The following is a 140,735-nucleotide window of genomic DNA, read 5'->3' on the forward strand; positions in this document are numbered from 1 at the left end:
CTAATTGATCTCTTCCTACACCGACTGCGCCTCTGTTAAAAGCCATTACCAGAGAGGACTACGTCAGTGGCTCTAAAGTGAGACCCCACCCTCATCAAATCTAACCAATGGAGATGCTGTTGATTCAAGAAAGAAAAAAAAAACTCTCTGTGACATTACAATTTAAAATCGGATCACCAATGCATTTAAACACGTGGAACATGTGGGCATATATTAACAATCTCCAGATTCTGAATCCAGAAGCTGTGAATATTACCAAACTCTCAGTCAGCCGTCACGAGGAGGAGGAGGACGGGGGTTGGTTGGGAGGAATAATGAGAGGTTTTGCCACAACGTTAATTCTCTGTGGTGCACTAACGCCAAACATCCCCCGCGGAACTGAGCATTTAAAAAAAGCAATTACATGTTTGGCGAGTGTGTCATCACACAGCAGACTGTAAATCACTCCGGTTCCTTTGATTTCCCAAGATTGTCACAAGAGAGTGTGCTGAATCTGATGGACAGACAGTAAAGCAAGGCATCCATAAAATAAGGTGTCATCCTTTATTTATAGGGAAAAAAACATTGGTGACGAAAACATTCACCATTAAATGTGAAAAAAATTGTAAAAACTCCATCTCTTCCACAAACTCTTCCCTCCCCTGCTCCTGGCTTTGATCAGGCAGCTGACAAATTGGTTAATTAAATATGCAAAACCAAAACGCCATGCATGCCCATGTGAACACCAGATTAAAGACATGCTTAATGCATCTCTGAGCCAGATGGAAGGTTTTCCAACTAGCAGGAAAACACTTGATCGGACAGCTTCCACTGGCAAGGTGCCTCTGGTTTGGTGGAAAACATCTCTTGGTGGTTCTGCCAGCCGGGTTTCTGTGGATATCTGAGCAGCAGGCTGGTTCGTTTCAGCCTGCAGTTCAGTTTAGAATGAGATTTTTTGTTTTGTTTGTTTAGTAAATGAGTGTGAATTTGTCACATTTATAGAAAGAACAGCTTTCAAGAAACCAAAACTGAAGATAACGGAGGCCCTAATGCTAATACAATACATCTAATAGAAAAAAATACATTGCAAAGTAGACTGAGCAGGCATAAAGAGAGGTGTGAGCTGAGGACAATGTCTGTTTCTATATCTAGGCTACTTAATTCTCAGTGGATCTGTCTCTCTTGCTTTAGGAGTGCATTTTGGAGCCACAAGCACATGAATGAATGAGCAACACGGGGAAATCAATTGTTAACTTTTAAAGATCCATTTCAGACATATTTTTTAAACAAAATAAAAAATACTCTACTTCGAATAATACTTTGTGTTTTATATTCCACAGCAAAGTTCTATTATCTTAAAATGCCATCTGAATTGAAAAATGTGTGTGTGTGTGTGTGTGTGTGTGTGTGTGTGTGTCTAGCTGGGATGCTAAAATAATGCTCATATGATCACAGTTTAAGCTCAAAATAGTTTATGCTTCTATGTCTGTCTCATATTGTCACTTTAATATTTTAATATGTTTTTCTATTGACTTTTAACCGACAGGACGTTTCTGTCCCCACAAGTCCGTTAAACGCTGGGGTGTTTTTACTTCCGCAGGCCTGCTGGTGGCGCCAACTCGCAGCGGCGCTGGAGAACAAGGAAACGCTGCTACAAGTACTACCCGCGGATGTGAGTGAAAGGCACAAGGAGCGGACGGTGACGTCACGGCGCGGACACCCTCGCTCGCCGTTCAACGGCTCCCGCAGACCCGACGCGCGCGCGTGCCCACGCAGAGCCGCGACGACGGGGTCCGCGCCTTGTTCGTTTTTCCGGGCAACATCTGAACAAAGGCCTGCCCCTTTTTCATGAGGATTTCTCTGCCGCCATCGTTACATTACGTGTAATCACGATTACTAATTCGGATTACGATACTTTAATTACATTTCGAGACGTCGAAAGCGGCAGAGACAATGTCCGAAGTGGATGTTGACCACCATGAAGGCAGCGGCGAGACCAAGTCGGCCATGCACACTTGGCGTTATCGCCACCATTTCACGTACAAGGCAGATCAAGGGAAAAATATCATCGTCCAGTGTAATCTGTGTCTGCCGAGGGTCAACCTGCTGTCCACGTCGAAAACCTCCACATCAAATCTAAAGAAGCATTTAGACGTAAGTCGCGCGCGGTGGTTTCCGGGAACGAGTCCCCGCAGCCGTCAGTTGAGTGTTTGAGCGAGTCAATGAATGAATACCTCGTGATGATTAACGTTACATTTTAGCTGCATGTTGATCACCAACTCGTGGCGCTGGAGACTCTTTTATTTTCAAATTGCTGGAGGGCTGGAGGATTTTTTTTTATTTTTTTTTAACAAGTGGCATTTTGAGTTTTATCATAACATAATGAAGTTTGTAAACTAATGGAAAAGTCAGAACATGCAGATGGCACCGAACCAACACACTAACATGTACCCTTGTGGGGCGTTTTTTTTGTCTTGCAGAGGACACACTTGGGCTGTGAAGCCAGGCCTGACGTCAAGAGGGGGAGGAAGAAAGAAGAGCACAACGGAGAGGAGAGCAGACACTGCCAACTCAAGAAGCTCAAAGCGGAGATCATCTCCAAGTGCATGACCCAGGCGAAGATCGACGAGCTCATCTTCACCTTCATCGTGGAGGACTGCCAGTCGTTTTACGTGCTCGAGCAGCCCGGCTTCAGGAAGCTGATTTCAGGCTTGACTGAAGGGCTAAAGTCCATGGACAGGGTGACCTTGTTTACAAAGGTGGACCAGGGCTTCTCCAGGATGCGGGAGGAGCTGATGGCCAAGCTCAGCAGCATCCAGTACGTGTGCACCACGGCCGACATCTGGACGGCCAACAACCGCAGCTTCTTCGGGATGACCTGCCACTGGATCGACAAGCAAACGTTGGAGAGGAAATCCGCCGCCCTGGGGTTCGCCCGGCTCCAAGGCCGGATCACGCACGACACCATCGCCGGGCGGATACACGACATCCACGTGGCGTACAACATAGAGAGCAAGGTCCAGACCACGGTCACGGACAACGGCAGCCCCTTCATCAGCGTGTTCAAGGAGTTCGCCGTGGACAGCCCCGAGAGCGACGACGACATCGGCTTCTACGAGAACGTGAGCGCCGTCCTGGAGGGCGAGCCGGAGCAGGACATGCTGCTGTTCCTGCCCACCGTGCAGCGCTGTGCGTCGCACACCCTGGAGCTCATCGTCACGGAGGACTTCTGGCAGTCCATGTCGCAGGGGCCCATGTGCCAGCTCCACTACAGCACCATGTCCAAAGTGAACGCCCTGTGGAGCAAATGCCACCACCTGCAGGTGGGCATGGACGCAGCGGAGGAGATCGGGAAGATGGCCCTCGTGGTGCCCTCCGTCATCCGCTGGAACGTGGAGTACTGTGCCATGCAGAAGATCGTCTCGCTGACGGAGCGGGAGCTGACGGAGCTGTGCGCCCGCCTGGAGGTCCTGCGCCTGCAGCCGGAGGAGATGGCCTTCCTCAAGGAGTACGTGACCGTCTTCCACCCGCTCGCTTTTGCCCTTGAACTTTTCCAGGCGGAGCAGAAGTGCTACTTGGGCCTGGTCATCCCGACCGTGCTCAGTCTGAAGAACAAGCTGAAAGAGCAGAAGGATTCGGCGACTTACTTCGCCGACGTCATCAGCGCCATCGTGGTGGCCATCGACGTGCGGTTCCAGGAGCTGTTCGCCAGCACGGAGGCGAAGATCGCGACGGCGACCACTCCCCAGTTCCGCCTGTGGTGGATGGCGGCCTCCGACAGGGAGGAGATGTGCTCCCTGCTGGCGACGGAGGCGTCCCAGATGGATCCCAGCAACATCGCCGAGGCCAACACCAGCCGGAACTCGTCGACCATCGAGTCGGAGGACGACTTCTTCAGCTACGGGTCGGTGAAGCCCGCCGTTCAGTTGCAGCAGCGGGGGGTGACGGAGGAGATCCGCAAGTACATTGAAGGGACGGGGAAGAGCCTAGAGTGCCTTCAGGACTTCCCCCGGGTGAAGCAGCTTTTCCTCAAATACAACACTACGCTGCCGTCCACGGCGCCCGTCCAGCGCCTCTTCAGCCAGAAGGGCAACCTGGTGACGTCACAGAGGAACTTCCTGACCGACGACTACTTCGAACGCATTCAGCTTTTGAGATACAACAGTCACGTGTGTACTTTGCTCACTGCCAGTGAATAACTCTCAGGCTTTTAATTGACGCCGAATCAAACCACACGTGCTAAAAAAAAAAAATCATAACAGAAAACTCCTGAGCGATATCTCATTAAAGACAATTTAGCCCACGTGTTTTCTAATATTCTTTCTTCCCTTTATCGGTTTTGATAAAGCAAAGCGTACGTCTCCCACTCCTGAACGGCCTAATGAAAATCTCTTAATTGACAATCATGGACTGACATTCGATGACTGAATATACTAACAAAAGGCATCTTTCTCTCTGTGCTATTGTTGTGATTTTGAAGTAGCCACAGGGTTAAACTGAAGTGATGATGTCTTTCAGTTAAGTTTGTTTTTTTTCTACAGGTGCTCAGTGAGAATGCCTCTCCTGTCTGTGTGTTTTATATCATATATAAAGAGACAAGGAAGTAGCTTTTTTTTTGTTGTCTGTGTCTTGCCTTTCTTGTTAAATGAAAACCAGTGGATTAGAGACTGGCTGGGATCGACTGCCTTATCTGCATGTACGCCTAAGTGCATCAACTGATACTGCTTCAAAGAAGCCTGAGTGTGTGTGTGTGTGTGAGAGGACACACAAACTTCCAGCATGCAGAGTCCCAAGTGTATTCCTTGCCATGCGGCCAGTTGTCAATTCAGAGCTTTCGTCTCGACAGCTGCCTGAAGAGCATACAAACGCTCTCATACACAGTTTGGACTCAAGCTGTCAAAAACACGACGCTTCTGAGGATACCAAACCCCCCGAGAGAGTAAGTATCTTCCCGGGATTTGCCTTTTCTTCTTTTCAACATCATTGCATGAGTGTATATATGTGTATATATTCTGTGTGTATTTCTTTGACTTTGCCTGTAGAAACTAGAGAGATTTCAATAGAGATATGAAACTCCTTGGTTGCGGACTGCCGTGGAACTGCCCCCACTGCTCCAAAGTCTATTCTGCTTGGGAGACGGGGGATTGGGATTCTGTTCAACACATGAGCTGATAAGGGGAAAAAACAGCTTGAACAACTGGTTGCAGAAAGAGGACGTTGTTTACGTGTGTAGAGATACGATACAGGCATGCAACCAGTTCAACACTAGAGTTTCACATGAAAAGTAGAAAGGTTCAAATAGAGTAAACTGGTTGTCTTTGGATGACATCACATTTGAAAGTTAAACTAGGGATACAAACATATAGAACATAACAACCTATTATTTATATTAGAGAACGTATTGTGCATGTTTTTGCATTGGAGGAGCTCATTGATCCTAACTCGTATGCTTACCAGGTGGTGTTGCTGGTATCCGGTTCACCATGTTTCTCCATGGTGAAAGCTAACCGCCTTCATATGTATGACACAACCTGCATGGTGCCGTTTGTCTGTAGCAATTCTTTCTGAATTTCTGTGCCGATGAAGTGAGTTCAAGTGACAGTGGTGCAGGAATCTTTTTTAATTCATTAAACGTGTCTCTTTGTCCCCGTGCAGAAACCCACAGCCAATAAGGAACTTGTTAATTGGCTGACACGTAGATGATAGTGTGATTTGCAATTGTCTTTTAAAATATTACTTTATCAAATAGTATTCATTACTCAAAAGAATAAGACATTTTTGCAGGCGTTTCCACTTATATTGCCATTGAATACCCAGTTGTTTCTGGTAAGGTCTTCTTACATAGTTGGGTTTGTTGCAAATGTGTAGCTTATAATCTTATTATCGATTTCTTTCTGCCCTGATATCCTGGTTACACCATCAAAAACTGACTCGGTACGCTGACCGTTAATTGCGAGACCTGCTGGAGAATAGTTGCACAGCGACACGTGTGTGTGTGTGTGTGCAATAGATATTCTGTTGCAAGGCGTGGTTGTGTAGTTACTTAGTGGTTGAGTGGCCCTACTGTTAACCTTATAATAGCCTTGGTGATGTGTGTGCAAAGGGCGTATAGTCTAGGTGACTGCTCTAGCTTGCATCCATGCAATCTTGTAAATTGCAGAGTGAATCTGTCTGACTTCAGCAGAACACTGGAGCACTAGGCGGGTAGGGGATCCCCCCCCCCCCCCCCCTGATAGTCACTGATAGAGTAGAGATCTATTTGATTTAGTCTCCCTACCTTCCAATTCCTGTACAGAGATGAGGATGAAGTGCAGCTCTGTGACTCTGGACAGGATCAGCAGGTGAGTGAGGCTAAAGAATGACATCACAAAACTACAAATGACAGCTCTGCCACCTGTTGGACACAGAGGGGCACTTCATGAAATTACCACTGCTCACTTGCTTTTAAAGCGGTCACACAGTCGAATAAAACAAACCGCCAAAAGGCCCCGTTTCAAAGATTGATCCAAAGTGGAAGTTTTAATGATTTCAATAAAACAAAATGGTGCAAAGTATTACTTTTGTAAACAAGTAGTAATACCCCGTCAGCACACACATTTAGACCAGGATCATGTTAGGCACAAAGTGGGTGGAAGGTGTACAGAGAGTGTTACTTCTGTCAGTACCTTTGATTTAATCCATCACCAAGCACTTGTCTCTACAGCCCCCTCATGCTTCCTCCCTTGCAAAAAAATAGACTTAGCATCTCTGTTCTACAAAAGCAGCATGGTGGAGAGATACCCTTAAGAACCGTAAACCACACTACTTCTACCGCGTCTTTGTCAGTTTAGTGATATATAACAGGAAGAGGGGAAGCATTAGAGGATGTTCCAGACATAGCTGGGATATTTAATATTCTAATGCCCTTCTCTCACTTTGCTCAGGTAAGACACCCTTCTGGTGTCTGATGCCGGGACGGCCCCAGTCACTTCAGAAATTGCTTGGCAGGGCAGAAGTGGCCCAGGTTGTCACAGGACTTGATCCAGCGCTGGACATTAGTGGGAGTGGAGGAGGCGGAGCCACTCTTCAGCACGCAGCAATAGCAGGCGATATCGGCCAAGGAGAACTCCGGCCCGGCCAGCCAGGGCTCGCGGCCCAGAGAGGAGTTAAGGGCCCGTAGGACAGCAGCCCGCTCCTTGGCGCTACCCTCAGCCAGCTGGAAGAAAGCCGTGTCCACCCAGCTGTCCACCAGCGTGGCGAGAGCGGGATCACTCGGGTAGGGAGACAGCAGCTTGAAGAGGAAGCGCGCCACGTTGGCCTCACCCTCGATGGGACACATGTTCTGGACGCTGAACTTCATCTGCGGCTTTGGGACTGTGAATTGTGCAAAGCATAGATATGTTTCCTGGTAAACAAGGGCGCCAGTATTTACTCCATCCACATCATGTCAAAATGCCAGTTATTGAACATTAACGCAAAGCTTTTAATGGTTAGAAATAGAATTGATTTTTAGAAAAGATTTTTAAATCACATTAAATATTTGCAAAGCTTTGTTCTTGATAATAAATGTACTGAAATTAAAAAAGAAAAAGCTGCCATATAAATAAATGTTTAAAACAAAAGCAGCACCAGAATCTAACAGATTCAGATATTGCACGGAAATACTATATTTTACTACAAGCTTTGTACATTACCATCTTTCCATATTAGTGTGAAGCCCAGCTGGAACATCTGGCGAGCGTAACTGTCTGCATGGCGAGGGCCAAGGCAGGACATGAGCTGTGGCGGCACGCTGGTAACGGAGGAGTGGACGTGGACGGTGGAGAGCACCCGATAGCGCTGACACAGCACACTGTGGAGCACCAGCAGGGTCAGGGGTGGCTGCGCCGGGTTGGCGTTTATGACGATGTCACGGAGAGCACCGAGGTCCTTGTGACATAAACAAGAAAACGGAGGTAACTAGGTGCATCATCCAAAAATAAATAAGGTATTAGAAGACTTTTCTATTTGAAATACGCCAACAGAGCCTGCATAATCAGGGCGTAAGCAGTCCACACCAACATTTGTGCTTAAGAACAAATTCCAATATGAGCAGGTTGTGCAGGTTGTGCAGGTTGGCGTGGTATTTATAACTTCTAATGACAGCTATGATGTGTGAGATCAGGTAAACATCTGCCACAGAGAGAATGCAGCCAGTATGTCAAGAACAAGACCTATCCTGCAAGTACAAGGTTCATGTAGGATAAATTCTGGCGTCACTAATAAACACCCTATTCACTTGAATAAAGTCCAGTTTCTCACCTTTCCCAATAACGAGTCCAGGTCTGTGACGCCTTTGAAGGTTGTAGTGCTGGGGCTGAGGGAGGAGAGGCTGCTGCTGACTGTCAGGTCCAGATCTGCATCTGGGGTGGTCACCGTCTTGGCCAGGCCCTCCACAGCTGCCTTCAGTTCATACAGCTTTCTCAGGATCTCATCCTGTCTGGCCTCCAGAGCTTTGACCGCCGGGTCCACCTCGCCATTCTGGGGACACAGAGAGCATCACTCAATTTGGCTAAAACCACAAAACGGACTCGATAGAGTGAGCTTTCACTTTATTAAATTAACTTGAGCACAACACTGCAGCAGCTGGATGTTATCTGGTGTCTCTACGTTTAACTGTTCTTGCAAAGATAACGGAGGCAGTTTTGAGAACATATTTACCATATCTGCAGTCTTAAGATAATCCATACACACACACACACACACACACACACACACACACACACACACACACACACACACACACACACACACACACACACACAGAAGTAAAGGTCCTGCATTAAAAAATACTATTTAATAGTAGTAATAGTATGCAACATCAGCAAAATGTACATAAGTACTATTATTTAGAGAATTAAAATTGTAGTATTTTACTGTAGTTGTTGTTGGGGCACATATAAATAAATTTGTCACTATTCCTAGCTGACAGACTAATGCAGTGGAATAACAAATACACAATAAACTGGACCATTGAGGCATTTAGTGCACTAGTAAAATAAACAACACTGTATTTAAATAACGTAAGAGTAGGCCTTGAGCAAATGCAGTAACGTTAAATTACATTCCACCACTACAGCACTTCATCTCAACCGTCACATAGATGGAGTGTGACCCCTGTGACCTCTCATCCCTCTCAGCGTCTAGGAGCAGTGGGCTCAGCTGTAAAGCGACGTAGGAACCGTCTCCTACGTACAACACTCACCACCATGTTAACCTTGTTGAAGCTTGCCTCTGACAAGCTACTCAACCATCCCAACACATTTAAACGGTTGGGCAGTGGAGAGACAGTGTTGCATCAGCCGAAACTGAGGTTGCTGCTATGCTGCTACCCCCCCTCCCCGCACGCGCTAACTTGGCTAGCTAGCTCGGCTAACGCCAGCTAACGCTAACAGACCGCGCGAGATGCGTTTGTATCGATGCGAAAACGAACTGCAGAGAGCATAAATGAAAACTAACCGGTTGAAAAAAATAATAATTCAACCGTGTCGAAATTAAATGAGTTACCAGTTACCTGAAGCGCGTGTTCAGAGGTGCAGCTGCTCCCTTGCTGCGTGTGGATATTTGGTAACTTGTACATGCAGGTTGGTAAATCAGCCTTTACGGGACTCCCACACACGGGCTTTACCTGGTACATGGGCATGGCGGAGGACAGCTAGACACAAACGGTTTAAAAATAAAAACTAAATCCCGGACACAGGCGTCTTCTGTGGCGGGGGAGGTTGTGATGTTGACAGGCAGCAGCAGCAGCAGCAGCAGCGGCGGCTCCCGTCTACCGACGCACCGGTCGTGCAGGAAAGAGGCCGCAGTGACGTCACATCCGGTGACAAGTAAAAGCCGGTGGTTTCACAAATTCTTTTGGGATTAAGGTAGCAAATTGAGCTTTTTTATTTTATCGATGTATATTTTTTATTTATTCATTTGTTTATCATCATTATTTATCATTATTTTGTCGTGTCATTCCACGGGCACTAGAGGGCGCCACAGTATAGTTTCTCACATCCCATCACAGTGAGTGCAGGAGGTCAACAGTTGGCAGAGGAGTTGGTCATACATACAGTATGGATTTAACAACTCAATCATAACTAAACGTTGTGAAATAATCATGTTTGCATTCAGTAGGCTAGTAAAGATCAGTCATTTAATTTGTGTCCCTCCTGACATCTCTGTGATTTTTTATGGCCAAATATATGTTTTTCAAATCGGACTGCTTCAGTCGCAAGGCCATCAACCTATAACACTGATTAAAATGAATTAGCTCAGTTTAGCCTGTGTTATTCAGTCAAACTTGATCTTTTGATTCAATCAAACCTGGCAACCCAATCCTTTACACGGAAGCAATTGAAGAGGCCGTGACTTATACCGAGCTCTCCGTTGTCATGTTCCCCTTTTACTCTCCCTCTTCTCTGTCAACTCTCCATCAGAGGGATCGGTACTGTTTCACACTTGAACCACATCCTGTCCTTCCCTGAGGTTTAATGAAAATTGAGTTTACAGTTCTAACAGCTTGTTAACCCTGAATAATTCACCGTTTGTGTAAGTCTGGCAGTAAGCAGGAGTGGGGAGGGAGTCCTGCTGAGGTAATCTGATGGCCAGAGTAAGACCTGAGGTAGAAACTGAGACTACAGAGGGAGCTGACAGTTCACAGTAGTTCTTTAAATGATGTAGGAACACGGCTATAGGGAGGGGGTGTAGGGTGGAGAGTGACATGCGGCCTTGTGGGTACTGTCAGATGCAGTCTTACTGGCTCACTGACTGGATAAACAGTGTGTGAACTGATGCAATGAGAACTTTACTTACAATGGAGTAGTTTGACACTTTTTGGGAAATACACTTATTCGCTCTCTGGCAGATGTCAAGACTGATTCCGCCATCATAATGGTTCATTAAATATGAAGGGACAGACAGAAGCTGGTTAGCTTAGCTTAGCACAAAGGCTGGAACATCTAGGCCAGGACCATCAGTTGCTAGCAGAGTTCACCAATCAACACGGTATATTTGCAGATATACCATGTTAATTGATGACTATTTTGTTTAACCTGTAAAAACAATTATTTGTAGTTTTTCAGGGAGTTATGTGACAAACTATTTCCTAGCTGGGAGTCGTAACTTGGTTGCTTGGCAATTGCTTAAAGGCAAGAAATACTCCCAGATAGTCAAACTTTGCTTCAAATGCAGCTTATATGATCATAAAATGGGCTTTTGTGGAATTTATGGATGTTGTAAGACACAAACATCCTTCCGTTTTCCTCTCCAGCCAAACAGTTTGCCTCCGTTACAGTTGAATTAACTTTGTGACTCCCGTCATCTTATCTGATCGTGCCTTCTCATTATGAAAAGTCCACAAAGTACCTGTTTACCGCCTCACGACAATCATTACTCCGTCTGAGGGCCGAGTCAGCACACGTGACAGCTGTTCAGGGGTTTAGCCCGGGTGTGGCTTTTACCTGCAAACGGAATAAAATCCCCAATTAGCAGAAATGTAAACAAAACGCTCAAGGCAGGGTGGAAATAGATTTCTAGAAATCTCCTTTCCACGATCGCCCCGGCGTGTGTCAGGAGTGGCCATTGATATGTGAGGCCTATCATTCATTAATGAAGGGAAGCTGCACGCAGACATCATACGCAGAGGCTCAGGACTAATGCTTGTTGGGGAACAGAGGCAGTGCTGTCATCCCCTGCATTATGGATAGAGTTCCTGCACAGAGCTCACAAAGCCCATTCAGTCCTCCTAACACGGCAGTTAAATCTTTCACGATGTTCCTCCCTGTTCAGACTATCGGGTAGCAACAGCTCTGAGACCACCAGGCTCCGAAAGAATGAGGGAGTTAGTCAAAATACGATGTTTCTCGCAGCAGACGCCGGCGGCACCGCGGTTCGACTTCCCTTCACCTCGTTTACTGGAGCACTCGGCTTTGCTATCAGTTAAAGACGGGGTCCACATTAAAGTTTCACTCAGACTTAATCAGTAAGGTGAGCCTGACACTCCTTTCTTGATATGAGTTTTTGGTGACAATGAAGCGAGGGCATCAATTATTGAAGTGCCAAGCAGACAAGCAGGCGAGGCCTATGTGTCCATCCTCAAGTGCCCATCCAGACCAATTGCGTGTTGTTGGGCCTACAAATATCAGCTGTCACGCTAACTGTTTCAGTATGAAAGCGGTTAAACGGAAGTAAAAGTTCAGTTCCCTGACTTGCTTTGCTCCTCCGAGAAGTCAATCCTTTGTTTGTTACCTAATGCTGCATCCTTACATTTCAGGGTGACTACTACTGTTACTACTACTACTACTACTACTACTACTGCTACTACTACTACTATCACCTGTAGCCCTGTTGACATTCCTATTGTATTTTTTTTTTGTAAACTCCCTTTTTATTCCCTTAATAGACCATTTAAAATAGGTAATAGCGTAAAGAATATTCCCCATTCCCAAAATACATTTACCTCTAATGGCATGATAAATACATGGTTAATACAAATACGAGACTTACTATATTTAGCTGGACCGTTTATTTCCATCAACAGAATAAATGTTAGAGAACTGCTTTAAACATGTATGGGAAATTCAAGTATCTTTACAAAAAAGAGCACACGAAATGACAGACCAACATATATCACATAGTAATAATAATAATAATAATAATAATAATTATAATAATTATAATAATAGCACTATAGAAAAGAAAATCTAAAAACACAAATATAACGTTAAAAAAAGTCCAGCAGCTGATAAATCTAAATAGCTGTTTTAGCTCTTGACAGATGATAGAGCTATCTTTTAAAACCTCTACAGTGAATGAATATGGAGACCCCCTCATGGCAGTGAGTCCCACATGAACAGAATGTTGCCTTTTACTCAGATCGTCAGCCCACCAGGACTGCTGGCTGTCAGATCTACTACAGAGAAACGGAGCCAAACTCCCTCCCTCTCTTCCCCTCCCTCCGCCCTTGAGTCCAGGTAATCTGCATGTCACAGTATCTTGTACTGCTGTCCCACTGCAGCACATCCAGTAGTCAGCGTCGACCTGTTGGCTCACGTTTCCTTCCTGTTAACCACTCACTTCTCCTGACCCTCAGGGGTCACTGCTTCATTGTGTGACCAGTGGCTTGTGTTACCGACTGGCTTCCCCAACCCTGTCCCACTTTCAGTGCCGTGTCACATTAGAGCTTGTTAATCCGAGTGTGTTTGATCAACATTCTCTAATATGCATTAATACATGAAAAGCAAACTGCAGCCAGGAGGTGTGTTTGAGTTATAATAAAAGGCAGCGTTTGGTTTCGCTCATGACTTTTTTTAGCTTTTTTCTTAGTTTTTTTTATTAATTATACCCATGAAGTTGGAATCATTTGCAAATGTCTTGTCTTTTCTAGCACCAAACACATGTTATGCATGAATTAATTTCACCTGGGTAATTGGGACACACAATGTAATCATTGCACCTCATCAAAAGTGATTACTGATGCATTTAAATAGGAATAAACGGAGGATTGTGTCTGAAAACAGAATATTCCAACTCAATGGGCAACAATGTATAAAATCAACTGATATTGCTTGAAGTGGTTATTGATTTCAACATGTTAAAATACAAATAAATCGATACGGCTTCATAATTTATATCAGCGACAGTAATAGTAATATGTCCAGACACACAGAGGCAGTAAGGAGCACTCTGAGAACCTCATTATTACAGCACACCAATCAAGCAGCAGTATGACATCCTGATCCTACACCGGTGACGGCGACCTCGTGCTAATATCAGGGTATGCCCCGGCGTTCTGAGTCGCAGGTGTCTGCTCTAATAGTCAGGTTCTCCCTGTAATATACGGGTGATTGAAATGACACCAAGTTGGAACCGCTGCAAGGACGCGTGGTCTGTATTTTTTGGTGCCTCCAGTGGGCGGGGAAATAGTCAAGTGGTTGTTAATTTTAATCCCGTGAATCCTGTGATTGCAGAGCATGAAAAAGCTGTGTGTTATTTAAAGTCTCCTGGAAGGAGGATGCAGAGCTGTGAGATGGTAAATCTTCTGTCTGAGAGTTTGCCTGAGTGCAATCATTCGACGTTCCTCTTCTATCAAGGCGACCTGGCAAAGGAGTACATGTACGACCAGCATCCTCATTGTGCAGAGTCTGCATCTTCTCCAGTGCATCACACACACATACACACAAAGAGACGTCTGTGTCTGATCTCATATTTGATTTCTGCTAATGTATCGGTGTGTGTGAGCGTGTGTGTGTGTTTCGTCGCTCCAGTCTGAGACGCACCGAGGTTCAGCTGGGTTTATTTACAAAGCTGAGGTCAGGTGTCACTCGATCCAGGCGCGGTGACGCTCAGGTGGTCATCAAGGTCACCCTCTCTGCTTTTTCCCTGCGCGAGCTGTATGAATCTATAATCTCTCTCTCTCGCTCTCTCTCTCTCTCACACACACACACACACACACACACACACACCTGTACTGTCAACCAAAAACCCCTGGACGCTGTCTGACATTAGGTTTTATTTACCATCTTTGTGAAGAAAATGGCTTTGTGTTTGCTTTTGTGTTTGTTTTGTTCATAAGCACCGCTGGAACAGTGTGTACATATATGGATTTCCACCTTCTAAGGGTTAATTAGTCCGTCCTGTGCATATGAAACATTTCAACACATTCATCCTCTATATTTCCCCTGTGTCATCTCAGGCGTCATCTCAACATTTGAGTAGAAGACGTACAGAAACATTAAGACATTTAATAGAAATAATGAAGAATAGTCACAGAATTTGGATTTTATTCTTTTATTTTCTCAGTGTTTTGGGGAATGTTACATTAATTTGGTACAGCTTTATGATCTGCCTAAAACATATGAAAAAGGAAGGGGAAAAAAACAGAAATCATTGTGTGAATGTGGATGGTCTGTGGACCGGAGCGAGTCTTGCAAAAAAAAGAAAAAAAAAGTCAAAGTTTTTATCTAACAAGATGGAAAATGATTGAATAAAACTAGGAGAGCCCTTGAAGCAGGGGGGGGGGGGGTCAGATTGAGTTGGAGAAATGGAGTCCATTTGTTTAGGACAAGACCATAGCCTGGAACTCTGTGGAGAAAAGGACAATATGAGTCAGGTGGTGGGTCTACATTTAACTGCCACTGTGCTCTGAAAACATCACCATCCACATGATTTGTCTAATTAAAATATAAAAATTACACATCATGTCCAGGTGTCACCTTTGAATACTTGTACGATTAAAAATGTGTTCCACGTCCTGAAGCAGGTAACAATTAAATCTACCTGACTATAATACTGGAATATATATGGCAGCCTGAACAACCAGACGACTCGAGAACTCAAGCAAAAAAATAAATGCATAATGGGCACATCAGATAGGTGTGGGTCCACTCACCGTCTGCTCCAATCCGGCCGTCGCTATCGTCATCAGCAGCTCGCAGGAACTCCTTCGTCTCCTTGTCCGTCAGAGCACGAGCCCCGGAGGAGAACCTCTGGAGGAAAAACCTGCCGTACACAGAGACAAAACGTCAAGTTAGAGGGAAACCTGGACACGTAGCTTCTGCAATAAAAGCACTTCTCCGGTCCAACTTGTCCAGAGAAAATACAACTTCTAGTCTCTTGTTGTGCAACAATATCATGAAAATGAGATCCCGTTTGAGGATCCTTTAGATCCTGGGCACAAAAAAAAAAACCAACAACTGCTCACTCACTTGAGCTCATCCTCTTCAACGAAACCGCTGCCATCATTGTCCAGGATCCCGAAGACCTTCTTCACATCCTGGGCGCTCTTCTTGGTGAGGCCACACATCTGGAAAAACTTCTTGGGGCAGAAGGAGTCTGGTGCTGGAGGGGGAATACGGAGAGCAGGAATTACAATTATAAGTGTTCAAACTAGAATTAATACCAGTTTATTAGAGACAATGTGAGACTTAGCCTTCTTGCCCAGGAGGTAAAACTTATTTAAAAGCACAATTTTATTAATAATGGCAGTTTCTGCTCTCTTTCTTTAGCAGTTGCTGCTCATAAAATCAGTTATAATAGCTTTAAGCCTGTACCTTAAGTTACAGAGACAGCCCTATTGACTGTGCAGGCTCCAGCAGAAACACTGTATAGAAATAAAAGAGATCTCTCTGCGTTACAGAGAGAAATAATGATATTGGTGGAAGACGATACCTTGGCAGTCCTTGATAGCACTGTCGATGGCCTCAGCGGAAAGGATAGATGAGAGCGACATTTTATTCCTGTAGGAGGAACAAGCATGGTGAATTATTAACACATTTAGCCAGGTATAGTAGCAAACCCTCTCACCTGACACTGATGGAGAGGAGAGTGTGTCCAGGTGACAACACACTGAGAACTGCCAATAATAATCCCTTTTTTCAAATTATCTAACACTGTCTCATCCAGCAGATTCTGCATCTCACCTGCCATTATAGACACTCTAGTGCTCTGAATGCCAGAAAATCCGTCCCTGCATAATCTTGTCAAACAAACACACCAGCCAGAAGCGCATACCTCTCTGAATCCACGCTGCACCTTACCGTGTTTGGGGAGTTCTCGTCCGGTCGGTGATCCAGCACAGAGGTAAGCGATGTGGTGACTGCTGTCCGTCAAGGAAGGATTTATATAGGTCTGACTGCAGCGACAAAAGGGATTGCTTGAGTTACCTGTCTGTGGATCAAATTCTAACTGCCCGCCCCTGATCCAATTTCCCAGCTAACTAATTAACCTTTACTATTTATAACGCCCAGGGGCAGAGAGACCGGACCGTGGACATCTGTATGGCACCCTTGGAAATAGCAAATTAAGTTAAAACGCGCCTTCTTCCCCCCCCCCCCCCCCCCCATCCACCACTCCCTCCTGTCCTCCCCGTGCCCCTCCTCCTCTCACCTTTTAGAATTATACAGGAGAGTAAATGCAGGGAGGCTGTAATGTAACTGCAATCTCTCTCTCTCTCCTTTTCTCCCTCTCTTGCTGTTTCTGCCCCCCCCCCCTCCTCTCCTCCTCTCCTCATCACCCCACCCATACCCTTTCATGCAGATATCCTTTTACAGGCAGCAATCCCAAAACGAGCACATCTGAGCCACATCCAACTGCAACTGTGCCCCTGTCGTTGCATGAGAGGCGAGTTATGGGAAATAAATAGGTGTTGTATTATTTATTGTGTGTGTCAATGCAGGACACACGTATGTGAGATTCCTGGGTCACCTGAGAGGTCAGCTTCAAGGGGTTCGGATTATTATATACTACGCTTTATAACCTTCTTGCCGTCTCGCACTGACGAGCGGACAGTCTTGCTGATTCGCTTCGTCGACAGTGCTGATTAAGGGACCCGAGGTCACCCCTCTGCTTTCGGTGTCCCATCCCGCCTTGATGGTGATGATGATGCATAATGATCCACGCGCAGCATTGAAATACAGGCACATAGCAGTCAGAGGTCACTCATACTGCAGTTTGATCATTTGTCCTGTTTGGTCACTTTCCATGCAAAAAAACAACAACAAAAAAAAAACAGGGGTTGTCTGTTCCGAGGGCGCTTGTGGCCCCGGGCGGTGGGATGCAGGGGTCATTAAGCACATTCCTGGGAGAGCGTTGACCGCAGCAGCGAGCAGGAAAGCAAGGTTATTTGGTTTTGTTGGTGTGAAGGTGTGCAGCAGATTGCAAAGAGAGGAAAACTGTGTTGGATCACGAGGAAAGATTGTCAAGATGATTTCTGATCAACTTTTCAGAGGCGCAAATAATCAGGTTCCACCGAGATTTGAACTCGGATCGCTGGATTCAGAGTCCAGAGTGCTAACCATTACACCATGGAACCTCTGAGAGTCTGTCACCTCATCATATTCTCATTATCTTTAATGTTATTTCCTTATAAGTGGTGTTTTATTTCTTTTCGGACATGAGTTTTTACACACCGTGTACGTACACGGTATCTCTTTGTTTAATTCATTGGCGTCTTTCATTAATGAGTTAAAGCTTGTGTCTCCGTCATTTTGTCATTCCCCGCCCTTCCTGAACCGACTTGTTAACGGGGCCCCTCGACAAGCGACGTCCGACAGCGAGGCTCCTCGTGAAGATGGACTCGCGAGAAACTCAATCATCTGCTCCAGAATGTGTGTGTGAAAAAGAGAGGAGCACTCTACACCCACCTGCATGATGTCACGCGCCACGGTGATCCCTCGCAGACGATACTGTTACGGGCCGATCATTTATTCATTTACATTTGCTCATGTTCTGTAGGAGACTCACTGCTGGACTTATGGATCGGCCGAGAGGACGGTCCCCTCTGTTCAGTTTTTTGTTTTGGATGTCAATCTTAGTCTAATAATCAATGTTTTTTTTTTCTTAAAATACAATGGAATGATATGTAAAGTTCATAAGATTCACTGCATTGTTTTGTAGAATAATAGTTGATTAATCACATTCAATAAAACATTTTTAAGCAATAGTTTCAAGAAGATTTGTATGCATGAGGAGTTTCCCAAAGGCTTAAAGTGAGGAACTAAATTGTTCAAACAGTTGTTTTGTCGTTTTTATTCACCAGATAATTTACTTTATTGTGTGAGTCTGTTTCAACCTCTGCTGTTCATGGACGTGACTCCATCTAGTGGCTGCAGGATGGAGCTGCATACAGTAGTAGTAGGCCTACACATCTCAGAAACACAAACTGTGTGTGTGTGTGTGTGTGTGTGTGTGTGTGTGTGTGTGTGTGTGTGTGTGTAAGAGAGAGATAATTAAAGGCAGAGTAGGTCATTTGGAAAAACCACAGAGATTTTGACTTTGAACGCATCGCCGAACTGAAAAAGTCCCGCCCCCTTCGTTCAGACCTCCATTCGAAGCCGCTCCCCCAGAATACAGTGTGCCACAATCAGGAAGTAAGCATTGACAGACAGGCAGGTCGTCCAATTATTTTCTCCGGCCTGACTTTTTTGATTGGACGGGGTTTTTACAGTCCTGCCACGGGCACAGATGACATTTTTTTGATTATTTTATGTCAGAGAATGTAATTTATTTATTGCTATCGGTATGTTATGAGGATTTCAAGTAATCTAACAGAAAGTGTTTCTGAATAGAATCACATACTCAACCTTTAAGTGGGCTATTTCATCACCAGTTTGTATTATAACTATTATCCTTTATATGGCACCAAAGATGTATATTTGCTTTTTCTTGCCAAAAGAACCCAAATTGTATTTGAGTTTATTGAAGAGAGAGAGAGAGAGAGAGAGAGAGAGAGAGAGAGAGAAAGAGAGAGAGAGAGATGGGGGGGTTGCTTTGTTGTGTGTGTAAGTTGTTGCTAATTAATTGAAAAGACACAAAAATCCCAGAATGAAAGCCAAATAAGACCGCAGGAAAAGAATATTTATTCTTTTTTTTTCAACCGTTTGTACCTGGAAAGTGCATAATAGATTTTACAGTAAGCAAAATTCATATTTAAGACATGAACACAACCGAGCGACATTCACAATCATTTTTTTTTTTTTTGGACAGTGTGTTGCATAGGAGGAAACGTCTCTTAAGCAAATGTATAAAAATTCAGATGAAAACGGGGGGAGGTCAACGTGGGCTTTGTTGTTCCATCAGGTGTTGTTGGTCAGTTGCCACTTTATTGCTTGACCATTTGAGCGAACTCTGCGGGGGAGACAAGGAAACACACGGTTAATGAAAGGGTCTATTTCCCGCCAAAAGCCTCCAGAGAATGCTGGCAATGGAAAGAGGCCGTACCGTCGGCACCAATCTTGCCGTCACCGTCGGAGTCTCCGGCCTTCAGGAAATTCTTGGTCTCGGCGTCTGTCAGGGCGCGTGAACCTGCCTTGAAGGTCTGCAGGAAAAGCCTGCGGAAACACAGCCGGTGGTTAGTTCAGGGTCCCCCAGCTCCCATCAGCCGGGACACCGTCCACATGGCATGCAATTTAAAGCATAGGGGGGGGGGGGGAAATAGTCCCTTCATGACATCATCCGTTCAATTACTGATGTAATGCAGCAGAAGCAAGAATGTGTTTTTGCCTAGACTGGTTTGATGTGTGTCTTACTTCAGCTCCTCCTCCTCAATGAAGCCACTGTTGTCCTGGTCAACGACTGCGAAGGCCGCCTTCACCTCATCCTTGGACTTGCTGGACAGGCCGCAAGCATGGAAGAACTTCTTGTGGTCGAATGTGCCCGCGTCTGAAAATGAATGCACATTGTCACACACCGACGGCCCAAAACACAAAGCGAGGGGGATTGTGATTTTGTATGGAAGTGTAACTTTAAAAAAATCACCTTTGCACCCAGCCAGGGCTGTAGTGATATCGGAGTCCTTCAGTCCTACTTTTGCGAAGGCCATTTTGATCTGAAATCAAATACAAGTGATTGTTACAGCTGCTTTAAAAGCACGGACCGATTCTCATTATTAGCAATAAGTGCATCACGTATTATTATGTTCACTTAATCCATATTTATTTTATCTTTCAAAATAAGTCATGAGACGACATAACGTTATCATTAACAGCACCACTCTTTGCTTGGTTGCAAACACGTAAAATAAACAATTTCAAAACCCTGTTGATCATCCCAATATGGAATAGAAATAGATTTCAACATTTCAAACGAGTCCAGGAGTGGTTTGATGCTGCGATTTCCAAAATCCATCTCAAGAGGCTGAGATGGACACACGTTCCCTACTACAGCTCTATCGATGCTGGGAGGTCTGACCAGTAATCCATGTCTTCATGCAGCTCCCGCAACAACAAAAAAGAAAGAAAGAAACGAAAAAAGCCCCCACAAAATCATTTCTTTGGATGCTGCATCGTTTGAAGTCCACATTAAACGTTTTTTTGTGTGTTTTCTGAAAGATGCCGTAGATCCCCCCGAGTCTCCTTTCCTCCAGCTGTCATTCAAACTCACCTCGGTGGTTTCTTTGCTTTGTAGGCTACGGATGATAACAGACAAGGACTCGAGTCGACTGCAGTGATCTTCCCGGTGCTCCCGGTGACCTTTTTATAGTTTCACTCCATCGAAATCCGAGGCACAAGTTAACTGACACCGCCGAGGAGGGGGTGGCGAAAATTCATCCCCAAGCCAGAGAGAGAGAGAAGGGGGTCTATTTTAAGTTTCACAAATGAAGACGCTTAAAAGGTGCGTTTGAAGAAGTCTTTAATGTCCCCCCCCCCCCCTCTCCCCTCCTCCCTTCCTCCCTCTCTCACCCAACTCCAACGCTAAGAATAGGTCTGCGCTCTGCTGAGGAGGGCGAATTGGAAGTGCTGCTGGCAACACACAAGTCTATACAAGACGAGCATGCATGCATTAACGAGGTGGTTGTTTCCCCTCTCTGCCTGACACATTGATGGAATATTGTATTCCTGCTTTCTTACTTTTTGAAGGAGATTTGTGCCACAATCCGCACATGTCACATCAGTAGGTTTCTTAATTTGTCTTTTGTCAGATGAATCTAGTGAAATGAAGCAAGTGGCAGTCATAGTTATGGTGCTAAATGTACATTTCACGTCCCATTTTGACTATAAAATATGTTCAGATGAGTCAAAGTGGGCTGAAATATTTTTTGGAAGTAGCCTATCATTTGTTTTATTCTAAGGCCTTACAATGTTTAAAAGCAGTCTCGTCCTCCAAAGTAAAACAAAAAGAAAAGAAAAAAGAGAAGGATATTCTGAGTGGTTCATCTTGTCTCATCTTATAATACTTATAATACTGATAATAGCTTTGACCTGCAGGTGGCAGCACTGCCCTGTGAGGTCTGAGTTGGAGCAGACTGTCACCATCTGTCTGTTTTGACCGCTGGTTGATGGTAACAAGCTGGGGGTGTCATCTGATAGGGTTGAGAGTTTACAAATGCTGAATTGCAGTTTGTTTTTACATATGACAGATAACCAGTTTAAATGTATTTCTGTGCTTAGAAATGTATTTAGAATATTACCCGATTAAAGGTGACACATTCTAAACACGAGGAAATCCCTCAGACCGCTAAAGATTTGCGCGTCTGCACCAGATTCAGAAGAGCTGCTGATGCAACAGCAGCTGTTAATAGCCCTCCTGTTGCCACAGCACATCTACATCTAATTGACTTGTCAGCAGTTGGTGGAGAATCGGACCTCGGAACAAACCGACTATGTGTGACAGCGCTCCGTTGCAAACCTCCCTGGATCCAGGATGTATATGAGCAAGGCGGGGCCACTCCCAGTGTGTTTGGCCCCCCTTCCCATTAACCCATTATCAAAAGCGCTGTGCTGAAACGCAGCAGCTGAGCAACAACAGAGACGACTGACCTGAAGCAGATGACTTTACACCAAAAAGAGTATTTATTCCTGGTTTTTCACTCTTCCTCAAAAGTGCAGATGGTGTTGTACAGTATGCACAAGGCATTTTCTCAGAACATTTAACACATATCAGTGACATTCATGGTGAAACATGTGTTCCATGTTGAGAAATCATCCGCAGGCAACTCATAAATAAGGTATAAAAAAATATTCTTCCAGCTGGTGGTTACGGAATCGCACGAGGAGTTTTCGCAGTTTTTCCATGAAAAAGAAGTGGATCTTGGTCAATGGAAATTTATGCCTTCACCATCTGGGCGAACTCTGTGAAAGAAGAACGAAACCAGCATGAGTATAGAGAACAAGATGCTTTAGGTTCCTTATAGAGGTGATTTATGAGCTGGACCTCATCGATGATCATTTCATTGTAATGCAGATTGATTTCGGGTCTCCAGGTTTTCTGCTTCATTCGAATATGGAGGAAAAAAGACAGATCTCTTACCATCGACTCCGATCTTGCCATCACCATCACTGTCACCAGCGGCGAGGAAAGCCTTGGTCTCCTTGTCGGTGAGTGCTCTGGCACTAGCAGAGAAGTTCTGCAGGAACAGCCTGACGATGGGGACAAAACAGTGGGAGTTAAAATCACTATCATCTATAAGACTATACGGTGCAGTAAAGTGGGAAATGTTTATTTTCCAAAATACAGAACAGGTGTGATTTGAGGGTCTTACTTCAGCTCTTCCTCCTCAATGAAGCCACTGTTGTCCTGGTCAATGATGGCGAAGGCCTTCTTCACCTCATCGGCGGACTTGCCGGACATGCCGCATGCCTTGAAGAACTTCTTGTGGTCGAAGGAGTCGGCAGCTGGAAGCACACATGTAAACACCATCAGCACCCAGACAGAGCGAATAATAATAATGAGGATAAAGTGTGTGTGTGTGTGTGTGTGTGTGTGTGTGTTGAAGCTCACCTGAGCAGCCGTCCAGAGCTGCTTTGACATCAGCGTCACTGAGGCACCCGAAAGGCATTTTTTTATTCTGAGGGAGGAAAGAAGACAAGGTTCAGGATTCGTGAAAACACATCCCAAACAGCAGGCGTTGCAAATGTCATTCTTTATATTACTGGTATGTTGTATTTGGCAGGTTCTCCTACTCTGATGCATTAATACAGTGACTCTGGAGAGGAATTCAGAGGCTTTGAAATCACAACTCATCAAACCTAAAAATCCTAAAATACCTCAAAAAATCATGCATCAGGCTATTCCTCATTTTGCTACACAAGAGATTAAAAGTTTAGTCACACTATTGGAGAGGATAACATGTTTTCTGTTTAAAGGGCTAAGAGCCAGTTCAGGCACTATGACGCGTAATAGATGATGCTCCCACTGTGGCCAAATCAAGCAACGCGAATCAATGCCACGACGCAACCAGCGAAACGTTTCTCATCCGTTTGATTCATCCGCGCAGTTATCATCCACAGACGCTGGTCCTCTGAAACCAAACGGCCACACTCGGGTCTCCTTTGCGCACTGACTGAGGGGTCCTGTGGTCCGTGTAGCGTTCTCTATGCTGGTTCCATGTCTCCCTACAGATAATATAGTCCATGTGGGATCTCCTCGTCGGAGTCCCCTCTCCTCCCAAGTAACGTGCCAGAAGCCTCTGCTTGCGGGGCCCCCACATCCCACTCACCTTTGAGTTGCGTTGAGGCGAGTGAAAACCAAGAAGGACTCGAGAGCGAATGCCTCCAGCGGCTCCCCATCTCTCTTATATATCCTTGAGCAACACCATTTACAGAGATTTGAGTCTCGGTATCGGGTGCCAAGATGCATGGGTTTCGAAAAAATGTGTCAAGTAGTCTCGACCTATTTTTAGACGAACAACGTCGAAGGATGCGTCCATGTGCGCCGGAGGCCTATAGGGACGAGTGGAAACCCGAGCGCCGACTTCCCGGGAAAACGCGATTAAAAACATCCACGGTGTCGATTCCGGTGTTGTTGAGTTTCATCCGAGGATATAAACGAAATGAAACGTGTTAAAGTTGGACACGTGGGCCGCGGCTCCTATCTCCTAATATGGTTTGTGAGGAAAAGGGAAAGAAAGCCAAATGACGCCTGTCCACTTTCTAAATGAGCAAATAGCCCATTCAAATATAGTATTATATTATATATTATGATTATATAGTATATATATAGTGTGCCTATGAATCTGTCAAATATTCACAACTGTATGACATATTTGATTTTTAATAGCATTATTTGATACACGTGCAAGCATGTTATTTCCTTAATTGCTCGCTTATTTGCCAGAGAGTTGACGTTCTCCTCAGTTATGAGCTCATAGGCCAAGTTAGTCAGGCTTTTGATTCTTGCATCTGAAGCCGGGTAAGACAACTCTTACCCGAGGTGATCTCGAAATGATAGAGAGACTAATGATCTGTCACATACAGGCTCCCGTACATTTCCATATGCTTCATCTGAACCATCTAAGTCGAGTTTCACGCGAACCCAGCGGGCCAAACAGGGACAGGGCTCCGGGCTCCGGGGCCCGGGTCCCCTTCTCCCTAGTAGGCGATGCACCGATCGTTCACACTGGGCTTTGTGCGCTGTGTGTTTGCGCGAACAACTTAGCAATAACTTTACAGCTCATTTTCGCGCCGCTGTGCCGCCGTCGGCTCAGCTCCTTTTCCCCCCTCGCGCATTGACAACTTTATTAATACGGATACAGAAACGCGACGCGTCAGCGACGCGCGGGTGATGGATGTGCTTTTTGTGGCCTTTACGACCTTTTTATGAACCGCAAAACCCAAACTGTTAACCTGCGGGTCCTCTAGACCTCAATCACTCATCTCAGCCTGTATTAAGTATTATAGATAGCCTGCTTCTACCTGAACGACTTCGAAATCCGTCCAGCAGAAGGCAGTAATGATTCTATAAGGAGAAGAACTATTATTATTGTTATTATTTGGAAGAGCCTTATGGGTCCCAAGATTTGAAGAGGAGTCCCATCAATTTAAAATTCTATTTTCTTTTCTCCAAAGTGGTCAAATTGCAACTTTGCAGGAGTGAACCAGAGTTTCTCAGCTGGCATTTTGACTTGTTATAGCAGCTGCTGCATGTCTTTGTGCAAGACCATGTGGTGAAAAGTCTCTTCTGATTGATCAGGCACTCATCATGTCAGTCATCTTTTACTTTTATGGTAGATTTAGCAGGTATACTCAGAAATACGTCCAAGTGCCTCAGATGCCACGACAGCAGTTCATGTGAAGTATATATGAGACACAGGTGAAAAAAAGAGCAGCACACACAGTGATATCTCATCTCAAATACCTTTTTATTAACCCATTCCAGGTACCTGATTCATTAAACACACAGCCGTCTGTCCAACAAACATCTTTATTGTATCACATCGACAGGGAGAGCAGCAGGCGGGTAGAGAAGATCTGAGGTTTCTGGTCTTTGCATCAATCAATCCGGGGAAAAAAAGGATTTCCATATGAAACCCGTTAAAATAGGGAAAGACAGCCATGGTAAAAAAAAAACTTCATCTCTTTATTTCAGGATATCACAGAACTCTGTGGGGGAGAAAAAGGAAATTCAGTCATGGATTCATGTGAAGCATAAACTGCTCTTTGTCATACAATATAACAAGTGGACTGCTATTTCTAGACTGCCGTTTCAGCACTATGAAATGGAGAGCTCCCTGCACGGATGGCTTATTTTCTCATCCGCTGACGGCTTTTTCCGATGTTTTAACAAGCACCCACCTTCCATCCCAATCTTGCCATCGCCGTCCCTATCAACCGCAGCCATCAGAGCCCGGGTCTCAGCCTCAGTCAGCTCTCTCGCCCCCGGAGAGAAATTCTGAAGGAACAGCCTGATGGGGGGCACAAAAAAATATCAGTGATAACTTCAGACTTCCATCTTCATAGACAGTATCTTCTCTGATGTCATTTTCTTTCCCTCCAGGCCTTTGTGAGCAGTTTCAATCCCCATCACTCACTCTTTCAGCATCCCACCCGCCCCAGATCCCCCCCCCCCCCCCCTCCCGCCCTTTGTGTATTACTGAATTTATTCACGGTGGGAATGCTGCTCCATTCATACAGTGACCTCTGCCTTTGGGCCATCACAAGGGAGACGACAACATAGATGTAGGACGCATGCACACACGCACTTACTTGAGCTCCTCCTCCTCAATGTATCCACTCTTGTCTTGGTCTAGGACTTTAAACACTTTATTTCGGTCTGCCTCAGATGAGCCGCGCAGCCCCACTTGTGCAAAGAACGACTTGAAGTCGAACGTGCCTGGAGCTGCACAGAGAGAGAGAGAGAGAGAGAGAGAGAGAGATGAAGTGAGCAAGAGAGATGGACAGATGTGGGAGTGAGAGGTCAATCACAGAATGACAAGGAAGCCAGTATGGTGAGGAACTGAATAGAGATGTCACATTAACTCATTCGCTCAGATGACTTTCATTCTTCAACCGATGACATTTACCAATACACACCCCGTAGCGCATCACTGTCATATACCATTATAGGCTATGTCATTATGCTATTGAAACACTGCATACTGCCCACGGGGGTTGAATGCAAACCTGAATGTTAAAAAAGCCCTTTATTCATCGAGCTGTTCACGGCGGAAATCCTCATGTTGGATGTCGAACCGCCAAGTGCAGCACAAGCATTTGCTGAATACGACTTGCAGCCACAGAATGAGAAATTATAAGATGAACACTCTGATTTAAAAATGAATAATGTTATAATAAAGGAACCTCAGGTGATTTGTCACATATCTTTTACTATTTTATCACTTCTTAAAAACATGCAAAACAAAAATGTTCTTTTGTCTGAGTCATTACAAACAGGGATCCTCCTGAATTAAGGGCATATCAGCGCTGACATTTGGTATTCATCCGAGGGGTTGAGCTGTGTCTGCCTTGTCATGCAAACATAATGTCTCAAGCTAAATGATTAAGTACTTTGACGGCTGTATATTTTGCGTGACTGGGTGGTGACTGCCCTCCTGCCGTATGGCTTACCTGCAGGCTCCCTCTCCACACACAACACATGCAGGTATCCCTAGTGCAACTGGATATTTGTCTGTTTCTCTCTGTGATTTATACTCACTTACTCACTCCACTTAGATGCATGTAAAGTGTGTGTCTCCCTGTGTGTGAGCGTGCGTCCCCCGTCTGACTCACCTTGGCAAGCCTGTACCGCCGCCTTGATGTCCTCATCGCTCAGCATCCCTGCAAATGCCATGGTCCTCTGTAGGTGCCTGAGGGGTGTGAGCACACATGCACGTATATGCTAAGTGACAGTAAATGAAATTGGTGCAGGTTTTTTCTGCTGTCAGATAAAAAAAAAAACATGTGGAAAGATTAAGCATGAACATTCCTCTACGGGTAGTTTTCACATAAATCAGCACTGGCTAAAAAAAAGGCAGAAAAGGGTGGTGAGTTGTACCTTTTATCGGTAGGACTGTGCCATTTTGACTACAAGTTACAACGTTTTCTCAGAGAAACAAATATATTCGATCATATCTGAGAATTGGTTGATGATCCAAGCTTTGGTTCACAAAATGAAAGTTGCTGCAACTTGAATGAACAGAAGAAGAGGTTTGACCATCCTTTTTTAAATTTATCAATGAGGAAGAATTTAGATGCTTCAGGGCTCAAACACACACAGAACTGATAGCCATCATCACGCAACCATCACTGTCCACATGAATTTGCAAAAAGCGTGATACTCACCGTGCTTCGGATGAGGTTTTGCACTCTGAGCCTGTGATGCGCGGATCTCTGCTCCTCTTGCTTTGCTCGCCACCAACACTCTCTTGCAGCTTCGTGATCCGGAGTGCAAGAAGCAACCTGACGTATCTATCCTCAAAGCCAAGGAGATTTCCCCCACGCCACAGAATGCCTCCTCCTCCTTCATCAGTTAATCAGAGCAGATAATCTTCTCACTCACATTCTTGTGCAAACTTGCAGGCATAAGAAAAAAATACAATTGAAAACAATGACCCTACAATATGATAATCATTCAAATGAATGTGGATTTTTTTCCTCATATGATGTTTGTCTTACTTCTGCTTTTACTGCTGCTGCAACAACAACTAATGCTGTTATTGTTTTTATTAATGCAATATATGTTATAATAAAAAAACAATATATATTATAATAAAAAAACAAGCAGTTTTACTCAGGAAATGCAAAATCTTTCATTCTATGGGATAATTGTGATAATTGTAAATCAGCTATGTGAATGCAGCTGTCACACACATCATGTCATATGTCTTAACTATATAAATTATACAATAATCCAAGCTCATAAAATATATGTCACTAAAAGTAATTAAAACAGCATTAAAGCTCATAAGTATGTAGAGGTTTGAATTTGTTTGTTTTGCTTCAAGTATTTAATAATATTCCCAGTCAATCTTACGCCCAGCAAAAGTCATATAAAACCACAAGAAAAGAAAATGGAGAAAAAAAAATCCTTATGGTTGCTCACGATGCTCAAGCATGCATCTGTTTCCCAGCCAAATTACCCTGACCGCCTATTAAATGCTTATTGGCAGTTTATGGCTGGCCGTGAATCCCAAAATAAACATTTATTATAGACGGGTCGTTTTTCGGAACAGTTATTGTGTGCCTCACATGGTTTGCAAGTGACTGGATAAATGTTCGCTCCAGTTTCGATAGGAAACCTGCATAACACTGGATTTACGTGACTGATAATAAAGCTCGAAGCTGATTGGCTGCGTGTGTCTAACGCGGCGGTATCCTCTGTTGTGGTTGGCTGGTTCCCTTGCCAATCATTTGAGGATTTACGCCCCATTCCGTGATGTGACGTTGTACAGGAACATGGCGCTATGGAGGGTAGCCGTTTCATGATAGTCAGGGCTCTTCGCTAATTCCCTTTAGCCGTGTTTATTTGAATAGCATCAGGGTACATACAACAAATATGATACGCCGACAAAGGTGATCGCTCCTCTTGTCTCCATGGACAACGGGACACTACATTTCGTATCGGCGTTTGCTGTCGTCAGCTGAAACTGTTAGCATTGACATACCAGCCGAAGCTAGTTAGCTGGTCTAACAGTAAGTAGCCAACGTTAAACAGACAGAAAATATGCTTGTTAATGTCGCCCACGCTGACGTTAAACTCATTATCAATGATTAAAAAAACGCTGTTTAGTATCAACACGGTCATTTATTGTTTTGGACGAGGAATCCAATTAGCTAACGTTTGTGTTAGCTAAGCTAGGAGGATGAAGAGCCGCCATGGATATGTTTTGTTGCTGGCCAGTGGGATTTTCCTGTCGGCGTCCTGGCTGTGTGAAGGAGCCCCTCTTCAACATCCTCACAAATCAGGTGAGACAGCTGACTGTAAGCTGACACGGCCACGTGATTGAACACCTGTCTGTCCGGCTACTTAGCTCGCAGATGTTTCGGTTCAGTTCTGACAGCTAGCTGTTGCTAATCGGCAGCTAAAAGCTAACAACACAAACAGCCCGGCTGCATTTCCTGCTAACCAGTGAAAACTCTCAGCAGAAAATAGATATTTGTAGCGTTACTAACCAACTATTGTTGTTTGTTAACACGAGTACGTTTCTCTTCTCTTTATATGGACAGGTACATCTTTTAATAATGCTTATAATGGAAAATAACAGCATGACATGAATCTGCGAATAGCAAACTGGTGAACACAAACACTTAAAAAAACAACCCAGACCTCAGAAAATACTTATTAACCTAGTCTAGTTCCATTCTGATTGATATTTAACACAAATGAATTAACCTGCAGGTAGCAGTGACGTGTGTGAGTTAATGTAGGTACAGAGATGTTAATCTGTCAGTGGGGTTGGTCCTGTCATTGACATTTAACCAAGTTTATGGGGCAATAGACTGGATGTTGGCCTACCGGCATGGAAACGCTGTCTCTTGTTTCTAAGTGAACCTGTAATAACCTCTTTTACGTGGATTGTGGTTTCCTCATCACGGGTTGTGTCACAGGTGTGATCATTTTGATTATTTTAGGATGGATCCAAGAGTATTTGCGCAAGAAACCAGTTTGTAATGCTGTCGTATGTCGTTGTGATAAAACAAAGTCATGTTGATTCAGAGACTCTGGTTCAGGACAGAATTACAGAACTAAGAGTACATTGATTGGTTGAATGCAATTCAGTTCCAGCTGCTTTGTGAGATTACAGTTTTGTAATTCATAGTTGACCAATTATAGTTGTTTTAAAACGCAAACACTTAGTTACAGCTTCTCAAAGATTAGTATTAATTGGGTTTCCCTCATTCCACTTTTATTGTAAATGGAATGCGTATAACATATTTTCCAGACAAAATTAGGAATTTAGATTAATCAAGAAATGCCACACTAATGAACTTGTTGCGGATGCCATGCATCCACTGAGACACAGGGCAGCTTTCAGTTTATTCACTCTGTTTGCAGCTCGTCAGCAAGAGGTTCAGATAGTCCACCTGCAGACGGGAATATGCAGTAATGAGGGTCGCTAATGTGTAACCATAACGCATTCCAACCTTATCAGCTGGAGTCAATGATTAGCAGCAGTGTTGTTTGATTATTATACTACAGCTTACAGGAGAGCAATCTTGCAATATGAGCATGCGTTTTATGCTTTTATTTCACAGCAACCGATCCTTTTCCCTATTTCCCAATCTTCATCTTCCACAGCGATGCCCTTATACTTGATTGTTTAAGATTTCGATTGAGGTTATGGAGTGTGGGTGATATCGCACGCATGAGAACAATAACTGGAAAGCCACTTGCAAAGCTGGGCCTCATACTGTATACACAACAAACAGGAATAAAGGTAGATGGGTAAGCATTAACAGGAGTGTCTACGTTTGAACTGTAGTGACAGCCAGGTGATGGTGGCTGTTAGTCAGGGTGGACACATTGGCCTTAACCTTCCACTACATTGCTCATTGATTCAGTGATTACCACCCCAGGGTGCATGCTGACTTTACAACACTTGCACTATTGACCAGTCTAAAAAGGGATTTTTTTAATCTTAACTGTGGAAATATTACTAATTTATAACTGAAATATGCACAACACATCTTATCAAATAAGCATACTTACAAGGGCAGCAATACGTATTTTGATGAGGATTAGTTCTTCCTATAATGGCAGCCAGACAAATCTTAGCAGAACCCCAACCTGTCAGCTAGACAATGCCATCCCTCATTCTGTACATAACAGAAAGCACAGACATCCACTGTTGTGCACAATGATGGGTGAAATTTGCAAAAATGGGTCAGCTCCTCCTTTGCGTGAATGCCTACTGAAATATGCAGTGGAACCCGAAATAAGAGCTGGCAGCTCCCTGCTGTATTGGTCCCAAAAACCAGCTGAGTCATTTGGTGGGGCCTGCCAAGTCATAATATGGACCCATGACTCAGATAAGGCCTAACTGAGGAGAACTGATCCCATGTAGCGCTGCCGTGACCCAGCTCCTGCTCCTCTCTGGGAGTCCGGCACCGCCTGGAACCCTGTTGCTTGACTGAAACGGACGGGGGTGGTCGTATCAAAAGAACTGCCTCCAATTGTTGTGAAGTTGAGCTTTATTATGGCCAGTTGGAATTCTCTCTGAGCGCCTGTCAGTGCCTTGATCTGATGGACGTGTCGTTTTAGAAGTCATACAATCGGAAATACACATTTTTTCAATCCATCTTCTGCGCGGCGAAGTGAAAAACCACGTTCAGGGGTTTCCCCTCTCTCACTACGAGGCTGTGGTGGATCCAGCCAGCCTGTGTGGCGGTGGGGAGAGTGGGCTGCTGCGTGACATGGCAACAGAACATTTAATATATAATATAACATTTGCATATATGCAGCAGATATATTTGTTGTTGTCAATGGTTATAGACGTTTAATGTTTACCTAAACTGTAGAGTGCCTGTAGCTCTGTAACTCACCAGTTCAGCCAACAAACGTCGAAATAAGGACTTGGACCTAAATTTGGTTTCTTACAACTGTAGCACAAAGGAATTACGTATAACCTTCAGTAGTACATTTAACAATTAAAAAGGTCCACCCTTCCTCCTAATGTTGATAAATTGCAAGATGGGAAATCTTTAACAGCTGTAAGTACACATCTCCATTCAGGGATACGCCTGTGTCCTGACGATGGACCCATTTAATCTTTAATTCCTCTTCTCGTCAATATTTCACCGCAGACACCGTTTCTCTGTTGAGATCTTTGGCATAGAGGAGATATTTCAGGAAGTGAAACTATGGAAACATCCATTATTTAGAAATGGGTAAAATATCTCTCTGTCATTTCAACCTTTTACACTTTCACTCACAAAATATCTCCTTTTACTTATTGCTTATTTACCCGTCGTGTCTTTGACTGAGCAAGATCTTTTAATGTTGTGGTCTTATTTTGATCATAAGTAAAGAAACCAGTTTGAGCGGCCGTGTCTATTTTTGTCGGTGAGGGCTCGTCGTACTGTGACAGACATAAAATGAGTCTTAATCATAGCTGACACTTTGGATCATATGTAATGCTCCCCTGGGAGCTAAAGTGATTGCTGCTCATCTCATCGGCCCCTTGATGCCCAAAGATCCACCAGACCTGAGTTGTAGTAAGATCACCACTCAGACTGCTTTTCAGCCTCTCTACAAATTCTTACCTCAGGTTCATTTCAAGGGAATTATTTATTCAAGTGGGGGAAGTCTGCCGGAGTAATTAATTTAGTGGCTTAGTCCGTGTCAGTGTGGATAAACCTTAAAATCATTGTTTATGTAAAAACAACATGCATCCACATTTTTTTTTAGATCTCTGTCTGCACACTGAAATGTCAAAGTGGTCGAAAAATGGCTAAATCTTTCACCTCTTTCTGTTGGCAAACAAAATCCTGCTTCTTTCCCACTCGCCATGTTGCAATAAGGAAGAACACAGTTTAGATGTTCTCATTGACATTCAGTAGACTTCCTATTTTGACATCTCCATTCATATAAAATAGATAAATCAAAAAGGTAGCCTGAGATAATATCCCCTGTGCTGCTGCACTAAGAGCATTGATCAGTTCACGATGTTACGCTCGTGAAAACAACTCCTCTTAAAAGCTAAATATATACAGATTAATGATGACACATGCATCGTGGGATAAGCTATTCAAAGAGATTTGGAGGATGTCAGAAAGTAAGATTTTCTTTTGACATTGCAGGATCAGACAGTGTTAAACTAGAACTCGATTATTTCATGTTGCTCCCATCTCTTTATTTATTGAAAATAAAGAGGTGTTTTCAATTTTAGCAGTTTAGTCTAGACATTTTGGCTTGGTTTCTAATTTATTCCAAAGGTTGGACTCTTTTGCATACTCAAGTCTGTTGTTTTTCACGTCATGTGCTTTTGAAACTTAAAGTAGGTTGTAGTCTGGATGTATTCAGCGCCCGCCTTCATCCGTCAGGAATTTGTAATTCAGCAGAAGGAGACTCCGTAGGTGTTGATTCTCCCTCTGGCAGGCAGGATGTACCTGACAAGCTACAGTGGGGGGTAGAATAAACACAGGAGGGAGAACAGGGCCAAAAATGTCTCATTATTCTTTCAGTGCACACACACACACACACACACACATGCCAGATATGATGTAGTGGGATGAGATTATGCTTGCGTTTATTACAGTGTGATAATGGCATAGTGAAATTATTAAATAAACAAATCATGCACTTGCAATCAGCGAACTTCCCTGATATCACCATTTCTGACTGACACAGGACAAAAATGCAGTATTTACACCTTTCAAGTAAGCAGTAAAATGTGGACCATGAGAATGAATATGAGCTCAAACTCGCTGCCAAGAAAAGGTAGAGCTCTTGTCAGAATTATGTAAAATTAGAATTATTTCAAATCAAAATCTGGTATAAATGTGGTCCAGCCCACTGTTAAATACTGTAATCGTGCATTATCTATGCCTCCAGAAGATGATGTTGGTTGCACTAAATTGGACAATGGCTGTGCTGAAATGGAAAGCCTCAGCTGTGTGAATACTGGTCAGCATCAGCGTGGGGAGAGAGCAGCGGCTGAGCAGTGCAGTGGTCGGGTTACAAGGCTGCCGTCAGCCCTGACAAGTCGGACTGACTGCTGGGCCAGCAGCATCTTCACCGGCGCAGACTTAACACCTGCTGTCACCTCTGCTGCACCATCAGCTGCTCATCAGTGGAAACCCCACACAACTGTCCCTCTGAAGGGCTGATGAGGTGTAGAGGTGGGCGGCTCCGGTCTGCAGAGCCATCATTAGCACTTCATGTTTGCAGAAATTGTAAACCTTAAAAGAAAAATCCCTGTTAGACTCTTTTATAAGGTTATACAATCGAAATGATTGCGTGTCTTGCACAGTGTTAGACTGAGAAAGGGAGCAATACGATCTAGAAGTTGCCTTTCAAACGTCCAATTTAAATGTACCCTTCCTGTGGGTGGATTAACAAGGAGCTACTAGACCACTGCTGCGTGGTATTACTGTCAAAGAAACACGCTAATGCTCGTGTGCTTGGGGCCAACTTGTATTCTCTTCTAAATTAATTTTTAATGTGAATAACTCAGCGTTGCTTCTGTCTGTTTTTCTCATGTCAGGTGGAAGCACAGGGGACAACACGCTAGCTGTCTCCCTCTACCTGTCCCTGGTGGTGTCACTGACGGCGCTTTTGGCCTTGGTGGTGTTGCTGGTGAACTGTGTGACCTGCTGCAAGGATAGGGAGATCAACTTCAAGGTGAGAGTCCTAGCGGGCAGCTAGCCAGACAGACACAGCTGCACCTGCTCCCTGGCAGGCCACACCTAATGAATGCATGGGGTGGGGATGGATTGTAATGGACAGTGTCTGTGGGTGTAGGTCCTGTTTGTGAAAGAGATGCTCTGCAGTATTGTGTTGTAGAATCACGGCAAGCCTGTTTTTGTAATCCAGTCTTGACGTTTGTTGATGTAGGAGTTTGAGGACCACTTTGAGGATGAGATTGACTTCACTCCACCGGCAGAGGACACACCCTCTATGCAGTCCCCAGCCGAGGTCTACACCCTCGCTGTGTCTCCTGTGGCCCTGCCTGGACCCCCACACCTCCAACCTCCTGTCCTTATCACGGGTCAGACACAAACAAAACGATTTTTAATGTTTTCTTCTATCATACTTTTTTTTTTTCAGTTGTCTACATTTTCTACTCTTTGTCAATTTCAACTAAATATGCAGACTGTTTATAGACTGGTGTATTTTTGAGAGCATATGCCATTTATAGTACATACTTTACTTTACTTTACTTTATTTATAGAGCACTTTTCCTACATAGACATGTAACACAAAGTGCTTTACACACATAAAAAAGAAAATAGAAAGAACAATTACAAAGAAATGACAGTGTAACTGTAAGAAATGACCCTGTAACTGGGTCATTTCACAACATACTGTAACTGGGTCATTTCACAAGAAAACACATGTGATATTAAAACAGTTTAACTACGTGATTTTATCCAAATCAGTTTTGATAAAATCTGGGTAAACCCGTTTTCATCAAAATTGCACTGCAGTTTGCTGTTTGGTGATTTCAATAATTGTGTGGTTAAATGGGCATTTTTAAAAACGACGACAGCAACCAATTAACCTTTTTAAATTAGTGCAGTCTTAATTAAACTTGTTTTGTGGTTGGTTTCACAGACGGCTCCACAGGCCTCCAGGTGACACGTCATAGTCTGAGTTATATTCAAGAGATTGGCAATGGCTGGTTTGGCCAGGTAAGATTATTTGTCTTTAATTTGCATGTTTTGCATAGTCCTAAACAAACAGGACATCTTAATAATATGTCTGGTTTAATATGTTTATCCGATACAATCTTTTAACTCTTTTAACGTTACATGTAGAGGCAGAAACACTATGGCTTTTGTTTGTTAACAGGTCCTTCTGAGTGAAATCTACACAGATCCAGGTGGAACCAGAGTGGTGGTGAAGGAGTTAAAAGCTAATGCAAGTGCCAAGGAGCAGAATGATTTCCTGCAGCAGGGGGATCCATACAGGTAAAGGGATTTATATATATTTTTTTAAACTGAAGATTTTCTTCTTCAGACATTTTGATCAGTTGATCATCATTGATTAATCTGTTAATTATTTTCCCCATTAAGCGATTATTTGTTTGTTCTATAAAATGTCAGAAAATGAATGAGGGGAATTAAGCCATGATTATTATAGTTGGCAATTAATGTAATAGTTGGCAACTAATTGATTATCTAAAATGTGATTGGTTAATGATAGCATTTTATTCATTTACTTCAATGGCATTTAAAAAGATGAGTGTGTAGGACATGCACACAGTACATGTGGACAAAAATAGCTGTATGACATCCTTGTAGTGTTAGCAGCACCCTCTACCTGTCCTCTTACACACTGCATCAAACTTAATCTCCTCAAATCTTACAGATATTATTTTAAGGTATAACTTCACAGCTTTAATTAGCATTATTATTAACACGCTTTGTATTATCTCTTGTCTACACAGAGTGCTGCAGCACCCAAACATCCTCCAGTGTGTGGGACAGTGTGTTGAGGCCATTCCCTTCTTGCTTGTCTTTGAGTACTGTGAAATGGTGAGTGACCACGCGCTCCGCTAAATGTAATTTATAAGCAGGAAATACACAATCAAGCACCTTTTTCAAATGTACAAAAAGTTTTGATTGTGTATGACTCAAAGAAACAATGTGTACATGGGAATGAAATTGATCTACTGTAAATTAGAGGTTGACCAATTTTTGGGCTTTTGCAATCTATTGTCATCGATGGAGCTGGGCTTCATTTTTTTTTGTAGCGTGTTTCAGAGATAACGTAACACCATAAAAGCTTCCAACACATTTAGCCCATAATTCCTTCTGGAGATAGGGTGAACATTTTGTATCCTATCTGAACTGTTTTCAGTTTATTCCCCCCCCCCCACGAAGGTTATAAGGCTTCCTTAATTATGAAATCTGAGAATGATCTCATGTCACTCTGTTGTGCTCACTAATTCATAGGGCTTGGTTCCTTTTTAAATCCTGTCCAGCAGGCCTGCATGGCACACCTGCCCTATTGACTCTGGACTGAAACCCTACTGTCTCCATCCCAAATTAGCTCCTCTGTTCATCTTAACACATTGAAGTGACCCAGACTCCATCGTGGCAAGCAGATTTATCTGTTTCTTTTCACCTATTCTGGGTGGGCTGGACCCTGACTGCTGGGAGCTCCCTCCCCTCCCCTCCCCTCCTCCCTCCTCAGCTCCCCTCCTCCCACTGAAGTCGCATAGCTAGTCTAAGCCTGGGACTTCTCACATTCCCACCTCACCCAGTAAAGCAACAGGCTCCGTTTCGCTACTCTGGTGTCAGCACCACCAGTTGCTGTGTTTGTGCATTTTTATGGGTGGCACCTTGTGCATGTTGGAGACTGTTGAGTTCTGTCTAAAGTAAACTAAGCTGTTTCTGAAGAAGCCTATGGGATGCAGGAAGACATAAAAGTGACCTAAAATACACACCACCTTGATTTATGTCAACAAGGCAAACCTTAACGATGAGTTGCTGTTAAGTTAGAGAACACTGCACATTTTAATGCGATCAAACCTGTAACCAGTACTAATCCACTCAGTCATAGAGAACATTTAAGGCTGTAGTTTGTGGTAGTTTTGAAAAACATTATATTGAAAACTGTTTCTGATTCTGTGTTCTAATGTTCATTAAAGTAGGAGAAAAAATATAATAAACCTTAACGTTTGATGGAGCCCAATCCATCAGAATATCACTTAGAATCAAGTCAACATTCATTCTTAAACGTCCCTGCATGCTATGTCTAGTCTGTTATTGCTGTTGGTTGACTGATTGGAAGGTATGTGTCAACTGGATTTAAGCAGATCTGTATTAATAGATCCCTAAAATTCCAGAATAGCGATGCAACGAGTAATCATTTTAATTATTCTTTAAAGCTGCTATAACAAATATAACATGACGTGTAAACAATGTGAAAGCCTGCAGCCTCGGCTTTTAAAACGTTACTGTTTTAGTTTGACCCTTGCCACACTCTAGCAGCTATAAAACATCCTGCGTGCCTCTGTTAGTGAGTGCATTAAACCCAGGTGTGTCCGGGTGACACAAGTCCATCCACCTGACTTTTACCGCCTGATGCCAGGAATACAGGATGTCCTTTTTCTGTGGTTACCATGAAAGATTTGGCACCACTTGAGAAGTTTGTCTTCAGTTGTTTTAGACATATAATGTTACGTAGCGTATTAGTTGCTTGTGTAAAGAGTTTTAATTTGCGCTCCTCTGATGTGGAGCCACATTATGTGTGCGTGGGGGGGGGAGAGCAAAATCATTTCTACTGTTTAGGTGACACCCACGCTGCTTTCCCATTAGTCGGACCTGGTAACATATCCTGCAGGGTGCTGTTCAGCTCATCGTGCCAGACATTGCATAACTTTGTTGGGCCGGGGTATTGTCCAGCTGCCCAGGCCTGGCCGGTGTCCTGGCATTGTGGTCTTTCCCAGCCAGCTCTAGTAACGGTTCTGACAGGAGATGGAAATGAGTCAAAGTGAATGACTTATCACAAGAGTGTGTGAGTCGTTAAGGAAGATTACGTATGAAGACCAGGTTCTGTTTGTTGAAGGCGATAATGTGTGAGGGTAGCACAACTGAGTGATGTCTATACTGGTTATCCCTCGCTGGATAATGAGTTTTGAGGACTTCATCCAAGTGGGATCTTGTCTTACGCAATAAATGTTTTCCTTTCTTTTAAATATTTACGGTGCGTGTTCTATTTGCACGACTTGCACATAAAAGTTGCACATAAAACTTGAGGAAAAGAGCGTCGCACCCGCTTCTGCGTCAAATTCAGAAGCAAAAGACGGCTCGTCCGTGTCCTCCCGCTTCTTCAGTCCACGTCAGTCATCCTCTCGATGTCGGAACACGAAATGGGACACCGCAGCTGCGCAGTGGACAAGATGAATCCCAAAAAGCCAATATACTGTGACGTTCCCTCCGACAGCCCGGTGATTGATGGTTTTTTTTCCGTCCTGTATCAACCGTGCCGGGTAACCCTGACTCAAAGCATTTTTAGACATCAAAATACATCAAGCAACTGGTGCAGGGGCCACAGAATGTCACATACCATAGTCTTGAGTGACAGCTACTAATGCATGGATCTCCTGCCTGGTGCCTGGCCAAGACGTTAGTCAGACCCGTCTCCGGTTCAGGGTCCCGGACATGAGCCAGCTGACTTCTGGCTCTCCAAAGTTGTTGATCTGCTTCATTTATTGCGGTTGTTAAAGCAACAATCCCCGCAGTGTTATGGAAGTGATCTTTGCGTTATTACTGTCGTGGCATTTATTTAGTTATACATTAGTGTCCATGCTCGGCCGCATGGGCGTACTGAGTATTATAATTCACCTTGTGGGTGAAGTTGCCCTTATGTGGTTGCTGTGCTTTTTAACGTCTGTAGGCTATTATGCTCTATTGATATATCAGCGTTGGTCATATTCTGTGGTAGCTGTGGAAAAAAACATTTTGTATGAACATTACATCCTTTAAGTGCTTTATGCTTGATTTCACATGACTTTCTATTTGTATACAGGCTAACAGTAATCAGTATATAGCCTGCTTAAATAGCTTGAATACTTTTACATAACTCGATCATGTGACGGTCGAGCCAGACATGGATCTGCTCGTTGGGACTTTAGTACATTCTTGGTTATTCACGGGGTCAGACACAAGGCTTAATTGTTTTGGACCTTCGCAGTTAATGTTGTTTCATTAACGGCACTGGATCCTCCCACTGAAACCCGGACCTGATCACCTGCTGCGGAGCCTTCACGAATGAAGACGGGCAGAGGGTGTCGCTTACCATACATTGGATTTAGCTCTTCTGTGAAGACTGCTTCTCAGAGCCGTGTGAATGCAGGGGACGAAGCATCCCATGTTGCTAACTTAAGTCTTATTATAAGACTAAATATCACTCTCCAACCGTGTCTCTATGTTTATTGTGTGGGGGTGTAATTAATTATCTTTAAAGTGCCTTGTCCTGCTTCCCTCACGGGAAATCTTCTTGCTTTCTCTCCTTCACTCATGGGCTCCGAAATTCATCCGGACACGAGCACAGTTTATTTCACTGACCTGAGCTGAACTCCTTTATTTATAAATCTCTGTGACACAGCATAGGGGTCCATTAAACGGCGATACCCTTATTTGGTCCTCTGACACCTCAGCAGCGAGAAGTGCTGAGGAGACGGAAACAGGAGAGTCTACTGCCCCCGTGTGGCAGCCTTAGCACAATGCACGTAGCTTTTCCAGTCCCTCCTACGGCTGTAATACATATGCTCTTCTTATTGAATGTTTAAGTTGGATTTGGGTGAGATTACACAGCTGTGTGTTTGTCTGTGTGTGCTTGCAGGGGGATTTGCGAGGCTATCTGTCTCAGCAGGACTGGATGTTCAGAAATGCCGAGTCGCTGCAGCTGCAGAGGATGGCGTGTGAAATCGCTGCCGGCGTCACCCACCTTCACAAACACAACTTCCTGCACAGGTAGCACTTCAGAATTTGCAGCGCAGTCACTGGTTTTTCCACCCACGAAGCTAAGCATTGTGTTTTTTGTTTGTCTGTCGAAGAATACAGCTGCTTTTCACGGTAATGCGCACTCTCAGTGACAGAAACATCACATATTTTCTTTGCATCTACTCACAGATTATTTATTTCTTCCGCAGAGCCAATATGTTGTGTTTTTCTGCCCTAGTTAAATTAATTAGATTAATAGTTCTCATAATGAATAGGTATTACTAAATTGAGACGTAGTTCTCTTTACACACTGACCTTTCATAAAGACACAGTTATACCATTTCCATGGTATATGATTATAGAAATGGTTAATAAATGTCACTAGACACGAACCTCATAAAATCTGATTGTCAAGAATCAGGTCAAGTGTGAGTTTTCCTTTAGTGCTTACTGTCCAACCAGTTTCAGGAGTACCGGTGTTCTCCAAAAAAGGTGTGTACAGCAGGAGAGGCCGTGTTTCATTTTCATTTTTACCCCGGCGAGCGCTGGATGTCTGGCTACTAGTAGCCAGCAGGGTATTGGGAACGTGTGGCTTAGGGGGTAACATACGATGCTCAGCTCATCAGCTCTATTTTGCATGCTCAGAATAAGCTCAGAGGGTTCCAATTACACAGCTCCCATGCATTGCCACAGTGTCAGCTGTCCGTTGCCGGAGGGATATGATGATTCTGCTCTTTGCATGTAAAAGGATAGCCTCATATTGGACGTTGTTTTTTTAATCCTCGTCGCAACGAAAAACGAAGTTCTACAAGCTCCCTTCCATGTGGACAAATTTAATTTGCAGTCATAAAAATATTTGTGTGTCACTTTTATTCAAACGCTACAACAAAAATGTTAAAAAGCGTACACGGACTGAATGATGAGTGCAGCCGCACGCTGGCGAAACTGAATGGGAGGTGATTGATGGTGCAGCGCTGCAGACACAAAACCCTCGGGGCAAGTGCTGTGTGGGCCGATATCCAAAGCTGAAACCTCAGCTTTGGAATCACGCATGGGAGAGAATGGTGCTGCAAAGGAGCAAAACGTCGTTAAATGGGTTCTCATTGAGAAACGGCGGAAGGGGGTTTCTTTCAAGACGTGGTTCAGTGATTGCTCTACGTATATATGTTTTCACTACTGCCATGTTTGCTCTTATCGAGATCACTGCCGCACCACTTGTAGGGCTAAGACGTTGGGCCGCTTTCCTTACTGTATGTCGGGGCCTCGGCCAACAGCGGGGGACAGGAGAGTTTAAAATAAATCTCCATTTATCTTACAGAGGTTTCGTTGGGTCTGACAGTTGTTGGACCATGCACACGCAAGAGCGCCGGCGTCAGCAGTGTTTTATCGTTAAGTGTGTAAAGGGACTGCACAGGGAATGCCGCAGGGCCGAAGGGAAACCAAAGCCTTCCTCTTAAAGTGCAAATTAACTACCATATGTCTGCTCAATGTGCAAAGAGAAACTCAAGGCTTCCTACGCCCTCTCCTGGCAGCTTCACAGCACGTTTGTGTGTTTCCCTTAAGAAACTACATCCTGCTGCTGTATGCACAAGTCAGGAATAGCCCCTGTGTGAGTCCTGTTGCAAGGTGAAGAGCAGAGGCAAATGACAGAAGAAGAATTTCCTATAGTTGCCAAAGTCATTTGTGATCCTTGCCAGACTCCTTTGCCCCGATTCTTGCGAGGTAATCTTATCCTTTTTAAGGTTAAGACTAGATTCGCTTCACACGGCTGAATATTTCCATTCCAGCGATGATCACAAACCTGCCCGCTAGCTTCATAATGAGTAAATCATTTTATGAAATGATGGATTTGTGAAGTATGTGATCCATCCCGCTGTCTGATGCTGATGTTCTCTATGCTCTTATAGTGATTTGGCTCTGAGAAACTGCTACCTGACTGGAGATCTCACAGTCAAAGTGGGAGACTATGGAATCGGACCCTGCAGATACAAAGTAAGCCGAAGTTTTTCAGTATTTTTTTTAACACCGCGGGTCGATTACACAAGATACTGTACATTAGACTGGTTTATTGACGTAGGACCAGGCAAGGTTTTACTCCTTTATAGACATGATCGCATAGGGTTGGGCAATGGTTTCTATTTTCATACCGTCCAATCGTGGTTATGTAAGATCGCCGATAGGTAGGGGGTTGCATGAGTAGGAGGAGGTGGGGGGAGTTTGGTCACAGCACCCTACTTTAGGGCACAGATTCTAGAGATTATTTTTATAACCCCTTAGTTCTGATATATGTTACTTCACATTGGCTTAATATTAAATAATAAAACAATCCAAACAACGTTTTAAGGGCTGATGCTGATAAATGTGATGTAATTGAAATTGCTGATTACCAGTGAGTCTTTCTGTGTTTTTCTATTGAAAACATAATAGCTGCTCAAAACCTGATTTCAGACACAAACTTCTGTTCGATCTCTTTGCTTATAGCATGTTAACACAGCTCCACACCAGCAGCCCAGTGATGCGCTCCACATAGAGCCCGACTGTATCTTGATCCCCATCTGGAGTCTCTGTGTAATTAGAGAGAAACTCACACTGGCTTACAAGGATGTGTGTTGTTGTGCAGCCAATGATGACCTCACAGAGAATAATATTTGTCTCATCGTAGGCGGTGCATGTTTATTGCCTTTTTGACCAATTGCCTGTTTCACCAAAGAATTACGGCTGTAATGGGACACACTGCACATGTCCCGAGGCACTTCTCTCTGCTGCATTCCTGAAATACTGCTGATCCGTCAGTTTGGCTGTGTGAATTTAATACGCGTAAGATAAGGTCACCCAGTGAATCTATTTCTGTAAAGAAAGGCAGAGGCAAAGTGAGAGTACACCGCCTCGATGAGAGCTAATAAACCGTCAAATGTCACCTGTTGTAGCTTTTTTATGAGCTTCGGGGTTTTGCCGTATGATGTACAGTATTTCCTTGAACACTAAAGTTCAGAAAAGTGGTAAATACTGTGTGACTGATTTTTTTTTACCATGTTACTATAGGAGGATTATATCATCACAGAGGATGATGTGTTTGCTCCCCTTCGTTGGTTGGCTCCTGAGCTGCTGGGCGAGCGCCATGGGGGTGTGGTTACTATGGAGCAGACCAAGCCCAGCAATGTGTGGTAGGTACCAGACTGCAGCTCTCAGCTGATACCAGACATTTGACCATATTTCACATTTTACGCCTCATAATAAATGATCGACTCCAAATACAATTTCAATATTTCTAGTCGTGGCTTCGTTCCTGAGAGAGAATATATATTTGTTAGGCTTATAAGGATGCCTATATAATGCATGTATAATGTGGAATAAGACAAAAGCAAATTGCTCTACAGTGCATCCCTTGCTCATTGCTGAGAAGACAAGCCCTTTCTGCAAATGTAAGAGCTTGTAAATCCCCCAAAGTCTTGTCTACTTTCCAATAGAGGGGTGAAAGACACAGACACAACACCAGCTAAGCACCTCTCCAAATCTCTTTTCAGCCCCTCCCAGACTTCACGACTCATTGCCCAAATGCTTTCCGGTCATAAAGTGCAGAATTACGTAAGGTGGTTTTAGTCACAAGAGCCAGATTTCCCCCCTGACTAAAAAATATGTTGAGATTCACAATCTTCCCCACCACGCTTTTGTTTAAATGTGTCTCTCGCTATCGTTGCTGCCTCATTAATCATTTAATGTATTATATTTTTAGTGCTGTGTTTGTGTGTGTGTGTTTTGGTATTCATAACGGCTCACCTCATGAAGTTTTATGGTTTGGGGCCAAGATGTCTACGGTGGTGTAGTACATTCCAACAGCTATTTTGTCCTTAATTGTCTGCAGGGCCTTGGGGGTCACATTGTGGGAGCTCTTTGAGAATGCTGCTCAGCCGTACCCACATCTCTCTGACCGGGAGGTGCTTAATCATGTGATCAAGGATCAACAAGTCAAACTCTTTAAGCCACAGATGGAGCTTCCTTATTCCGAAAGATGGTGAGATTTTGGAATATGTTTGCAAAGCTTTCTTTGACCGTTTTTTAAAAATGTTGTCTAAAAATGAGATGTCCGTTCTCCCCGTCACTACAGGTACGAGGTGCTGCAGTTCTGTTGGCTGTCTCCAGACAAGCGGGCCACGGCAGAGGAAGTGCACCGTTTACTTATCTATCTGCGCATGCAAGGCCAGAAGGACATCGAAGAAGACTTTGAGCAACGCTGGGATGCTCTCAAGCCCAACCCTTCCACACGGCAGACCACCGTCAGCCACTCCTCCTTCCCAATCTTGGAACAGTTTGCTGACGACGCCCTGCGACAAGAGATCGACGAAGTGCTCACCGTCACCGAAACGAGCAAAGGTCTCAGCTTTGAGTATGTTTGGGAGGCAGCCAAGCACGACCACTACGATGGCAACCACGGGCGTTCAGGCATGGACACGACATTGAACTATCACAGCATGTTCTTTCCTGCTTCCACTGAAGACATCCAGGCCCATTTCCCCGAACCCGTAGCCAGAGCAGCGGGCACAGAAGGTGGTAACACTCAATCAGGAATCCCTGGGATTGTACCAGTGTTTGATGCACAAAAGCCATCTAATGGAAATGAATATTACATACAACTAGAAGAGCAAGGGGAGAGCACTGTTGGGGAAGAGGGGGATAGAGGGCAAGCAATGGACTTCAGTTCAGGCCGGCAGGACTTTGTTGTTCTCCAAGATGTCCGTCTGGACGAGTCGAGCACCGATGCTGATTTTTTCCACCAAAGTATCGACTCCAAGGATTCCTATTTACCAGACAGCCACATCTGGTCTTCCCTTGAAAACGACAGTCCGTACCACACCAACATTTTCACTGACGGGGGGTCCAAGCAAGAGGATTCTCCTGCCTGGAGACAGAGTTTTATGGAGCTTCCGGAGCGCAACGGCAACCCTTTCCATGACGTTGCACCTTTAGAAGCCCCGGAGGTGGATACAGACAAAAGCTACGGGGATTCTTTTTTAGGGGATTGTTCAGAATCCCCTCACACGATGTGCTCTGTGGAAGCGGAGGGGGGGAACACAGACGTGAAGAGGATTCTGAACACCGAAAAGCTAGCTGACAACTTTATGTTTCTCAGAGAGAAGAACCTGATGAAAGACGGATCGGGGTTCTCAAGTCCACAGGAGAATTTTCTTTTACCCGGCACGGCCCACGAACCGGAGGCAAGATTCAAAATGAGTTCTTGGGACAACCTCGAGAATTTAGGCAGCTTAATCGCAGCAGACAATTATCTTAAACCATCAGCAAGTAGCACATCCTCAAGACAGGAACTTTTAGACTCTCCTATTACCAGCTGGGGGGAGTTAAGCCCGTCTCCGGTAGAAAATAAAACACTGGTGCCTTCCGTTACAGTGGTCACAGAAGATAACACAAGCAACAGGCTGCCAGTTAGTAATAGTTCTTCCAGCGAAGACCTCGGTCTGCTGCAATCCTCAGACCGAGGTGTAGACTCTGGTTTTGATTCTACCTCGAAGACGCTCGAGGTCGTCAACAGTCAAGCTGATGGCCACACCCCTGCATTCTCTGAATGTGCCACTACAGACTCATTGTGCACAGATGCCAAAATTCCCAGCCTTGAAGATGACCTTGGAACCTCAAAAGATGATGTTGAGCCCATAGGGAGTAAAACGCCTGAAAATATGCAAACCCAAGCATTTTCACCGGACAACGGACACAGTGAAGACCTCACAAGTAACGATCTGTTGAGTGAACTCATCGAGGATGCAGATATAGAGCTGGAAACCACCCTCTCTGACCACGAAGAATCGTTCCTGGATGCTAACGGGCGCTCTATTGTCAGATCTTCTCTGTTGGTCTCCGGGCCATCTTTGGACCAGATCAGCCAGGACAGCTTACTGGAAGACAGTATGTCCACCACTCTACCAACTGTAGACAACTTAGCCGAGACACCAGACTCTTTAGACTCCCTTGACATCCACAGGATAGGCGAACAAGGAGAAGAGCTGAGCGCTCAAACAGCCCAACACAAGCTCCAGCCTCCGTACAAAATATCCGACAGTGGCTATGAGACGGAGAACCTGGAGTCTCCCGAGTGGAACTCTCAGCCGAATGGTAAAGACGGTTCTCCTGTTAAAAATGGCATGAGTGTTGCCAAAGAAGAGGAGGAGGAGGAGATAGAGGAGCTCACAGCTACGACAAATCTGGTCCCCCCGGAAATCGTCATCTCGGAAGTGGAGGGTGCGCTGGATACTCGCAGCGAGGATCCCAGTGAGGGCCAGCAACTTGATGACGTAGCTCCCGTCCAGGAGCCAATCATGGCCAGTAATTACAGAGACTCTGCCTACTTCTCGGACAACGAATCGGAACCCGAGAAGAAGTCTGAAGATGCGATCGCGGGGAGTTCCGGTGACGTCACGTGGCTGAGGAACTCGACTGAGGGGGCCAACGTGGAGAGACATGTCGATTCTTTAATTCAGCAAGAATCGTCTGTAGCTGCTGAAGCACGGGGTGATGGAGACGCACCGCATGTTGGGGGAGTATTTCCACAGGCAGATTCAGAAGAGAAATGTGAGGAGGAGGCGACCAGCAGTGAAAATGCAGATGTGAATAAACTGGAGTTGATCAAGGACGTCACATCTCGAGATCAACCAGACCCATCAGAAGATCTAGGAACTCCACCACCATCTGTTGCCCCATCGAAGCCGTTGCTAGAGAGCTCAGGTCATGCCAAACTAACCAGGACCTTCGCGACCGATAGTCATAAAATAAAAGAGCCGGACATGGAGGGGCGTTACCTGGGGAGGCGGGACGGACAGGAGGACGACGTAGATGCGGACGAGGAGGACGAGAACAGCGACGACTCCGACGACGACGTCCGCGGATACCAGCTACACAGCTCCAGTTCAGAGAGCGAGGACGACGCCGTGCACCCGGTGCCGCTCATCGTCTCAGACGACAGCAGCGCGAAGAACCTGAAGAGCTTGTTGAAACCCACCACGCTAAACTTCCAGGGGTCCCCGTCCCCGTTTCCTGCAAGTCGCAATGCAGATAACTCCAGAAGAGCTGTGTCGTTCTTCGATGATGTCACCGTCTACCTGTTTGACCAGGTAAAGTATTGTCTGTGTTATTATCATAACTGAAGATGCTGTAGTGTGGCTGTATATAATATCCGGTTAATTCTGATGTAGGAGACCCCCACCAAGGAACTGGGTGACCACTCCTCAGGATCCCACAATCAGGCGCCAGAGTTCAGCAGCCCAGTTCCCTCTGCCAGCTACCTGAACCGGTTCGCCAACTCTGAAAGCTCCACCGACGAAGAAGGTAAATGACAAAAACCCACAGCGTGTACGCAGCTCCTGAAAGTTGTCTTTGCCATGACGTGAACCTTCTTGACCATGCAATCCCTACAGGTGGTGGTTTCGAGTGGGATGACGATTTCTCCCCCACGCCTGCCTTCCTGCCCAAGACGGATAAAGACCCCGTGTCAAAGACGATGTCCTCGTCTGCAGCGTCTCGCTTTTCCTCGCCGCCGCCTGCAGCGGGCCGCGTGCTGGAACCCAGCTGGACCGGCTCCTCAAACTACTCCCGCTTCTCCATCTCGCCGGCCAGTATCGCTAGCTTCTCCCTGACGCATGTCACCGACTCTGACATCGAGCAAGGAGGCAAGTTGAGCGCACAGTCGAACCATTTCTACTGAACTGTCTGCAGATATTACACACAGCAGGCTTAGACAGTAATATGAAATAGTAATGTTTGAGTTATATTCATCAATCCTCCCCTTTTGTTCACCACAGGAAGCAGTGAAGATGGAGAGAAGGACTAGCGTGATATCGAATCATCACACTTTTGAAAAATTAAATGAAACTCGCACTTTTTGGGAACGGAGAACGGCTGACTAACGTGGTTTGTGGGGCGAAACCGCGGACGCTCCTCTCAGGCAGAACTGCTCTTTACGGCCACGAGAACAACGACTTTCAGCAAATAAAGGCAGACAAGGTCCAGTCTGAGCCACATCACCTCTCCAGCTACATCAGTCTGTGTGATTTAAGTTGAATGAAAATTCCACCTGGGAGGGGGGGGAGGGGGAGGGTTCTAAACGTTTGCTTTAAAGACTCATCAAGCACATTCCAGGTGTTTGGCTGCTTCCTTTGTGTTGTGTGTCGAAGTGCACTCATTTTCCAGGACTTTTGCATCACCAAAAAAAAAAAAAAAAACGACTTCATGCTCTGAATTCAACACACACCAGGCTGGCAAACTCATCACTACAGCCAAATAGGAATAAGCTCTTTGATTTCAGCCCTAGAACTGAACATCCAAGCGTTTTTCTCTGAATTTGTTAACTTTGCTACTTCATGTTATGCGATTATTTCAGTGGTTGCCTCTTTTTGTTTTGGAAGAATGCTTTTTTCGTAACCTATCGTTGGGTGTTTTTATGTTTCTATCTCCTAATTGGAGACAAGCTATGTGCGGTGTCCTTCTGTAGCAGCATTTGAATAAGAAGGGTTGAAATTGACCTATAAAACAATCTACAGAGCTGACACACTATGTGTTCCTTTTATGAATGAAAAGGAACATTTAACAGTAAGTAGTTTCATATTTTTGAGACGCCTCAGTAAGAATGTTTGATGGGATATTAACCCGATCAGAGCTGATCCAAGTGAGGAAACACTTAAAGCTGCGTTGTTGTTGTTATTATTATGATTATGCTCCATTTTGTGCTCTGAAATGTGCAGTTGGCTTTGACTACTTTCCACTGGGTCTTCTCACAGTGCCTGTGATGCTGTAAAGGCAGCTGCACTCCTCCATTCACTATCACTACGTTTAAAAAAAATCACACCTCGAGTGAGATTGTATAAAGAAAAGAAAAAGAATTAAAAAAGCGGGAGATTTTTATTTTTAAATGTCAGAATGAAGAATTGTTAATGAGTTTGTTTGTAAACAAATGTGCAATGAATTTCATGGGTGAGCTGAGACTTGAGTTCGTGGGACGACCCGGCCAACGTGGCGCCGCTTCGCCTGCAACGTGCAGGGACTTGAAGCGCCACAAAAAACTACTAGAACAACAAAACAAAAGAAAAAAACACTGCTGCTTTTATCAGTGTCATCAACAGAGTTGTCTGCCTTTTTTTAAAAAAGAAACTGTGTCAAACTTAATTTAACTGTTCGGATGTCATTTTCCTCCTTCATCCCTCATCCAGTTGCATTTTGAAGCATTTCATCATTGCATCTTAACATCTGTGGCTCGGCTGGCGACGCCGCCGTGTGTCGTGATCGGTTTCTGTACAGAAGCGTCATGCAAATGGATCGAAATCCGCTCTCCCTCCAAGGTTTTCATGTACAGCTCTTAAAAAAAACACAGCTCTTTGAAGCTGTGGGTTGTACAGTTAGTGTGTGGTTCTTCAAAAACACCTTCAAGATTTTGTCACAGATGACCTGTAGTAGATAAAGTCCATCTCCCCGTACAGAAGACACTGTATCTTAGATGATGTTAACCTCTGTTTAAAAACCAGCAGCCTGTGCTTCAGTTAAACTTGAACATTTATTTAAGGAAATCTCGTTTTATTTGACTACAGTATACATTTGCTTAATCTTGCACATTTGAGAAATGTAATTTAATGTTGAACCGTACCGATGTATGTAAATGTAATTTTTTTTTCTTTCTTTCTTTGTCTGTAAATGGGAAAAATGATGTAACTGAGTTATAGATATGAGGTTTCATTTTGTAACTTAAAAAGCTGAGTTGATCAGAGGAACATATCACAGTCGTCGGCTAAAAGCAGTTAAATTAAGACACAAAAAGCAGATGTGAATTCATTCTGTCCTTTAAACTTGTAGATTTTAAAAAATATTTTTACTTCATATTTATCATGCTTAGTGTAATTGAATGAAATGTTTATAATTGCGTTGTTTAATATGAAAATAAATGCAAATGAACTTCTAAATGAGGGGCTTTGTATCATATTTGACTCTCTGGCTCTTACACAAACCTTTATTAATCCCGTAGATTGTTTTTATATATTGTAACTAAATTCTCTGAATGCAACGACCTGGCTCGTAGTGAAGGGAACTGGCTCAGGTGTAACCAGCGGTTGTATATTTCCCCCAGATGTGTCCCAAAGGAATCGGCCTGTTTTATGGTTAGGATGCGTACTCCATAACCACTCTCCGATTCTGGCCGGAGACCTTTTGTTGAATGTTATTGCTCCTATTTTCTTAATGAAACTGTCAACCTTGCAGTCCATTTATTAAAATAAAACCTTCCAAGTCGGCCCTCTTCAGTGACCGGTACTTCATCAGGTGTAATGAATGGTTGTGTATTTGCCAGATATGTGTCCCAAAGGTGAGGAATAGGCCTTTTCACTCGCCGAGCGGTTACGACGCATACTACATAACCGCAACTTCCTCGCTTTGTTACGGCCGGAGACCTGTGATGCGTACTAGAACGACGGTTTTCATAATGAAACCATCAACCGTGGAGTCCATGTATTGAAATAAAAACTTCAAGTCAGGTGAGTAACCGTCTGCTCACAAACTGCAATCAGATTGTTTTCCAGACCGGCCGAAATGACGCTGGAACACAAATCAATACGTTGATAGACTTTTATTTCACATTTCAATGCCCTTGAATGATGAATGTCAATGTGTGGCGACATTCAGACCCGCTGCACAAGTTCAACCGTCACGGCCGTAGCAGTTATGGATGCAACACCGACGGGAAGAAGGGTTCCTTATTGCAGGAGGATGGACAGGTAATGTAGACGGAGTTTCCCAAATGTTTCTCTGCTTGTCATTTAGAGCATTTTACTTTCCTGAAGTATGAAGATTTCCGGTCCTTAATTATTTGGAAGGCTTGTTATAGCAATATGGGCGAGAAAAAAAAACACTCCATAGCAAACATAATAGATCAAAAGGTATGAAGAAACAAAATCCAACAAACGCATAATAAATAAATACAATTGAAAGCACATGCAAAAGTAGAACAGGCAAAAAAACAAAACATAACTCTAGAAAACAAGACAGTTTAGGCTACAGTGGGGTTGTGTTGTTAAAGTTGCTTTAGTTCCCAAAGCCTTAGCCCTTTATCAAAGTCCCACCCTCTTAGGTTTTCACAGGATACTGTATAGAAGAATAAAAGCTATTGCTAGATCCCAAAACACCCAGTAGCCACAGCCTAGTAAGAGCAAACACATGCACTCACTTTTACATTTTCCTCCCGTAAGACACCAAGATCCATTATTATGCTCTTGTGCTCCCTTTTCTGTTTTGTTTTTTTCTCCTTCACCGCATACCGGCATGATTTCTGTCTGGGAAACAAGCCAGGAAGTAACATTCATCCATCGATCAGTGGTAGGATTGTGCATTCCCTTTACATGAAGGGATACAGGCCCGGGGGGGAGGGGGGTCTGAGGGGACAACGTGGATCCAGGCACAAACAGGGCTGGGGCAGAAGAGGAAGAGGAGGAGGAGGAGGAGTTGATGCTACACACCCACAGCGGTCCCATTCACTTGTGTCGGAGGCCGTGGGGGCAGCGGGCTCCGTGGGGGTCCAACGGGAGGAGGGTGGGGGGCGCGGGGAGCCTCTGCAGAGTTCCCCCTCACACTGATGTGCTCCCATCCTCCCTGGAAACCAAACACAGCAATGAAAACAGGACTCCCTTGCACGTTACCTAACTTGTGCACTAGAGGGCGCTAACAAGGCCATTACACACTGGAAACTCCGGACTCACCCCGATGCCGTAGTCCCAGGACTGGCCCTTGGGTTGCATGGGGCCCAGCCCCAGCCTGTGGCAGACCGCTCCAGGAGTCTCAGCAGGGAAGCCTGGGACTCCATCTGCTATGATCCACACCTGGAGGGAACAACACCCTGAGCCAAACACGAGCTACGCCTGGTTTTTATCAGACATAGAGTTTAATTGGCACTGACCTGGTCCAGCGGTCCCACAGAAACCTTGGTGACGTTGTTAGAGATGAGCTCCCAGGCGGAGCCCTGAGGGTAGCTGGGGGTGAGGCCCTGCCTGTACCACAGGTTACCTATATGAAGATTTAAAACATTGGTTGATTTGAGTCTTTTATTCTAATAATAAAGTGTTGACTGCTACTCACCGTTTTCATCCACAGCAAAGACAGAGGTCCTCCCCACAGACAGCTGTCTGAGCGTCTGCCTGGGGGGAGACGGGATGTGGTACCAGCATTCTCCTGTAGAGGGAGGAGAAAGCGTTTACTGCCTGGTGCTCAAACATCACAACCCTCATGGGCTCTACAGATCCGTTTGATTCAGACTTTCTCACACAGTTCCCCATCTTCAACAGACCTGCAGGGTTTTGTGGGGAAACGGAGCCTCTGTAGAACACGGCTCCGTCCTTGGCGATGGCCCACACCTGGTTGGCCCCGCCGATGGAGATAGACTTAAAGGGCTGGTCTGTGCCCACGTGGAGCCAGGAGTTGCCCTGTGAAATCAAACACACTGGAGTTAGAGAAAAGGCAGAGAAGAGACGCATGCAAACACCTGAGATGTAAAAGTTACTGTAAATGTTCACCGCGAGGTTTTGGGGGCTGACTCCCAGACGACACAGGACGTCCCCCTTGTCACTGAGGGCCCAGACGGGGACCTGCTCCATCCTGCTCTGAGCCAGGCACGGCATCAGAGAGAGGTCACTCAGACGGATGGGCGGGACCTGCTGCCATTGACCCCTCAACGTGATCTTACACTTCCTGTACGCAGAATAAGTGACTATTTGAATGCTAAAGAAACAGGAAGAAACCAGAGAAATGTGAGCGAGCGTGTCTGATTACCGGGTCCATCTTCGGCGTCTAACGAAGTCTTTCATGGTTTTGTGGCCGTGAAACGTCCTGTAGGAAGGAGATCAGTCAGACAAACGGAACAACAACGTTCACAACATTCAGAGCAATAATAGCAACGCACGTAGGGAAGTCCGCAGCGTACTGCCAGCCTTCTTTGTCCGTCCCTCCAGGGACGTTGTAGTCCACGGCCCACTCCGACACCTGGACCACAGATCCGACGGGGGACAATCAGCCGGTATTTAAACAAGAAATGGATGAGTTTGCAGTAGGACATTTTGACGGCACCTACCCAGGACCACTGAGGGGAGGGCGGGTGTGTATTTGCTTTGGTGCACTCCTTCAGTCCACTCTCATCACTCCACATAGGGCGGTCTGTAGGGAGTCCTCTGGAGACCAAAGAAACCCAAAAGTTAGTGTTTTCAGAGTAGAGTAGACCGTCCTGTCAAAGACTTTATTAAAAACCATAGAAGATGAAATGTTCCTACTTGTCTGTATATCCTGTCATAGGGTTCCATCTTTGATTCTCATAGACGTGAACGTTCCTGACATCCATCTGCTGGTGCATCTGAGCTGCACCTCCTGCAGCGAACACAAACATGGACAAAAGTCTAAGTCTGGCAAATACTTGTGTTTGTGTGTGTGTGTGTGTGTGTGTGTGTGTGTGTTTATGTCTTTACGGCTGCAACAGACGCTTAAGCAAATAGAAAAGAAGCTGGAAGCAAGAAGACGGATTCTCTCTTATGTGTTAGCAAGTAAAGTTTAAATTATTTTAATTAACATTTATTAGAAATTTTTGTACCGATTATAGAACAATCAATTGCCGTATAAATTTAAATTAAATAATGTCTTTCAAGACGATCTGAGCTCTAAGTTTTATCAGCAAATATTTTCTATAATGTAGATATTTTCTGTTGATGGACTTATTAATTAATCATCTTGATGTAGTTATAAATACACGACACACTGAGGAAAAGCCTGATAAAAGGGTAAATTAAAGGATCAATGGTACATTCACTGAACAAAAATATGAATGTAACACTTTTATTTTTTTCTCACGTTCTTCACAAGTTGAAATAAAACACTTTATATGCACACAAAAAGCTTATTCCCCTTAAATGTTCACAGATCTGTGTTAGTGAACACTGCTGCTTTGCCATGAGAATCCTGGTGAACAGGTGTGGCCCATCAACGTGGTGATTAGACAGAGTCAGCGGTACACAGGTGTGCCGTGGGCTGGCCACTATAAAAGGCCACTCCAAACAACATGTGCAGTTTGATCACACGACACCCTGGCCTGCTGGCATGCTGGCATGCTGACAGACATACTTGAAGAGCTCTTGAGACACATTGTAGTGTCACTTATTAGCCACCATCACCTCATGCTGCAGGCTGTTTCACATAGGGCTGCTCACTGGAATGGCTGTGACATGCTAATAGAACAGGACTGGTCCCACCAGATAGTGATTCTTCAGGGTATCTGTGACCCCCAAAAATGCAATTCTGCAGCCCTAATCATATGAAATCCTAATGGATGTCTTTATTTCAAAACAAGAGTAGTAATATTTTTCTGTGTCCAGCCCAAGGCACACCTGTGAAATAACGATGCCGTTTAATCAGCATCTTGATGTGCCACACCTGTGAGACGGGGTGGATTATCCTGGCAAAGGTGCAGGTCGATGGCCGAAACCTCCGGGAAAAACTTGTTTTTTGAGAAAACTAAAAATAAAACTTGCATAATGCTATTTGTTAAGGATACCCAATGCATAATACACTGTTTTTGGACTATATTATGTGTTAACAATCCTGACTAGGCATTGTTAACCTTCCTTGTTCTCCTCATCCAAAGTGAAATCCGTCAGAAAATCCTCCAGATAGGAGTTTTTGCTTTTCGGCCATCAAAGTGCTCACTAACATGGGTTTAAACAGATTTGGGAACAGCATTTGAAGGAAATAACTGCTTTGAGTGCATATAAAAAAAATATTTTATTTCAACTCATGTGAAATGGGAGCAAACAGAAAAGTAATTGTATTTTTGTTGTGAGCCCGAGTGTGTCGATGACATCTATTTATTTGTGCAAAAACCTGTGGGTAAGTTTACCCGGGTTGGGCTGTTGCCCATAGCGCCCGCTGTAGACCCAGGCGGTGCCGTCCCACCCGATGCCCCACACCAGCCCCAGACTGTTAGACTCTACGCAGCGCAGGTGACCCGGGACCTGCCGCCAGAACCTGCAGCACCGTACGGCGGAAGCACCCAGCGTTAGCCACGTCGTCGTTTGCACACAAAGAGATTTGGCATGTTAGCGACACATAAAAACACCCACGTTCACCAAGCAGAGCAGAGTGTTAGCATGTTAGTGACATGTAGCAGAATATAGACATAAAAACAAACCCTACCTGCTGTAGCACTCATTGAGAGAGCTACATCTAACCCTAACACTAGGTTACCGGGTCTACCAGAAAGAGCGAATAAAAACACGGATGAAAGTCTCACATGAGGTCACAGGCCAGTGTGTGTGCAGACGCCTCCAGGGAGAAGGACGGCTCGTGGACCATGACGTCTCCCTTCGAGGTAGTGGACCACAGGGCCTGTCTGGACGGGGGACCCGTGATCCCTCGACACTCACAGCAACAGTCAGACAGCAAGCACAGCTAAACTCACAGAAACAACGGGGGATGTGATCAGCAACGTGTAGCTACATATTCCCTCAAGCCTTTGCTGCATGCTCTGTGTGACGGTTACCCAGTCGCTCATGTCCTTCTCCGTCTGCGCCGCCAGCACCAGAGGCCACCTGTGTTTGGTCCTCTGGGCGGTGTACACGGCGAAGGCATAGTGGCAGTCCCTGAACACCGGAACCACCGCCGTCACTTCGTTTATAAACACGTGGAGGTACTGCGGCAGAGAAAGAAAATGAGATGGCGCCCGGCTGTGAGTGAACCAACGACTCGACGACAGAAAACCCACCTTCTTCTCATCGTACTGCGTGTAGTAGACGAAGAAGATGCTGTCCTTCCTGCCGTCGGACTTGGTGGACTGCTCCAGAGCGACGCCGACGTCCACCCAGCGCGCAGGCTTCCAGTCTCTCCACCAGCGCAACGCACCTTTACGCACCCACACCGACTGGCGAGGGGAAGCGGGAGGACGGACACAGAGGAGATGTGATCGATCGGAGACAGAAGGGTAGAGTCAAAGAGAAGTGTCAAACTTACGTGGCTTCTCTCCAGAGGTTTCTTGCTGATCTCCTGTCGGTGTTCCTGCTGCTGCTGCTCACTCCAGGCGGCCGACTGGACCGGAGTCAGTGACAGGGAGCTGGTGAGAGGACCTGACATGCAAGATTGGAACGATCAGAGACGACACATAAAAATAACACTTTAAACCCCCCTAACCCTGCATACTGGTTGCCCGTATACCTGTGGGACTAAGCCAGCTGATCTGTGAACTCGCGTCCACATCGCAGCCTCCACCAGAGATCCAGGTCCACACCGGCGTGTCCTCTTCTCCGACGCCCTGAGACGTCTCCAGAGTCCCCAGGGCGCCCAGCGAAGACGCCGCCACCTGCGCGTAACGAGCCGCTTCCGCTCCCTCCAGATCCACATTAATCCAGGGGACGTCGTGTCCTCCGGTCTCGGGGGTCGGGAGGACCGGAGCCGGGGACGGCTCTAACACTTCTTCGAGCGGCGCTTCAGCGATGGAGGACTGGGGCGCGGAGGTTTTGTCGCGGTCCGACACCAGGCTGTTAATGAAGCTGTCGCTCGCGGGGATGAAGGGTTTGGGTGCATCCTGCTGGGGGGCTGAGGGAGCGTCCTCTGGAGGTGTTGGTGTGTCGGCTCCCCCTAAAGAGACTACGGCGGGGGATGCGGCCTCCAGGACTGGGACGTCCGTAGTGCCGTTTTGTGGATCAGGAGGACCTAACTCCGAGTCCGAATCCGTGCAGCTCAGGACCGAGCCTCGTGAGGCCTCGGTCAGCTGGCCGCCAAACTCACACTCCTTCCTGCTGAGTAAAATAATATGGAGCGGGGAAATAATAATCAGTTTCACTGCAGGATTCAAGAAGATTCAACTTGATTATTCATTCACACAAACCTGGGGGGGAGGACATGTTTACTGTTGCCCCATTGGGCAGAAACAGGAATCCAGCCGCTCCCGCTTGGTTCAGACGCCGTCACGCCCATCCTGAAATACAGGCCGCGGTCTTCACCCACCGCCCACACCTGACCCAAAGAGAGAGTAGAAACACAACAATGACAGGCCCACACACACACCAAGCAACAACATAAAAAGATAAATGTGGCCGAATCCTGTAAAATAAAACAGTAAAACGTTGAATCACACTTCAAAAGGTGTATCAGTGACGCTAGTAGGTCACAAGCAACTGTTACTTTATAAGGCTGTATGCTGGAACATAAGCTATATCCATAATTATCCATATCCAGCCCTGAAATATGAAATATGGGATATGAAGACGCCGGCTTGGCCAGCTTCTAATTAGAGAGTCTCCCATATGTCAGGCCAGTAGGAATACAGCGCGGGGATATATATAAAGGCCCTGAGGTGCTACTGCTGGGGCATTGGCTGGGGACGGCTGGCTGTACTCGTGTTACAGGGCAACCGCGGGGCAGGCACTGAGGCCAGAGGTAGAAGAGGGGGGACGGGGGTTGGGGGGGGTGTGAGATGTGGGTTTGCAGTGCTAGCAAAGTCCTCAGCAGTGAGGTACAGAGCAGAAAGCCTTTCTGCCCCGACCCCCGGCCCTGATCTGGCTCGTCCTGAAACCAGATCCAGAGTTGAGGGTGGAGTGAATCGGTCAGAGGGGAGGCAGAGAGAGTGCAGTGGAAACGAGCTGCGGTGAGGTTTAAAGGAAGCAAGAGGGCTGGAACGTTAAATTACACACAATTTCATCGTATCGACATTGCCGTTGTCTTTTGAGTTACACTTTAAACTCCATACATCGTGATAAGGCCTGGGCTCTGGTCCAACATGATCAACGTAAGAGTCTTAGAACCTGGTCGTTGAGTCCTACGTCCACCATCATCATCTCCCCTCCGACGCTGATCCAGCCGGACCCACAGGGGTTGTGGGAATTCACGCCACGCCTGAACCACACCTTGAAACACATGCACGTAAACGGCGTTACCACGACAACCAACAGCAGCTAGTCACATCTTACACGTGTGTCATTAGTCCTACATGGATTCACCTTGTAGTCTTTAGTGACCACCCAGACCACGCTGATGCCGACAGCCACATGTAGCGCTTCAACCTCCTTCCCCGGTGATTCCACCTCCACCCACGATGTGCCTGATGGAAGGAAAATGCTGCGTGTTGAACTCACCGAGTGGTCGCATGCAGTGGCGGTTCTACACGGGGGCCTACAGGGGCCAGTGCCCCTGTAAAAATGTCCCAGGCCCCCCCTGTGGCCCCCCCAGAGCTGACTGAATAAGCTGACTGAATGATAAAATGAAAATGAAATAAATTGATCAAGTTATTACGATTTTATGCGCTAGCGCCAAAAGCGGAACTAATGTGACTCAGCGCTCTACACGGAATAATTAGAGCGACGCACCCAAACACTGCCTTGCCGGATGCGAGATGAGAGTGAGAACGGCACTTTCCATTTTTTAATGTGCCCCTCTGATCAAACATTGGCCCCACCTTGGCCCCCCCAGTAAAATTTGTCTAGAACCGCCACTGGTCGCATGTTAAATGTGAACTACAATGAGATGCTGACCAGTCGGGCTGTCCAGGCTGAGGCCAGTCCGGACCAGCAGGTTCCCATCCCACAGCAGAGCCCACAGCAGGTCTCCGGGGCCAGCAGACAGCTGGGCCACCTCCTTGGGCACTTCGACTTCCTCCCAGCTGGAGCCCTCTGGGACCCGGGGGTGGATGCCCTCCCTGAACCACACCTGCAGGGTAAAGATGGAGTCACAACTCTAGACTGGCTAGTGTAATATATACATAATAAAAGATATTATGCATATATAAAATTATGCATTAACAATTTATAGATCATTTAATTGAGCATCAAGCCATATTATCTGTGTTTATCATACTTTAATGTTACTGTATTTACACAGGATGTAATTAACTCAAGAGGTCTGTAAACTATATGAAGTCATGCTGCCCTCTTGTGGACAAAAATTACAGTTGAACCGGACTCACAGCAGCCTGTTGCTACAATAATCTGACTGAGATCTAAATTAAATTTGCAGCAATTTATCTCATATTAGGCTGTATAAACAGTCCAGAGGGAAAATACACACTACTGTGAGCAAAAGGGCCACAATCAGTGCTTTCAGGAACGTTAGCAATCATAAGATAATTGGTTAAATGGAGATGCACGGATACTGACTGGAATAGCTGTGATTGGAGGATGAAATCCTTCACTTTAAGTTGAAAAAATAAAATGGGGGGAAAGCTAGGTGTACTCCACATGTTGGTGCAGGAGACTGACCTCCCCTTGTTGGGACACGCCCCAGAAGTAGGGATATCTTCCAGACTGGTCACTCATCTCCCATCCACCGCAGCTTATGTCACAGAGAGGCAGTGGGGGCTTCATGGGATGGTCCAGAGGGATCTGCACAAAGACAGTGGCTTTGCTTGAATCTTCAGTCGAGCCTGTGCTCAGCTCTTACAGATATAGTGTATCCGGAGAGAGTGTCCAAACCTTCGCCCAGGTGCCAGGTGCTGTGTATCGCCGGTAGCGGATCCACCGCCTGCGACGAACACAAGAGTTCCACTTCTTGTCCGGGGAGAAGTTGGCCGGGAAATCGACTGCATACTCCCAGCCCTGAGGGGAGACGAGACATTGTATATTTCATTCATCAAAATGAGAAGAAAAAAAAAAACCAGCAAGCAAGAAAGAAAGCATGGAGGCTGTTGTTTACTGACCCCAGTCTGGCTGGGTTCTCCTCCACAGCTCTGATCCACATACCAGTCCCCCTCCCACTCCCAGCTGCGGGACGGCAGCTCGAAGCTGTGGAGCGGTTGAGGGTTCATGCCGGTGACGTCGCTCCACGGCCAGCGGTCGGTGGGCAGCAGCGTGTCTGTGAAGCTGTCCACTGGGTTCCACCTCTGAAAACACATGTTAGTGTTAACAACACACAGAGTCTATGTTGTATCTATACACAGCCGGGGGCCCAACCTGGTTCTCATAGGTCTCCTCCCGGTAGCGGATGGGGGTCTCACTGGGCATCATGTTGAGGTAAACGCGGTGGTCGCAGCCGATGCCCCAGCACCGCCCCTTCCCCGCCGTGACACGCTTCAGCTCCAGCAGCGTGTCATCGGCGCGTTCCCAGCGCTGGCCAGCGGTGGAAAGGCTGTACACCCGGCCGTAGACGTCCACGGCCCACAGCAGCGTGATGGGCATGGTGGCCCCTGAATGGAGGCAGCAAGACAGCACTTATCCTTCAGAGCTGTCTGGTATTTTATTTTATGACTCTGTGCACTTCAGTCTTATTGACGTCCTGAAGAGATACGACCAAGAGTACAGGATCCTACATTTACATTTGATCCTACAAAGGGGATCGGAGCCAGAAGAGAACTGTGATGAAATACGTCCCAACATCAGAAATATAGAGGTTATTTTTATAATTGCTTAATGGACCGCATTCATACTGTGCTTTCAAAGCACTTTACAATTTTTGCCCTTGGTTCACACACTCACACACCGATGGGACAGCAGGCTACCAGGCAAAGATACTGGCAAACCACTGTCTCCTCAAGCTGGGGTTTCAAACCACCACCCTTGCAACAACCTTCTCTACCTCCAGAGCCTCAGCCACATAATTAATTTGACTTATATTCAAACCCCAAAATATTGACTTCTGTCTTGAATTCTGACTTCTTTTTTTTTTTTTTTTTTACTTTTTAACTTTTTTTTTTTTTTTTTAACTTTTATATAAAATATATATTTTTTATTATTTTCCCCCTCAAAATTTAATTAAATCACGATTTAATTGACATGCCCGAAATAAATAAATAAATTATGATATGTACTTAAAACATTGTTTTTGTGGCTACTTAAACGTGGCAGTGGGCTTTTAATCTGAAATCTCTAACCGGAAGTCGGGCGTGTATTCTGGCTGCCCCAACTTGACACTTGCTTGATCGACTGATACTAATCCTCCACAGTATTGACAGTCACTGTGGCTCGACTACCCCAATCAAACAGGCCTTCCTCCGGGTTGTTCAACATGACATGTTCAGCTAGACCAGCCGCCTGAACTTTATTCTCTAATTCAAACAAAACGGAACTAGTGGCTGTAAACAGAGTACATACAGCCATGTACACATTTATATATTTATGAGACTGCAGGTACCTTTAATAAACCTAACCCAACACTGGGCTCAAAGAGCAGCCTGACGTTACCTGAATATCGGTATCCGATCCGCGGTTGTCAAGGGAATATCAACACACGCGACATCAGGTGCAACAGCCGAGACCTGCCACCTCCGAGGCCCATGCTAGGACACAAACATGCATAAATACTATTAACACAACAGTGTAATGTCACACAAATGCAGCGTTAAAAAAACACACACAGATATCTGATGTGGGACTCGTATGCCGCAAAGTCGGCTATAAGCTGTTTACACGTCCGGGCTGCAGGCGGCGGTCGGCCGACCCCGCAGACACTTTTCAGACACGTGACACATACTTACACACGCGCTTCCGTCACGAGCGACACTCTGGGAGAAGACTAGTAAAGTCCCTCGTGCACATTCCGGCAGTGTTGGAGGGTTTTGTTATAATTCACATCATGGACCGGAGGAATGTTCCGTCCGAGTCCCGACACCACAACAGGAAATGGAGGAAGCGTCGATCTGATTGGTTGAAACTCCACACGAGGGCGGGATCTCTGCCTCCTATTGGTGGAGCACGGTGAGCTCCTTTTTCTCTTCTTTTTTTTTTCGTTTTTCCAACGGCCGCTGATTGACGCGCATATTTCAATTATTTATTTAGCGCCAAATTAATTATTGAAGCGCAAGGTTGCCTTTACATGTTTGGCTACGGTTTGGGATATTTCATCACAAACCAAACAGCTCGATCGAGATGAGAAACGCCCACTTTCCTTATTATAACAGGATGTTTGGAATTGGATGTAACTTATTACATTTTACTCAATTACTGTAGACCTATTTAAGTAGGTACTTTTTTTTAATTAACTTAATAATAATTAATAATAATTCTATTTTATGCAACTTTTTACTTCGACTCCACTACATCTGGGAGGCATTTTACTCGTTTTACTTTATTACATTTGACTTAATTACTGTAGACCTATTTAAGTAGGTACTTTTTTTAAATAAACTTAAATATTTCTATTTTATGCAACTTTTTACTTCAACTCCACTACATCTGGGAGGCATTTTACTCGTTTTACTTTATTACATTTGACTTAATTACTGTAGACCTATTTAAGTAGGTACTTTTTTTAAATAAACTTAAATATTTCTATTTTATGCAACTTTTTACTTCAACTCCACTACATCTGGGAGGCATTTTACTCGTTTTACTTTATTACATTTGACTTAATTACTGTAGACCTATTTAAGTAGGTACTTTTTTTTAATTAACTTAAATATTTCTATTTTATGCAACTTTTTACTTCGACTCCACTACATCTGGAAGGCATTTTACTCTTTTTACTTCATTACATTTGTCTGACAGCTGCTTTTTCATTTCACATCTCCCAATTTGATACATTTAAATTAAAGGTTTTTTTCCCCATGCTAAACTGAATAATGAAATGATCCTTTGTGTGTTGAGAAACCTATTAAACTTTTTCTTTTCTTTTTTTTAACTATTTGATCAGCTGGAAAATGCACCGTGACAAAGCTGGAAAGGGCTGACTTTAAAAAAAAAAAATAGATAAACAGTAGTTCAAATGAGCACAACAGCAGGAAAATGCAACATGAATGCAGCAATAATATTAACAAAATAATATATTTATTTATTTATACACACACATACTTTAAGTAAATGTAGCTGATGATACTTGTACTAAAGTAGGCCTAAATGCAGGACTTCCGGGCAGCTTAGGGGTCCCCCGGTTCAGCACCTCGGACAGAGGTAGCAATCAACCATCAGCTAATTTACATAATGCTGTCATCGTTGGATTCACTCACTCTTATCCCCCCAAAAACGATGAGGATGTGAAACCAGTATTACGCAACATCGAGGGTAACCCTCACAATGGGGGCAGCTATTATGTAAGTGTGAACCAGTGTGTCCCCCCACACATGGGGGGGACCCGACGAAGTCGTGCAGGCCCACCATTACAACCAAGGCTCTGCAGTGCACCGCATGCACCACCGAGCCCGTTTTAACATTTTATTTCCACTGTCGCTTTAAGAAGCCTTTTGGGTGCGCAGAGGCGCTACATCATCACATGATTCTTCTCTTGTGACAAACCCAGACAGAAAGGAAAAGCCTGCCCGAGTTCCAGCCTAGTTGGACGGCGCTGCGATGACAGATCACCGTCGTGTCGGTGCCAAAGGACCAGCGGCGAGGAGGGAAATGGAGTTCAGTTAACCATCACCAGAGAGCCTCGGACCGTTCCCGCCGTCGAACCGGAACGTTTTTTGTTGTTTTGTTTGGGCTTGTTGCGCCACCGGGAGTGTGGAGAGGGGGGGGAGACGGAAAGTTGGCGCATGGAGAGCAACGAAGTTTCATTTTTGCGCAGCGTGTCTTCTTCTTTGTTTTCGTCGCCACTGCGCGTCAACCAGGGTCGGGCAACCTAAGCGGAGTTCGGTTTGTTTGCGTGCGTCGCTGAAGTCCAGTTAAGGGCAGAACAAGTTGAGGGGAGATGTCGGACACCAAGCCTCTCCTTCGGGACGGACCTCCCGCCTACAACGCCGTCCCGGGGGCTTATGAGTACGGCCCGCAGCAGCACGGCTACGGGGCCATCCCCCCGACGGCCCCGCCGCCCTACCAGTACCCCGACGTCCCAGGCGAGTAGCCCCGTTCACGTTGCACACGTACGTGGTCCTCATTTACCAGCAGAAGCGCTCAGACAGGAAGAGAGGCTTCACTGCTGCCCACTTCCGCCTTCGTTTTAGGGGGGCGCTTAAAGGTCTCTTTGTTGTGACTCGTAGTCCGGCAGAGTCCTTAATGTCTCAAAGGTGGGGGGCTCATTCTGAACCACCGAGTCTCACAAAATACCGTCAAAGACAAATAAGTTTCGTTACCCGTGTGATCCGATGCTACGCATGCGCAGTACGCCAGTAGCGATGCGTGGTGTTTATACGGATTGTTGTTTGCATAAATCAGACAATATGCGTCCTTTTAAGGCTAGTTCAGCAGACCATGAATGCTTTATAGTCGGATGGTTTATGGTGTCAGAACATACAGTGGTGAATGTGTTAATGGGAAGCAACAGAATGTGAAATTATTATTTATTTTTTTGATTTATGGCACAGTGCAGGAAGCTTTGCAGCACATTATAGAGCACAATAGTTACTGTCTATATGAAGGAGGCTCTCATCATTCGACCTATTGTGATAAGAGCTGCAATGACAAGGAAGTTCTGTCCTAAAATAAAGTCTCATGTCATGTAAATGTTTGCAATTTCCTGTTTGCTGAACCACAAGTTCTTGCTCAAGTGGTCAGTTGCAACCGGAATGGATTATAGGTTCAAGTGCAGCTGATCAACAGTGTTGTAAACAAGTGGTGTCAAAGTTTACTGGCACAAATGTCACAGCAGGTGGACAAAAAAAAAAAATCAATATTTCCTGAAAGTCAGTGAAATGAACTCTCCTGCAAACAAGCTGGCAACGCGGCCGCAAACACATTAATATATGGTAGTTTGTTAAATTTTTAACATGTATTCCTTCTCCTTCTGTCAACCGCAGGATACCCATCTGAACAAATGGGTCCTGCCATTGCCCAGCAGCCCTACCCTGGGACTTACACCATCATACAGCCTTCTGTAGTGGTGGTGGGAGGCTGCCCTGCCTGCAGGTGAGAAAACACACACACACACACACACACACACACACACACACACACACACACACACACACACACACATGCATAAAGGAGTGCATAATCAGTAGGTTAGCACACGGTTAAAGACAAGCATCCCATGTTCACCGCGACTAAGCCGGTTTCTGTCTCGTGCAACTTTATTTATACTTTCTTGCAGAGACGGTATAAATAAATGCCGTCTATGGCATTTTCTGCCCCCCCCCTCCCCCTCCTGCACGTGTTTCGTTGTCAGGCGTACGGTGTGACCTGATGGTGCGGACATGACTTTCAGTTTTGAGCGACGGTTTTACTTTGGCTTCACTGTTTCTGAGTCAACATCCTGTCAGTCAGATGATTGCTCGCACATTTGCATTTGAATAATTAATTATGCCGTATAAATCTATCTATCTCGGGGACTTAAGGAAGCTGGATTGTTTCCTGTCACAAGGGGAAGGAACAACACTGAATTACTTGAGCTGAAAGTTCACATGGTTATTATCTGCTTGTCAGCCTCTGCTTCATGATCAGTGGAGTGGTAGACCTTTAAAACCATGCCTTGTTTTAGGAGCTCCATCATTTTAATAAGGTTAAACCCAGGCCATCGCTGCAGCCGGATCTGATATTATCGGTGTATTTCAGGCTTATTTATCAAGATTATTTCTACTGTGTCCTCGCACCCCAAAGGCAGAAATCCATATGTGACACTTTTTTCACCGCATTAGCATTAAGGGCTTTACAAAGCAGCTTTTTCATTTCCCATCTCACGGGGGTGCAGCTTGATGCATTGCGTTCGTTAATTCCTTCTCGGAGGCCTCCAGCAGATTTAGTGGCCATGCTGGTCGGTGTGGTGGAGTCATGAGACCGCGGTTAGCACTTTGTTTACCGTGACTCCGTGTTAAAGCTGCTCTGAGACCTTCCAGAAGGCCGCTTCATGTGCTGACAGTCATTAGTTATTGTTTTTTTTTTATTAATGTCACGAGGCAAAAACACGTTTCTTACTTACTTTTTCTTGAGATACTTTGAAGGTTTTGCAGTGAAACTAAGAAGAAGCATGAGCTAAATGCTCAGCAGCCTTTACACCGTATTCAGTTCTAAGAAGGAGAAGGGATTACATTTTAATGGCATACTATTTTTTTTATGACTTTTTATATTTTTATGGCATACTATACTATGACATTTTTGATGGTGTAATTGTGAATGCCTTATCTCAGAACTACATGGAGAGAAATATATCAAAGTTGGCACCAACATCCGGAAACACTCAAGGATCAGCTGATTCGGATTTCGCTGTTCAAAGGTCACTCTGACCTAAAAAAACACTTTTTTTTTGCCATACCTCAAGGTTCATATTCTAATTTTGAACATTTCAAATAAATGTTGAAGTGATGATATTTTGGACGGACATGTAATCTGCAAAATCACTGCTATAGTATTTCTGTCTGGTCTGTTTCTTACTCATGCTTCCTGTGTATGTGTGCGTGTGTGTGTGTGTGTGTGTGTTGCAGAGTCGGCGTCCTGGAGGATGACTTCACCTGCCTGGGGATCCTGTGTGCCATCTTCTTCTTCCCCCTGGGTCTCCTCTTCTGCTTCGCGCTGCGTCAGAGAAGGTGTCCCAACTGTGGCGCCACCTTCGGCTAGAGGGACCAAACTACACGGCTCACACACCTGCTTCTGTTCCCACACACGCACACCTACACACACGCACGCAGAGATAATCCAGCATTTTTGAGTCTTTTATTTTGATATCTTTTCTTAATATTGCACATTGCTGTTGCCATTTTTGTCAAACGATCGAGACGATATCACCACGAAGGACGATGTTTTATCCGAGGCACGTGTAGGAATCAGTCCTCATGGGCCAGTTGAGGATATATTCTAGCGTGTGTGAGCGTCCAGCTGTGGTCAGTGCCTTCACCACACGCTGAGTGATCGTCGGAGTTTCCACCCGTCATGATTTCTACTGTAGATTTAGCTCAGCTATCCGAGGATCTGAGCAGATTCCTTCATGTTTTTTTCTAGTCAGAATGAACCGAGACACGTGTTGTTTGAGATTTTTCTTTCTGCTTTTGTTGTCTTTGCTGGGACACTGCATTCATATTTTATGCTTCATAACATTGTACTCAACACAGCATCCATAGTTCACTGATATATTAGCTTTTTATTTTTTTGTCCTGAAATGTAAACCTTTCTTTTTGGCTCAGTGTGTCACGGGAAATAACACAACATCTAAAAAGAAAAAAAAAAGGTGAACTGTCCCGGCTGAAACGACTCGTCTCAGACAGAAACGCACCGTTTTGTATTGTTTTTGTTGTTATTATTTCTTGGGGGCCATATTTGCACTGACAGTTTGTTTGATGATATTTCTGCTGGGTTGTGCTTTTTCTAGGGCCAACGCAGACCTCAGGTACATACAATCTGAAAACGCCCTCCAATTTACAACCTCAAGTCACTGTTTTACTTTGGACTTCTACCTTCTCCGAGGACTCGAGGACGTCCGACTCCTCCTTTAACGTGCGGAGTTTCACTTCAAAGGAAGCATGCTGAGAGTTAGAGAGAAAAAAAACTGTTGGAAAGCTCTCAATAATGTGTATAATCTCTGGATTTTTATCTTAGTACTCTGTGACATGTCGCCCTGCCCCATTCCTCCCAAGCAGACAATCAATGGAGAATGTCTATGTCCCTGTATCTGCAGTGTCTCTGTGTCGATGTCTTCCATTGCAGCAAGGTGTTATATAACTGTCCATGGCAGAAGAAGAAGAGACCGAACTGGGTGGGAGTGATTTTAAGAAAAAAAAAAAAAAAAATCTTGCTATAAAAAACACACTACGCACGCTCTTATGATTGAGGTTCTTACTTTTTATATATCAGTTACTGTAATTAAAAATGAATGCTACTTCACTTTTGACTACTTGCTTGATTTTCCTCCCCCTTTTTCAAACGAACGCACATTAAATACACTGAAATATTCCTTTCATGTGAACAGAAGTCCAACAGCACTGACACTTTGTGCGGCAAATTGAAGAAATAAATCTTTATTTTTGTCAAACGGCAAAGAGAAACGGGCGTACGCAGAAATGATTTTACAGTCGTGTATGTGTCGTCAAGGCAAAAGTCCTGTCTAGATGGCAAAGGACAATATTTATAGCATCTGTTGTACAAATGTATATACAAGAAGGGACTCCAGGATTTTGGATGCATCTCTTTTGAGCTTTTTTTTTTTCCTCACGGCAACAAGATGCAACCTGAGGGTGAAATGCAGAGTACATTCTACCGTCCCGTGGCAACATAAATACATAGCAGTATTTTCTTTGACCATTTTTTAAATTCATCCATCTCTCAAGTGCAGGTAAGAATGTGGTCCTCTTTACACATCACCACCACAAACAGAGGGACGGAAAAGACATAGTAAATATATATATATCTTAAATATATGAGCATCTGTAAAATAAAATGATCCCAAAGTACTTCCATGTGAGCGTTTGTGAGGGAATCCCAGATTTAAATGGCATTTTTTTTTTGTTGCTCTCAGCCGACTTGTGTCTGGTTGCATCCAGACGGAGCGGCGGCTGCAACTCCCGGGCGGATGACGTGGGAAGGTCGACGAGATGCTGCGGGGAGCGGAGGGATGCGCAGGGGAACGTGGGGTCCATCAGATGACGGGCGCGGAGCGGTCGTTGGTGACGGTCGGACGTAGCCGGACTGTGGCGAATGGGTTCCCTCCCCTGTTGACAGAAACACAGCAGAGTGATGAGTGCACGTCTGAGTGAGAAATAAACGAAATAAAGGTCATGTGACGTGACTTACGCGAGGTAAGCAGGCCCAGGTCTCGAGGTGCCGTTGGGCTGCGCTGCCTGTGGAGAACAAAGATTCAATATTAGGGATTAAGGAGTCACTGTAACACATTTGTATGAACACACGCTGGACGGACGGACGGACGGAAACCGTGAGAAAGATGACACGAGACAACGTGTGGAATCTGGACCTTCTGGAAATTCAAGTCTGCGCCTCAATCAAGCGCATAAAGTTGTCTTATGACAAGTTCCACTGAACCCGAGCTCAGGAATGACGTGCGTGACCGGGTTCACTGCCGAAGGCGAGGATTTCTGTTACATTTTTAAGCATTATGTAGACACAATGACACTCTAAAAGCTCATCCTCATTTATGGCACCAAATGAAAGGAGCAAAGAGAGAATGTGAACTTCCCCACTCCCTATTCACTATATAGTGCAGTATATTTCAGTGAGCAATTTTATTTGAGGTTATGTCAGTAAATTCCCACAATTTCAGGGGGAAAATGTACGTGAATGCAGCTACAAAAAGAATCATAAATGTCCTCGATTTATAATAATGTCTATTATATGGGGGAGTAGTGAATGAATGAACTGGGGAATGATTTCAGACACAGCATAAACAGTTTGCAGTTTTTTTTAACTGTTGTGCTGAAGATAAATTGTTGCTCTCCAGCAACTCAACCTGCAGTACTGCAGTGTTTCCACAAGGGGTCAGAAGTGGATAGAGTGGCTGCTTTCTCTGTTCAGTCTCTCTCACAGTAACCTGTTACTGTCACATCTGTCCTCCCACAGATGTTTGGATCCGTACATTCTCCTTCATTCACACGTCAAATCTAACCTCCAACTAACGTTCAGCATCTCTCTGTTCTTTGCCTCAGCCTGTTCTGCTCTTTGAGCATCAACAATAAAAAGGAGTGTCATAACCGTCTCTGCCCCTTTAACTTTCCCCGTAGAGCTCAATCTCTCACATCACTCTCTCTCCGCTTCGCCTCCATCCTCTAATATATTCATTCCTGTGACGCCTTATCTTTTCCTCAACCAAAAGCACAGAACCAGTGATGGTGCATTTTTTTGCCCCCCTCCCTTCCTTCTCTGGACCAACCCCCACAACATTGGAGAAGAAGAAAAAAAAAAGCCTTTTTCCAAAACACATTTGACGTAAAGTGAAACAAATGTGTAAATAGCACTAGGGGATGATCTGATTTAGGCTTCTATTTAGAGCATTATGGGAAAATGAATCTGACCTCCAGAGGAAACACATGCTTGTAAATATTTATTCAATTTATCACACGAAATGTGATGCAGCACATTCATACTGACTATCATGAATGTTGCAGGAACAAGCTCACAACTATTTCCTAACCTTTCACCATACAAGTCTATTCTGAGTTCTTCTTTGTGAGTCACTCGGAATGAATGGAGGATAAACTTCCCTGAAAGGGAAGCTAATTTTGCCGGGAAACGGAGGGAGGGTGCGGCGAGCGTGGTTTCCTCTTTGTGCCGGGCATCTTGGGACGGCTTTGTTTTGGAGGAACCTTTGGATGCTACTTTGATTCGGCACTCAGTGTCTTTTTGGTAGCTGGTTATTATGGTAATTCCACTTCTGTGTGTTCTCGATAATTGTATTGATATCATAAGGAAATGAGCTTAAATCAGAATGAAACTACCCAGAACAACCACTATAAGATAGTAGTGACAACAAACTCAGTATTAGTCCCAATAATAGATTTTTTTGTCAGCCGACACTGAGAGTGTATCACAGTGTGGTCAGGTTTCCGAGGCAGATATAAAAAGCTCATCTGACACCCCACACGATAAGGCTGCGGAGCTGAGGGTACAGTAGGTGTCAGGTGGCGGCGGGCCGGTCTGGAGGGAGACGCCAGGTCAAAGTCCTCCGGGCTGCTTTTATTCTTTAACTCAACATTTTCCACACGAATGGCCGAATGACTGACCGTGTGGTCCGACGAGGAGGAGGAGGAGGCGGCGGAGGGCGTGGGCGAGTGGTGGTGGTGGTGGTGGTGGTGGTTGCTGTTCGTGGTGACGTTGCCGTGGCGCCGCGGGAGGTCACAGTAGTCGGCCGGGGGGAGCACCATGGTCGCCTCGTCCGTCTCCGTGTCCTGATGATGGAGGTTGACGACGCTTCTGCTGCGGTGCGGGGCGGCGGACACGCTGGAGGGGAGAAACAAGGATCAAACCAATCTTGAGTTACTGACAGGATGCTTCATCTGAAAGTTTGATCTACAGGCGTGTATATCAACACGGAGAAGAACCAGGATGTGTGTGTGTGTTGTTGTGTCCCCTAGCGCTGGTTAGAGTTTTAAACTTTCTGTAGCAGCTGGCTGGCAGCCTCTCGGTGGGAGGTGCGGCACGTTAAGATCTAATAAATTAATCCAACAGGGATTAGTCTCTTTGAAGAAAAGGCTGTAGTCGAATCGCTGAACCTTCTCTCTCTCTCTCCTCTCAGCAAAATCCACTCCTCAGCACAAAACATCCTGTTTCCTGAGATTTCTGCTGCGCTCGTGTGAAACGCCAGATTCATGTTAATGACACAGATTTGATGGTTATACAATATTTTCGCATGAACAAAACTACCACACCGCACACAGGGTCGGAAGCATTTGAACAATATTGAGGAAGTTGAAAACCGAATATGCTCGACGGGAATCAAAGGTTGAGGAATGAGGAGAGCCCCGAGTAGAAAGGTTAGCACTCTGAGTAACTAGAGGAAACGCTGCCAACAATACAGCTGGCTGCAACGGGACACCTGCTGCTGTGTGTGTGTGTGTGTGTGTGTGTGTGTGTGTGTGTTTTCTCACTGGGACCGGTGGGGTCTCCTTACCTGTTGTTATTCACGAGAGGCTCGGAGAGTGCACGGCAGTAAGACGAAGGGAACCAGCCCCTCCTGAGAGACAGACAAAGAGAGGGAGAGAGAGAGAGAGACAGAGAGAGAGAGAGAGAAAGAGCCAGGTTAGGGATGATTACATCTGCGGTCTGTCCTGCTGCCAGTCTGCCTATCATCTCGTTTTACAGGAATCTGAAAGCCTCTCTAAATGATTGTGAAAACGAGCTCCGCTGCTCCGACCATAAATGACTTCCTCCATCTCTGCTTTTGCCTCTTTTGCCCTCACATTCACTAATGTTGGGACACTAGAGCCGTTAAACTTCTCTCCGGGTGGATGTATGCTTATGGTAACCATGGCAGCAAAAGCAGGAGAGATGGTCAAAGGGTACCGTTTTTAAAATGCCTTTATTTTGAATGGAATTCATCTTTTTCGAACAGCAAATCTCCCCCCGTTGCTTTGTGGGCGGTTTATATTCTTTTATAAGAAGCTGAGGAAATCAATGTTATGAATTAAACGAGGTCTCAGCTGGTGAAGGTCTTATCTCGTAGCCGCCGAGCTGAAGCACAATGAGCTTGAATGAATCTCCGCGCTGCTTTTAATAAACGAGTCGAGGTCTCGGTGGGACTCCAGAGACCTGCGAGGTTTCTGGTGGCCTTGGTGAGACAAATCAAGAAGCCACGCCCCCAAAAAAACTTCACTATGGAGTTAAAAAGCATATTGTGATACATCATTTAATTGATTTAAGGTGCTCAAATGATTTCTCCCCCAGATCTGATTTTTTAAACACGAGAGAGAACGAAAAGGTCTGGAACAGTGAGTCACACCCTGACCCCCCCTCCAGACCAAGGACTGTGTGTCATTGTGCTGCTCAGATACAAGATTGTTCGTAATCAGTACGAGTTCTGCCGGCCTCGCCCTCTAAACGGATAAATGTTAATATTTGCACATCGGGCCTGGAGAATGGGCGTTTCCTTTTGTTCACCTGAGATTAAAAAGACTGGAAACTGCAGCTCACCTCAATGTCTCTCATATTAAGAACAGCTTTTATTTATTTAGGGAAGTTCACTGAAGCAAGGACAAGTCACACCGGGAGCCAGCTTCCCCGAACTGTTGGGAGTCTAACAAGCCTGTAGGGAGAATTACCGGGATCAAATCTGTGTCCTTAAAAGTGACCGTGATCATAATAAGCTTGGTCACATGTCAGATATTGTTATTTATCAAGTTGCTTTGGTGTATTATTTATTATCCAACAACAGTGTGTGTGGGTCAGCCAGGCAGGGATCGGCTTTCAAAGCTGATAAGACAAAAGGGAGAAACCCAAATGCATCAAAGCCAAACCTCCTACAGGACATCAAGCCCGTCAGACGCTGTGATGTGTAAACTCCCGGATATATGTGTGTTTTTTTTTCTTTTTACGCCTTCAGGCGTTCCAGCTCGCCCCGCTTGAAGCACCGAAAAGCAGCAGGACCAAAATATTTAGTCGTTTTTTTTGTCGTTGCCAAGGTAATTTCCCTCGATGGCGAGAAAAGATCAAAACCTGACGATGAAAATGCAAAATAAAAACACACTTCTAATATCTCAGATCTCAGATCTCAGAAAAGACACGAGCGAGCCGGTTGGCTGGAGCCGGGCCTGTACTCTGAACCTCCGGGCCGCTATCCTACATCCCACGCTCTGGGCCGCACTTCACTTCCTTATCAGTGTTCCAGCTCGGGCCTGTGTCAATCACAGGGGGAACATAAACTCACGATAAAGATCCCGCGACGAGGTGAAGGTGATTATGTGCCGTAATCTGGGTCACATGCAACGTGGTGTGATTGGACTCACTTGGCGTTCTTCTCCAGCTCGCCGTACATCCAGCCGTCCCGCTCGTCCGGGATCAGCAGGGCGATGACGTCGCCCTCGTCGAAGCTCAGCAGCGTGGCGTTGGTGCCTGCCGTGTGGGGGAAGATGGTGCGCACGCGCGGCCGCTTCACTATGTTGTTGAGGCCGGTGGCGACGGACACGGACCGGGCGAGACTGTTCTCCTCGCTGCTCCCGCGGTCTGGGAGGGAGGAGGAGAGGAAACATCAAGACTCCTAACAATATTACAAAAGTAAGCCAACAAAAATATCGACCCCATGGTGGCAGGAGGAAGACATTAGAATGTATTTGAATATCTGGACTAAATTCCATGAGAACCCATCTAATGCTTGTTGAGATATATGAGGGGGCCGACAGGGTTTCAACACTCATGCCATAATACCTATGTTGTTGTTGGCGGTGCTGGTTACACTGGTGGTGTTGGTCTCCTGGGTGAACATGTTCGCCAGAGGACTGGTCTGGGGCTTCAGAGGAGGGGTTGGGGGAGCCGACATGCTCTGTGGAGAAGAAGACAGGGTTCACTGACCTTCAAACAACTAATTCAACAAATACACTCAATATTTTTTACTATTTCAGGCCACATTTTATGACTAAATTACACCAAAATGCAAGGAAACAATGCGGTGACCTCACAAGCTATATAAAAAAATAGTATATTTCACTTGACATAACATGCATGTTATTCTCATCATATCTTCATTATAATGCAAACCCCGACAGCAGCTCGCTCTGAAATGGCCCCGCCCACTTCTGTGAGGGTGTAATTATGAATATGAACATACCAGGCTGTGGCGTGACGGGGAGGGAGAGGGCAGCGGCGTGATGGCGATGGGCACGCGCAGCCCCTCGATCATGGTCAGGACGCTGTCGGGCATGTCGGAGGCGTCGTTGCACTGGTCCTGCCAGCTGCTCAGCTTGGCCGCCAGCATGTCTCTGGCCTGAACGGACACGAGAGCAGATACGACAGGAGGATAGCCGATGAGTAACGTGGGTAAAGAAACACGTTTTCATCACCATGGCAACATGAGAGTGCTGGGATGGGTTTAATGTGACTTTAAAGTAGTTAAAAAAACCCCACATTAAGATGGTTTTCCAGGAGCGTTACCTTCTCGTGGAAGGAAGCGAACTGGTAGGAGAACATGCAGTGTTTGTCCACCAGGAAACAGAAGCGTCTCTTCTCCTCCAGCAGGGCCTCCTTACAGCCGTCTGCAATGAACAACTGCATGTCCATCTGACGGCTTGACAACGTTTCCAGGCACTGACAAACAAACGCACATATAATACAACATTATAAAAAACGACAATCAGTCCATTGGGTTTTGTCATCGCGTCTAATCTTCCCGACCAGAGAGGAGCCCGACCGTCCTAATCTGGCTGATGCAGGGGGGAAGGTTTTATTAGACCGCAGTATTGACAGATTAGGTTGCTTTTTCAGAGTTTTAGTGAAAGGACGGAGCAACAGGACAAAAAGGGGACGTCTTATCTACACTGACAGGCCGAGATTCTCAAAAGGTCAGAAGGCCGAAATCTCCAAGTGTGTGTCCCTGTGCGTGTGTGTGAAAGTGAATATGCTGTTTAGCAAAACAGAGAGAGAGGACATGTTTTTAACAGCGTCACGTGAGATCCATATCGTCACCCGACCGACGGGAACCGGCACGCCCGCAACGGTCGCTGACACAATGGCACACGCCCTCTCTATTCAGCTCTCACAACCGTCCGCTCTCATGACGCCGCGCATCATTTTACTTAACAGGAAGCCGTGGTGGGGTGAGTGTGGGGTAAAAAACGTAAGAAACGTGGACATTTGGTTGCCAAATGAATGTGTGTGAAAATAAAGCCCATTAAAATTCCTAATTAATTATTTAATTGTATCAATCAATTCTAATTACACTGCTGAATTCTTTCTAGAGAGAGGATGTATAAAAACACACCCGTGTTTGAAGCTCAGTAGCTCTGAGCAGAGTCGATATCATCCTTGTCCAAACAGTGTCGTCTGTTTGCCCGACCCGACCTGAACCCGTCCGTTTAGAGCCGACGATTACATCTCATCGCACCTAAACAAACAACAGCAGAAATGGAGCTCTTCTTCTTGCTCTCCCTTTGTTCCTCTTTCTGCTGCCTTTTGTCTTGTTTTGGTTTTCTCCACATCCCATAATCTCACCTACTGCAACGCGATGACACAGCATCTTTAAAAAGTGTCGCAAAGTCTCTTTGCCGCATTCTTCAACATCTAAGATGCAGGAATAAACCAGCAGCAGCTTCTTATTTATGGCAAAAAAAAAATATCTGATATTAGATTGTGATGATCATCACAGTGAAATATGTATTCATCACTTACATTAATTTACATTATGGGGATGTTTTACAGCGTAATCATAATTTAATTACTGCCCTATAAATGATCTACCAGATGTGATTGTCTTAATTGTCTGGATCTATTCTTTTTTTCATTTTGGCAAGAAATACGGCCACATTTCATACCAATAAAGATAATTTGAATGAAATCGAATGAAAGGAGAGACGGAGAAAGAAAAACGACAGCACCTTTCCAGAGCTGTAGAGGTGGGCGGCATCGATTCTAAAGGAAGAGGGATAAAGGAAGGGGGTGTGAAATGCTATTTCCACACACACACACACACACACCCTCTAAATCACTTTACATCTGGCGACACAATAGCATAGCTTGTTGCTATGGACAACCTGTGGCTTACATAGGTAAGAGAGAGCGAAGGGCGGAGAGATAAGACAGAAAACAAATCACACTTTCCCTCTTTGACAAGTATGAGCCGACACATCGTGACCTTTTGTTTATCTTACATACAGATGGTGCTCACTTTGTTTTGAGGACACCTTTAATCAGATGTTTGACAGTTTTGACAGAAACAAAAAAAAAGAAATCCCATCATCATCATCATGGCTTTGAAGCATCTTTGCTGTCTGGTGAATCACGCTGCTGTAAACTCCTCGCCTCAAGGCCCTGACTCCCTGTCTGTCGGCCTGCCTGTCTGTCTATCTGACTGCCCATCTCTATGTCTGCTGGCCTTGAATCAGATCAGTGAACACAGCAGCTATGGGGGGGGAAGAGCTCACAATTATTTTTCATTATCGACTGATGTCATGGATCCGGTAAAATATTCAAAATTCACCGATTCCAGAGCCTAAGGTGACGTTATTAAGTTGAAATATCTGTGAAAGTGACAGCTCGACAATTCCAGTTGATAGAACTGGAGAAAGAGACCTTTTTTTCCCTCCTATTTTTGTTATTATGAGGTCTTTTATTTCTGGGTGATGATAAATCAAAAAGGTTAGCGCTGTAATAAAGCTGTATTGGCGATTAGGATTCCTTGTGTTGTTTCTCTCTTCCTCTCTCTCACTTTACCTCTGCCAGGCTACGGCTCGGTGGACAATGTTGACAGAACACACGACACCCTGAAACACACACACACACACACACACACACACACGCGCGGTAGGGAGGTTATGTAAGCTCCGAGGCCGCCGTGGGGTCGCAGCCTTGACATTGAACGCCGTTTTCATTGCACAGCGGCGCTGTCGGGGTGTGGCGGCGCCACGTAATGACTTTAACTGGCTGTAATGACTCGACATTCCTCAAACATGAATTGTCTCGGGGAAAAAAACACCTGCGACTTGTTTTTTCTGAACGGGTCACGGATGATACGTTTTACAAATAGAATAATTAGACAGAAGCGTTTCCGTTTCAAAGCCTCTGGGAATGGAAACGCAGGGAGAGGGACGGGAATGAGTTTAACACACATTACGAACATAGACGGCTAAATTTCAAACATCATTCTACACGATACTATTTAACACATCCTCCTCTGTGTTTGGCATTTAAACAAAGTGGTGCCATAAAGGGGAACGTCCACTTTTATTTACGACACGTCCAGCTCCATGAAGCTTGTATCTACCTATACAAATACTCATTTAGATTATAGACATTCCTCCTTATCTGTGTGTGTGTGTGTGTGTGTGTGTGTGTGTGTGTGTGTGAGCATGCGGGTGGAGGATGGCATGAGGGTCGTATTCGTGGAGCGGATAAAAGAAGCCAACAACAAACACATCGTCTCTCCCGCATGAATGCACACTCGCCATATTCTCCCCACTGTCACACGACGTCCCTCCACGCCTCCACCTCCGTCTCACCTCGCTCTCCTTGTTCTCGTACTTGTTGGCGTTCTTGCCCTGGCTCTTCCTCCTCAACTTCTTCAGGTCCGACTGGGACCTCTCCAGGGAGTCCTGCTTCATCTTGTGCTCCACCTGGTACCTCTTATACGTGGCCTGGAGCAAAAGGAAACAACAGTGAGTTTGCACTTTTTCAATAACTGGCTGGATTTTCAATTCAGTGGAGGAAAGATTAGGGACTTTTAGGGATTTTTCCAGCTACCATTTGGCAAAAAACACCAATTCAACATTAGAGGCCGATAACTGCAATAAAGCTAAACTTAATTAAGTATAATAAACAACAGAAGAAAACAGACATTTGCCCCTGTAATAACCTGTAATTAACCATCACTGTTTCCAAATTGAATAAAAAAGAAACAACAACATAATAACCACTTTGACTGTGGTCTTGTTTTTCTTCCGTGTTGTGCTGCGGCGATAACTCCCATCGGGGCATGAGGTAATTGCCCTGCCAGCGGTCATAATGACGGATGATTATGGCACCGAATTGCTGCCTGGGATCAGATTATGGGTCAAGTGCTTTGACTGTGAATGAAACCCTCATATCCGTGACGTAGAGCCTTGAATTATCAATAATTGTATGTATGTGTATGTGTATGTACTGTATGTAACTAAATATACTTTTATAGGCAGTGTCTGTTCCTATGAGGGGTTGGACACACACACACACACACACACACACACACACACTACACAAACTACTCACTGTCATGTATTTGACATCCATGTCAGTCTTTCTCTCCAGCTCGATTACGATCTCCCTGTGGAACCTCTTAAACTTCAGGTGGTGAGGAGGAGGAGGAGGAGGAGGAGGATGAGGAGAGAAGAAGACACAGCGGTGATTAACAACCTGACGGGAGGATGAAGTGCTACACTTTGTCAGCTTGGCTGTCAGCTGCTAACAGGGGAAATATGGCGAGTCTCAAAGAGAGAAGCGGCCGCGTGTGCGGGGGCGAGAGCCCAGTCCGAGGTTGCGCTCGTGAATGAGTCAGAAAACGAAGCGTGGGAAATGCCCACAGACTTCTCTCGCTCTCTCTCCCTTTTTCTCTCTCCCATTACTGTGAGGGTGTCAAAGTGCTCCCATCGCCGTGCGGCAGCGGCGGCGGCGGCGGCGCCCACGTGGGGCGGACCAATGAATTGGAAGACTCCATTACTGAACACACACACACACACCCTCATCGGAGTCTGTGAAAGGTTTCCTTTCCCATCGTATTCTCTGACCTGAACTGATGCCGTGACTCACCAACCGGAGTCCATTAACAAGTCGACCCACTCTCCGATACTGTGAGCAACGATGTGTCAGAGGAGGCCTCGCCCCCCCCAGAAAGTTCAGCATTAACAGGGTATTTTCAAACTCTGGCATTACTTATGTTCCCAAGCACAAAGCTTGTGATCAGAGTGTTGAGATTTTAAAGTAAGGGGGTTTATTATTGTAGTATGATGCTGAAAATATTTCATGCTTAGTGTCCTATTGTTAGCATGAACAGCTCCAGCCGTTGCTTTTCCTGGGGCATGTCGAGGCTTGCCCCCCTGTTCTCAGCAGGGACGGAGACCAACAACCCAAACCTGTTGTTCCCCTTCCTCCCTGAACCTCTTTGTGTTTCCTGATGCTCCTGTAGGCGGGGAGGGAGGAGCGTCCATCTCCCAGAGGTGGGAGGAGGAGAGGCGTATCACTTAGTGAACTGGAGCGTCACTTGCGGTTCTCTAAATACACTAAGGAGTGGTTTCAGACAATTTTGGTGAGGCGGCGCAATTAGGGATTAAGTAGGTTACGTTAGGTTTGTTTTTCGGGAAACAGCTGCACTCACATTTTCCTCCAGCTCGAGTTGAACCTTCCTGTGGACCTCGGAGATGTCCATCAGCACTACACCTGTCACACAGAGAACAAGGGAGAAAGAATAGAGGCGTGCACACATGTGAGACCAGCATTGCATTGTGATCAGAAGAACCCCCCGCTGTGCTCAATTATGAATGAAAGCGTCGCAGAGAAATGATTGCGCGTCGAACATCAAATGTCAACGGCTACCGCTTGTGTTCCAAAGGATTTACTTCACTGACATGAATGGGAAATAAATACATGTGCCTGGACCAGAAAAACTGGCCCTCCGACTGCTCGGCTAATGAAAAAGGGCTCGGGTGGCAGGAAGCCACGAAACACGCTCACAAAGGCAATCAAATTAGGATTATGGAGCATTATGTGGAAAATTGTAATTACATTTCTTAACGACCTCCCCCGGCGCCGCACACATCGTCAGTGACCCAAGTGTTGCTCGTGAAAACAAATTAATAAAATAAAATGTAACTCGACTCTGAGACAGATGGCCTTCAGGCCGACTCGTGTCTGTTGCTAACATATTGTCTGTGGACTGGGCAGTGCTGCACACAGATTTTATAATGCCTCTGTGTGTGTGTGTGTGTGTGTGTGTGTGTGTGTGTGTGTGTGTGTGTGTGTGTGTGTGTGTGTGTGTGTGTGTGTGTGTGTGTGTGTGTGTGTGTGTGTGTGTTCTGCTAACTTCTCTTAGCACAGATGGAGGGTCAATTTATAGCAAGAAGCAAAACAGAACTTCTTCAGCTTCCACTGCACATGTTTATTCAAGTTTAAAACTTTAAGAAAAGGGCCACTGATGCATCATGGGTATGTTGTACATTTAGACATGAGAGGCCATTGTCCATGTAAAGTTTCTGTGTTGCTTCTGATTTATTTCCTTTAAAACAAGCAGGCAAACGTAAATCAAACAATACTACTTATTTGGAGTGAAACAGCATTTTAATAGAAACAGAACACAGCCGGGTTGCTGTTTCTGAGTATATTATATACGTGGGGTCTCTTGTGTGTGTGTCTATCACAGGATCAAGTATCGTCAAGATCTAAGAGCAGGATACAGATTGTCAGAATGGAAACTTGATACAGGATGTGAGGACTTTTTTCCCCCCGGCGCTGAGCTTTTTTCCCCCCAAATGCATTTATTTCCCATGTATTGCGCAAATGTGACAACAAAAGGCATTCTTCAGTAGCCGAGCAGAGCCGTGCTGTACACAGGGGTGTCAACAGTGATGCAACCTTGAGTCATTTGGTTAAAGACACATTTTCCACTGTGGGTTCGGCTTCAGAGCAACAGCTCATTTGAATATAAATAGAAGACCTGGGCACATCGCGGAGGGGAGGTGTCGGCTCGGTGGATAAACAACACTTTAGTCATTCTGTATTTCCATGTTTCTGGATGCTGCGGTGCAATAATGCAACCATTGTGAAGAAAAAGGCCTCACAGGAAGGTTTTCTAGAGATAAATACAGAAGGATCAGCCGTCCTTGTGCCTCGGCAGGAATTATTTCTATCCAAATTCAATAAATCAAGCCATCAGTGTGAAAATACACAGATATACTTCCTTAATAGCAGCCGGCGTTCTGACGTGTACAAATTTACGACGCTAATCCCTGACAGACGTTCAGTAGTGTGATGCATCACTATGTCTTGTACATTCATCAGAACGCAAACACCGCCCCGCCCGTCTCCGTCCCCCACGGCCCCACCTCGGCCTCTTTCAGTCCGCACAGTTCAAACAGCTCGGTGGATAAAGGCCAAGGATCAGGCCTGTAAGTGAAGGGACTGAGGGGTGGGGGAAGGTTGGAAGATAGGAGGAGGGGAGAGGAAGTGTGTTCAGGTGAGACGATACAGGTAAAGAGGGTCTCTATAAAACCCAGTTGGTCACATACAAGTTGGATGTTTGATATATTATAGTTAAATATGTGTCGAGAACAGAAATCTGGAGGAAATCCCATTACTCAGAAGGACGCTGGGCTGAATACCCGACACATCTGACCTTAACGTTCCCCCCCTTATCTCCAATAAGAACAATGTAATCTTCAAGATGTCAGCAGGTGCGGTGGAGAGTCAAATACCTGACCGACTGGTTTTATTTTTGTAGGACACAAAAGTCGTGAGTCATCCAAACGTCTGAATAACGAAATCAATGCAAATGTGTGTTGTGTTACTGATTCAACGCAACAGTAATGTGACAGGAATCAACGGGGCCTTTATTTCCCGGCAGATCGCACTCCTTTGTATATTGTTGTCACGGGCCATGCAGGCGAAGCGTTGCCGAGCAACAGGTGTTCTTCTATCCAGCGAGGCGTGAGGGCAAGAAGTGTGTCACGATGTGAGATTGCGACCGGGAGCGATCCACCCGCCATTAGCTAACAAAACGCCACCCCAGACAATAAGAGACGGGCTGCCTCCACCTGTTTGCCCAGACTGGAAGGGGGTCAGGAGGAACACAGCTGTTGCTCCGACACAAAAGGTTGCCAAACGGTACGCAAAACTACAAAAGAGGTTTAAGATTGGAGACCAAACTGTCACTTTAATGGTTCCTATACACTCGTCCTTCATGTTCTCTTAGAGATTTCAAATCACTTCAACCAGGCGTCATCATAAAGGACAGCGAGTGAGACAGTATTCTCTTTATTCTCTGATGTACAGATGGATGCGTCACGCTCATCGGTGTGTTATTGACTCCGCTTTGTCATTTATTGATGACGGGCAGAACAATTTAAGAAGTGTCGAAGCAGAATAAATACAGTAAAAGTAAGAAAATCAGAGTGAAACCATGGGACGGAATGGAAAACAACAGAAAGAAAGAAAGAAAGAAAGAAAGAAAGAAAGAAAGAAAGAAAGAAAGAAAGAAAGAAAGAAAGAAAGAAAGAAAGAAAAAACTCCCTACTTCGAGCTGATCTTGTAAACAACATTTTTTGGTTGGAAGCATGCAAAGCCGTCCACTGTTTTTGACTGTGGGCTAAATAATCCTGGCATGGGAGCGAGCCACCTGACGCACCATGCAAACATGCTTGGATTATGTAAAGCGGGCCCGGTGCCATTTCAGCGGGCCAGGGCCATCAAAGGACGGTGTCTGTCTGTGTGTGTCTGTGTGTGTGTGTGTGTGTGTGTGAAGCGTCTGCAACAGCTTTTGCTTTCGTAAAAAAAGAAGGACAAGATTGGATGAGTTTCAGTTCCCTGTGGATAACAAAATGCCACCGAAATATTTACAGCATCAGTAACACTTTGAGTGACAAACAACCTGCTGCTTCACATCTTAACTCCGAGAGAGGGAAACAAGAGTGCTAGAATGAAAGAGCTGTTGACATTTGAACTCTGAGGAGACGAGGAGGAGGAGGAGGAGGAGGAGGAGGAGGGAGACTAAAGGAATTAAAAGGAAGAAGGTAGGAGGACGAGGTGCACCGGCGCTCCGATGCCTCTCAAGGGTATCTGGTTTCTGGTTTGCGACGCGTCACGGGAGCTCGGGTTTCTGAGGGGGGGGGGGGGCTTCACTACGTCCACGAGCTCACAAGATGGGGAGACTTTTCTTTTTTCTTCTTCATTCTTTGTGAAACACCTCGTGTCATGAGACCAGAGTGTCTCTCTGTCTCTGCCTGTCTCACTCTCACGGGGATTACTGGCTGCAGTGTGTCCACAGGTCACCCCAATGTATGTGTGATGATATATAACTTAAATGTTTGTGTCCCTTCCTGTGTGTGTGTGTGTGTGTGTGTGTGTGTGTGTGTGTCCCCCCCTCCCTTCCTGTGTGTGTGTGTGTGTGTGTGTTCCCCCTCCCCCCTCCCTTCCTGTGTGGCGCGCACACCTGAATCCACTCCCCAAATTAAGGGAGCATTAAAAGCCTGGAGGAGAGCTGCAGACGGGGGGGAAGAAGAGCAGCGTGGGGCTGGGTGTTTATAGAAGGCTTGTGGTAGTTATGATATTTACTCCTCTGTTGAAAGGATGGCGGCTGGTTGGCGATAGTTTTGGTTTCTAGGTGGTTTTGACAGTTAATCGGTTGCAATGCAGGTGTACCGGCTTTGTTTTCCCTGGAAGCTGGCTGTATTTTTGTTTCTGCTTCCAGGAAGCCTAATCCAAGCCACAAGAGGAGCACATTTACAAGCACACCGCTGTAAAACAAAGCCCTCTTACAGCAGGAACCACCAAGATTTGGATACACGTAGATATTAAAATACAGATATGCTTTCTTTAAGCAATTTGAATTCCCTTGTTGGTGAAAAGTTGCCTTGGATGTCATGACACACCAGTTTGTTTTCCGGTGGGAATGAAAGTGAGGGTCTAACTTACAGATGGGAAGCTCACAGACAAACTGAGGATCCAAAATGACTACTTTTGGATCCTAAAACACCTGTAGATGTGAAGCTTCTCCTGCAGCATTAATCACTCCTCATACGCTGCAAACACTACATCCAACACGCTGAACAGATGGAGGCCGAGATGTGCACCATTAAAAACTTGCCACCATTAGTGTGCATCGCGGCGGTCCAATCATTAAGGAGCAAATTACAAACTGTTATCCTCGCCGTCTACACGGGGTGAATGTTTCATATTTTGTGCCAGGACACCGAGACCAGAATAACACCAGGTGGCGCTTCCCCTTTGTGCCACCGAATTTAATTAGCACGTTTGCGGCTAATCGGCAGGGGAGCTGAGAGACAGTCGGTGGTTTATATCAAAGAGTGCCACTAGTGAGAATGAGTTCGGGGAACGTCTTTGGACTACAAATGAGCTCATGGGAACCGAAGCCTGGGGAGCTGGTTAGAAACAAACAAACCCTGTGCCACAGTGTATTTCTAAGCTAATCCCCGACATCTTTCTGACATGAATCGAAGATCAGCTGCTGCTGTGAATGCAGCAAACAAAAAATAGTGCCGTGATTTGATGAAAACTCATCTGTAAAAATGATCGGAGCTCATTTTTGAGGTTGCATTTGATACTTTGCACGGTTTGAGTGTTATGAGACGGTTGGACCAATGAATGACGTATATGTCACCTTGCTTTATCTTGCGTTTATTACTGTTTATTTGTCAGTCCTTTATTTCCATCGATTGTGAGGCGCCGCTATAAAACAATATAATAAAATGTAATAGGCGTTTATAGAAAGGGAAGAATGGAAAAACTGAAAAAGAAATACGGCATAAATGCACCCCTGGAAACCAGCAAAATGAGAAAAAGCAGGAAGTATCCCCACAGTCTGCAGGTCAGTGTCCAACAGTAGCAGCAGAGGTCCAGAGGGCAACATGGGGACTTACCTAACTCTCTGGAGACAGGAGACACTGCAGCATTCTCCCCAATCTTAGACATTGCATCAAAATACAACTTTCCCGCCAGGATCATTGCTGGGAAAATGATAAAACGACCATTAATGTTATATCGGCTCCCCCGATGCATGATGAAGACCATCAAAAAAAAGCCACCTGCCAACCTTTAAACGCCTTTAAGTTACTGTGAATGTAAAAATGCTCACCAGCCACTGATTTCTCATAGTTCTTGCCCAAGTTGACCAGATTCCTCAGTCCAGGGTTGAACTGGTCCATCACAGTCTGTGGTGGAGACAGAAGGAGAGTCATGATGTCACAGCCAGGAGTTGTGACCTATGACCTTTAGGCAAAACATGTGTTTCTTGATATTTCTGACACATGATGTCATAGAAGACAAACGGTGTTAAGTGGAAAATGATGAATGGAAGCAGATAAGATGATGAATTGAAGACCCCAAAAGAATGTGGAAGAGTAAAATATGAATGAAGACACCATTTGAGTTTCAAACAGAGAACAACCAGCCCTGATCAATACCTGATAGAGTGACCTAAGACTGCTTATCTCGGTAATTATTGAGCTATTCTCTCTCCGTGTCATATCAGCTGTTAGCTTAAAGGTTCACACCCAAGACCAGAATCCAGGAAATGATTAAACTTTGGTTAGTCACACGTGGCAATCAATGACAATGACACCTTGGATCCCACGGGTGTATAAACAATAAGAATCCACACGGCTGGGCCCCTTGTGTAAACATAAAAGCTGCTCTTGATCCTTGCAGCGGGGCCCAGAGGTGATGGAGCCAAGGAGCTCGGCCGTATACTCTTACCGCACAACTCACACGGCCAGCTAAATTATTAAACCTGGAGTCTTTTTTCCTGCATTTCATCACACGGAGGAGCTGCGGTGGCCCGAGGAGGCCCCGCAGATAAAAGCTACTCAAGACAGGCTAAATGCTCGTGACAAAAACAATGAAGTCCACCCTTAATATCCCCCCTATCACCTTCACTTTGCCACCTGTGGAGAGTGCATGACACGTTAAAGCTCACACTGGGAGCTCCACTTCTGTGTGATTAGATTCAACCTCATATTAAAGCATAGAAAATCATATGAAGCGACTGACCGTTCATGATCACATTTCTTTTTCTTTCTTTTTTTTTGAAGGACACTTTCAAAGCAGCCTCTCGTCTCCAGGAAATAAACTCAAGTGTAATTACCGGATGGCACAGACGCCAGGGTACACTGAAGAGGACTTCAAATGATGCTGCTCAACAGAGGCATCACTTTTAATGGGGGTAAATGGCACTCCTAGGGTGGAGCACTTTTCCTCAAAAACCAGTCAGGCAGTCAAACCTATTCATTAACTGCAGCCTCTGCTGATGAAGAGGTGAAGAAGCCAAAGCTCAAGGCCCTACCTAAATGTTAAAAATAACTTGTTTACAGCAGTGACACTTATTTGTATCATCAGAATATAAAAAAATATGATAAAAAATATATTGTTATTATATTATATGTATTGTTATTATGTTATTATAACATATATTATTGAATAGCTTCATATTTAACTAGCTTGGCTGTTTCAAAAGCAGCTGAAAGTTGAACACATGCGCACGAAGTCGTCGTTTCCCCACCCAGCAGCACCCACCTTGTATGTACTTTCTGTCAGCTTGTTCACCTCCTCCGCGTTGCGCGACATCTTTAACTTAGATCCTCTCGCGGCGCCCGAGAAATAAATAAATAAATAATAAAAAAAAAATAAAAAACCACACCGACGCCGACAGGGAAAAGTGAGCAAAAGCTACGGAGATTTGAGATTCCTCATAGCAAAGACGCAGAGACGCGCGCACATATAAAAGAAAGCTGTTAAAAGGTGAAGGAGATCAGCTGTCTGCTGCTGCGGCCCCTGCTGCTGCTGCTGCTGCTCCGCGTGAGCGCGCACAATAACGCTGAGCTGTCAAACTTGTTGGAGGTGGTTGGTTCAGGAGAGGGGAGGCCCGGGGGGGCGGGGAGGGAAAAGGTACACAGGTGTCAAGCCGACCGGAGCGAGACAATAAAACGCTTTTCCGGTTGGCTACTTTCAAATTAAACCTCTCTGTTGCTTCTCACGTGAAAGACATCACAGCAGCCTTTTCACAGAATATGTATTATTATCATTATATGAACAGAAACTACAATTCAAGCGTAGACCACTACATTAATTTACATTCTACCACCACTCTTACTGTGGTTTAAAACTCATTGGCTGAATGCATTTAGACTCTCCAATTATTTTCACACAACCTCGTATATATGTGGTAGTCAGCTGGACTCAACTCACAATTCCACAGAATATTGTATGCCCCCTTTTTTACTAACAAAATGTTATTTAGTCTCCTACTCTTTTACTTTGAAGGCCTTGTTCCAGTATTCCTGTATATGTCTGTTTCATTTGACGCTTCCTGTAGGCAGGTAGACAAGGTGGACAATGGAGGAAATAGTGGAGACGGGCGCTCCCTGCAGGCAACTAACCCATAATACAATGGACACGCTCCTCAGACCATCAACTATAATGTTACGTCACGTTGAAGATATTTTAAAAAGTCGTAAAAAGTTGTTTTAATATTTGCCATCTATCTCGTCCTTCAAATATACTTTTATACTTGACATGTATTGCAAAGATGAACCACAACCTTAGACAAAGGATTCATTTCACTTTCATGTGTGTTCTCAAAGAGTATCATGCAAAACAGTTTTTTATATTCCTGACATCAGAATCAACAAGTGGAAGCCTTGAAATGTCTTGTAATCTCATGGTGTTCAAGGAGTTCCACGATTCACCACTAGATGTCCCTCAGGGTCAGCTGATTTTTCTCTCAAACTGAGAGAAGTTTCATAACCTTTGAGACAAAAAACCAACATATATGTGCATGACGTACATTTATTTATACCTGTTACGTTTTTCATATCAATACCAGTAAATGTTCAATTCAAATGCACACGTTCTGCATCAACAATCCCAAAACAAAGCGGTGGCAAACATCACACGGCGAAAACAAACAAGGCAGAGCCTTTGCTTTGTAAATGTCATTTGATGTTAAAACCGTGCAGCCCAGGGGAGCCGCAAAAAGGAGCTGAATCCAACATGAGATTGTGCCTTCAGGCTCCGGACGCCAACCGCTGCTTTCGGCCCTCGAAAAAATAGGCTGCGAGGAAGTTCCACATACGACTTAATTAGTCTCACAAGCCACTCTGTGGCTCTACTTTCTCTCGCTGTTTCCTCCCGCATCACGGCCGCCCTGACAACCTCCCACTGAGTTATGCTCCTGCAGGCAGGAATCGATACTCAAGGAATATAATGAAGCAAGGGGTCAAGTCTGTTGGGCTGAAAAGTAACTTGAGGCACTCGCTAAACTTTTATGCGCTCAAGGACAGACGTTGGTGCGATTTCCAATCTCCCAATTTTATGTCCACTTGGCTCCGGCGAGTCAGCTGTCAGCCCGACGGAGAGTTGTTCGGACGTTGGATATCTACTTTAAGCGAAGCTGACCTGTACTGTCCACTTTGAAAAATTGCACAGTTGAGCGGAGAGTGTGCTGATATGAAATGGCCTTAAATAATACCCACGATCTCTCATCATTGCCCACTTTTTTTTTTACTTCATCAGAGATCGAGTAGACCAGTCGGCCAATCATTGAGACTGTCGGACCGTCGACTACAATAAATAGATTGATGCTATCAGCTGGGGGTCAAGATGAAAAAGAGGAGAGAGCTTAAAGCACGTCGTGTGAAGTGGTACAGTCCTGTTTCACTGCGACGGTTAAACGGAAGGATAAACACGACATCTGCAGAGGTTCTGCACGTTCTGTACTCGTCCAAGCTCTTCGTGACCTCTCATCTCATTGTCTCTGCCGTGCATGTCCTCTCAAGGACGGCCTCCCCTCCGTTGTCATGGAATAGCTAAGTGCATCAAGGCTTTCAAAAGACAGCCTGCCTGCACTCCACCGGCAAGGCCACCTCCTTTTCAGGCATGAAAACCCCCCCAGTGGTTTCACACAAGTGGCGCGGTGGTAGACAATGGAGGTGGCTCGAGAATTTGATTCCTTGAAGGAAGGTACGTGATCTTTTGCAGTTTACCGTCTCGCAAGTCCAATTGGCAACTCTTGTATCTCTTGATTTATTTTTTTTCTCCCCCCATTGACGTCACGTATGTCCATGTTCCTGAAATACTGCAAGGATGGAATGAAAACCATACAAATACTTGTTATACTCCATTCTGACCAGTGTGTAAGAAGACTATTATTTCCAGACAAAGTAGCCGGAGCTCATTTCTTTCACCGAGCTCGACCATAACTCCAGCCTTCAGCTAGTAGAGTAGAAGGCCTGGACACAAACGACCAATTCTCATAGACAACAAGTGCCAGCTTGACCTTGAAAGGCTTAAAGAAACCCACAATAGGCTCTTTTGTGCAAATTCTGGAGTTGCTTCATGCTTTTAGCAGAAAAACAACATATTATCCACCAGCTTTTGTGACACACAGCTACAAAAAACACCCATAAACACGAGGCGTCGTCTCCAGCATCACAGCATTCATTGCCGCTGAGCTCTGACAGTCTTGTTGTGATGGTTGCTGGGACTTTCACAGCTTTTCAGGGGGGTTGCACTGCAGCAAAGATTCCCAGAAACATTTCCCAAGTCGAGGCACACATACCTCTCAGTCTGAAATAATACTTGAATTGAATGATGGTGCCTGGAGGAGACGGGAGGATCTTCGGCAAGAGGAAAAACTTCATAAGAGAAAATAGATTTTTTTTTTTTAAATGATTCGATTTGAAGAGGGTCAAAACTGTTTTTGTCCAACTTTGTCACTCCTCAGCGACGGGAGCATAGCTCTCAACTCATTCTTATTCCAAAGAGATTTTGATTCTGACGGGGGAGGAAAAACTGCTGATTCACTAAACCGCTGAGTCATCTGCTCAGGTATTCTTCCACCTCATATTGAGGAAGGGTACGGGCTCATTTGACGTGCAGCTTGCCTACAATAGCGTATAAATTGACAATAGATGCTCTTTTAAAGGTGAGATTGACGTTTCACTCGCAGGGCTGAGAGTCAGGAACACGTTGACCTTGTAGATGTGTGAAATAAATTAAGAAAAGCAGCTCCGGTGATGGAGGTGGAGGTAATTTTACTGGACTTCTCAAGACATGGAAGAATGCAGCAAACCATCACACACACACACACACGAAGGTACACAGCAGCGAGGTTTTGCTCCCAATGATATTGGTGGTCGGCAGTGTGTGAAAATTTAATAACACAGTGGATGTCAGAGGCGACTGTATCAGCCGTGTCGGGTGGAACTCGGGTCCCCCGCCATGTATGAGCTCGCCGCGCTTCACCGACGCCACAAAACATTTACTAACAGGAAACACAGCCGCAGTGATCCCTGTGTCAACAACGGCTGGTCTTTTAATCCACCACGAGGCTGCGTCCGTGTGTTCTGCTGGAGGCCGCCGAACAATTCAACGGTTCATTTGTTTACAACTTGGACGGATCCGAGCATCATCATTTGAGCTGGAAACAGAAATCCATGCAGCTTGTATGCACATGACTGTAATCAGTAAATGCCGTGGAGAATATAAACTCATTAGTGGTGAATAAATTTAAACAGCGTGGCAGCTAAGGGCCCCGTGAAACTGTGAGTGATGGAGCCCTGATTGTCACCTTCTGTTGACCTGCAGTTGTAGCAGCAACCCCACGGGGCAAATCAGTGTCATTTTTTCAAATGCCACCCAAATAAACTGCCTCTCCAGGGAGAAACGCGTGGAGAATGAGCCTGAATGTGACACTGCCTGCAGCCTCACACGGGGCACCAATTCGCTATTTTTGAAACTCACCTCCGTGCCTGGTGGCAGCATGCATTTATACCAACATTGATCCCCATAATTGTGTTTATGAAGGAACTCCTTTTTGGAATCCAGACATTTTTCTAGATCACACACACACCACATCACAAAGTCACATCTCGCAGCTACAAAAGCTGGTAATGCAGCACTGAGACAATCTCGCCCACAAATCTTGTCGGAACGAGACGAGAACTGTCATTTCTTCTCTACAAAGCTCCCCGTGCGGGGACCATAACCCGCCGCATTTTGAAGGCTGTTCGCACACAAACACGCGTTCACGGTAATTTGCTGTCTCTGTCATCACGATGCCTTCCCTAAATACTCCAGGTTTGCATCTGGGTTAATTACACCCTCCTAATCCCTCTGATCCACGCTTTGCCATCTGAATCTGCCTCATGACAGATAGAAGCTGAAGTGTAATATTAGCATTTTCCCATTAAACGCATCACATTTTCCCTCTCTGCAAACACACATACGGCTTATGTAGCGTTTACCATTTATATGGGAATATAAGACTGTTTTCACAGCAAGCAACTGTTTGCTGGTTGCATGTGAGCATTTTGTATCGTGGTGGCTATAAGGACAGATCAGTCTAGCAGGTATGGATTGAGTGTAACCAATGCTGCTCTGATAGCTGCTGGCCGTCATGTCTAATTCATGCTTTCGCAGCATCACCCTATAGACAGAAAGAGTTCTCAGGGAGAGAATCATCATGGATTTTGTATACAGAGTTCAAAGGTGCGGTTTCTTTCTCTAGCTGATTAAACATGGACGTGTAACTCACCCTTGGGTGGGTACATATTTGCACAGGCTTTGAGACGCTCCTGAAAGGGCACCGGTTAGCACTTTTGGAAGGCATTGGAAATAACGCAGTGTCCTCCAGCTCTGTGGGCGTCACACCAATGTGGCCGTAGTCCATTTATCTGATATGAGAGCTGTCACAGAGATGTCATGATTTGTAGCACAAACTTTAGTTGGGGAAAACTGCATAACTGAATAACCACCGTAGCTCTCTCCAGAACCATAAAACATTTTTTTTTGTGCAACCTTGTTAAGTTCATCAACCACATGTCCATATTCATATCCAGCTGGATTACATCCGGGGGGCTGGAGATGCCATCAGCAAGTAAAAAGGGATGGCTCTCGTTGTCTATAAGCTCATGAGGGATGGCTTGTCTGCTACAAGCCTGCTATCAATTATGCAAAATGTGCTGCCCATTAATGCCAACAACCTTGAAACTCTCTGGCAGAACGAAACAGTCCAAACTCCAGCAATCAATCACGGCCAACGTAACGCAGGTGAACGATGGCCTTCTTGGCACTAACCCGCCGAAGTGCCTGCCTCTAAATCTCCTCCAACTGTTCTTATCGACAGCATCCTCCCCTTTCAGAATATATATCACTGCTTGATTATTTAATGGGGCCGTCTGCTATTCGGGATGCATCCTTATCAAGAGTTGAATTGAACTATGTGTCCTTTTTTGGGAAAAAAAAACACAAAATCCCAGAGTGACCGACATCGCACGCAAATCAGCGACTAATCCGATCCGTCCGATCGCTAACAAGCTACGCCGTGTTTAAACAGCGTGAACGCGCACACATTTATGTGACAAACTGGCTGGTTTTCCCTCTGTTGAGTACACACAAAGAGACAAGGCATCTGCTTGAGTTTTACCCAGCATCCTCTCAGCCTCGCCGAGGCCACGGGAAGAGCATATGGGCAGCGTGATGGTGCTGACCTTGGCAACGGGGGCTGTTGATCTCAGCTGCCGCGCTCTTCATCTCATCATAACCATTCCTCTCACACGGCTCGCAGACACACAGATGCTTATTTCTCATGCTCTCCGTCACTCTGCTGATCCAGTCTCCGCCCTCGGTCACAAAAACCTGCCAAACTATTTTAAAGACCATTCACTGAAGCACACCCCCCCATCTGTCTCATCAACCTGTTGCCTCTTGTCTGTGAGCCATAAACTAGAGTTTGTTGCCTGATCCGAAGCCGGATGGGCTTACTCTCAGCCAGTGAGAACAGGAAGTTCATATTCATAAATAGTAAGCAGCTCTATAAATAGAACCTGCGTGGATTTATGGCAAAAAAGGTTTTACGTCCGCCCCCTTCAGATCCCTTTCCTGATGAAAGTCACGTGATCCGCTAATGTCAGCGGAGAGCAGCGGCTTAATCACACCAGCAAGAGTGCATGTACTGTACGAGTGCTCGGTCGAAGGGAGGAAGCGTCGGCTGCCGGTGATTCCGTTAGCAGTGGTGGAATGATCCAGATAATACACTTATCCACAGCCCTTCTGGGGTAAGGCAGGGCCACCGACATCTGATTAGATTCCACAAAGATAAAGGGATCACGGAGAGTCACATGTTTGGTTTATTGCCGGGTGACTTTGAGAGTCCCGTGAATCGACATCAGATAATAAAGCGGTGATTCTCTGTGTGTTTAATCTCCAGTCAAGAAGTGCTGATTTGTTACTCGCACTTTTTTTTTTTCCTTCTAGGTGAGTTTCATTTCCACATCTACTCATTTACACCATGACAACTGAGAAACAGTTTCATTCTCACATTCATGAATTAAATATTTAATTTGTCTATTCTGATAACATGCTGTATATTTAGTGAATGGCTAAAAGGAATAGTTTGACATTTCTGGAAACAGGCTCATGTGCGTTGTTTCCCAGACTTAGATGAGGAGATTAATACCACGCTTATGTTTGTATTGAAGCCAGCAACCGGTTAGCTTAGCTTAGCACAAAGAATGGAAACAGGGGGGAGATATCAAAATCAGCTAACCAGACCCAGGCTAGCCAAAATAAGATGGTTTTTTTTTTTGCCAGCCAGAATACAATCCGACACATTATTATGTGTATAATGGGCGAGTTTTTGTCATCTCACGACAGAACCATAGCTGTTTCCCTCTGTGTCTAGTCTTTGTGCTAAACTAAGCTAACTTACTGCTGGAAGTTAGCTTCATGATTAGCGTACAGTCAGGAAAGTACGCTAACTCTAACTCTCGGCAAGAACGTAAACAAGTTTTTTATTTTTCCAATCATGTAGAAACTTTCCTTTAACAGAATTAACTCTATTGTGGTTTCAATTTGAAACCGTGCAGCTCCATCTTGTCAAGAACACAGCGCTGAAAGCTTTTTAATGACCTTGAAACTGAGAGGTCACCCAACAGGCTCACACAGTTCCCAGCACACGTTCCAGGTAACAAAAGGGAGATAGAAACAAGACAATTTTTACGGTCTTTATTTGTTGGACTGGAACACATGTTTCGGATCAAACAGAGCACATTCAGTGAAGCACAATGAGCGATGTGTAGCAGCAGAGCAGCCAGGAGCTGTGTGGAAATCTGCAGTCCACACAGCATGGCTTAAAGAGATCTAAGCCCTCGTCCTTGAAGACAAAATTACAGCCCATCGTTCAGATTCATTATTAAAGTTTCCTCTGCAGAAATCCCACCGCCGTTCTTAAAAAACGTAAACGGTCTCCGTAGGAAAATATTATATCGTCCCCGGGAATAGAGAACAAAAACGTGGCAGTGAATCAGCAGAGCCTTTTGTAACGTGAGCGTGAAGAAGTGTCAGATTTACAGTCTTCCACTAGACGTATGCGTATTGCTCAACAGAATAAAGATGAATGGATATGTTCATCGAGCATCCACGGGCTCTTTGATCTTCAGAGAGGTGGCATTACACACTGTCATGCAGCAGCTGCTTCCTCTCCTGCGCTGATTAATTTGTTCATCCCCTCCCTCGCGTCATCTCAGCTTTCACTTGTTTTATTCTCACCCCCCGTCCCACCCCCGCACAAACAGCATTAAAGTTGCTGTCCTCCGCCCGCTGAGCATTAATAAGTGAAGCTGTGTGGAGAAAAGGTGCAGCGTCTGCCCACATATCACGGGATGATGATATTCCCTCCCCATAATAATAAACAATGTATTTTTGAGAGAACATATTGTCTTGAATAATCAAACAAGAGTGAGAGTAGCTGTTTGTCTAATTTAAACATGGCTTCCAGACAGAGCCTGGGATGGGAACAAAATATAACATTTTTTGATGCATAATTTTATAAAGGCAGCGATGAAGGCTGAAGGGCGTTTGTGGATCACATTTACAGCCTGTGACATCCAAGAAAACAGCAGTTTTTCCCCCCAAATGCCTCGCCTTCTGCACAGGCTTTTGTTCCATCAGACTTTAATTATAAGCCAAAGGACTTCTCTAGTCTCAATCCTGAAACTTGTTTTTCTCAGTCTTTTACAGAGCTCTGACTCTGGGGCTCCACAGGGAGAGGGATGGGGTGCTAGGAGCAGAATGGCACTTTAATTCTACCCTCCCTTTTCCCCACACCCATCTCCTCCAACCCCCCTGCAGATCAGCGCAGTATCCAATGGCAATCAAGCTGTGATTTGATTTTAATTATGGGATTTTTCACACACTTAAACGCAACCTTGGGCGATGTTGGAAAATGCCAGATTATCTCAAGGACGGAGAAGATCGCACAGACGTGAATAAAAGCTTGAATAATAATTTCCAAAAATGTGCCAAATAATTTTTTCAATGTCAATCCATCCGGTCATGTGTGTTGGCGGAACGGCAACGCCACCAAATTGGTAATTTTTTTTTTTAGTGATGTACTGTTACCATTACATCTGGAGCAGCTGCTGAGATTTCTTCGCAAAATCCCTCCAGGATTTCCCTTTTCGAACCGCATCGTGGTGGAAGGAAAAACTCAATCACTGGAACAAATCTACTTCCCAATATACCCCACACCCACACACACACACACACACACACACACACACACACACACACACACACACACACACACACACACACACACACACACACACACACACACACACACACTGTTTATCCTGCAGAGTCATACACCTGTCACTAAGACAGATGATGTCTGTAGCGCTCTAATTTGATGCTTTTCACTTTAATTCCCCTCTCTATTAGGTTTCATTCACCTTCCTGCAAGATAATATTGCCCAGATAATATGAACAATATTCCACAAACCTAAGGGAGAACGACTGCAATTAAAGCATGTCATCAAGCCCCAGACACACGCCTTCCTCTTCCTCCGACGCACACGCTTCTTCCTCTGCACAATATGACAGGATGAATAAGATTGGGACCCAAAGGTGATGCTTTTGTGGGACCCCACCCGCTGCATCACCATGGCAGCAGCAGTGATTAAGAGCTGTCTAGTTGTAGCAAAAATACGGAAAAAAATAAGAAATTCTTCACACGTAGAAATTAACCTCTTTCTTCTTGCATCTGAGCGTCGGAAAGCACACCATGTGTTATTCTCATTATATCCACAGAGGTCTTTTTATATATCTTTTTGTTCACCAGACTTCTAAGAAGAATCCGCAACACGTATTACACAAACAAACGTATCTATCATTTATTCAAACCGCAAGTTGATATGTTTTCTTTAATAATTAATTTGTATTTAACATTTGAGAGCATCGGGGTGGGCGGTGAATGATACAGCAGCGGTGCGATGGAAATTAGAAAGCACAGATAAACTCTAAACGAAACAACAGCACACATCATTCACAATGGTTGTCTACCAGAGGCCTCCGATTGTTATTCTATTAAAAAAAAAATAGGCCTCTCCCCGTTGTGTCGCCACCAACACGGCATCAGCAGCATCGACACATTGAGGAGAATGACGAAGGCTCACAGTGTCCTACATTGTAGCAGCGGCCATAATCCAGGCAGAGTTTTTCATTTCCACCTGGACGTCTGCCAATCCAGAGGATTTCTCCAACCGCTGACAACATCACATTGATGAGAGGACGTTTCCTTGCATGTGTATCATGACCAGACAAAAAAAAAATGATATGGCGATACCAACCAGAGCTTTATTAATCTCCACCCAAGATTAGAGTTTACCTATGAAGAAACGTCAGTAGGAAAAGTGCACGACCTTGGCAGGGGTCACACTCTGACATCATCGCTGATGCAGTTGCAGATTTGAATCCGACAGGCAGCTTTTCAGCTGTTCGGCAATCCTGACCGCTTTATCTGCCACACCTGCAATGTGCTCACTCTTTTATTGGGTGCAAAAAGGACATTCAACCACATGTCAGAACGGTGCGGAACTTAAACGGGTATATTGCACATGAAGGTGACTTTTTAAAAACAATGATAGCAAACACATTTTGTCTTTTTTTTTTCTTGCGTCCCTTATTGACTGCCCTGCTAATAAGCAGTTAAAAAAAAAAAAAAGAAGTTGGAATTGTCCACAAGCGAAAGCACATACGGTTCTCACAGAAAAAAAGGCCATTCAACATACAAACAAAGCGTTTCTATAAGTACTTCTGCATTTTTTTTTCTCCTCGTTTTCTTTTTTTCACATAATGTGCTGCTAATGGACAAAAATCATGAGCAGAAAAAGCCAGAAAAATACACTTTCTACAGGAAAGACTTGATTTTTACACTGAAACATTGTTAACGAAGACACTCAGAAGAGGAAACCATCACAACGTGTTGGTGACGTATCCAACAAGTGCACCCTCACTTTTAGGACATTCCGCGCTGTCCAGTAACCGACTGCATCATATTTTTTTTCTGTTCTACATTCAATTGCATTTTCCAACATGGATAGAAGCTGTTTTAAAAGCTTATGCACTCGTGTTTACTCAGGGAGGAAGTTCCTCGGGGAGAAAAAGAAAATGTCGAGGTGGTACTGATGTTTGTTGCCTCCAGCATCAGCCTTGATATCAATATTTCCCCAACAAATGTCCACCACAACATTAAGGACTGACATAAATCAAGCTGCAAAAAAAACGTATTCACTCGAGATCCATCGATTCCCTTCGTTCTTTTAAAAAATATATCATACCCAGGGAGCAAAATTAGTTCAGTGAGAGGCAATTAAGACATTCATAATGTCCACAGAGCGCTGCTGACGTTTGACATCCCTTCTCCAGTGCATTCATTCATTAGCGCATGATAATTCCGACCCAGATGAGGAATTAAGGATTGTCCTTGAAGGTCAGGGTCCGGGCCCCCTGCCCTCCCTGGGCGCTCGGCACGCGTCCACAGCTCTGTCGATAGGCCGGTCCTGGGCAGCTGTCCGACATCGCTATTAACCTGAGCAGAGCCAGCCCATCCATAAAGCTGTTTGGGATATGGCAGCTGCTCAAGGGGCAGAGAGGTATTAAGCATAGATTTACAAGAATGAAAATGTCCTGCCTCCCTCATAATCTCTGGTCTTTTTTACACGCAAGAACACACACACACACACACACACACACACACTCTTATGTAATGATATCAGCACGCTGCATTGGCTTGTTTGGGACGCGCCACAGAATCTGTGTATTGACAGAAAGCATGCATGTCACTTCCGAACTGCTCTCCATTCAGCGCCCGGGCTCATGCATACCATTTAGACACTCTGCCACGTTTCAAACAGCGAGGCTCGCTCCCGTTCCTGACTTATTTTCCACCGCTTTTGTTTTTTTTATGCTCCGGCGCCTCATTTCTCTTCAAACGGCCGGGAAGTGCGGAGCTCACAGCATGTAGCGCTCCACCGTTGTAACTCAGGAATACTGTTCCGTAGCACATCAAAGCCGGTTTTTCGAGCTCAAAAAATCACTACGAATACAGTGCAGCATTGTGAGTGGAAGGAGCTGTTTTTCAAAGAGGAGTCAAATGAAAAGCCGATGTAGTGGAGAGAAAGCACGGAATGACAGTAAGTCATATCATTACAGTAGGCCGATGCAACGGAATGTCTTCTTCCGGTGAGCGCACTCATTTGAAGTCTCCTGTAACGTCGTCAGGGTTCAAACTGAGTGGACACATCAACAGATCCGCAGTCATACCATATAAATATGTAAAAATTGTTGCACCCTTTTTTTTCCTTTTGGGATTTGACCGAAGCAACAAACAGTTAGATTACTTGGCTCCTCGAATCACCCGCAAAAACTTGGATCTCCTTTAGGAATCAAACGCGCGATCTTCGCAGATCTCCAGAGCCGCTTTGCTCGCGCCGCCGAACACCTCCACGTTAGCGTCAATCCAGGGGACCACGTTGCCCGGCATGTACGCCGAGCAGTTGGCCAGACCCATGATGTCCACGGGCCGCAGCACTCGGTCCCACATGTTGAACTGACTCAGCTCTCCCACGAAGGCCTGGGTGGCGTCGAAGCGCCCTCCGACGATGTCCTAAAACAGCGGAGACGAAAAAAAGTTTGTGTGTCAACTTCTGGAAGGAACGTAAACAAACTCGGAATTAAAATGCATCAATTCTGTTTGATTTCCATCAAACCGCTAAAGGACTCTGAAGATCAGTGCATGCGATATCCAACTGTTGTGCAACATGCCGAAATCTCACCTTGTGTGAATGACAGACTCCCCGAGGCTCAGGCTATAGAGCAATAGGAGGGAACGACTCTCTGAGGATAGTATTCATACGTCTAACGTCACTCTGCATTTATTTACACCGTGCTGTCATGGAGCTAACTGCTAGAATAACTTGCTAATGCAGCTCCCAAGGGCGTAAAGCTTTAGAAGCAGATGAATGAGGTAATATTAAAAGGGCCTCCATAGCGTGAGAAGAGTCTCCTCTCCCGATGCTCATCGCCTCGGGCACTGAACTCAGCGGGGAATTCAACCAGGGATCTTACATTCACACGCATTCAGGCGCACCTGCTCTCCAGCACCTAAGCTTCCCTGCTGCGCTCACCTGTTCCTGGCCCAGGACGATCACCCCTCCAGGTTTAATTGGGTGCCAGGGGGCCAGGTTGTCTCCGGTGCCGAGGCGCTCGCCGTCCTGATAAGCCTCCCAGAAGCCGTCTCTGGTCGTCCAGGTGATGCAGATGTGATGCCAGCGGCCGTCGCTCACCGACAGAGGGAGCTGGGCCACCTGGGTCAGGTGTTTTGGGGGGCGAGGGCATGGAGGGAGCAGGGAGGGGTGAGTCAGGAGAGATATGAGATTAATCGTTAGAAACAAGGACACCAATTAGAAGGGTTAGGGCTTCAAAGAGACAAGCCGTCCGCCGAGAGTTCTCCAGACGAGCCGGTGCGACACATAAAATTTAGATTACCCAGGTGACATCAAGGATGGAGCATCCTTCAAAGCATTCGGGTGTAGTGAGCAGCAAAACAGTGTGCTCTTATGCTTTTGGGCTTTGTTCGTAGATCAAAGAAAAACAACTGGTTATTTTACCAGCCAATGACATCATAGTCCTCCGAGGATACAACACAACACACGAGATTATGAGCGTGTAACTCATTAGCCTTTTTCCTCATGAGATACTTTGCGTTCATGTTTTTGTTGTAGATACAAATAAACCTGCAAAGACAGGAAGAGCCGCTGGAAATAAAAATCCATGTCATTTGCAATTACAGGGTGACACCTCGGGACTACAGGGAAGTATTATAGCGTCAAAGTTGGCATGGTCTGATGTAGGGATTGTAAAAAATTTTTTTTATTTAATGTTAATATTGAAGCACCACATCCACATATATACCTGACTTAATTTAAATGATGTTATTCTCCCAAAAAATTAAAGATACATATCATACAGTTATAGCTTTTTTAGAATACGACTTATTGACTTGTCATTGCAGGAAAACTGATACCTGATTCGTCGGTACAGCTAAGCCTCTCCTGCTGCAACAAAAGCCCTGTGATTCATTTTACTTCTTGTTCGAAGGACATTTTCTTCCTCGGCTTCAATAGGCCGTAGATAAGGTTGTGCAGATAAGACGTTTTTAGAAGGTCATATACGTATCTGCTTCAGTGTAAAAGGTGTTGGAGGAAAAAAAAAAAGAAGATAAGCTCGCATTCATGTTGTTAAAGAAAAAAACATCCACTGTGGATTTTTAATGGTATTCGGCAAATTCTGGACTAATCCAGAGTAATCGGCACAGAATTGCCTCAAGTCTTTCTCAAATATGGAAAATTGTTTTCCACATAAACACCAGATTTAGAAGCATCAGATTACACGTACACCCTTGCCAAAAGAACTCAGTTTAATGTCGTACCAGACCAGTTGAATCCATTAGAGATTAAATTCCTGGCAGCCGCATTTGCCTGGGAAATGAAGATGCCATGAGGATATTTTGAACATTGGAGAGGGGGAGAGAGAGATGGAGACTGACTTTCCTCATGAAAATTATCCCTCATAGCCACCCACAAATACAAAATACAGACGACGTTGCATTTTTTAATAGTCGAGGCAGCGTTCTGCTCCACCTCTCGGTGTGCAGCCAAATAAAGAGTATAAACAATGTGTCCCGGAGGACCCGGTTATCACTCTGAACAAGTCCAACACGGATGTGCTGCCGTTCATGCGGTTATCACGTTCGCTCGCCTCGCTCTCTTCTTCTCTGAAGCTCTCTCTCTCTCTCGGTCGCATTATAACTTCCTTATTCCTGGCATCTTCTGATCTTTCGCTCTCTTTCTCTCCTCAGCACTCTGTCGCCTCCAAAGCTCTGCAGCTTTTCTATTTCCTATCCCCTTCCTTCCCCCCCATCTCATACTCTCATCCATTTCTCCCACCATCTTTCTCTCATCCGTCTGACTTGAAGGCATGTATAATGCATGGTGAAGGGGGGAAAGCTGTGAGGAGACCTGCCTGTGCCAATAACGGCCAACATAAACAACACAGTGATGATGGGGGGGGGGGGCAGTGTGTGAACATTTTACAAAAAAAATCTATACATCATCAACACAACAAGCACGTTTTTTCCATTTAATAACGTATTCACACTGCCAACACTTTGCTCTGTTGTGCTACAGTAATTTAAATCCCGTTAGTCGACTGAAATCTCACAGTATGTAACTGTGTGGCAACAGCATTTCCTGCAGGCCTTCAAATGAGCATGCACAGCGTTCTCTAATGAACCACTGTTATTCTCACTGTGTGTGTGTGTGTGTGTGTGTGTGTGTGTGTTGAATGTGGGTCAATGATATGAAATGTTTATAAGATGGAAGAATTAAATATTCCGAGCCGATGGTCAGATAATCTCCCCTCAGCAGTATCCTGATTGTGCTCACATGTATAAATGGGCTCTCTGCTTGGTTCCCCACCACGGGGCAACCAGAACACATCCATGTGTTCTTTGGGTTTAATGAGCATCACTGCTGATCTACTTTCACTCGCGTCATTACAGCCGGCGCAGCATGAATGGGAAATCAAGGGAAAGGGTGAAAGAATCAAAGTTGCTCACCACTCCACAACCATTAAAGTTTGTGACGCGGACCTACCTTGTCGTTAACTAACAGCTCGATGGGGTTGTTCCCCCATTCGATGAGGACTATCTCGTTGGCCTGGCCCGGCACGCCATAGGAGAACGGGGTCCCTATGCCGGGGCTGGCGCTGGACTTGAGCCACATGCACACGGTGAAGGCGTACATCTCCGGGAGGCTCTTCTTGATGCGTCCGTACAGGTAGTTGGTGCGGAGAGGCAGGGACACCTTGAAATCCTCGGGTGACTTGAAGGCGTTGTTACCTGTTGATGGACAACGATTGCGTGTGATTATTTTGTTCGATTTGGTGTGTCATGACTCGATTCTATCAAGAAAGTCTTCTGTTGATGATGATGGCGACAGGAAGCGTCTGAGGGAATGGCGAGAGGAAGAGGATCATGTGTAAAAAGGATATTGGCTGATAGCAAAGTGAACAGAAAGCAAAGTCAAAATGGCTATAAACCAAAGTAGTGGACAAATTAGAATTTTTATGACGGTGCAAGATGTTATGATTTCATCCTCCGAGGACCATGAATGTCTGGTGCTGTATTTCACAGGAATCGATCCAACAGTCAAAAAGTCGAGCTGTTTCTGGTTTTACAGGAAAAGACGGGGGGATAACTTAAATCTTCATTATCCTCGACCGATATCACAGCAATCCATCCAACCGTTTTCCAGATGTTTCTGTCAAAATGGTGGACTGACCAGGCTAGCGTGGTCTAAAAATAGACAAAACCTACCATGATGTTTATTTTCAGGCTTCCACGGTAGTGCTTTGGTTTCCTACTGGGTCAGTTGTTACCAAACGCATCGCGGCTTATAAATGATGCTGTTGGTCAGTTAAAGAGAGATTAAGAGTTTAACCGTGATATTCTGAAGACCGTGAGAGAGAACTGAAGAGAAATGGACTAAAAAGGTAGTAAACATGATTAAGAAAGACAGACAGAGAGAGAGAGAGAGGACCTTCATGGAAATTTAAAGACAAAATGATTATAAAACGAGAGAAAAGCAATTGTGAAAACCACACACGTTTCCAATGTGCAGTGCACCAAGGATGTTGCATATTTCAATGGTATCGAACCATATCTGTGTTTTGCGGCGTACTTGTGGCTCAGCGACGGTTAAAAAACACCATTTCTTGACTGTATGATTCAGCCGAAACACCGAAGGAACAATATGTAGCTCATGTAAAATCCGTCCACACACAACCACTCGAACCACTGTGACCGACAGAAAGAGGATCATACATAAAACAACGTGTTTTATAAAACACGACCCCCTGCCGACACCTCTGAGCGCCGCGTTCAAACCGTTCTCCGACAAGCTGAAACTCCTCAGGATCACAGGCTGCCGGACTCGGAGCCCCGGTGCTCTTCATCGTACGCCCAGAGCACGTTACAAATTCATTGTGCTCATGAGAGAGGGAGGGGAAAGATTCACATGTCCAGCTGAAAAAACAACAGCCTCAAACGTCTCACCGTCTTGACATAAATTGAATTTAATAAGGCTCACAAAGGTGTATATATATATGTGTAACTTATACAGGTGGATGGACTTTGAAATGTCCTCAAACAGCCGCCGACTGAATCGACTCCGGGGACATGAACCCACCGGGGATGTCAAGCGAGTGTTAATGATAATCTCTCAAAATAATTTTCCCTTTTGGCGCCATTCTGTGTTATTCTGACGTCTACCATCAAAGTGCTACCCCCGGAGTGTGGACATCTCTCCAATAGTTCTTAAACTAATTAAACATTCAGTGTTGCTTTCCAAGCCTTTTAAGACCAGGATCTGCTTCTGAGAATGGCTCTGAGAAAAGAAAAAAAAGCCATGTGTTGTGAGGTTTTTACTTGCATCATCAGGAATTTACACGGGGATTTAGTGCTAAATTTGGCAGACAAAAAGAAAAAGATTAAAATCTGGCCAACATCTCGCAGCAGCCATTGTATCACTTACTCTTCTCAAGCTCGGTGATCCTCTCTAGGAGGGAATTGAGAGCGCTCTCGGTGCGTTGGCGGTGGGCCGCCGTCTCGTTGTAGAGCTGGCTCTTCTCCTCCTCCAGATCGGCCACCTTCCGGAGGAGCTGGCTCTCCAGCGCCCCGAGACGCTGCCGGAGCAGCTCGCGCAGCTCGGCCGGCAGGGGAGTCAGGGCCGCCACGCCTCCAGATGACACGTTGGTGCTGGGGAGACGCAGATTCTGCTGCTGGGAGGGGGAAAGATGGAGGGAACAAGATGGATGGGTGGATGGATGGGTGGATGGATGGATGGATGGATGGATGGGTGGATGGATGGATTGATGGGTGGATGGATGGATGGATGGACGGAGGGATGGTTGGAGGGATGGGCGGATGGATGGATTGATGGGTGGATGGATGGATGGGTGGATGGATGAATGGAGGGATGGATGGATGGATGGATGAATGGAGGGATGGATGAATGGAGGGATGGATGGATGGATGGATGGATGGATGGATGGACAGACGGATTGGATGGATGGATGATGGATGGATGGATGGATGGATGGATGGATGGATGGATGGATGGATGGATGGAAGGATGGATGGGTGGATGGGTGGATGGATGGGTGGATGGGTGGATGGGTGGATGGAAGGATGGATGGGTGGATGGATGGATGGATGGATGGATGGATGGATGGATGGATGGATGGATGGATGGGTGGATGGGTGGATGGAAGGATGGATGGGTGGATGGAAGGATGGATGGATGGATGGAAGGATGGATGGGTGGATGGAAGGATGGACGGAGGGATGGGTGGAGGGATGGACAGACGGAGGGATGGGGGGGTGGATGGAATGATGGATGGATGGATGAATATATAGATGGATGGATGGACGAAATTGACAAATGGATGATAAGACGAATGGATGGATGGATGGATGGATGGACAGACGGATGGATGGATGGATGGATGGATGGATGGATGGATGGATGGATGGATGGATGGATGGATGGACAGACGGATTGGATGGATGGATGATGGATGGATGGATGGATGGATGGATGGATGGATGGATGGATGGATGGATGGATGGATGGATAGATGGAAGGATGGATGGATGGATGGATGGATGGATGGACGGATAGATGGATGGAAGGATGGATGGATGGATGGATGGATGGATGGATAGATGGATGGATGGATGGATAGATGGATGGAAGGATGGATGGATGGATGGATGGATGGATAGATGGATGCGGCAGACGGATGGATGGATGGATGGACAGACGGATGGATGGATGGATGGACAGACGGATGGATGCGGCAGACGGGAGTGACACACAATGAACACACACAATGACACAGACATTTAATCCAGTTAATCTCGTGCACTCAAACAGGCATCCAGTCCCAGATGAGTTTGCAGTCGACGACTGATTGCATCAACCTTTTAGGCCTGATATCCTTTTAGCACCAATGTTTTGGATGCAGCAATACCCAAATGAAGACAGCGTGTCCCGGCGGCAGGCTGTGATTGGTGACCTGCCAAACACCCGTCGCTGGGCTCTGGGATATTAAAGGTCGGCGTGACGTCACCCAGAGTTCACAGCGGCCCGTGCTCATACGTGCTGCTTTCGCCACGCGGGCCCTCAGATGTTTCATTTCCAAAGCGGGCTTTGCTGTGTGGGATTCACACACTTTGTGACCCATTCACGGAGTTTGATTAATCTTTCATGACACAATGGGACCGTCTGAACAGCTCAAACGAGCGACTCCCCGGTAATCTGGCGCCGACGGCTGCAGGAAATGCAAACTCCCGAATGCAATTGTTGAGATATGCAGATGGATTTGATTAGTGAGAGAGGTCCTGCTCCAGGGAGCCATATGCTATCAGCAACGTCGTGTCTTGCAACAATCATTATGTAAAGCAGATGCAGATCAATAGATATGTGATTAAAATGCAATATAATATGTATCGCAGCTGTGGTATAGCCTTGATTTGATCAGGGTATTAGAGCTTCCAATCAAGGAGAGAGGGAGTAGAAGGGGGGGCAGAGAGATGGATGGATCGACGATGCAGCACACTGTATAGAAATAACCTTGAATTTAAATAAACAGAGTTGTGTTTGTGGAATCAGCTGTCAGATGGTGGATTTTTTTTTTTTAATATGACATAAGAGATAAAGCCTTTGCTTTGCATCAGCCTTTCTGCCAGTATGCAAAGCACTCCACTATAGGTGACCTCAATATCGGCTGTGATCTCTGAGCCTTGGGGGAGTGAAAGCACACAGCAGGTCTCCTGGGACCGAACAAGGGGGGGCTGGTTGAGATCCCAGGGCAACAGGGATGGAAGAACCAAACGAAAAAAACAGTCTACCACTGGGTGCAGGTGACATCTGAGGCCATTGATTTCATCAGCAGCCACGCATAATTAGGAACACGACCGCAAATAAACCATTACGAGGAACGCGCGCGCACGCGCACACGCAGTAGTCATCAATTATTCAAGGTTGCCTCGCGAAGCCCTGCACCGCCACATGCGCGAGAACACCTTTTTTGTTTGTTTTTTTGTCGCTTATCTCTTATTGATGACGTGCGTTCATCAGACTCATCGTCTAATGATAGCAAAACGTATTGATGTGACATGGCTATCACGTGACCCTTTGATCTCGCGAGCCCCTTGAGAGGACTCCTGCTGCGCAGAGTGTAGGCCTATTATCGGACGTGTGCGCAATGCTGTAAAGGGCTGAAAGAGGTTGCCACTGCGCGTGTAGCTCCATGGTTACGAAATGAAATATTCCGCATCCGGCTTTCTTGATAGTTATTAAAATATAATTAATTGATAATGGTGGTTTGACTAAGTGATTTTTCTGGCTCGTTTACGCAGGGAGCTGCAATATGTGTGCCATCTTACCTCCAAGCTCTCCAGCCGACCCTTGAGACTCTGCATGGTCTTGCCCAGTTGGTCTATGGTCTCGCCGGGGTCCCGGGGCAGGTCCCCCATGGTGTTCTTGCCGTACTCCTTCCGTCTGGAGCCCTGACCCCGGGACTTGCCCTGCGGTGACTCGTCGGCTGCCGCCTCGCAGCGCGCCAGCTTGGAGTTGAGCTCCTTGATGGTCCCCTGCTGGCTCACGATGGTCTCCTTCTGCTGCAGGATGGTCTCCCGGAGCTGGAGGATCGTGTTCCGCAGCTCGTCCTCCCCGAGGCTGCTGCTCTGGACGCGGTTCCCCGTAGGACCGTACCCGCAGCCCGGCTCCGCGCCCGGCGGGATGGCGTTACAAACGAAGCGGCTACCTGTGGCATCCTGGCTTCGCACCGCGCGTCCACCGACCAGGTACAAGAGTCCAACTAGTAGAGTCAGCATCCCGGCTCGATCCGCACAATCCCACTTCTAAAAGGAAAGCAAAGGCGTTTGAAGCCCGTAAAAATAACAAACTTATTTCAAACAACAACTCGCTCGTTCAAGTGGCTGCGGGCATTTTTCTTCGCTCCCAAAGTGTAATTAAAAAAGACAAAACTTTGTTTGTGGCGAAAACAAGGAGAAAAAGAAGATAAAATCAGATTCCGCAGTGAAAAAATCATTAAATCATATCCACCAACCACATGGTCGCTCCTGATAAAGATAGAAATGACACCAATACATGTAAATTCTTTCGGCAGGTGTTAAGATCTGATAGCTCCCGAACTGGAAAAAAAGTTGTTCTGATTTATTATCTTGATAAAAACAAAAAGAAGGAAAATCCACAGAAGGAGTGAGTTCAGCCCGTGTTGTCTCTCCGGTTGGTTGGACTGTCAGTGAGTGGTGCTGAAAAGACAGCGACGCTGCTCAGCCAGATTATTATAGGGAGGTGCGCACTGGCGCTTCCGCTCATCATCTGTGCGCTCCGGTTATTCAGCTCCAGGATACAGTAGCTACGTCATCCCCGAATCCCAAAGTCACGCGAAGAGTCTGTCTCATTGACTTTTTATGACCTGTTTTAAATTAGATGCTCAAAAGGTCTCAAACAAAAGCACATTGAGAGACTGTGGAGCTTTTCTGATGGGAATCTGAATCACCACTGATTGAATAATATGTTACTGTGAGGAATGATTGATAACTTAACATCTGAGTGTATTTGGGGGGTTATTGCACTCGCTTTGCCCCTCAGAGTCTGAATTTGTTTGAGTGAGACTTTTCCCTTCCAACAGGACATACTCGGTCTAAGGTCAAACTTTAAGAATTAGTGAATCCAATTGAAATCCACAGTTCAAATGTGGAGTGTGATGACGTGCCTCGAATTAAAAAAACAGCCTCCTCCTCTTCGTCTTCTCTCGTTCTCGTGCATAAGAGAGGGAGAGAAAAAAAGACTTTCTTTCTCTACACAGCGTGCTTTGTAACATCAGTGCAACCGAACACTTGACTTTAACTTAAAACGGGCGTGCACTTGCTTTGATGCTCGATGCTGAATGGCACCAAGGCCACGCTGAATACAGCAGGTTGGCTCACAGGTTATTTTTGAGCTCAAATTCCATAAAGATAAAGAATATGAAGTATGAACGAATGACTTGTGTGTGTTAATTAAACATTCTCTCTTTCGCCCATGCTTGCTTTCATTTAAGGAGAGTTCTTCTTTGTTTTTCTTTCTACACTTCTAGTTTTGGAGGTGCTGTTGGAGAGTTAATGACAGATGTTTCTTCGGGCTGACAGGGCACATAATGTGAGATGTGAGTAATAATTCTATTTGTTTATTGCTGACGATAAAGCTAGCAATGGTTTAGAAATCATGTTTAACTGCGGCTCCATTTGTGTGTCTGTGTGTGGCAAGTTTAGTATTTGTGACCTGAGCTGAAAAATAAAAATAATCCTATTCTATAATCATTAGATAAAAGCTTTGCATAAACAGGAAAAAGTTAAATTTATGGTTCTGTCTGTTTCAAATGTATCCATCCAACGCGTGTAAAAACCTCACTATGTGACAAACACTTTCTAATATTCAAATAGAAATAGAAACCACCTCAAAGCCTTTTTTTTAGGATGGGATCCCGTCCCAAAATAACTCAGACGGTGAACAATATTTGGAAAGAGGACACAACGTTGTTGCATGTGTAACACAAATTGATGTCATCAGTTCTTTATAAATATAGGGGCGAATGCTTGTCGGTGGCAAGATGAAGCCATTAGCCTGATTCCCGGTGATAGACAGTGACGAGTGAGGCGGCAGGTTTTGTTTGGGGTTCCCCTTCATGTTTTGTCAAACTAAGACAAGGGAGCAGGCGTGTGTCAGATACCTGCTAGGAATTGAAGAATATGAAAAACTTCAAAGCCAGACATTGGCTTTGGTTCAGATTATGAATATAGTTCAGCATGGCTGTTATCTGTCAAGCACCGAGACACAGGGGTGCACAAAGTGGGTATACACTATGTGTGGCGCATAGGGGCGCCAAAGCGATTTTTAGGGGTGCATCTACCCCTCTGACACTGGGTAGATGCTCTTGACGCCCCTGCCAAGACACCTTGTTTCCCCAAACTGCTTCATCCATCTTTATGTCCTCGTGATGATTCTCTTAAAAAGAAGCAGTGAGGCGGCGATGGCTCATGCGGGACGCTCTCTCCACGTGCTGTGCTGTATTATCACGCTGCCCATCACAGTCATCATCTCCCATCTGCTTGCAGGGCCCAAAGTGCTGAATGTCAGCCGGCGTTAACGCACACTGACTGTACAATGGCAGCGCTGCTCCGTGACTGACAGGGAGCGGCCCGGTGAAGTCACCGCCAAGGAAGGCCTAACGTGACAGGTCCCCCCCCATGGGATAAGGGGGACGGACATCACCATGGCAACCTTGTCTCCTCTCTGATTCCCCCTCCCCCCCACCTCGGTGAGCGAAGGAGCAGGCAGACGTGAAGTGGGAGTGCCGAGGACTGAGCAGAGATGACAACTTTCACTTCAAAGTTGATGGGATAAAGTTATTTCCCTTTCATGTTGCAACTGGTGAGTGCCGGGGTGAAGTAACTTTACTTTTTTAAGCGCCTTCAGCAAGGGTTAAGAAGTCAGCAGGGATTGAGCTCTAAGCCGAAGAATCCCATCCAAACGAATACATTTCAGAGTTACCCGTTGCCATTTCTTGAAGGCAACAATATTATTTTTTTTGTCTTTCCGTACAAACAAAGGCACTGATTTGCAGAGAGATAGAAACGCTTCTCCTCGGTATGTTATAAGGATGTGCTTTCTCCCCTCAACGTGATGCAATCCAGCACAACAACAAAAAACACACAACACCACAGCCTGAAAATCACCAGAGCTGCATCAAAAACTTTTTGTCAGCAACAATTTTGAAAAATATGTTTCGTAACAGGAGTATTCAAAAGAGGATTGTGGTGGGAAATTGCATTTTTTCCTCCATCACGGTGCTCGTTTTTAGCTTAAAGGGTCAACATGCAGCATTTATCAGGATCTATTTTGGGCAAGTTTTACCAAGAAAGTTTTAGCAAACACACCAATAGGTTTAACCCAGTTAACCAGATTAATTAAACTCAACAAACCACATCTTGTGGTCTACATCTGTAGAAACTCTTGGACTTCTTATGATCGAGGATTACAGAACCACAAATAGTTAATTGATCTTGATATTCGGTGCAAGTATTGAGTTCCTTAACTGTTAAAGTAAGAATTCTGGACAATGAGCAACAGTTGAATATTTATCATTTGCTAAACAAATGAAAAAAAAAGGTCCTTTCTCCATTTTCCCTATTGTACCGAAAACGTACAGAACCTGATATAAAAACCGAGGTATTGAACCGTACTGAATTTGTGTCCCGTCACACCCCTACTACACAGGGATTGGGTCCTCAGAGTCCAGAATAAGGCATTAGTAAGTGATTTATAATGGCTTAGAAACAGCCAATATGCTACTAATATGCATGCTAATAAGAAACTAATTCATGGTTAATATGTGTTCCCTAATCTAAAGTGTTACCGAAACTTTAAACAAATCCACATTCCTACTTCGGTGATGTAACGTTCGGTTCTCTGACATCTCACCGACTTCGTGTTACACCGCCCGGATCCTCCTTTGCACACCTTCCTACTCACCATTGTGGTACTTTGCATTCTTTTTGTGGATGCTGAACACTCAGAGCCTCTGAACGCAGCCACGCTCACACCGCATGACGCCCAGTCCCATGGTCCGTTTAGTCACATCCCTTCCTGCGTTCTCACCATCCCTCTATCCATGTGTGCCACCCGCTGCTGGCTACCTGCCTCATCAGCATGAGCTGTCAGCGGCCCCAAAAACAACTCCCCGCGCAAGGACGTCGCACATCTATTTTACACACGGAGACATCCATCACACCACATGCCTTTTGACAGCAAGCGGAGACCAATGCAAAATGTGTGAGTCACGTTTCTGGACAAGGAACAAAGAACAAAAATGTCAAACTAAATCATGACAGAAAAAACACGCACACACCCAAACTTACTCACTTTCCCCAAATGCACAGATCAAGCAAAAATGCCAAAAAAAAGGTGTCAGACACGCTCTCATTCAATGATGTCAATTTTCCGGGAGTTAAATCTTTGTCGTAGTGAAAGAGATTATGAATAAATCATGAGAATCTTCTCCTATACAAGAGCTCTGAATAATAAGAAGATTAGAAGAAAAACGCAGCTTTGGACATTTTTCTACCAATGTGTAGGTTTTCTGGAGTAAAAACATAGTTTCCTTTGACGCCATTAAAGAAATTCAACGTTGCAAAACATAAAAGAGAGGCTCGCGGTTTAGATCAGCCACATTGTATTGAAAAATATGAAGGTAACATTGAATTCATACAGCATCATGAGGCATAAAGCGTAGTGTGAATACAGTTAGCCTATACAAAGAGAAAATAAAATGAAATAAGGTAAAGTGGTGTATTTAAACAGTCCTGGGCTACTTTACCAACAGCCAACATGTAATGGTGCTTCAGGACGACGTTGTGGGGGAATAATCCCGTTTGCTCCGGCTTTGTTCAGTCACTGTTTGTGTTCTCGGCAATATGCTGCACATCTGCATGTAGGCGACGTCTTGGCATCTGCTTGACTGCTCATCTCCGCTCTTATTGCTGCTGTTCTCTACCTGCAATATAAGTTATGTGGCCGATTGGACTCGTTGAGGCTGGAGCAAAGCTGCAAAAGTTGGGATTTATGTGAAAACCTGGAAGTCGAGAGAAACAAGTGTAATACTGCCAGCCCAGACATCGGAGATTCTCTATAATGTCTGGCATCGGGCTTTGTGTGAAATGCAGTTTTTTTGGTGGGAGGGTTTATTGTCACTCCCCAATGTCCTCAGTAGACTTTGTAACAGAGACAAGCAGATCAGTGCTGTGAAATGAACCGACAAAGGCGGATGATTTCTCCATCATTTCTCCACATGTGCATCATGTTGCCCTTTTTATTCAGCTATCACACTGCCTGCAGGACAGCTACCCCCCAAAAAACTAAATAAATAAAAAAAAAAACCTCTCTGATTGACTTTGTTCAAACGCCCGGCATATTCTTTGATGTGCAGAATGGCATTGAGTCGAGAGAATCGTGCGGTTCAAACTGAAAAGTACTTAATCTCTTCTTGTCTCTGTGATGTCATCAGACTCTTGAAGTGCTCCCTTTCAAAGAAGTTGGGTGAGAACATGCGAAGGAAAGGTTATCGCTCCGTGAAGCGGGAGTCGTATTACGACGGGAGCCGGCATCTTGAGATGTTGGACGTTTAATTTTTCCGCTCAGCAGCTTTAATGATTTAACTATTATCAGGTGAACTATTATGAACGCCTCAAGGTTTGCCGTCACACTCCACAGATTCATTCTAAAGAGCTCACTCTCTGCTCCGAGCATTGTGCTTCATTGCTCTCAAGGCCGTGGACGTTGCATCATGTGGAAAGGAGTGATAAGGTCTAATTCACAGTCTGCAGCCAAAACACTCGGCTCTTAATGACTCTGTCCGTAAATGAAAACAAACCGGGGCGGCTCACAGGTTGCCGTGATGTAATTAACCTGCTGCCGTGGGGAACGGCCGCCCACAACACAAACACCAATGAGTAATGTGTAATGAGTCAGTGTTTGTGTGAGTTGACATGTGTGTATTCGTCTGTCCATGCCTTTATGGGAAAATTCTTATATGCTAATGCAAAAAAAGTGCGGTTAGTCCTCCAGTGACCCATCATTGAGAGTAATATACAAATCACCCAGATAGTAGTAGTAGTAGTAGTAATAATAATAATATATAATAATTATAACTATAATAAGTTATTAGTTAAGAATGATACGTTTTTAAGTGTTTTTGAGCGCATAAAAATCCATATGCATACATACAACAGAACAATAGACACTAAAAAGACAGTCGAAAGACAATAATAAATAAATAAAAATAAATAAATAAATACATTCAAATTTTAAATTAAATTAAGCTTCTAAAGATGCCATCGCATAAAAGCAAGTCTATAAAAATGTGTTTGCAGAAGTGATTTAAAGTCTCAGATCTCACATATGGGTCCCTTAGCACAACAATGGGTATTATTAAATGTGCAGAGAGGTGTATTGTTTTCTCCAATCTCTTTCTGTATTTTAACTGACCGGTTGTTAGAGGACTATGCATTGGAATGCGCTGCACGGCCCCCGAGAGAACAGCATGGCCTCGTCTCTCAGCTTTGTGATCGGAAAAAACAAATTCCCCCTTGAAATTAAGCAACTAGAAAATGAATTAACCTCGGCGGCAAGAACGGCTCATCCCTCAAGTCTCCAAGCAAGATGATGCGGTGCGCCTCATTTTAAGGTGATGCAGGAAGTGTGTGGCGTGTTTGAGCCTCGTGCTTCATTCGTCTTGGATAAATGAGGAGTGGTGATGTCAGCTGCCTCCAGGACAGCTTGGATTCACTCTGAAGGGAACGTTGAGCCCCTAAGCAGCACAAATGAGCATTGCGCTACAATGCTGGTTCATTTGTTTGTATTAGCCCTGATGTGCTCGGATGTTGACAGCATCTTATTGAAGGGCCTCGTTCCTACAGAGTGCAACACACTTGATTTGAGATGGAGCTATCACACATCTGCTCTAAAAGTGAATAATGGAAGTGATGATATACCTCCGTTAACACACGTTTGTGTGGCCTTGCCTGTCCGTCACGGATGACACATTTGACTGCAGTCAAATTCATTTTGATGAAACACCACCTGTCAGAAACCTGGGATCCTTAAACACTTTTCTTTTTTACGGCCGACGACTAACTCTAAAAGACAATATAAATGAGGAATCTTGAAGAAACGTGTTGCTTGGCAACCATAAGTCTACCTAAGTCAGCCCAAAATGCATCACTATCGATGTGTGACGCTCTTTCCACTCAAAACGTTTATCTGAGGTTATGAATGAATAGGAAATAAATATGGAAGCCTATTTTTAGAATGCTGTCTGCCGTGCCGTTTCTGATTCTCGTATGCGTGCGTGTTCACAGTCCCTGGAAAATAAGGGAAAAGCTTCCAATTAGTCACTGATCAGTCTATTATTTGTACGCATCCCGAAGGACAATTTCTCCAGTGGAGTATTGTGAAATGATACAATGTTGTTACCCACCTGTGTGCACATGTATTAGCTGGTTTGAGTCTGTAATTGGAAACCTGTGGTGACAGGTTTGTTCATCGTAATGACGTCAAATCAAACCTGTAATGGTGTGGGTGAGACACAGCATCATACCAAATGAATTGTCCCATTATAACATTTCTAATATTGTCTGTCATTTGTCATCGATGAGAAACGTGTTGGAGAAAAGGGCTCGTGCTATAACTTTGACATGCTTTACATACCATTTAATATGCATACACGTGTAGGATCACACATTATATAGATTCAAAATTCAAAGATACACTAATCCACGCCTTTCATTTCCATGGATGTATGTGAATACACATTTAAATGTTCATGCATTAGCATTAATGAGGAAGCATTAATGCATTCCACTGCACTGGACATTTAATGCCAATGATATGGAAGTTTGTTGTCATTCCTATTTAAACATTCTCAGCTGAGTTCGGGGACAAATAACCGGCCGCTCGACAGGATCCGAAAAGGCCTGCTGCTGTCTCTTGATATAATAACTGCAGGCGCTGTCTGCCAACTATGGCTGTTTTGATTAGAAGCGGGGGCCACTGGAGACCGGGCGAAGCCGAGGTCCAGCTGCAGCAGGTCGCGGCCTGGGTTCGGGATTCAGAAGGGAAGGCCGGCCTGGCAACGTCCACACACCCAGGGGACGCGGTAGATTGAGACATGTCCTGGGTGTGTAAGGTTGCCAGATGTCGTCTGGAGCATGTGCAACGCCGCCGGACCCAGCAGGCTCCAGTGTTTGGCTCGGCATGGGCTTCACCGAGGCCTGAGGTTTGTATGAGCTTTGGGTTTGCTGCTCAGCCTACTGAGTAGAGTCATCGGCCACGCATACGGAATTAGTCTCATTGATTATCTAGTTAAGTCCAGGCTCCACAACAAAGCAGCATTTTCCCTGAAATGCCACCAGGTCTCTTGGCGGTGCCGAGTTCCCCGCTCCTGTTCACACGTGACCCCCCGTGCAGGAAAATGTTCCCGAACGTTTCAGCGCTGTGATGCGTGTGTGAAAAGGGACTCAAATCGATGACGACAACGCTAACTTTGCTCGGCGATGAATGATGCAAGCCTCGCCACACAGCTCCGGAGCCACGGGAGGCTGCAAGTGCCACGTCATGTCAAGCAGCCTGTGATCTTTGATCACAGATCTCACATGAGAGCTCGAGATCTTGCCACAAAGTACCATTGTGTTACCATAGTAACATGCTCGGATAAGATTTACAGTTGCACAACGTTATTATCAACAGCGATATTCTATTATATTTTCCTCCCTTGTATCTGGGAGCTCACTGACACATCCAGACAAATATCTGGATGTTAAAGACCCGTATTGTCCAAGAAAGGGTTCATCGGTGCACCGTTGAAGCGAAGACTCTCACACACACGGGACAAGTTTGCCTTCAGGGCTTCCTGACAGAAATCTCCTCCGGTTTAGGCAACAAACCTACTTGGTTATGGTTGGGGTTAAATTAAACCCCCTTCCGGCACACAGCCCTGAAGGCAAATCAGTCCACTGTGTGACTCTCACATCGGCAGCACTAACAATGAACCTTAAACTCTGATCTTCCACAGTCGTATCACAGGATGTGGAAAACGATCCGCTTTTGAGCTGTTAATCTTGGTGAGCGTGATAAACTCAATTATTTTACTTATTAATATCACAGATTTGATAATGTCACATTTAAATCTGCTCACATTTATCACCCCCCCCCACCCCACCCCCGACACACAAAAAAAATAATTTTGTTATATTTACTCTGTCCAATATAATACTGAAGCAGGAGGAGCCATGGGAAATAAGCCATGAGTGACATCATCATGAGTGCTGTGGGTTTCATTGAACGAGTCTCAGCCAATAACCTGCAAAGCTGAGTTCCCTGTATGAGGATTCTGTACCCTCAGGCTGGACGCAAAATCAGCGTTGGTCTTTAGAGGGATCTCATGACACTGCATTGCAATAGAAAAAGCTATAGCAGAAGTGTGTAAAATCATTGTAGAATTATGTATCATCTACTTTATAGAATCATGTTTTTGTAGGCGCTTGACCTATAATTGATATGATGCTAAAAGTTGCTTTTTCAAGTCATTTTTTAAAACTTTATTATCGTTGCATAGCATATTAATTTAACAATATGAAGTATTGGAAGATCAGGGATTCGATTCGGTTTTCTGCTGGGGGGGTCAAATCTCATGAACGTGTATGAGGAACTATAGTCAGAATTTGGAATTGTATACAGTAATCATCAACTTGCTCATTGTGCCTAAAACCTTTCTACAGGCCATTTATGAAGACAAACAAACAAGCACGCCTGTATTCCTCATGTTGGTCCTCATGCATATGTATGCGAGTGCAAGTCCGTGCAACTAAGACAACTGCATATCTACAGTGCAGGTCTAAAGTGCATATTGTGTGCCTGATTTGCCACCTCCGGTGTTTTTTCACTGCTATGAGTCCAGCCTATTGATTGCCTGAGATTCATGTAAAAAGCAACCTGAGCAGCTCTAACTGTGGTGGGCAGAAGAACACAATTCAGGAAGATGGGTCGATGCATAACCTTGTAATGTTTTGGAGCACACAGATTTCACGTTCGGTGCAGATTTGGCTCGGCGTGCTGCATACTCAATCTGTTGAAATGGCTGCATGAGCAGTGCCAGAGTACTCCTGGAAGCTCCATCCACCCTCATTATGCTTGATTTGCATAAAAGCACAGTACAATACAAATTACACTTATTATTTTCATAATTACATTATTAAATTAAACACTCGCTAACAGCTAGTAAGGCTACTTTTTCTACGTATGTCTGAAATCAAGGACCCATTGTGAAAAAAAATGACTTGACAGTTTGATGGTAAATCTACCAACACCATTGTCAGTAGCAACGGTTACTAAGGAGGGCGGGGACTCTCGCCGTCACCACACGGTGGCGCTGTTGCGCGCAGAGGGAAGCTACGTGGGTTAGTGTAGGGACGGGAGGTGGGATGCAGGTGAAGAAGGTAAACAAGACACCAACACGGGACTCCATCACGGGACCGGCCGGTGTGGGCTAACAGAGTTTAGCTAAAGTTACTAACGTCGCCGGAAACAGGCCAACTTCACAGAACTAGCTAGCATGCAACAGGTAAACAACGTTAGTAGCTAACTTCCACTCTGGAGCGGCTAACTGGTGCTAGCTAACTAACGGCATTTAATCTGTCTAATGTTAGCTTGCTTGGGGCCGTTGGAATTTAACGTAATCGCGCCGTCACGGAAGAACTATGACACGCCTGGTTGAAGGTAAGACAGCTCTGTCACCGTGTGTGTGTGTGTGTGTGTGTGTGTGTGTGTGTGTGTGTGTATGTGTGTGTGTGCGTATGTGATGCTTTTGGACTGAAAAGGCAGCGTTTGGTTTTTTGTGATTTTAATTTCACTGATTGAATCCTGTGTTGACACCCAGAGGAAACGCTGTTGGCTGCATTTCCTCTGAACTATAACTATTGATGTCCCTGGCAACCTGTTGTGGCTTTTTGGGGTGAAAGAACATCCTCACCAAATATCCAAAAACTCACAGACCAGTCAAGCTGCACTTTGTGTGTTCCTGTAGATATGTGTGTGGTAAAATATGTCACAATTTTGTACTTTTAATGCATAGATGTCTTACTGAGATTAAGTAGACCCACTGTACACTACATCATATTTAGTAGGTAGCATTTAATATTAATGATGACATTCACAGGTAATTTGCTGTAGATGAGTCGCATTAAATAATTTAATACATATGATTTTTAAACACTGAGTGCCGGGAAGTAATCAAGTCTTCAGGGAGCGTTTGAAATATGGAAAAACCTGGAGCTGATGGGTCAACGTCTCAGGTTTTGTGGAAGCATGCTAGTTATTGTTTCATCAAAAGGAGAGAAATATATATATTTTTTTTTTTCTTTACAATTAACTGACCTCTGAATGATGTAAGGCTGTAATGATGTACTGCTAAACATCAGAGTATTACTTCCACCACTCTCCTCCAAAGGAATTCCCATTTTGCAGCATCGCATCACACTGTGGCTATCATTAGTGCGATGCCCATTTTGAAAGTTGCCACGGCTACTTCTGTCCCCTGAAGGACTCTTGTCCCTGTGTATCCTCTACGCTGACTCTAACTTTTCCCCTTCCTTTCGCCCTCCCCCTAAACCCCCCACTTTCTCCTCTCCCTTTTCATCCCGTGAGCCACGGGCTTTCTCTGGCTGGGAGAGGATTTGGCAACACTCGGATTTAAGACAGCTGTCGCCATCTGAGACAAATGGAGCGGAATGTATCCCAGAAATCGGACGATAACACCGTAACACAGATGTGCCTCGACTTGTTAATTTGTCCGAGCAGATCGCCACAAGCTGTGCAGAGATAGTGACCAATTAGTGAAATAAAATATCTAGATATGGTGGTGGAATGGAGGTTGGGTGGGTTTTTTTTTCTTCTTTTTTTTTCTATTTTAGATGATAAAGATAATATCAGGAGGTCATTGGTAGCTATTGTAAGATATTTAAGTACCATTATGTGACAACCACTGGAGTAACAATTTCTAAAATCTTCATTTCCAAGAGGAAATGAGTTCATTTTAATTCCTTTCCCTTTTTCAAAAATTAAAGGCCTAATATTTTATATAACTTTAAATGGATGTTCAAGGACCATTTGAACCTTGAAATCCATTCATGAGCAAAATAAAATTTGCTTTTTGAAAACCACTGCTTTCACAATGGAGAATTCCTGGCACAATTTTTTTTTTTATGCACTTTGGACCAAGTATCCATCCATTGAAAGTCAGACAGAGAGTGTTTGACACATTCATGGACACAATACGAGAAAACCAATGATGAAGAGCAGCAGATCAATGCCTCATGCTGGCTTTTTAGCATTTTTTTTTCATTAACTTCAATCCTACCATTCATTTTCAAATGCCTCAGAGAAAATGATTAAGACTGAGTTGTTGTTTATTTAACCATGACGTTTTTTTTGGCAAATTATATTCATGCTTAACTATTCATAGTTGTTGCAATGGCGTCGTGGCCCTATGGGAATGAGAGCTCGGCTTTTAACTGACTGTTAACCAAAATGCTACGTAGTCCTTGTTCAATTAGATAGACAGTCTGAGGAGGAAACAAGCCTGGGCTTTGTTTTTACAGAAACAATTAGAGTGGAGAAGTAGTGCTTTGCATAAAAAACAAAAACCACAAAGCAACAACAACAAAAATAGCAGCAAAAATGTACAAATGAATAGAGACAACCATGCATACACATAAAAATACAAATGCACGCAAGCATACTGTACAAATATGGAGTGCTTATTTAAGAAAAGGTAGTTCTGGATTTAAAGAGCACTTGTAGGAACAAGCCAAAGCCACTTCCTCGCTCTAAAGCTCCGGCCTCATCAGGATTTTCACCCTGTGACCAGAGAGATCTACTGGAGTTATAAACTGGCAGCATGTCTGAGATGTACTGTCTGTGCAGCCAGACCAGTTAGTGCACCGTAAACCGAAAGGAGGACTTTCAACAGTATTCTGAGCACAGCGGGTAACCAGCAAAGATTAAGTCAAATTGCACCGATCTCTCCTTCTCCACAGCAGTCCAGTCCGTAGGCGGTAGTCTTACATTGTGTGTATTGTAGTGTATAAAGAGGAGAGGCCTGCCTCATAATGTAAGTGCAATGTGATTCATTCCGAGTGAGCAGCCTAGTAACGGCCGTGATGTTGTTTTGAGCTGTGAATGAACTGTATTTCTGGACAACCCTGATCTCAGCATTATACACTGTTACTGTTATTTATACCTCCGAGCGCCTCATTTAGTGATTTGGCACAGTGGAAATGATCTGTTGAGGACTCAGAGCAGCGCCGCAGCAGCATTGCTGTCTGTGTGACTGCTCTGACCTGTCAGCACCGTCCTTGACGATACGGCGGCAGCCTCTTTGTAACCACGGACCGTACAAACCGCGAGGGAGTGACGTAGTTCATCAGGTGTTGTAGCTCCTTCATCCTTGTGTGTGCTCAACCGAAACGTGTGCAAAATACATCTCGTGGCCAAACGTGAAAAAAGTTTCATGGCTCAACAACAGCGCCTGCTCGCTTGTCCGGGGGCAAGTAAACTGTGTTTTAACATACGAGACATTTAATATGCTCTCCTCAAGGCTACCAGACTCCATTGAAAGAGACCATCATTTTACCTGGCTGGTCATTGTAAAACACACTTCATTCAAACCACCTTGCTTAGTCTTTCCATTGTTAGATGAGGAAATATGCCAGCTCTATTCTGTTTCCCCGCTCACCAGATGTGTTTTTTGTCCTTGTAATCAACGGTCGGTAGCTAGAGTATTCTCTTTTACTTCCCATCCAGATCTAAAGTAGATTTAACTGCCTGTTTTTTGTACGCTGTTATCTTAGCAGCAGTTTAAGGGGATGGATTCATGTAAACATTGCCAGAAGTTCAGCTCCGGCAGGTTCTCGGATGTTTTTAATGATTGAAATATGGCACCGGGTGCTGTATATGGCTCATTTGTTAATCTCCTCTTTTCCCTCCATTGAGAGGTGATTTTGACAGACTTGTGCAGTAGCTCCATGTTGGAACATTGTTTTGCCCTCCAGGCCCCCCGCGCTAGTCACATGACTGGAAACTACGAATAGAACAACAACCTCACGTTTGATAAGCGGGTGAAGAATGCATTTCTGTTTATGAGAAAATGCATCCAAAATGAAAACTTCACCTTTGCCAATATGGAGAAAGTAATCCATGCATTTATCATTCCTTATCTGCAGAAGGCAGTCCCTGGACAGTGAGACCCTAATTACATATATACAAGTTTCACTTTACTGGTTTCTTGTCTCTTTGGAAAATTGATTTCAGCATATAGCTGATGAATTTTAAAGCTCATCTAGTCCTTGATCCTACAGACGGTAATTATGTTTCAATCCCACGTGAGTCAGATAATAGCTTGAGATCCTGAACAAGAGCTCTTCTAGCTGTACCTCAGTCAAACTGAACTATTACATTTACTACATAAACTAAGCATGGACCCAGGCTGTTGCTTGGTAATGCAATACTTTTTGCTTGTTTCTTTTTGTCGTATTTCATGCCATTACTACAAGACGGTCTGTAACAAATCCTTAATATCTGTACATCTGTAACTATTTCTAGATCACTTTTCACACAAAAGAGCAGTACATATAAATAAAGACAAATAGACAATAAAAAGACTATATGCTAAAATAAACAAGTGGAAAAAAACTAATTAAGAATGATAAAAATGAGAGAATTAATGTGTGCATCCCAATGAGTGGTACAAGAACACAAGGAAAAAGAAAAGAACACTTTTTTTTAATCTTAATAATAAGTGAATAGTCAAACTAACAATCGACAGATTAATCAATTATTAAAATAGTGGTTAGTTGCAGCCCTACTTTGAGCCAGTGAGCACACAATCTTGTAATTCTCTTGAACTTAAAGCTGCGTCACCGTTAAGAGGAGTGTGAATTATTCACAATAGAAACAAATCTTACTGCTTGCAGAACAAAGTGCAACAAATGTCGTCTGATCACATCTCTCTCTTGGTTATTATATGATTCTTTCTCTTTCTGTCTCCCCAGCTCTGTTGCAGCTCCTCCTGGTTGCAGGTGTGCGAGCGCATCCCTATTTTATGAATAGGTTTTCGAAGGAGACAGTTGGCATGAAATAACACCCGGTGGCTCCGAACGCCACAGCGATATATAGCATTCTTTTTGTCCTCTCAGCCTCTCCCTCACTTCTCTGCATCCACATCAGATATTCTTTTATAGCCGTCTCGGAGGGAAACGGGGAGGGAGCTTGCGCACTGACCCGCGCAGAATGCAGACATTCTCTTCTCTTCCCTGCTCTAATTCCTAATTTTACCCACAGTTGTGTACGCAAACATGCAGCTCAAAGTGTTCACGCGCTCCGCCTGTCGCTGTTTTTTTATTTACCACGTGGCAAACCAGTCTCCCTTGTCATTTTATCTCTCACCTGTTTGAACTGAGGTTGAGTGACACATACTGTGAGGCTTGTTCTTTTTCTTTGTATGCTTGGAAGGAATGCTTGATATTGCACACATTGACCCAAGCCTTATTATCACCTGCATATGAAGCTCCCTCGCTTACTTTTATTGTTATTAATTCAGGCCTTTGGTCTAAGTTCATAATCCGTCAAATCTGTGCAGAAAAACTATTTTTTTGGCTGTCTTGACTTTCCTGGTTTCTCTCTGCTGGCTGTGTTTGGCTGTATCCCGACCTGCTACCGTCTTAAAGGTCTTTACGTGCCCCTTACTGAAGGCTTTGATAAAAACACGCGTACAATGCCGAGGGATCCGGTTTACTCATTAGTGTGAAGTACGTTTTCAAATGAGGAATGAACTTTACATAATTGAGCAATCATCACCTTGTTTAACAGTAACAGGCTTCACTCAATCAGGTTGTAGTCCATGCTGCCTATAAAATGAACAATTAAGTTTGTGGACAGACAGTCCACACCATGGGTTCACTGAAGTATGCTTAAGTGGCGGCTGGCTCTGGTTGCCCCTGAGGTTTTTTTTCTGACTGTATTTCACAGGTGGTTCTGACCGTGAGCAGCAGCTAGTATGTCATGGCAGGTCTGAGGACCCAAGAACCCGTTCAGAACAGGCACGTTTGGAATTGAGCTCTGCATTATGGTTTATTTGATGACTCGCTGACTGTTGCCGAGCCCCTGAAACAAGAGCGAAGTAGGCTGCGAATGGATTGAAATAATGAGGTCAGGGAAAACAGGGCAGTTCACCACATCAAACCATTTTAAGGTTTAATGTTTTCAAAGCCTTACAGCCAGAAACACTATTATCCTCGTTTGTTCCACGAGGTTGGATAAATCATTTTAGGCAATCATCGACAGAATCATCTGCCAAGCTATTTTGTCCTTTTTTGTAAATACTTATTGTTTGAAGAAGATTTATTTTTTATTGTTATTATTATTTTTATTTTCTGCCATAAAAAATAAGAATACAAATAAGGGGGAGATTAGCAGGAATCCAAGCTTTTCCTCCTGACACACCTTCTAATACCCCGACTCAGGGTACGTGCTGCTCTTTTTTATAAGGTAACATGAGACCAGAAACTGAACTGTGGCATTAAAACTGATCATGCAGTCGTGATTGGGAGTTTATGTCATACACAAAATACTTAATTTTACCTGACCTTTGATAAAGAAACTGTATTTAATGCATGGGTCCCCGATCAGCTTACGGTGGGATATCTTTGTGGACCCCCATCCGGCTTATCAGAATGGAGCATCCCTGCTCTACTAGCAGCAGATTGACACCTGATTATGGAAGAGCCTTGAAAACAAATTGGTTGGTAAACATTTGTTTGCACCTTCTGACACATTTTCAATAAAGCATTTCCTTTTTCAAAGCCGATGCTCATTCATTGTACTGATGATACAGCAGGAGGATTGAATGGCTAACCAGTCGTTGGAAGTGCTCTGTCAGTCAACTGAGGCAAAATATTCATAGGAAGTCTCTTTCATACTTCAGTAAGATTGGGTTTGACTAGTTACATGTAACGGCATTATATCAGCAATTAAGTTACTAAATTAAATGTATTTGTAATCAGTTACTTGGGAAGTTACTTAATCAAATTGATATAGGTGCATTATTTATTAAATTTTTTGTTGGGTAATCAAATGTAAGTGTTAACTGGTCTTGCTAGACATGGATTCAACTTGACTGATTGGTGGAGGCACACAGATGCGACGTGGTAATTTTAGTCTTTGCTTGGTCTTTTGGTACACAGCTTCCTATATACACATTCTTTAAAATAGAAAAACTCTGAAGTACTTGTGAGGTTGGAGAACTTTTTGTTGGGAAACTCTCCAGGAAGACTATATCTGTTATATCCTCCCTGAGTTCTTACTTTTTCTTCTCCGTGTGTTGCTCCCGCATCCCTGACTGGGTGCAGTGGTGTGGATCTTGCAGTTTGACGCGCAAAGGGAGACCTTTTGCTGCAACCGGGCTCTTTGTGTGTGTGTCTGGGGGAAAAATAAAAAAAAAATCTTCGACTTAACACTGAGTCACCGGGTTTGTGTGTAGGTGCTTAAATCTGTATCTGATGTTCTCGTTCTCCACAAGGACGGCCTGGTATCATAGACCGCGACTGCTGCTGGGAAGACTTCTGTGGCTCCTCATGGGTTGTGGGCTGACAGAAGGGGACTGCTGCATGACAAGTCATTGATGTCTGATGATCTAAGGCAACACTATCTGCTCTTCCCTGCCTCTCACTCCATGCGTGCGTGCAAGAAAGAATAAGTGAGTTCCAAAGAAGAGTTATGGCTGATTTTCTTTTTTTTCCAATGTAGCGGCTATCAGACAACGTGTCTTCCCAACATCACTACGCAAGTGTAAAGAGAGGGAGGAGGAGTAGATGACCAGGACGATACTACCCAACTGCTCCCACAAGCTGGAATAAGAATAGATGAAGTGACACACTTGCATGCGGAAGACAAATTCAGTTGCCGACTCCCACTCGTGTAAACAGACACAGTACATATTAACACAAATGAACAGGTGTGGAAAGCCTTAAAAAAACAAAACATCCAACTGGCAGGAGCTTGAAGATGACATAACTAAGTAGTTTAACCTTTCCCTGCAAAGTTTTCCTCTCCAATTAAAAGTTAAAGTAGTGAAAACTGCAGTGAAACAGTACCTCCAGCCTGTGTGCAACACTATCATGGCATTAACCCAACAGTGTTTAGGGGAACTACGGTATGGGGAAGGATATGCACTGTGATGTGAATTTTTCTTGGTATCAGGACTGAAAAGAAATCAGATGGTTGCATCTCTGTTATTTACATGTCCGAATGTCTTCTGCATAAGCCGGCTTTGATCGATATTCTCATAATCACATCGTGGGTGATTCAATCGGATGGTAGTTATTTTGTGAAATTAACAAGGTCGCCAATAAAAGCCGAGCCAAGCAAGAATATTTGGCTTCCGTTCAGTTCAGTCAGCACTGTGAGAGTAGCGACGCTGATGCAGAAACTGCTATTAAGTAAGAACTCTCCTGGATACTGTGGCAGGTCAGTGCAACATGACATGTAATGATCTGATAGTACTCGCCACATCCACGAGCCAGTAGAGGGAATGCTTTCCAAAACCAAATCTATCTATTAGTACTGGGTACTGACGCATCCTATTTCAAGTGAGGGATGTTATCAGCTTGAATAACTAGGTTCCACGTTATTATAAACCCCAGCTTCTGGCGCCATGCAATGTAATATCCTCACATCCAAATTCGAAATGCACATCGTCCCCCCTTTTTTGTAAATAGTGGTTGTTCAATAAAAGCCTGCAGCTAGTAGAACCCAAGGCTCTCCATATATACTATTTCTCAGATACATTTGCCATTAAAGCAGGACTTAAAAAGTGCCGCTGCAACAGGAAGAGCCCAAAGCCAACGGTAAGCTTCTTTGTAGTTGAATACTATCAACAGTATCACATTATTGCAAGATAGCTTCTAAGGAGGGCTTGCGTTTCGGACGCCAACTGAAAAACAAACAACTTTTAAAATGAGCTCCTAAGAACCCCAGCTTTGTTGCATTATTAATGGCCGCACAAAGACCAGATGGGGGTGGTGTAAAGAAAGAGACGTGGAGAAAAAGGCAAGAAAAAAGGAGCTAGGAAGGCAGTGACGAAGGTGGCAACAAGGCAAAGAAAAATGCAAATTTAGAACAAGCTAGAACAGAAATTAAAAAAATCAAGATTAGTATAAACAAGCTACAGTGACAGATAGCAGAATGGAGACAAAAAAAGCATATGACACAAGATAAAAGCGCAGAGAAAGAAGGAGAAGCAAGGAGATTAATTTGAGCTCATTCAACCAATTAAGACAACTCCCAAATCCCTCTGTACGAGTTTCTGTCTGCGCCCGATCAGCAAGCCTCCCAGCCTGCGCCACCCAAACCTGGAGTACCTGAAGCAAGGAGCTATTTAAGCACCCAGTGAATTATTCAAAACCCTCAGCAGTGTGCTGAACAAACTCTAAAACTGATTGTACCTGAACTTTTTATATCTAGTCCCCATGTTTTTTTATGTAGTTATAAATCTCTCCCTCTTTCTCCTCTTGTCATTCTCTACTCTCTGTGCACTTACTTATTCCATTATAAACGGAGTGGAAGCAAAGCACACTGTAACAGGACCAAGTGAGATTAATGCAGCATGAACAGGCTGGAGCTGCACAGATGAGAGTTGTCCTTACTTATCTCCAATCTAGATACTGTTATCGGGCTCGAGGCGCAACATTGAAAAATAGGCCACATTCGGAGATACAGTGCGAGCTCTGTTGATCTGTTACAGTGAACAATGATTCACAGGGTGGGAAATGATATGTGATGGGAACTGGATTGTTTCAGGGCCGCGTGTGAAATCTCCCCGCAGCCAGCGATTACGTCCTAAATGGGACTTTATTAATAAAAGAGATTTGGAGAACGCGTTGCCAGATCTTCGGTATTTTGCAACACTTGCAGCAGATGAGCCACATTCGCAACTTTCACAATGCCTCCCCCACCTCCCATTTCCTTTGTTCTCTGACCCAGTTTGCCTCTCAACCCGCTCAATGTCCCACCTCCAGACTCACCTCGGGGGGCGCCGTCCCTCCGGCCCGTAATCCTTTCCTCACACAGGGTGCAAACAATAATTCTTAAAGCTAATTCCTCTTTATTTCCCTCGGGTGCGGCACCGAGTCTGATCAATGAAAAAAGATTTATTTTCCTCAATTAAAAAAAGAGATGTCTTTAACCTTTAAACTTCTTTCGTTCTCACACCTCTCGTACAGTCAATGCCGCTGTCCAGTGCTGGTCTGCAACAACTTGATTTATTGCTGCTGTATTTCACAATGTCACATCAGAGGATGTCTCTAAAAACACAAGGGAGATACTTACAGTACAATATAGTGATTGATATGAAGTATTTAATAATCATCTTCTGAGGTTTATTTAGGACCACCTTTTGCATTGATTATGTAATTTACATATGGAAATCATGTCTCCGGAATGTCATCGCAGAGCACATCTCCATCTCTTCACTAAGGTCATAAAGTTATAAATGTTGTTAGAAATGTGCATAAAAATTACATTTACATAGCGCCATGGGATGGAATACAAATATTAACGCTGTGGTGCACTTTTAACCGTATGATGAATTCAGAAGATGAATTTATGATATACAGTTATTTATTATCAGAGGGGTCACGTTGTGAAGAATTCATTATATGTACAGAGTATATCTTGATCGAATTACAGCTGCAATGGTACGGAGTGCGACGGAGTAGTACAATTTATTGCCGCCCTACACACACACACACACACACACACACACATTTTTTTTAAAACAAAAGAAAAGTTCTCCAATGTGATTTTCATTAAGACTTGGAAGAGTTTCATCTCCACCTCACTGTGGTGCTGCAGGCTGACAGCACGCTCCAGCTGCCAGAGGGGTCCAACTGAAATACCTTTACTCCAGACATCACACACATCCATCCATCAGCTAATCCCCCCCCCCCCCCCACCTCCCCCCCTGCCATCCGACCCTTCCCCGTCACAGCGTCGGATTCGAGTGCTGTCTAGAGGCAGGCTCGCAGCGGTGTGAGGAACATGTAAGGGCTTTGGCAGAACCGTGGAATATGTGTGTTTTTTTTGTATTGTGTATTTGTGCACTGGGGGAGGCCATCAAATCGCCTTCGAAAGTCGCCAAAACCGCTTCCTCTTTGTAGAACAAAGACAGCTGGCTTCAGGAGTCTCACAGACAAGGACACTTAACCTCAAAAGATGAAAAGAGGATATAGTGCTCCTTCAGTTTTAATGGAAGATAGCGGCACAGGCTGCATTGCTAAGTTGTTTGTTTTTTTGAGGGATGGGGCATAAATCCAAATGCCATTAGTAAAATTATTGCTGGGGCTGCAACCTGGTAAATCACATAAATAGGGTAGTTTTAACCTGCTCTCATCTAGTTACTAGTTTTATTTGACCTTATTTCATCCATTAAATTATTATTATATTCCTTTAAATGTTTAAACCTATGTTCTTGTTAACTCTTATTTTTCAGTGTTAAGCTCCAGACCATCGGCAAACTGACATTTCTATATTGAGCTGGGGGTTGATATGATAAGGGAAGATAAGATATGAGACAGAATCTTCTAAAAACGTTTTTTGCAGCATACTAATTAGAGGTGCATTCATTACTTTAAATTCAAAAAGTCTCTTTCAATAATAAATCACTCTCTGATGTTTGACAGCGATGATTAAGCCACCGCTTCTAATGAGCGTTAACAAATTTGTGTGATCAATCATTGACAATACGTTGAAATTGATGAAGCGGGCAGATGTATTGATAAACATCAGGTATCTGATCAGACGTGGCAGAGATGATGTCGCGCAGGAAAAGTAGAGCCTGAGTTTGGGAACATGGGAGCTTCTCTTTGCTTCTTCCTGTCCTGTTGTGTCCACGGTGAAGATAGCTTGCCCAAAAAGGAAAGAGATGGTGATGGAACGTTTTTTGGCCGTTATTTACAAAACACATTTAACATTTGCTGACTAACACACTCAGTTCCTGCATAAATAAATCACAGCAGTCTCCAACCCCTTAATTAATTATGTTATAGTCGCACACATGCAGCACAAAATATGTCCATATAATATTGATAAAGCTGAATCATATTCAAGTATACTGATGGATTTTGTATGTCACAGTGATGGATTGTGATTCATTAAACGGGAACCGGCCGTCACTGATTTGTTGCCGTGCCCAATTAGTTTTTTGCTTAAGAGTAATTATGTCGAAGGATCTAAAACTACAAGCTCAGCCGCCATGTTGAGGGAAAACAATGATCTGCGAGGAAGAAGATATTGGCCCCTTTTTTATGTCAAATAAATTATGCAACAATATCAACAAGCTCTAGTTCTGTACAGCCTAGCTTCAGTAGAGCATGACCTAAATCTCATAAATGAATCCACGCTCACTTGAGTGAAACGTACAGTAGGAAGAAAGGAATGAATCTGAACGCTTGCTGTTGTTTTCTCTTGACGTAATTGGACGTCCGGCTCAGTTGCAGTAATGAAGAGGAGTTTTGTGTTCGGCGGTGTCAGGTTTAGAGTAAGGAAGAGTGTGTGGGCGATGTCTGCAGAGGAGAAAATTAGCGCCGAACCATCGCTGCTTAACGGTTCGATGAAACGTTACCAGGCTGCCTCGGAGTGGCGTGGCACGCAGAATGTGCTTGAACTCAAACCGACGTGAAATTCTTACGAAAAGTCCCTTTAGGTTTGTAAATGAAACGCTCCATTAAAAATGATTTTTACACAAGATCTCACCCACAACTATAAAATCACTTTTTCGCTAGAAGCACCTGTCGAGTGAGAGAGGTGTCAGCAGTCAGTCAGTTGCGGTGCGAACCAGGCGATAAAAGGTTTTCTGGGAAAGTGAGGGGGGCACATGCACCCGCACCCAAAATAGTTTCGCCGCAGCAGAATGCAAGTCCTGTAGAAAGATGATTTGGACAGATGTGGAAAGGAATCTTCTCGGTTTGATATTAAACCATTTACGAGTGTTGTCAATATTTGAGCTCCCCCCCCTGCTGCCACTGCATCCTTGAACAGAGTGCACCGAATGTGTTGCGAGCCCTTTCTAGAGGGTGATGATGCAAATAAACAAACAGGATGCCGCCTGTGCTGGGTTCACGTACGCTCCAGCTTGAGTGATAAAAATAACAAACGTGAAATGGCAGACTTGGAGTCCGTGAAATGAATAGTTAAAGCATGCGTTTGGGTTTTTCACGGTAACATGAAACATGAAGGTGGCAGAGGAGGTTGTTTGGCCTTGATTTTGCCTAATACTGTATGTACCGCAGCTCCATCAGGGATATTTTATACATTATGCAAACTTATATATTTATATGTGCATAAATAGTAAGATTTAATGATCTCGCTTTTGCATGCTTGTGTTTTACATGGATTCGTTGTATGACTGGAAGAAAACAGGAAGCAAAACTGGTTCAAAGTTGTTTGCAAACAAGCACGTCTCTGTTTTCCATCGACAGAGTAAAGTAACAGGTCATGACTGTTCAGATACATTCAACAGACATTTGTGTGTGTTCCCTCGAGCGTGGGTTGGCTCTACAGAGATATGTGAAGGCATTGGCCTCAAGGTTTGGTCAAACACTTTTTAAAAGCAAAGTCTGTCTCCATTCCATCACATCACACTCTGGTTTCTCTGTGATGTACTTACCAGGACATCTCTGTGGAGAGAAAAAAAAAAAAAGAATCCCAAAAACCTCTTCAAGGCCTCCGTGTGGCTTTTTCATGTGAAGGTCTGTATGGAGAAATGCCAGGATGTTACTAATGAACACTGCCCGGAGAGCTCTCCCTCCATGGCTACACGCTGATTAGCCATTCCTTTTCTGCATTTGAAGCCAATCAAAGAAGCTGACTGAGCTTAATCACTTGATATATCCTTTCATTCGTCAAGCATTTTTTTTTTTTTTGCATGTGTGTGTGTTCAGTTTACGTATATGTTTTCAATTACACTCTTACTCTTGGGGGGGAGGGGGGGGGATTTGAAAAATATCTCTCACCACTGAAGGGTGTGGAGCGACGAACAAACAAACGCGGGCGTCGCAGTCATCATGATGTTTCGGCACGTGCAGGATAATGGCTCATTAGTAGTGCAGCCTGTGAATGATAGCTTATAGTGATCGTGGTGAGCCATCATTCGTTTTAATTAGAGAAAATGCATTCATCTTCCACTGTGTTCTCCGCTCACACTGGAGTCTCCTTGGGGATTCTCCCACCCTCCCGATTCCTCTCGCCTGCCTGTCGTAAGACGATGTAAGAGGAGAGGTGCACATTGTAATACACTTCTGAGTATTAAAAGAGCCAAGTATTAGTGGAATGTGGATGGCATAATAACCGAGAAGAGCGTCTCATCCCTTTTTTGTGGATTAATATCCCGTGGCGGCTCCGCCCTGTTGTCGAGGCGTTCTTGAGTTCTGCCACATTGGGCCTGCAGATGTCGTGGACCTTCACGTTTTGACCTCCCTGCTGATCGGTTCACTCAAGAGATTGATTAATCCCTTATGCAAGCTTTAGAATATCCCCCCCAAAAAACCCCGTCATTTGTAAAATAATGTCAAGCTTGAACAGCTTTTAAGAGTTATTAACCCAACCGTCGGTCTCACTGGCGCAGTGACCCGTTTAAATGGAGCTTAGCAGTCACGACGCCCACCTTATCTCGTCTCGCCTCTAGTGTTTCACTCGCTCCCGCGTTTAGCCTCTTAGCATCTGTCATTTAATTAATTGTAGCACTTATCCCGTCGATCTGAAGTCAAAAGGAAGGTTTCTCCTGAGTCATGGCGTGCTGGTTGAGCGTGATCAGCGGAGGCACATGTGCAGGAATTCATGAGGTATTGCTCATGATGGATGGACCCCAAGAGATACACCTGATTTAGATGGGCTACGATTTTATTTTTAGCTCATTGTCTTGGTTTTATGGCCCTTTACTAACTTTGTTCAGGAAACTTTACAGGTAGTTGAGTCTCACTGCTCTCCTCAACCTTGCTCCTCGAAGCAGGCAGCTGTTTTTTTTTTTTTTTTTTTTTTGCTCTGCCAAGCACAAAACAGCAGACTGACATAGCGATAAGCTGGCGAATATAATGGAACAATTAACAGAGCCAGATATTTCCCTGAGGAGATGGCCACCAAAACAGAGCCAAACAAATAGTTCGCTAACCCGTTAATTTGATAATTTTGAGTTTATGCCTCCCGGGAGGCCAAATAAGTACATTCAAGTTTAAATGTACAGGTGGCAACAATACAATGAGAAATCAAAAAAGTTTGAAGTCAATCAACACCTTTGCTCCAGATGTGTATTTTCCTGACAAAATGACGCTTCTGGCCATATAATTCAATCACGCAAACCTCAAAACTTTAATGTCTCTTTGATTGAACACATTTGGACGTGACAGACAAAAGAACCTCTCACATTCTTTTCCAATTATTTTCCAGCTTTTTTTTTTTAAATCATTTTCTATGCAATCACACCTCCTAGCTGATAAGACCAATACACTGCATTTGGACAGAATTCAAGACTCAGCCTACTTGTATTCAATAGGAAATATCCCTTACTCATTCATTTTATGTCAGCACTCGGCTGGAAAAGTGCAGTGTTGTAATTACTAATGGACCTATTGAAAGCACCCTCCTACGTTGACATTAACTCCGGTGCTGCACTAGCATGAGGTTGAAACTCTTTAAAGCTTTTTACCAAAAGGGCTGCACTGAAACATCAGACTATATTGTTGCAGTATGGAGCTCCTCTAGTGAAAGAAACGCTGTTGACAAATAGTATTTGAAAATAAATTAATGTACAGATAAAAGCCTGAAGTAAATATAATAAACTTAACAAATCTATTCAGTCAATTCATTAACCATTGTGTGAATAGGTTGAGACATTTTTCTGTCAGATTCAGGTGTATTACTTTTCTTTGGTTTTAATAACATTAATAAACTATAATTACCTGTTTCAGTAGTCATTGCTTTTCAGAAGAAAATATCTAAAAGAAGTTTAAAAATACTTGCGTAAAAAGCAGTGGTGGTATTTTTAAACCTTACGCAGATGTCTACCACTTGGAAATGTCACAACACCCGAGGCAATGCCATCCCACCCGACGAATGTGAAAACCTGTTAAAACAGCAGCGTCTGCTGAACAAAAGTTTGATCTTCAAGTGTCTCCTGACAAAATGAGCTGAGCTGACTCATCCTACAAAATGAAATCTTTCTTCTTCTTTTTTTTTTTTTTTGATGAAAGGGAAATTGAATTTCCCAGAAGGCACTGCCCAGTGGGAAAGGCAGAGAACATGGGACTGGACTCAGGGTCTGGTAAACATTTCACTTTTCATCACGAAGCCCACACGAAAATGTGAAGATTATCAGTTCTCCGGGTCTAACGATCCCCGAGTCGTCCGAGGCAACTGGTGCTGCCGGTGGAGACTGATCAAAGAGGACAGGAAAAAATGTCCTAAAGACCTAACGGCAAGTCCAGTTGCCTTTTCGGGTTTCCACAATCTCCCATCTCAACCCTTCTATCGCTGCACACTGAGCAGACTGCCATTCTCTGTTAAATAAATCCCCAACATATTCATGCACAGCTGTTCAGTTGCAATGTTCTCTGTTCTATTTGTGGCTGGAAAAACCTAGTTAATACTTCATTGTGTATACCAATTGAACACGATCAACATAATGGATCCCTCATTTTTGCAAAATCAGTCGTCGGGATGCGGCTGTTGACTGTAGCGTGCAGACTCGTCGCGAAATGAAACTACTTGATTAAGACGAGCGTCGGTGACGGCAGAAAGAGAAACAGAGGGAATTTCATAGCGCGTGATTAGGATAAAAGCTCCTCTCCTAATCCAGCGCTGTGTCACCATCATTACTAAAGTATGCTCGGGTGTGTTACTGATGAGCCAGAACACTTTGTCTACCCTCCAAGACACATAAAAGCTGAAGTGGATTAATCATTCATGCCAAAGGTGCCACAGGCTTGAAGGGACCAGGCAGCAGCGGCAATGTGTTGTGTGCACGCCTGCAAAACTCTCCGGACCCCCGATGTCTCCTGTCACTTCCCCTCGTCTGGAGCTGAAATATTGATTAGCATTTGTGTCTTTATTCCCATCACAATCATCCCTACATTTTCTCCTCTCAGAATCCATAGACAAGAGGAGGTTTTTGGCGATTCTTTGGCCTACTACAGCTCTTGTTTGTTTTTGTCTGTCTCCGTACGAGGATGCAAGAAAAAAGGCGAGCACATTTGTTGACACTTAGCCCAGTGCTCATGGTCCGCTGAAAGAGAGGGAGAGAAAGAAAGGGGAGAAGGTCGTTGCTGTGTGAACAAATCTCGCTTTAGCATGCATGATGCCTGCTTGGCCTCTTTGGATTTATGCAGACACAGTGTGTTTCTGCATGCATGGCTAATGTATTTGTTTTTTGCCATCGGACCCATTTTGCTCAAACAGCCCCCCCCCCGCCCGTATTGATGCAGTGTGAAGACACTTTAAAGGCCACTGGTCGCCCTCCCCGCCATGGAAATTTTGTATGTTGTGCGGGTTATGAAAAGATCCCATGTGGTCGGAAGAAAAAAAGGGGGTTGCTGAAAGATTCATAGAACCCTCGTTCAACAGGCGTTTCCATGGCAACACAACAGTCTCTGGCTAAAAGAACTGAAGGCCTCAATGCAGACGCAGTTCCACCACCTCAAAGACCCTTTGATATCTGTGTACACAGAGCAACACAGACGCACACAAACACACGCCGCGCAGATTTTTTTTGGTGTGTATTCTTGTGTGTCGGGAAATGTCTGTGCCCCCCCCCCCCCACCCGCCCCACTGGATATCGGCTTAATCTCATTCTGGCTTTGCAATAAACACTTGACTTGATTTCTAACAACTCGAAGGCAAACATTGTTTTCCTCATTTGAATTCAGCAAATGAGTTAAACCAGATTTACACGGTGTTACACAGCTGATTAGATGTAATTACTTGGATATGGAATATTTGGGGGAACGTGGGCAAATTGAGTTTTCAATGATCATCCACCCGCACACACGCATATAGGGACAATTCAAATGTGCTTCCCTCCATCATGTGGGTGATTTGTTAAATGGTAACCAGTGGGATTGTGTGGAGGCTAGCTGTTCTTTTTGGACACATTTGAGCCGAGGGACATATTTCACTCAATTTTCCTCATAAAAAAAACAGTATGATCCTTTCTTATCTTCCCTCAAATTGCCCCTTGCCATCCATAGACTGAGGCACCGAACCGTCCGCCCACGGTGTAAGGTTCTCTCATTTCATAAATAAAGCATCCTGCTAAATGGAACGATTTGGTGCACAAGCAAGACGGGGAAAAAGGCATCATTGCTGCATCTCATAGCTCCCAGCTAAGATTTGGGTGAGGTCTCGCAGCATCTCTGCCTCACACAGTCAAGTGGGGGGACGGGACTCGGAGCAATATCTGCTTGCAGAGCGCGTATGCTGAATAATAAACTGCTAAATATGTCCATGTCCTGCGAGACAAGGCAATTAAATACTTAATGAAGTAATAAGATGATGTATATTATTCAAGCATGTGTTGTCCGGATGGAAATAAGTGAACAATAGACATCAGCTACTCACACTTCCCACGTATAAGGACGTCATTAATGCATGTGGGATGTACAGGTGTTGTTCACTGGTTGGCTGGTTCAATAGTTGTGAACTATCAATTGTCGAGCAGTGTTATAAACCCCAATAGTGTTATTAGCAGGATAATTCATTCATGGCTGCTTCTGCAGCTACAGTAAGATTAGAGATGTTGATGTGCTAATGGGACGGCCCCGAGGAAGCAATCGCATAGGCATGCTATGGGATTTGCAATCTTGACGACGATGAAGATGTGAAATGTGGGGTAGTAACTTTACTAAACGGACTCCCATGTGACTCTACTTGTCCTTACTTTTTGCTGCCTTGTGTTCAGACTCCCACCAGGAGCTGGCTGTGCCGGCTGTAAAGACTGCAGATAGCAAGGCCAGATAGCATTGGATAAAGTCCAGTCTAAAGAAGTCTTAACTCTTTGTTCCGTTTAACATTGCTGCATTTGCACAAGCGAGCTGCATTCTTGTTATTCGTTGCTCAATCAGGAAACGACATGTTGCATATTGCTGTTGCCCCTTTGTTGAATCTCAAAGGGTCTTATATAATTAACCTATATAAGCAACTCATGTATTGAAACACACTGTATAGGAATACACTCGCATACATATTGTAGGAACATGTGCACAAGGGTCTTTAAGCAAAACTTTATAGATCACACAGAAATGTACACATACCGGTATAGAACAAACAACACACGTATAGACACACACACACACACACACACACACCTGGGCTCAAACTGCTTTACTTTCTCTTCTGCTAAAGACAACCATCCTGATTCTCACTGGAGATTAAGAGATTACAGAACTCTCGCTCTCTCTGTGTGTGTGTGTGTGTGTGTGTGTGTGTGTGTGTGTGTGTGTGTGTGTGTGTGTGTGTGTGTGTGTGTGTGTGTGTGTGTGAGAGTGTGAGAGTGTGTGTGTGTGTGTGTGTCCCTGTCCCCGTGCCTGTGTGTAATGGTGGTGCGTGGGTGGGGTTACACGTGGTCGACCTGGCTGTAAGTATCTTTAAATTCAGTTTTCTGTTTCTGCATAATAGTATTTGTGGTATTTCTTTCAACCCAAGGCCACTTGCCACACAATCAGATACAACACTTAATGCTGCGCTGTGCTTGTAATATGCAAAAGTATGTGTGCATTTTGGCCTGAAGGTATGTCCACAGCGGCAGGAAAATACTCTGCCGGGTTCCCGATTAACCACATGAGCCGTGTGGAGAGAGTTAAAGGACGCTGTGTCAGCGTTGCACCACTGTAGGGTTTGTGAATGGAAATGCATTTAAATTGGTTGTAAATGCACAGTAGCACAATCTTTTTTAATTAGTATTTTCAGTTCAGATTATTTTTGCCTTTAATGTTGATATAGATAATCAGTATTGATGTGTTTGTCTTATTTTAATTATAGTAAAGGCAGTATTTAATACTTTTCATGTGTAAATTGAAATTTGCACCTTCTGCGTTCTTGTCTGCACAACCCGGACACAAGTCAAGAAAAGCTTTGACTGGAGTTTATAAACTTTACATCAGTGACAACAAGAGATGGACGGTGACGTCTGAGCGGGAGGACATGTTGAGCAGAACTTCAGCTAGAAGAGAAAATATCACAAAAGCTCAAGGGCACAAGAAATAACAAAACCCTTCTGCAACCTCTCTGTGTCAGGTGTGAGAGCTCTTTTATACACGCATGAATGTGAAAAACTGGATGAACTCACAGCAACATGGATTGTACAGCAGAGGGAACTTTATGGTTGCAGTGACCCCTGCTGTCTCTCTTAAGAATTGCAGTTGTGTTTCTATTTGCACTGCCTGGTAGGGACGACAGCATCCCCATGTGCAGAGAGCCACCTGCTTCAGCCTGAGACCTGTTGTTAGGAAAACACTCTAAACTGATGTGAGAACTGATTATTATATGAGCGATTATAGTTGGAGCAATATTTGTTCAGTATTACCACATAATGCACATTGATTACTGCGTTCACTACACTTATATCCAATATATATATAAGGTTTTTTACTGGGTAATGGCAGAGAGATCGTATGAATCCGTTCTTTTTTTTATTCATGTAATTTTCTGGAGAAAAGGTTAGAGTCAGCAATAGCACTGATATGAATACACCATATACTGCCAGAGGTTTTCAAAGTGTGAGGCGGGCCTCCTCAGGGGGGCTCCAGTTGGTTCCAGGGGAGGCTCAGTGAAAAACGATTTCATTACTTATTGAAAGATCCCATAAAATAGTCCAAATGTGTGTGATTTGGTTAAAGAGATACTGTAGTTTTTGGGTAAATTGTACTATTTCCCCCCATTTCCCCAAGATCTGAAACTAATAAATGCCTTAGGAAAGACATTTGTTTAATGTGTTTGTGTTAGTCTCTCTACTAGTTCCTCCATTGCGCCAACACAAATTTCTAAAAATATTTCTAAATAATAACTTTTCTGTTATAAATTAATATTAATAAATTAATTAAAATATAGTCTTCAACTATTTAACTGGCATTATTTTAAAGTTTTGGATTCTGGATTGCTTTCTGGATCTGTTGAAATTTGCCGACTTGGTCATCGTCATCTTCGGTATGTTATCATGCTGATGTTAGCATTCAGCGCAAAGCACGCTCATCCTAACCACACCCTTAAAATAATCTTTCTAATTAGAGTTTTGTCCTCAGGTACAAGTATGGAGGGAGAAAATGTGGGCTGTGCTTGTGTTATGATTATATTATTGATCCTATAGATAAACAATTGAGCCACGCTCGCCTAATAATGCTGCTTGACGTAACTTCACCAAATACATGAAAGAGGCTCTGACTCTCGGAAAGTCATAAAAAACGTAAAAATCCCCCGAAACGTCTGCATCTCTGAACTATCTCTTTCTCTTTTAATCAATGTTATGATGCAGTGTATTTTCACTTCCATGCTCTGACCCTGAAACAGTATGGAGCCTCCTGGGGAGGCAAACCTCTGCTCTACAGCTGACCTACCAGCACACTTGATGATGTCTAAGGGGAATACCTAAAAGGTACAACAAATAAAGACAAGCTTTCATACCTCATTAATAATTGCTTTGCAAAGATGTAAACAACTCAGTAAAGAAAATAATGGTACTTACAGTTTCATGTTTCTAAATGTTGCATCAAAGAATAGTGCTTTTATTTGTCATAAACAAAAGTCAAAGGAATCGGCTTGTACTTCTGTATGTAATCTAACATAATCCTAAATATGAATTAAGCGGCAACACACACACACATTGGGTTACCTCCATTCTTCTCTTAATGAAAGAAGGCTGTCTTGATTCCTTAAGTCGCTCTGTGAAAGATGTTAATGGAATTTGGTGGGAAATGAGCCTCTGCAGCTTCATGCTGCCCCTCTTCCTCACCCCTCTGTCAACTCCTCTTCTCCCTCCCCTCCCCTTCTCTCCCACGAAGCCTGCCCCCACGCTGAGGGCCTTCGCCAATTAAAGGCTGTCATGTTTGCTCGCCGGTGGAGCCGCCGTAAGTGGTGCAGACAATTTGTATTACAGTGGGTCTATCTCATGCATGGGTGAGCTGGGCGATGGGGCCTACCTGAGCTAATAGGCTATGGACGGACGCAGAGGCCACAGGCCCCCCGAGCACTCCACGACTGGAGGGCTTAAGTAGGTGCTAGTTAAATGCAGTAGTCAGACTCGACACAGACTGCATTGTTTCACAAAATGGCAGATATATTTACCTGTACAAGTGAGATCCATGCACATACAAGGCAAACTGAGAGGCACATGAGTGATTCAAGCTTCTCTCTCTCTTCCTCTAATGTGCAGCCCCTCTGTCAGGCTTTTGCCATCCAGTTTACTTTAATTGGATCAAGCACTGCAGATCACCTCTTATTACCTAAACTGATGGGACCTATCTCGGCTTCTCTGTGAGAGGACAGGCTCAGTGTGTGTGTGTGTGTGTGAAAATAATATATCATAAATACATAATATATCATTTTTTATGTATTTTGTTTGTCGGCGTGTCTGCATCACACATGGAAAGCGATAGTCACAAAATGTCTCTCAATACGCACACTGAAGCTGTGTTATTGCCCACATGTTGCTCATTTATTTGTGTATTTCTGTACAATCTCAGCAGGTGGTTGCTGAAAGCCTGGAAGCAGTGGCTTGTGGGAAATGTCAATATCCATAATTTATTCCTATAGCTGGTAATACAGGAAGTGATTGGACCCAGGCAGGCGGAAAGTCAAATGATTAAAAAAAAAAAATCGTATTTCATGTGCCTCCTAAATAAATGATCACTCAACAAGATGTGTGTGTAGCCCACAGTATGGGAATGAATGTACGTCATGGAAGCAGTGTGTGTGTGTGTGTGTGTGTGTGTGTGTGTGTGTGTGCACTGACAACCTAACGCCTATATGTATTCCAGTGTTTTATGGGTAAGAATACTACATTACTATAATCTGCTTCTGCCCCCAAAAGAAAAAAACAAACAAAAGGCATGCTTTACATTCTATGATAACTACTGCATGTAAGTATACGAATACTTACACATCATTAATAT

At 44.6% G+C, this 140,735-nt stretch overlaps 12 protein-coding genes across 15 annotated transcripts in view; 3 read left to right on the forward strand and 9 right to left on the reverse strand.

Annotated features, from left to right (window-relative positions):
* The window catches only part of LOC311031016 (voltage-dependent calcium channel gamma-4 subunit-like), an 11,351-nt gene extending 11,318 nt beyond the window's left edge, over positions 1-33 (reverse strand). Inside the window, exon 1 of the mRNA XM_084037106.1 lies at positions 1-33. This exon is cut by the window's left edge and continues 598 nt beyond it. The gene's annotated coding sequence lies outside the window, so the exon portion shown is untranslated.
* Positions 34-1,795: 1,762 nt separating this feature from the next.
* zbedx (zinc finger BED-type containing X) lies at positions 1,796-4,582 on the forward strand. The gene is made up of 2 exons (XM_084037104.1): positions 1,796-2,133; positions 2,460-4,582. The coding sequence occupies exons 1-2, from the start codon at positions 1,933-1,935 to the stop codon at positions 4,176-4,178; spliced, it is 1,920 nt and encodes a 639-aa protein (XP_083893230.1). The 5' UTR covers positions 1,796-1,932; the 3' UTR covers positions 4,179-4,582.
* Positions 4,583-6,470: 1,888 nt separating this feature from the next.
* aimp2 (aminoacyl tRNA synthetase complex interacting multifunctional protein 2) lies at positions 6,471-9,785 on the reverse strand. 2 transcript variants are annotated; one of them, XM_084037107.1, is made up of 4 exons: positions 9,512-9,785; positions 8,260-8,478; positions 7,653-7,887; positions 6,471-7,332 (listed from the first exon to the last, which is right to left on the reverse strand). In XM_084037107.1, the coding sequence occupies exons 1-4, from the start codon at positions 9,638-9,640 to the stop codon at positions 6,944-6,946; spliced, it is 972 nt and encodes a 323-aa protein (XP_083893233.1). In that variant the 5' UTR covers positions 9,641-9,785; the 3' UTR covers positions 6,471-6,943. The 2 variants fall into 2 exon arrangements, with proteins under 2 accessions (XP_083893233.1, XP_083893234.1); XM_084037108.1 differs by having other exon boundaries at positions 9,626-9,783.
* A 4,971-nt stretch (positions 9,786-14,756) lies between these two features.
* pvalb8 (parvalbumin 8) lies at positions 14,757-16,806 on the reverse strand. Its single transcript, XM_084037114.1, has 5 exons — positions 16,521-16,806; positions 16,153-16,220; positions 15,690-15,822; positions 15,374-15,483; positions 14,757-15,066 (listed from the first exon to the last, which is right to left on the reverse strand). The coding sequence occupies exons 2-5, from the start codon at positions 16,211-16,213 to the stop codon at positions 15,041-15,043; spliced, it is 330 nt and encodes a 109-aa protein (XP_083893240.1). The 5' UTR covers positions 16,214-16,220; positions 16,521-16,806; the 3' UTR covers positions 14,757-15,040.
* A 2,511-nt stretch (positions 16,807-19,317) lies between these two features.
* LOC311031021 (parvalbumin beta-like) lies at positions 19,318-20,989 on the reverse strand. The gene is made up of 5 exons (XM_084037113.1): positions 20,863-20,989; positions 20,239-20,308; positions 20,010-20,142; positions 19,702-19,811; positions 19,318-19,608 (listed from the first exon to the last, which is right to left on the reverse strand). Exons 2-5 carry the CDS (start codon positions 20,300-20,302, stop codon positions 19,583-19,585), a joined length of 333 nt encoding a protein of 110 aa, XP_083893239.1. The 5' UTR covers positions 20,303-20,308; positions 20,863-20,989; the 3' UTR covers positions 19,318-19,582.
* Positions 20,990-22,248: 1,259 nt separating this feature from the next.
* Positions 22,249-24,003, reverse strand: LOC311031023 (parvalbumin beta-like). The gene is made up of 5 exons (XM_084037115.1): positions 23,918-24,003; positions 23,200-23,266; positions 22,961-23,093; positions 22,729-22,838; positions 22,249-22,550 (listed from the first exon to the last, which is right to left on the reverse strand). The coding sequence occupies exons 2-5, from the start codon at positions 23,255-23,257 to the stop codon at positions 22,525-22,527; spliced, it is 327 nt and encodes a 108-aa protein (XP_083893241.1). The 5' UTR covers positions 23,258-23,266; positions 23,918-24,003; the 3' UTR covers positions 22,249-22,524.
* Positions 24,004-25,604: 1,601 nt separating this feature from the next.
* On the reverse strand, positions 25,605-28,130 carry pvalb5 (parvalbumin 5). Its single transcript, XM_084037116.1, has 5 exons — positions 27,978-28,130; positions 27,426-27,502; positions 26,403-26,535; positions 25,992-26,101; positions 25,605-25,799 (listed from the first exon to the last, which is right to left on the reverse strand). Exons 2-5 carry the CDS (start codon positions 27,484-27,486, stop codon positions 25,777-25,779), a joined length of 327 nt encoding a protein of 108 aa, XP_083893242.1. The 5' UTR covers positions 27,487-27,502; positions 27,978-28,130; the 3' UTR covers positions 25,605-25,776.
* A 948-nt stretch (positions 28,131-29,078) lies between these two features.
* On the forward strand, positions 29,079-49,901 carry lmtk2 (lemur tyrosine kinase 2). The gene is made up of 14 exons (XM_084037101.1): positions 29,079-29,600; positions 34,841-34,977; positions 35,191-35,344; positions 35,911-35,987; positions 36,148-36,266; positions 36,746-36,833; positions 40,651-40,781; positions 42,659-42,743; positions 43,794-43,915; positions 44,614-44,763; positions 44,857-47,869; positions 47,951-48,083; positions 48,173-48,428; positions 48,561-49,901. The coding sequence occupies exons 1-14, from the start codon at positions 29,498-29,500 to the stop codon at positions 48,583-48,585; spliced, it is 4,593 nt and encodes a 1,530-aa protein (XP_083893227.1). The 5' UTR covers positions 29,079-29,497; the 3' UTR covers positions 48,586-49,901.
* A 1,447-nt stretch (positions 49,902-51,348) lies between these two features.
* tecpr1b (tectonin beta-propeller repeat containing 1b) lies at positions 51,349-62,375 on the reverse strand. 2 transcript variants are annotated; one of them, XM_084037103.1, is made up of 26 exons: positions 62,221-62,375; positions 61,928-62,022; positions 60,701-60,933; positions 60,448-60,630; positions 60,224-60,346; positions 60,011-60,133; positions 59,288-59,462; positions 58,757-58,857; positions 58,562-58,663; positions 57,646-57,773; positions 56,973-57,553; positions 56,772-56,884; positions 56,527-56,682; positions 56,305-56,454; positions 56,056-56,213; positions 55,663-55,790; positions 54,050-54,143; positions 53,854-53,950; positions 53,686-53,765; positions 53,556-53,612; positions 53,300-53,474; positions 53,074-53,209; positions 52,866-52,958; positions 52,687-52,793; positions 52,490-52,609; positions 51,349-52,382 (listed from the first exon to the last, which is right to left on the reverse strand). In XM_084037103.1, the coding sequence occupies exons 3-26, from the start codon at positions 60,923-60,925 to the stop codon at positions 52,242-52,244; spliced, it is 3,546 nt and encodes a 1,181-aa protein (XP_083893229.1). In that variant the 5' UTR covers positions 60,926-60,933; positions 61,928-62,022; positions 62,221-62,375; the 3' UTR covers positions 51,349-52,241. The 2 variants fall into 2 exon arrangements, with proteins under 2 accessions (XP_083893229.1, XP_083893228.1); XM_084037102.1 differs by having other exon boundaries at positions 56,973-57,556.
* Positions 62,376-63,618: 1,243 nt separating this feature from the next.
* Positions 63,619-68,425, forward strand: bri3 (brain protein I3). Its single transcript, XM_084037110.1, has 3 exons — positions 63,619-64,512; positions 65,413-65,521; positions 67,033-68,425. The coding sequence occupies exons 1-3, from the start codon at positions 64,368-64,370 to the stop codon at positions 67,163-67,165; spliced, it is 387 nt and encodes a 128-aa protein (XP_083893236.1). The 5' UTR covers positions 63,619-64,367; the 3' UTR covers positions 67,166-68,425.
* A 118-nt stretch (positions 68,426-68,543) lies between these two features.
* baiap2l1b (BAR/IMD domain containing adaptor protein 2 like 1b) lies at positions 68,544-87,244 on the reverse strand. The gene is made up of 14 exons (XM_084037105.1): positions 86,960-87,244; positions 85,524-85,599; positions 85,309-85,395; positions 80,037-80,098; positions 78,935-79,006; positions 78,190-78,324; positions 75,131-75,283; positions 74,808-74,963; positions 74,408-74,522; positions 73,990-74,206; positions 72,159-72,221; positions 71,272-71,488; positions 69,332-69,378; positions 68,544-69,249 (listed from the first exon to the last, which is right to left on the reverse strand). Exons 1-14 carry the CDS (start codon positions 87,008-87,010, stop codon positions 69,177-69,179), a joined length of 1,524 nt encoding a protein of 507 aa, XP_083893231.1. The 5' UTR covers positions 87,011-87,244; the 3' UTR covers positions 68,544-69,176.
* Positions 87,245-96,844: 9,600 nt separating this feature from the next.
* On the reverse strand, positions 96,845-107,782 carry nptx2a (neuronal pentraxin 2a). 2 transcript variants are annotated; one of them, XM_084037411.1, is made up of 5 exons: positions 107,298-107,782; positions 104,380-104,623; positions 102,442-102,686; positions 99,913-100,092; positions 96,845-99,392 (listed from the first exon to the last, which is right to left on the reverse strand). In XM_084037411.1, exons 1-5 carry the CDS (start codon positions 107,745-107,747, stop codon positions 99,165-99,167), a joined length of 1,347 nt encoding a protein of 448 aa, XP_083893537.1. In that variant the 5' UTR covers positions 107,748-107,782; the 3' UTR covers positions 96,845-99,164. The 2 variants fall into 2 exon arrangements, with proteins under 2 accessions (XP_083893537.1, XP_083893536.1); XM_084037410.1 differs by having other exon boundaries at positions 104,380-104,626.
* Between the last annotated feature and the right edge of the window lie 32,953 nt (positions 107,783-140,735).

The sequence above is a fragment of the Eutrigla gurnardus genome (assembly GCF_963514095.1).
Source record: "Eutrigla gurnardus genome assembly, chromosome: 20".
In the NCBI taxonomy this organism is placed as follows: domain Eukaryota; kingdom Metazoa; phylum Chordata; class Actinopteri; order Perciformes; family Triglidae; genus Eutrigla; species Eutrigla gurnardus.

Bases quoted from the DNA above. Each gene is read 5' to 3' on its own strand.
- baiap2l1b (XM_084037105.1), bottom strand. From the start codon at position 87,010: ATGTCGCGCAACGCGGAGGAGGTGAACAAGCTGACAGAAAGTACATAC. The intron at 72,222-73,989 runs GTGAGTCCAATC...TCTGTCTCTCAG, and splicing joins GAGCTGGAGAAGAACGCCAA to GAGGGGCTGGTTCCCTTCGT. The intron at 69,250-69,331 runs GTAAGTCACGTC...TTCTGTCAACAG, and splicing joins CCTGGGCCTGCTTACCTCGC to GGGAGGGAACCCATTCGCCA.
- bri3 (XM_084037110.1), top strand. From the start codon at position 64,368: ATGTCGGACACCAAGCCTCTCCTTCGGGACGGACCTCCCGCCTACAAC. The intron at 64,513-65,412 runs GCGAGTAGCCCC...TGTCAACCGCAG, and splicing joins CCAGTACCCCGACGTCCCAG to GATACCCATCTGAACAAATG. The intron at 65,522-67,032 runs GTGAGAAAACAC...TGTGTGTTGCAG, and splicing joins GGAGGCTGCCCTGCCTGCAG to AGTCGGCGTCCTGGAGGATG.
- nptx2a (XM_084037410.1), bottom strand. From the start codon at position 107,747: ATGCTGACTCTACTAGTTGGACTCTTGTACCTGGTCGGTGGACGCGCG. The intron at 104,627-107,297 runs GTAAGATGGCAC...TCCCCCTCCCAG, and splicing joins GTCGGCTGGAGAGCTTGGAG to CAGCAGAATCTGCGTCTCCC. The intron at 99,393-99,912 runs GTGAGCGCAGCA...CCGCTGTTTTAG, and splicing joins TCGTCCTGGGCCAGGAACAG to GACATCGTCGGAGGGCGCTT.
- aimp2 (XM_084037107.1), bottom strand. From the start codon at position 9,640: ATGCCCATGTACCAGGTAAAGCCCGTGTGTGGGAGTCCCGTAAAGGCT. The intron at 8,479-9,511 runs GTAACTGGTAAC...CTGTGTCCCCAG, and splicing joins CCTCTGAACACGCGCTTCAG to AATGGCGAGGTGGACCCGGC. The intron at 7,888-8,259 runs GTGAGAAACTGG...TTATGTCACAAG, and splicing joins TGGACTCGTTATTGGGAAAG to GACCTCGGTGCTCTCCGTGA.
- lmtk2 (XM_084037101.1), top strand. From the start codon at position 29,498: ATGAAGAGCCGCCATGGATATGTTTTGTTGCTGGCCAGTGGGATTTTC. The intron at 34,978-35,190 runs GTGAGAGTCCTA...TTGTTGATGTAG, and splicing joins ATAGGGAGATCAACTTCAAG to GAGTTTGAGGACCACTTTGA. The intron at 42,744-43,793 runs GTAAGCCGAAGT...ATGTTACTATAG, and splicing joins TCGGACCCTGCAGATACAAA to GAGGATTATATCATCACAGA.
- tecpr1b (XM_084037102.1), bottom strand. From the start codon at position 60,925: ATGCCCATCACGCTGCTGTGGGCCGTGGACGTCTACGGCCGGGTGTAC. The intron at 53,210-53,299 runs GTGAACATTTAC...TTGATTTCACAG, and splicing joins TCAGCCCCCAAAACCTCGCG to GGCAACTCCTGGCTCCACGT. The intron at 52,383-52,489 runs GTGAGTCCGGAG...TTTGGTTTCCAG, and splicing joins CCTGGGACTACGGCATCGGG to GGAGGATGGGAGCACATCAG.
- zbedx (XM_084037104.1), top strand. From the start codon at position 1,933: ATGTCCGAAGTGGATGTTGACCACCATGAAGGCAGCGGCGAGACCAAG. The intron at 2,134-2,459 runs GTAAGTCGCGCG...TTTGTCTTGCAG, and splicing joins ATCTAAAGAAGCATTTAGAC to AGGACACACTTGGGCTGTGA.
- LOC311031023 (XM_084037115.1), bottom strand. From the start codon at position 23,257: ATGCCTTTCGGGTGCCTCAGTGACGCTGATGTCAAAGCAGCTCTGGAC. The intron at 22,839-22,960 runs GTAAGACCCTCA...CCCCATCGTCAG, and splicing joins ATTGAGGAGGAAGAGCTGAA to GCTGTTCCTGCAGAACTTCT. The intron at 22,551-22,728 runs GTAAGAGATCTG...CTTCTTTCACAG, and splicing joins TGGCAAGATCGGAGTCGATG to AGTTCGCCCAGATGGTGAAG.
- pvalb5 (XM_084037116.1), bottom strand. From the start codon at position 27,486: ATGGCATTTGCAGGGATGCTGAGCGATGAGGACATCAAGGCGGCGGTA. The intron at 26,536-27,425 runs GTGAGTCAGACG...CTCTCTGTGCAG, and splicing joins GGCGGTACAGGCTTGCCAAG to CTCCAGGCACGTTCGACTTC. The intron at 26,102-26,402 runs GTAAGTGCGTGT...GCCCCCCATCAG, and splicing joins ATTGAGGAGGAGGAGCTCAA to GCTGTTCCTTCAGAATTTCT.
- LOC311031021 (XM_084037113.1), bottom strand. From the start codon at position 20,302: ATGGCCTTCGCAAAAGTAGGACTGAAGGACTCCGATATCACTACAGCC. The intron at 20,143-20,238 runs GTGATTTTTTTA...ATTCATTTTCAG, and splicing joins AGCCCTGGCTGGGTGCAAAG to ACGCGGGCACATTCGACCAC. The intron at 19,609-19,701 runs GTACGGCCTCTT...TCTCCCCCGCAG, and splicing joins CGGCAAGATTGGTGCCGACG to AGTTCGCTCAAATGGTCAAG.
- pvalb8 (XM_084037114.1), bottom strand. From the start codon at position 16,213: ATGTCGCTCTCATCTATCCTTTCCGCTGAGGCCATCGACAGTGCTATC. The intron at 15,484-15,689 runs GTGAGTGAGCAG...TGTGTACGGCAG, and splicing joins GTTGAAGAGGATGAGCTCAA to GTTTTTCCTCCAGAGGTTCT. The intron at 15,067-15,373 runs GTGAGTGGACCC...TTTTCTCCACAG, and splicing joins CGGCCGGATTGGAGCAGACG to AGTTCCAGGCTATGGTCTTG.